Source organism: Lathyrus oleraceus, chromosome 3 (genome assembly GCF_024323335.1).
Source record: "Lathyrus oleraceus cultivar Zhongwan6 chromosome 3, CAAS_Psat_ZW6_1.0, whole genome shotgun sequence".
Taxonomy (NCBI): domain Eukaryota; kingdom Viridiplantae; phylum Streptophyta; class Magnoliopsida; order Fabales; family Fabaceae; genus Lathyrus; species Lathyrus oleraceus.
This window is the reverse complement of record NC_066581.1, coordinates 307,246,768-307,390,946: the sequence shown is the minus strand read 5'-3', so window position 1 is coordinate 307,390,946 and position 144,179 is coordinate 307,246,768. Positions and strand designations below refer to the sequence as shown.

The window sequence follows — 144,179 nt, the reverse complement described above, 5'->3', positions numbered from 1 at the left end:
AAACAGTTCATAAAATTTTGCAGTATCTTAAAGGAACTCCAAGAAGAGAAATCTTCTTCAAAAGAAATGGAAATACAACCCTTGAAGCATATACTGATGGATACTATGCATGGTGAATTGTTAATAAGAGATCCACTACAGGGTACTACACCTTTCTTGGAGGAAATCTTATGACTTGGAGGAGTAAGAAGTAAAATGTAGTAGCATCTTCTAGTGTTGAAGCTGAATTTAGAGCTATGAAATAAGGAATTTGTGAATTACTTTGACTCAAAATTATTTTAGAATATTTGAAAATCAAATGGGAAGGACCTATGAAGCTCTATTGTGATAATAAGTCAGTTATCAACATAGCATATAATTCAGTTCAACATGATCAAACTAATGATATTGAGGCTGATAGACACTTCATTAAGGAGACGCTTGATAATGGGATGAGTTTCACCCCATATGTGTCCTAACAAGGATAGATATGGATATTATCACTAAAGGATTAAGTAGCCCAGATTTTGAACAAATTGTATCCAAGTTGGGAATGGATATACTTATTTATCAACTTCATGAGAAATGTTGGAGATAGTTAAATTCATTGTATGTCTATAACAACCCAATTAAATATGTGTCTAGAATCACATAACTGGGGTGTTAATATGTGGTACTGAAACAAAATGAAATAGTAAGAATGTTACATAAGTACATACTCCTCGCATACAAATACAAAGTATGCCAAAATGATACAATAGTAATAGAATCATCACGATGCAGCAGAAAAAAAAAACAAGTTAAGGTAAAAGTCCTCCAGAAAAAATCACCATGCCATCTTTCCTTTATCTTTATCTGCCGACTGCTCACATGTAAAAGATTAGGATAACAACAGGGTGAGAATAAACTATCTCATTGGAATTCTTCTATCTTATGAGTCCTCTCGATCATAGGAATTAACCTAGATATTACTCTACGGTTCCTTACCTTAACCATATTATCTCATACCACACATAATACACAAGAATATACAAATGTATTATTAATTACACAAGTCTCGAATGATTGAGGCTTACTAAAAAGCAATCCCTCAAGATTGGGTCTTTCGGGTTTACCTGTCGGGCTACTTTTGGGAATAAATCCCTCAAGGGTTGGTCTTATAGGTTTACCTACCTTCCTGCTTTTGAGAAGTTAAATCCCTCAAGGTTAAACCTTCTAGGTTTACCTTCTGACCTACTTCTGGGAATAAATCACTCAAGGACTGGTCTTACGAATTTACCTACCTTTATGCTTTTGGGAAGTTAAATCCCTTGAGGTTGGGTCTTTCGGGTTACCCGTCGGCCTACTTTTGGGAAGAAATCCCTCAAGAATTGGTCTTACAGATTGACTTGCCTTCCTATTTCTGGGAGATAACTCGTTTAGTCAGATTTAATATAATAATTCCTTCAAGGTTAGGTCTTTCGGGTTTACCTTCTAACCTACTTTTGAGAATTAATCTCTCAAAGACTGGTCTTACAGATTCACATGTCTTCTTGCTTTTGGGACTTACTGTTTAATTCTCATCTGGACTAGTACTACCCTCTAATCATCAAGACACACGTCGAGGTATAATGTACCAATCATCCGAGGGACAAAGCCTTGCAAAAGAGGTCAATTTTCACTAAAAAAGGGATGGAACGACCAGGATGATACCCAAGTCGTCATGGCCATGATAGTCGTCACTTGGTAATGGTCTAGGGATGCACCCGTCAGCGCTAGCTGACGTCCGTCAAGGGATGTAGAGCGTGAGGAGCTTTGGAACGTGTCGGTCATCCCGTCACCATGGGTGACAGCCGCCATTACTTCCTATACTGCATTTTCTGCAGAAAACAACAACAGGACAATCCCAAAACACAACATTCCCGCTCTAATGCACTAATCACGAATTCCAACAATTATACATATTATAAAACATCAAATTACAACAACACGACATCATAACAATTGCAAATGACATGGATTCAAACAAGTAAATATGCAATTCACAAGAAAATCAATCACACTTATAAAAACTCAAAAATTTCTCTAACATGCATTAAACCCAAATCAATTTGAACCCTACTAAATCTATGAACCCCACCTTTTTAAATCAAGAACCAGGAAATTGAGAATATATGAAAATGAGTAGTACTTCAAAGCTTGATTCACTTTCAAGATTTCAAGAATTCCACGTGTAAGCCTTGCTTCTCCTTCTTTTTTTTTCGTGCCCCCTTTCCCTCTTTTAAAATTCTTACTTCTAATTCTTGTTTGGGAAAAAGAAAACAAGGAATGGAAGGGTAAATGGAAAAAAGTTTTCTAGTAAAAGACTCTAGTTAAAAATTTACCACTTTGCTCTTCAACTACGTGTAATTATTACTAGTTTGTCGTTAGTTCTATCCTAATCATTTTTTTAGGATTACTAACTTACTAGTAATAAGAATTTAAGTGGAAATAACAATTGTGTCCTTCAATTACTATATATTTTCAAAAGGCTATTTTTACCTAAACTTAATATTAATTTTGTAATTAAAATATTAATCATCTAGAATTTAATTAGGATATTACAATTTTTCCTATAAAAAAAAGTATATAAGTCTTTAGACTCATGTATGTTTACATCATGCATTTAAGAAGTTGAACTTGCATTTATTTCTCTTTATAAACATAACATGTAATTAATCATGGATTGTGTATAAGTATCATTTTAAGCACATTCAAAAAAATTCTTATTTCAATTTATTCACCCAATAAATACAAGTTTGAATAGAAAACCTATTTGAGAACCATAATCTACCACTATTTCTAAGCAAATCTAAATTATGAATATGTTGTAACCACAATCAAAGTCTTCTCCCACTAGATGTGGTTGAGCTACATAGATCAGTTGATATCATTGTGTTCTTTGCATAGGCCATGTAGATCAGAGTCTTATCTATGGTTTAAAAGTATCTGAAAACAACATTCCTTAGGTTCAATTCATGGGAGCAGAACATGAGCACCTGAAACAGCATACAAAAGCTTAAAGATCTTCCTCAAAACAAAGGTTTATCAGCAATTGCATTTCATTGCAGCAGAAACCAAAATTTCTGTATGCTTACCTTCGCTGTTCCGATAAATTCTCCACAGATCCCAACTTCCTCCATTCTGAGCACTTATCACACTGTATCCATTTCTCATTCATCCTGTGGTTCAATTTGCAAATGAAATATTCAATTAGCCCTAAGAAAATATATCTAACAGAAACACAGACGCGCAAGTTTTTTTGTTTCTCGAGTTTTGGTTTTACTAAGTGATACACATGTTTATCTTACCCGTTTATGAATATTCCTCTCTTTGAAATGATAGGAGGTTCCTGCATCAATTTAAGTAAAGTCAATTACCAACATGTAGCACCGACATCTCTAAAAAAAAACGTGTTTGTGTCTGTGTCAGTATCATGTGTCATTGTCTGATGTATGTGTTTCATAGAATTTACTGGTTAACATCAACCAAACATTTTCAACAAGTTGTATATGAAACATTTGTGGATTTTTGTCATTAAATTAGTCCTGAGAAGTGGAGTTCCACCGTATTAGTTTACTCACTTCATATTCTTCAAAAACACGATCCTCAATCACAACAATGTTCGAATTAGCTATTGGTGATGGATGAATAAAATCTTGTGCCTCTTCCCAAGTAAGCTTCAACATCAATGCATCTTGGTTATCAATAACCAGCCTCCTACTTTTCGAACCAATGTCACATGTTTTTTGTTTCTTCTCAGGAACAAGCTCTTGTGGAAGATGCATTCCCTCTCTTTTCATGCCTTTAGGCAAAGTAATTTCATGCACCTGATAATATCAGCAACGAATACGTTACTAAATGTATCTGTTATACGAAAATTCTTCGTCTAACGAGACGTAGCATAATTTCTACATCTATGCTATTTTACGCGAGTTCTTTACGAGTATCGGTTTAGAAGCTGTTACCTGCGTAGAAGAATTTGATGTCTTTCGAAACCCTATTATTAGTATCTCCCCGGGGTCCATCCGGCTAAATGTTACAAAATCTCCAGCTTGCAACTGCATAGAGAGAATCCAAGGATGTACACCTTCTAAAACATATATCCTGCTACTATTATTTGGCCAAAATCTAAATCTAAACATCAGTTTCTTCCCTTTCACGTCTTCAATATGTAAATAAATTCCCCCTGGTTCAGAAATCGGAGGAAAATACGCCTGCCAAAATCATACTACTTTCAATTCGAACAAATTATACAAAAAAGTTTATAGTAAAATTATCTGTTAAGAGCAATATTTAGCTAATTAGTTACTAAACTTACTTCAACACATGGTTTCGGAAGAACCATGCGACCAAGTCGACCAACATCACTCGCAGACAATGTCTTCTCAAACAATGGCACAATGGTGGAATTTAAACTTTAACGCATAGTGAATTATGGTTAACAAAAGATTTTTTCTACATAAAATAAAACCAGGAGTGATCAAATTACACCAATGTCATACTTATATTTTAATTACACCATCCAATAAATTTTTATCAGATATCTTTATTGGTGTAACAAAATGTAAGTATTACACCATGTTAATTTGATCCTTTCTCGCATGAAATACTTAGCATACAATAAAAATATTTAGAAAAGTAATGGATACTCTCCAGATAATTGCGTTAGTTCTTGATCAGTAATCTTTGGCAAATTACGGGGAGATATGTTTTTGCGTCGTCGTCGTTTAACAGGTGGTCTTGCAATCTGAATTGGGGATGCCATGCACACATTTGTTTCTGAATCTGTAGCAAGAGCTGGCTTAGAGAGATTGTGAGACTTAGGTTTAACATCATTACTCAAACATGCATTTATGACAATAGGTTTAACAAACCATGGCGAATAAAGATCATAAACTACTCAACAAATCTTATATTTTTGCAATGGTAACAACATATAATGAAATCTTACACGTTCGAGTGTTGAATACTTTAGATGGATTATACAACTTATGCCACAACTAAGTAGTGACTGAGAAACAACGATTCCACAATATATAATAATTTTGCACCCTCGTGTGTTGATGAAAGCTAATAAGGAAATCCAATGGAAACAAAGAGATGATAATTAAGGTTGAGAATATTTATGGAGGCTAGGGTTTTGTTAGATCAACCAAGTTAAAATCAGTAACATATATATGGGAGAGACTAAACTACCCTTAAAAAGTCAAGTTACACGTATCAAGAAAGAGTATCTAGAATTTGTTAGTCAACAAACAATGAAATGTGATTTTGTTAAACCACACAAAGCATTTGCATGCCTTAAGAAAGTTTCTATTTTTACCGGAACATTTCCGTTTTTGGTTTTGCATTCTTATTATATGCCGTTTTCATGATAATTAGGTCCATGACTAATAAACTGTTTTCTTTGATAAGAATGATTCGTGTTCTGGTTTTGGCCAAGTCACAATCTACTTCGATACGGCACACTAAAGCCTAAAGTTATGTTCGATATTTAAGGTTTTATGTTATGGGAATATGTCAGATGAATGTGATGATATGTCTGGCATGACGCTAGAGCGAAGTGACATGACTAATGCATGAGGATGATTTACGCAATGACTTGAAGTTTTTCAATAATGTCCTTCGGATGGTAATTCCTTTGCAACATGGTTTCTTGTCAAAGGAAAAAGAATTTTGATGGGAGGTAATTTCCAGTATGATTTCTCGACACTTGTTTCGAATGCAACGATTGTTGATGAATTGCAAGATTTCCTCTTGAGTAACTTGAAAGTCTGGAGAGGACTTGCCCTTCGGTAGCTCTCTTGCCCTAGTCTGTTGGATCTTTGAAGAGATTTTCCTCGAAAGGAGTTTGGAAGTAGCTTGCCACAACCTTGGAGTGGCTTGCCCCAATGTTTGAATCTTGCAGCGGTTTTTGACTAACCGATCTTTGGAGTGGTAGATTTCTGATTGACTGACCTTTAGAGAGTTGGACTCATTGAGTTGTTTAGGTGGCTTTCTCATGTATGAGTCTTGCAAGGATTTGTTCTTTGATTAAACGACTCTTGTGGCGATCAACTCAAATTGAACGATACTCAAAGTGATTTGCCCCTGACTAGACTTCTTCCACCTGATCAAGTTCCTCAATTGATTATAAGTTGTTGGGATTCCTTTTATGCTAAGTGTTGACTTGCAAATAAAATTGTTCATTCAAAAATTGTAATTTTAATGCAATGCGAATGCAATTTTTGAAATCAATTATTATTGAAATGATGGTGATATATATAGTGAACTGGTCAATGATCAGGATACAATGTTAATCTAGCCATTCATATGGTGGAAGATGATATGATCGATACAAATGATTATCAAAGATCTTATGGAGTCAGGTTAACGCAACCTTGTTGTAGTATGCTTTCAAAACAAACTTTGCCTCAATTAGGTCTTTTAAGGGTTGTAACGTGGTCAGGTTCACGGTTTTCAAAACAAAAGGATATAAGGCTCAAAAATTAATTTTAACTCACACATTCTCCTTGATGATCTTCAGTCATACGTTCAAATAAATTGGCACGCGCATTCAACTTTCAAGAAGGTTCAAAGGTGTAAGGGTGAAGATGAAGATTCAAGATGAGTTTTTCTTGAAATGACAGTCACCTTATTTTGTTTTTGTCGAGGATTTGATGACCTATTTTGTTTGATTTTCATCCCTAATTTTTCCTGGACCGCTTCTTTGAAGATTTTGGTCCATCGGGATGCCCTGATTTTTGCCTAAGTTGTTTTTTGGTGTTCGACTTAGTGGGCTTTTGTTTCTTTTTTTTTTAAAGAATGTAACTGCCATGTTAATGGTCATTAAGGAACAACCATTATAACTTTTTAACTTTTCACGACTTCTTCGACACTTTGTGGTGTGTGCGAAATGTGTGATTGAACATCTTTGGAGGATGTGTAGAGATAGACAAATTCTCGCGAAGATCAAATGCACAATCAAACTATTTAAACACAATTATTCTGCCCATAGTTAAGATTAAGGGTTTTTAAATGCGAAAGAAACACCAAATTTTAGGCTCAAAGTGGTTGACTAGGGATTAACTCCTTATCTCTTCGGTGTTTTGGGACTTGAAACAATGTCTTACATCATCGACAAAAATTTCTTTGAAAGCACACCACAATAATTATGTGTATTTGTTTTCATCATCCTTCCTCAATCTTTGCTAAAACAACAATTTGATAAAGAAAATGAATAGGAGAAATATTTTTTGTTTTTGATATAAATGGAAAGTCAATAAATACGACACGATTGATTCAAAAAGTGCATAATTACTTCATTAATATTACTATTAAAAGAAAACAATAATTCTTAAAAGCAAACATCATTTAACATGCAAAGAAATTACAAATGAAAAGTTGAAACATCCAAATGATTGCCAGTGTTGAGGATATGTTTTCTTGTTTGATCCATTGGCTTGAATATGGGCTTCCTGAAGTAGTTGAGTTTGTCAGAGTAAGAGACCATTCACCTCATTAGGATCATTTCTGAAAGTCAGATGCCCTTTGTTGATCATATCTTGCACTTCTTCTTGGAAGACCTTACACTATTCGATTGAGTTCCCCACTACTCCATCATGAAACTCGCGTTAGACAATCAGATTGTACCAAAGAGGGAATGGAAACTTCGTGGATTTGGTCTCTCTAGGAGCTATCGATGAGCTTTGGACCAACTGAGACCATAATTTACTATACATAATTGGGATCGGGTCAATCTGGAGAGTCTTTCTTTCTTGCCAGTTTGGAGGTCTACGTTGATTTTGACGGTGATGTTGATTGTTTGGATTTTGAGCTCGATGATTCTGACGTTGATGCTGACGTGGAACCTGAGTTGGATGATTCGGTGGACCTTGCCAAGGTTGCTGATATTAAGGACCAGTAGGTAATGGTTGCTGGCATAGAACATATGTTGGATATGGATGCTGATAATAGGGCACCTGAGGTGGAGCTTGTGAAGCTTTGAGAGTTTCCAAGGTTGAATCAGTTTCATCCTCATCTTTCTCTTGGGAATCACTCTCAATAGTCTGCACACTCGAGACACCTTGGAGTCTTCTGACTTTGAGGTTGGTCTCGATGCGTTCTCCAACTTTCACCAGGTCAGAGAAGTATGTTGATGCATTGCCAACCATCCATTCAAAGTATGGTCTCTGCAGGGTATCCATAAACATGTCCACCAATTCTTTCTCTGAGAGCAGTGGTCGGACGTGGGCATCGAACTCTCTCCATCTTTAGACGTACTCTTTGAGTGACTCATTACTCTTTTGAGATAAATCTTTCAATTGAAAGCAACTGGGAGCCACGTCTAAATTGTATTAGTATTGCTTCAGAAAAGTGTTAGCTAGGCCTGACCATGACTGAATATGACTTCTTTCTAATTCCATGTACCAACGCAATGATGCCCCACTCAAACTGTCTTGAAAACAATGAATCATCAATTTATCATCTTGAGTATGAGAGGACATTTTTCGGCAGAACATCACCAAATGGTGTTTTGGGAAATTATCCCCTTTGTACTTCTGAAAGTCAAGTACTTTAAATTATGGGGGTATAACTAGGCCAGACACTAAAGACATGTTTAAAGTATCCAGATCAAAAAGCATCATACCCCTCTATAGCTTTAAGTCTTTCATCCAACATGTGGTGTTTTTCATCAATCTCAATAACCTTTAGTCTCTTGGTCTTCCTCATAAGGATTGCCCCTTGGGAATATGGCTCTAAGAATGCAAAACTATGATACTCAATAACATCATGAGGTGAGGAATGTCCATCTCGGACAATAGGATGCTCTTGAATAGCGTGGGCCTCAACTGGGATCTGTACATGATGGGGTTGAGCTTGATGGTTCATTTAAAGTGGAATGACATTTTCAGTGACGACAATCCCTTGAATGTTGTCTTATCTATTTACCAAAGTTATCATAGCCTCCATAAATTGGTATAACTGGATCTTTATCAAGTCAACATCTTCTCTTGATGCAAACTGGTTTTGCTCACCAAGGTCCATGATCTTTCGAGAGTTGCTTCAAGTCTGATACGGGTGTCAGGAAACCAGTTGTGCGTTATGGACAAAGAATGGATGATTTTTTTGTATTTTGGAAAATGATATGCAATGTGTGATAACGAATACAAATGCAATGGTATGTGAATGGATGCAATGCATTTTTTTGGTTTTTGGTATGAAAAGAAAATGCAATGCAGGTATAGATTTGGGATAACATGAGTAACTCAGAACACACCTACTTAGTTAGGCTTCCATATAATGGACAATTCTATGATATCTACCCACAAACCACTAATAGGATAGATTCTAGGTTTTGGATAAGGTTCCTAGAGTCATGGACTCTAATCATATCAACATCATGAAACAGGCTATCCGCTTTATGACAAGAGTGACAAAAAGGTCTATTCTGAGCAGGATCTTCATGTTAGACGCACAAGGAGAGGCCCTTGGAGACTAACATTATGCAACCACCAAAACAGAAATTGGTTCTAAGAGTGGACCTAGAGTCATGGACCCTTCATGAATCAACATTATGCGACAGGCTAGCTATCTTATAACGAGATCTATGAATAGGTCTACTCTATGGGGAGTCTTCATGTTAGGCACACAAGGAGAGGCCTTTGGGGACTAACACTACACAACTTCCAATTCTAAACTATGTGTTCTCTCTTCTTTTTCTGAAGCTCGGGTGTAGAGCTTTACTCATGATATCTTTCCAGAATCCCACAGATAATAAAAGTGATGAGGATATAAAGAAAAATTCAAAGCATGAAAGAAAATAAGTAAGCAATTATGTGCAATGAACAAAGCAAAGATAAAGAAAACAAATAAGACAAGTCAACATTCATCACAAATTTAACGAAATTAGGCCTGACTCTCTCTTGCATGGAGCATTCCCCAACAGAGTCACCATTTATCATACCTCAAAAAAATTCAATCCTTCATGAAGCGCATCGCACGCTCGCGAAAAAATATAATCCTCGTGAAGTGCATCGCACGCTCGCGGAAAAAATGGTCGAGCAGAGTCGCCACCGAACTTTATTTATTCCAATGAAGGAATAGGAAAATATCGATAAAACCTTCTGGAAAGAACATGGTCGTCGCAACCATATTGGGGTTTAGGGGTCGATTACGCAAAGGAAATGTATTAGTGTAACACCCCGTTATTTTATTAGATATTTTATTATATTTTAATTGTTTGAATTATGCATTTTGATGATTTATTTTATGGTTGGGTGTTAGGAGAGTATGTATCATTGAGTTAGGGGTATGGAGGGATGATAGAAGTAAGTAGAATAATTTAGAATTGTTTTGATAATTAAAAATAATGTTTTATTTATTTTTATTATATTAATTAGTGAAGATAGAATAATTGGGTCAAATATGAGAAATTGAGAAAGTTAGTGGGAGGAAGGAATATGAGATAATTAAGTTTGGGTCAAGTTGGTGATTTGAAAAAGTTTACCCTAAAAATAAAAAGTTAAGAGAAACATAGGTTTAGGGAGATTTTTACCACATTTGAGAAAAAGGAGCAAAGAGGCAATAGTAAAGGGGATCAAGGGAAAAGAGTGAAGGTTTAAGTTTTTAGAATTTTTGTAAGGAATTTAGGTAAGGGTGGGAACTTGTTCAAATAGTAATGGGTATGATAGAAGGGTAGAATGAAGGAACATTTAACCTCCTTAGGGTTGGGTGTTTTGATTCATAATTTTGAATTTGAATGCTATGATGGTTGTTATATGATGATCATATGATGAATTTTGTGCCCCTTATGTGCGTGTATTTTTCTGTTTTTATGATTGAACATATATCCACCATTATTGCAATTTCGAAGGTTTTAGGCATAATCTTAAAACTGTGATAAAATGATTTAATTGTGTTAAAATTGTAAATTAACTTCAGATAATTAGAGTATTGCATGGGTTGTAATTTTTTAAACATTTTGCTTTTTACGGAATCGAAATCGGAGGTCCGGAAGACCTCAAACGATAAAAAACGCAGAAAATTTTGCATTCTGTCCGTCACGATCGCGCTCAGCGCAGGAGCCTTTTTTGTGTTTTTCAGTCGAAATCGTTTTAACCATAACTTTTGATTTGTAACTCGAAATCGAGTGTCATTTGAAACATTGGATAAATGAAATAGAGGGATATAACTTTGTTTCAGGAATAAAATAGTTTTGGTGATTATTTCATGGATGTTTTTGGGGTTGAAGAAGATGAAAATTGTGTTGGAAATTTTAGAAAACAACAACTTTTTAGTAATGCCTTCGTACACGGTTTTGATCCTAACTTTAAACTCGTGAATCATTTTGGGTTGGGGTTTGAAGCATTAGAAAGCTGACTCTAAGAGATATAATGTGATGGTGATAAGTGAATTGATTGAGTATTATTCTTATGCCTACTGTGTTGGTGAAGTTTTTGTTCATACGTTCGGTTAATGAATTGTTGACACATCCCGACGATTTTGGTCATAACTTTCATTTCGTAAGTCTGATTTTGATGGCGTTTAAAATGTTAGAAAGCTAACGCTCATACCTATAACATGGTAGTGATTGTTGAGATGTTTTAATAATATTCACATGACTAATGTGTTAATAAATGTATTGGTTTATACGTTTGGTTGATGAGTCGTTGCATTGTTGCAATATCATTGTGTGATAATTATGTTGTTATGTCGATGATATTAAGATGTTGACGAGTTGTTGTTGTTTGTTGATATTATTCATGTGGTAACACAAATTGGTTGTTGCATGATGAACAGTGTGATGCATAAATTATGAGATGTGTGTGGGGATCCTTTAGGTGAACCTTGTTGTGTTAATGCATGTTATTTGAGAGTCATGCATATTGGTGTACGGGCTTCAGTCTAATTTTGGTGAGCCTCGATTCTATGGTGATGGATCGGGTGCAAGTAGCTAATTCTTATTATGAGGGATTAGTGAAGCGTTATCTATGTTGATGGTAACGAGTTTTGGTGAGCCTCGATTCTATGGTGATGGATCGGGTGCGGGTAGCTAATTCCTATTATGTGGGATTAGTGAAGCGTTACCTATGATGATGGTAGCGATTTTGGTGTGCTCCGGTTCCAAGAGGGAATCGATCCTATGGTGGGGATCATGGAGGGAGATGAACCTGAGTGTTCATATTTGGTACCACATGCATGTCAAGTCGGTGTTGAGTACATTGCATAAGTGTTGCATTTGTATTGGTTATTATTGATGTGTTGTTGGATGAGATGTTGTTGCATATGATGTTAATGATAATTGAGATGTGGTTTTGTATGATGTTGATGATAATTGAGATGTTGTCGTGTATGATGTTGATTGTGATTTAGATGTAAAAATGTGATATATTGTTGTGCATGATTGTGTAGATGTTGTACTATATTCTTCATTCTATATCGTTATTATTGAAATGAATTCTCACCCCTTCTGTTTGAATGTTGCCTTTACATGGGCATCGTGCAGATACTTAAGAGTAGTATTGCTGAAGTAAGTGGAAGGTAGCTCTTGGATTACTTCTTTATTTTGTCCCTTTTACTAGTGGTACCTTGCTTTGATCATGTAACATCAGGTTGGGTTAAATGCTTATTTTATTCCTTATGTATGATTATGTTGAAGTCATAAGACTAATTTTGTTATTGAGAATTCTTAAGATGTTAAGTTGATTGATTAGAACTCTCTTATGTTGTTATTACAATTGAAGTTGAGACTAAATGTTATTACTTGCTTTATCTTTCATAATTGTGATGATAATTCCGCTGCGATGATACTTTAAAATGGAAGTGAGCATGCAGTGACAAGTTATGAATGTCTTATTTTATGAATATATAATATTGATCAGATGAGAAGGATGTCGTGTAAATATCTCAAGTATGATTCAGATAAGTGGGATGTCGTGTAAACATCCTTATTACAAATGTATGTATTGAAATTTACTGTTGAAACACGTGTTACGGAGCAAGTCATGTGTGTTATGAATGTGTGACACCCTACGTGGTTTTATCTTATATTTAATGTACGTGATAAATTATGTGCGGGGTTTAGGGTGTTACAATTAGCACCCCTTACATCTGTTATACTCAACAGGAACCTTTTAGTTAATTTTGTGATTTGAATGTTTAGCTTATGCTATTTGTTTTCTTCGAATTATTAAAAGTGTAAAGAGAAAAAGAAAGAGGTTGTAAAAAGTTTTTTTATTATTGTGTCTGACAAGATTGTGGGTCTTGCTCCTACGTATCTCCGGGTGCGATGGAGAACTCAAAGCATACGTAGTTATGGATAGAAAATGTTTTGGTATTGGTCGATTTTAGCAAAAGCTATTTTGTATCGATCGATAGAAAACATTATTTTACCCAAAACATGTGAGGAGCGGGCGTTTGCATTGCATTGAAAGGATTTCTATATATCAACATTCACGGGAAAATGTCACTTATCTCAATTCAATGATTGTGGATGAAGCATTGGTTTGTATCATCTTAAGACAAAATATCTTTCGTTTTTGAAAAAAAATTAAGATCGCTCGCACGGCGGCGAGAAAAAGAGTTTGATTGGTTGGATGTATTTTATTATGAATGACGAGTGTTTGATGAGAACGAGACATAAGCCTCGGGATCAAACATTCGAGGTTCCACCGGAATGCTAGATTTTTCATTCAAGGGTTATTTAAGAAATTTGTTTGATGGACAACGAACATTCGATAAGAACAAGACGTGTGTTTTGGAATCAATTGTTCAAAGGTTACGTCGGAATGCTGGATCCCAACGGTTATGGGTGTACGCAGGTTGGGTTGGATCGGATTTGACCTAACCCAACACCCAACCCGTTCAAACTCCAATGGGTTAGGCTCTTCATCCAACCCGCAGTTTCATTTGTCAAAACCGAACTAACCCGATTCGTTCATCTATGGGTTGGGTTGGGTTGCTGGTTGTGTTTCAAATAGAAAATATTTTTTATGAATATTTTTGTTATTTTAAGAAAAATGTAACACAACTCAATACAATCATACACATTTATAACACTCAAATTCGATGAAACACGTCATATAACATATAATAAAATTCATCAACATGACATGACACTTGATAATAGTATAAAATTCAACATGACACCTTATTTCCATAAAATACATAAGTTGGAAATGATACAAAATAAAATAAGAAATAATATTTAATCTTAGAATTACGTAAACTCATTGGTCTAGTAGTATTATTGGTAGAGAATAAAACTTTTTTGGAAAATTTATGGTTATTTGTGAGATATTCGTTTTATATTTTTATTTAATATAATAATAAAAATAATAAGAAATTAATAAATCCACATCAATGGGTTAGGCTAATAGGTCTGCGAGTTGCAAAACTAAAACTCGACACCTGAATCAAAACTATACGGGTTATTATGGGTTGGGTTGGGTTGGGTTACCCGTAAATGAATGGGGCTGGATAATTTATAGGTTGGTTTGGTTTGGGTCAATGGGTTCGTGGGTCGATCCTCACCCATGAACACCCCTACCAACGGTCCTTTTTAGTCAAAGTTTATTAAGTGTTTTAAGAGCGAAAGAAAATAATGAATGACTATCCTAATATGCGTGCCTCAGAACCGATTATTCGAGGGTTCTGCTAGAATGCTAGATTCCAATAGTCCTCTTCTTTCGAGTTTGTTTTTAAAAAAGAGTTTTAATTTTTTATTTATTTAGAAAAGTCAGTCGATGTCAATCGAGGTTTGATGCGTATTAGATGATTCAAAAACTGGTTTGATATTAAAATTCAAAATGGTTTTGAAGATAGTTTGAAGTGTTTTAGGAAAGAAAGAATGATGGGTTATCCTAACATGCGTGCCTCAGGACCAATCATTTGAGGGTTCTGCCGGAATGCTAGATTCCAACAGTCCTTTTCTTTCGTATTTATTTAGAAAATGATTGATAGTATGTTTGATTTAAGAAAATTACTAGATATTTATCGGGGTTTGATTCATGTAAATGAGAAATGATTTGAAAGTAGTTTGAAGTTAGTCGAAAATGGTTTCGAAAATAATTTGAAGATAGTTTGAATCGAATGAAATGTAATAAGATGTTGAGCATGATTATTTACAAATGAGGATATGAACATGGGAGAGATGAACCCTAATTACTCGACCAAACATTATGAAAATCGACAAATCAAATAATTCCACTTACCAAAGCAAACTAATAATCAACTAAATCATTTAAAATCTAATTAACTAAATAAAATAGAAATTTAACCAAAATTAGACTCTAGTTTACATAATTAAATTAACACGAGAAATCAATAAAAATAAAATAAAAAAGAAACTAAATAATAATAAGAATAGAAATAAAAGAAAGAAAAGGAGTGTGATCAACAAAATTCAATTAGGTCTAGCCCAACTAAAATACTGCAACCCTAATTTAAACTAAAACTTAGGTGTTTGTGAAGCGTGGTCAATGGTGGAAATTTCGGTCGCTTCATGGTTGTTTTAAGAAGATGAAATGGAGGTTGAGGGGGGTTGTCGTGTGGCTTGCAATGATGTTTTTACAAGGGTAGCGGAAAAAACCAAAGAGAATGAAAAGCAAATGAATCAAACAACTTTTTGAAAAAAGAAAGTAAACACTTTTTTTTGCTATTTTCTTGATGCAAATCAAAACAAAAAAATAAGAAAAAAAACTCTTGGATAATAAGTTGTGGGGTGAGTCTGAGTGTTGGTTTGTGTGATGTTTGTGAGTGCATGTTTTTTGCTTTTTGTGGTTCGCGAAAACACAGAAGAAGACGATGCTTCTTCTTCTTGTTATATCCCTCTAATGGTGGCCGAAAGTTGGTGAAATGAAAAAAGTCGGTCACTGTAGTGAGGGAAACAAAACGAGTTTTAAAGAAGATGAATAGGAGCCTCCAAAAGAGAAAATCCATGAAACCTTTCGTAATAAGACACATCCTCCTAGTTTTTTATGTTGCCCCAAAGCCAACCCATCTTCTCTCTCTATTATAATTTTTTTTTTTTAATGAGAAACACCCAATTGAAAAAACGCCGCATGGGATTTTGTGTCCATCTCCCTCCTTTCTACCAACAACTTATATATATATATATATATATATATATATATATATATATATATATATATATATAAGATCTACTATAGTTAGATCTCCCACAATACCAAAAATACCCTCTTTGATGCTTTTAAAGTGAAAAAATGAATTTAAAACAAATAACACAAATAAAAATCAAACAATTTTAAATAATCCAATAAAAATTGAAATGGATATACAATTAACTCTATTTATTTTTTTATGAATATATTGACAAAAAACAAAAATAAAAGGGATAAAAATGAACAAAAACCGGACACAAAAATGCTCAAAAAAATAAAATGAACTTATCGAAAACATATAAGTTTTGATCAAATTTTGAAATAAAAAATGATTGGTAAAAAGGCTTAGACTTTTTAAAATGTGACCGAAAAAGTAGTTGAAAAAATCAAACGAGCACGCCAGGTTGACCTATGCGAACCGTAGATTAATAAAATTGGTATCTCCAAGCTCGATTTCAAAATTTATCGCCCGTTAACTTCATGTACATTTGAGAATTAGTTCGACCGGTCTGTCTGTAAATCTGAGAATTTATTCTCTTCGGTATTTTAGGCATTCTGCATGATGAAATGCATGCTATGATGTGTAGATGATGCAAATGTATTGATGAATGCATTGGTCTATTGAATGAGGGGTAAAATTGGGATATGACACATCTTTTATGGCATGCTCTCTATCCATCTCTACTATAGTAAACACTCGGTTAGTCACTTGACTTGTACGAACACCATCAACAAGTTCCCTTCTAGGCTCATCTTTATCCATCCAATACCTAACCCTTCATCAAGGTCTTCATCAAAATCATGCATTCTCTCTTTTTCACTATCTTCAAAGTGTATAATATCCAAAGAGTCTTCACTTGATTCACTGTCCTTGACACTTTCCTCAACATTTTCCTCAACACTTTCCTCAACACTTTCATGTCCTTTTTGTTTCTCTATTAACCTCTTTATATAAGTCTTCTCACCCATTGATAATTTTGGCTCTGTATATATTTCAACATCACAATTATTCTTCTCAGCAAACAAAGCTAACATTGATGCATCTTCATAATTTCTAAAGGGGTTTAGATCCTTTTAAAGACAACCCTCTTCATGTTTCTACCACATTTTCACATCTTCAATATTAAAGGATAAATACATCCCTTTAATTTAGTCACGAACTTCAAAGAAGGACAAAAAATCAGAGTCTTGTCCACTGAAAGCATAAATTCTCCACCCAAAATCTTAACTTTGCACCCTTTACAAATGCGCTTGGTGTAAAATACCACCTTAAATAACCCCATATCTTATACCTTACAGATATGAAAGAGGGTAAATTAGACGTTACATTCACAATTAACACGACAAAACCCTAGATGTTTACAATCAACACAATAATACAAACATGCAGTGATTTCAAAGCAAGTGAGGCATATCAAAAACATCTAATATTTGAAAACATAAATAAATTATAATATAACAAACACAACACACGAAAGCACGTGTGAGACTAACCTTAATGTTGAGACCAGAACAATGGGACCACAACAAACACAAATTTGAATCGAGGCAAGCTTCGTCAATGTTGGGACCACAACTACTGAAATGCGAAGAGTGTCAAAGTTGTTGGGACCACATGCTTCAATGCATCTTCAATGAAATTTTATTTTGGGACCACAACTACAGAAGGTGTGACAAAGTGAAGAAAACGCGACTGAGAGTGAAGAAAAGAGAATTAGGGATTTGATGTGAGTTTTTTGGATTCTATTAAAATAGAAAACACGTAAGCATCCACTAGTTATTCTTGAAAAAATAAAAAATAAAACAGTTAAAAAAAATAATATTTATGAGTCTCTTTACTTTTTTGGAGGAACCATTATTTAAAAAAGAAATTTAGAGGGACTAAAAATGAAAATGGCTATACTTATGAGTACCAAAAATTTATTTAACCCTTTAATTGATTAACCAATTAATTGGTGGATTTTAATGTTTTGTTAGCAGTGAAAAAAGGAAAGTGGAAGTCGTATTTTTATTTGAGAAATTAATTAATTTAATTGGTAGAATTTTAGACGGTGTCAATCATAAAAATAGGAAGGTGTAAAATGTTTTTATGTGACAAATTAATTATTTATAATTTTTTTATCTATTTTAAATTTGGTAAATTTAAAATTAGGAATGAGGGGTTTATTTATAACTTTATTATTATTATTAATTACTATTATTGTATTAGTGGGATTGATTTTTTAGATTGTAATGAATTATTAATGTGGTGGAAATTGTTTTTTTTAATGAATTATTAATTAATTAATTATTATTATATTGATGGAAAATTATTATTTATTTTTAAGATTTAATAAATTATTAAATAATTAATTAATTATTATTAATTTATTATTATTATTGTATTTGTGGGACTATTTTTTTTCGAATGTGAATGGATTGATTATTATATTAGTGTGACTGTTTTTTTTTCCAACGTGGATAAAGTGTTAATGAATTATTATTGTATTAGTGGGATTTATTTTTTAACTGATATTTTTAACATGGACGAGTGTTTTTTGTTTTTTAAGATTTTAATTAATTATTATTATATATTAATGAAAAATATTATTTATTTTTAAGGTTTTAATATGTATTGATGAGAATTTTGGCAAAAAATTTAGAATTTAATTGATATACACTAAAAATGTAAAAAGTATTTACACTGTCAGTTAATCACAACCACTAATTTATTTAAAATGTTTGACTTTTATTTTAAACATTTAAAAAGTAGATATTAATTATTATACACAGTCAGTGTAAAAAAAATTTACACTGTCGATTCATCACCATCACCCGTTTGCATTATTTTATAAATTTTTAAAATAAAAGTCAAACTTATCTCAATATCCAACGGATAGGATTAACTGACGGTGTAAAATCCTTTTACACTGTCAGTGTATATCAATGAAATCCTAAAAAGTAATACAGACGGATGATTCTGATGCATTGACAGGGTAAAACTTTTTAGACTGACAGTGCATAACAATTAATCTCAAAATTTTAATAGAAAAATTTATAGAATTATAATGATAATAAATTATTATTTGTTTTGAAAATATTATAGTAATTATTATAATTATTATATTTATATACAAAAAATTACATAAACTTCTAAATTTTAAACACAAGATAAACACTTACATATTACAAAAACAAAATAATAGTAAAATAAGTAAGAAGAAGAAAGTGTATCGTATTTCTCATATTATTATGGACATGTTTGTTTTGTGTTTTTTTAAATGATTTTTATAGTGTAATATATTTTGATGTAAACAAATTTTATAAATAAATTTTTTATAAAAATTTTAAATAAAAATTTAGTTTGAATAAGTATTTTTAAAATGTTATTTTATGTATTTCATCATTTTATAGAAACTTGTTTTGGATATTAAAATTTAAAAAAAAAATCACTTAATTTTAAAATTATTTTAAATAGTTTTTCATAAAAGTCATTTTTAAGATACAACTTTTTTAAAAAACTGTGATTTTAGCTATATTTTAATTTTCAATAATGTATGTTTATGTTATAATATATCAAAATTAATTTTTTCATTTAGAAAAACTTAATATTTTAAAAAACATTGGCTTAAATGCACTTTTGGTCTCCATAATTTGGATGTTTTAAACAATTGGTCCCCTCTTACAAAACCAACTATTTTGGTCCCTTAATTTTGATTCCGTTTGGATTTGCATGGTCGCTCTATCCAATTTTGCTTATGTATCAATTCCTTAATGCCGTGACAGATATTATTTGGATCCATGTCAGTAATCCATTATATTTTAATATCCACATGGATATTTTATTTTAGAAAATATTAAAAACTTGTTTTAAAATTAAAGAACAAATTATAAAATCAGAAATTGAAATTCATCCATGCACTTTCTTCGTTCTTCAGATTGAAAAATCCTAATCCTCTTTTGACAATCCTTAATCTCCCAATCACTTCCATCGTTCAAGTGTGGGTTTTGTACAAAACAAATTTGTGAACTTGTGTTTCAGAGGTGAGGTTTGACGAAGATGAAGAACTTTGGAAGTCAAAAGGAGAGAAATGAAATGGTCAAATACTGTGTAAGGTATGCATTGTTGTCCTTGTGCTCCCGTTAGTTTAGTTTTGTTAAAGTATTGTTGTGGTCCTTGTGGTCCCTGGTGTTAGTTTACGTTTGCTTGATTTCATATTTGTCAATTTTTTTCCAGACCAACTAAGACTAATAAGATTAGGTTGAGAATACATCATAGAGGAAGATTAGTTGAGACACCTGTAAAGTGGTATGTAAATGGGGAAGTTACACATGTGAACTGGAGTTTGGATGTTGATTATGTCTTACATGGAATTATAAGATATGGTTAAGAGTGGGGGTTATGTAAATATAAAGTGCTTGTGCTATTTGAACCCTGCATATAACTTTTCTCGTGGTCTTAGACCCTTGAACAATGATCAAGATGTACTGCAATTTTCAAAAGATGTTGTAGGTTATGATGTAATAGATGTGTATGTGGAGCATAGTGTGGGGATTCCTGGGATTATTGATGATAATGAAGTAGATGCTGAAGATGATGTACAATGCACTGGGTTTAAAAGTCTAGATGTTACTGAGGAAGTCACTATTGATCCTAATGGTGTTGCTGAAGAAGTCACTATTGATCCTAGTATTGTTGTTGAAGAAGTCACTACTGATCCTAATGTTGTTGTTGAAGAATTTACTACTGATGTTAATAATGAAACTGGACAAGAAGATATTAATGATGATTATGTTGTAAGTGAGGGTAGTTTTGAGGATAATGAGTTTCAATTTAGTGAAGATTTTGAGGAGAGTGAGATGGATTGGACTAATGTACTTCCCCAAGAGACTTTAGGTGAGATTTCTAGCTGTCAAAACAAGAAAGACCAGGCTGAGATGGCTCATGATGAGAGTGAGGATTGACAACCAGTTTTGGCAAGTTGTGACTTTAATTGAAGATCATACATGTCACAAGTCTGCTGACAACTGGAGTGCAAAGATAAAATTGCTTCCTAACAAGTTTGCAAGCATACTTAGACATAATCCTCATATGAAACCATCAGGCCTCAGAGCTGAAGCTGTTGAGAGATGGGGAGTGAAACTATCACATGATCATGCATACAGGACCAAGAGGAAAATAATGAAGTTAGTTCAAGGGACTGATATTAAGCAATTCATTCATTTGAGAAGTTATAGACAAGAATTATTGAAATCATTTTTAAAATACCTCTTATAGAAGCCAAAAACATTTTTGTAGAATTTATTCTTAAAAATATATAAAAAAAATTAAAGTTAAAACATATTGACTCATGTAGAAGTAACTTGTTAAAATACCTCTTATATATAAGAATAATAATAATAAATTGTTATAGTACCCAAAAATCTAGAATGTGAATTCCAAAAGCTTCTCTTATCCTCTACAAACCCATTTTTCGCAGTTACATAACAAAGACACAGAATGATGGCGGGAACCGCTACCTTGAACCTCAATCTCTCCCATTTTTCTTCTTCATCTTCCTCTCTACGCAAACACTCTTCTTCATCCCCATCCATCTTTCCAATTCGAAACCCTCCTTCTTCTAATCCCCGTTTTTTCAGTAAGTTTCATCTTTCAATAACCTCAATTCTAACTAACCCTTTTCAATTTCACGAATCTATGCGTTTTTTTCTTCTCCCCAGAGATTTATGCAGTGTCCAGTAACGACATTAAAGTTGGTACCAATGTTGAAGTTGATGGTTCACCTTGGCGTGTGTTAGGTATTTCTCTATTAACATTTGTTTTTCTAATTTCGATTGTATTTAAAGTGTTTGTTAAATTGGGTTTTGCATTGTTTTTTTTAGAGTTTCTTCATGTCAAACCTGGAAAAGGTGCGGCATTTGTGAGGACCAAGCTCAAGAATTATCTTTCAGGAAATACTGTTGAGAAGACCTTCAGAGCTGGAAGTTCGGTAATGCACCCTAGTTTTTGTAAAACCTTTTTGATTTCACTGTGTTGCATTGGTTAGTGGATTCAGTAGAAAAATGAATTTGAATTCACTATTTTACTTGGAGTTTGCTTGGATTATGTCTCTAAAGCTCATTAGCACTGATACTTCTGAACAAACTTGTAAGTGTCAGGTGTCCCAAACCGACACCGACACTTATGATTACATTTAATTAATTTTTTTTTTAATTATTACCGTGTTGATGTGTTGGTGTTGTGTTTCTGGTCCGTGCATCATAGCTCTAAAGTCCCTTGGATGTTTAAGTTTGGTTAGATTCTTTTTGGGGTGGGGGTAGAGGGAGATAAACTTGTTGTAATTATAGTTGCATTTGTTCTTTATTTTTTTTTCTAAGAAAGAAGAAACTTGATTGAGTGTGTTTGAGTGAGTCGCGTTATCGATTGTGGATCACGGGAAATCATGATTTATTCAAATTTCGCTATGCTACAGTGTTATAGCGCCGCTAGTTGACAATACTGATGTGATGAGCTATTAATAAAGGTAATTTTGAGTTTAATGGATTTTGGACCAGCTTAATGGTGAGTCAGACCTAAATCAAACTTAGAGAGATTGGACCTTTTTGCCAACATGTGTGACCTTTTTTGTTTTATAAATATCAGTGCATGCTTTAAGGTTGGGTCTTTTTGCCAGCATGTGTGACCTTGCTTTATAAAATACTAATAGAAGTGTTTTTTGCTGGCGGGCATAAGGTTAGTTAGGGCGTTAGTTGCCTTATTCTCCTGCTTTGGTAATATTGATTTAGTTACATTTGAGTTTGAAGTGAAATGGTTTAGGTTTGGCTTTTTTTACTTTGAAATCTAGTTTGATGTAAACTTTTAATCTTTCAACTCAATGCATAAGTAATTTTTATTACTTCTTGTCAAACCAAGGTCCGGATGCAAAATTAATTTAGCTTAACGATTTCCAAACACCTCTATTTTTGCGAAGACAAATCAATTATAATACTTTCCATCGAGGCTAATTGGAAAGCCAAAATTTTGGATTTCTTTGTCCGTTGCATGTTTAACTTGTGTTTTTTTTTCAGTCTTTTGTCTCACAATGGAAACCCTCTTTTTTATGGGGCAGAGATTGCATAACAAGCTTTTGTATAGGAGTCTTTTATTATTTATTTAGGTTAAGTTTGGTAAAGGCACGGTTTTCCCCACATTCACGAATAAGAATTTTACCTACTCATATTCATTCTGGAGATCTTGCGAATTAATTCTGAATCTGTTTATATGATTGTATTCAAAACTTGCATTCTACCTACTTTCATGAGCAAAAAGCCTCAATTTGTGGAGGTAGAATAGAAACAGATTGTCGGGCCTAATTGAGCTATGTTGGTGAGCCAATCTATCAATCATTTGTTATACAAGTACCGTACAACTTAGTGTGGAGGCTCTGAGTTTGAAAATGGGTGAAGAAAGAAAGTGAATGGTGATATAAATTGCATCTGTGGCAATTCATATGTAAGTTGGAAAGTGGGAATTAGGAGCTGAATGAGGGAATCTGTGATATAAATTGCATTTGTAACAATGAGTGGGAGTTTCAACATAAATTATGTACCTAAAATGTGAAGCCATGAAGAAGTCACATGTATAGGCGACGCATCAAAAGCATGTCAATATCGTATCGAGAGCATTTTTTTTAAAGGATCTCCAATACTGGGCCGATGCCTGTCAGCGTATCAGAGCATATCGAGTACGATATGGGAGGAAAAATGAAGTATCGGTGCATCATAGTGCCTAAAAAATTGCTGTTGTGTAATAACTCAACCCACCCCCAAAAAAAACATTTGAGGTTTTCTTGTGAATTGCTAAGGTAGTCTAACTCATTTATGCAAGTGACAAGAGTCTTTATTGATGATATGACACATGAGTTGCAATGTATTATAAGAGTCACGTCTCTTTATCAATCTGCTGCTTTTATCTTCTTAATGGGACTTAACTCTTCTGTTTTTAACTTGTCGGTTCTATTTCTTCTTGACAGATTGATGAAGCAGATATAGTCAAGGAAACGAAACAGTTCACATATAAAGATGGTGTTCAGTTTGTCTTCATGGACTTGGTATCATCCGGAAACTTGAATCCTTAATAATATAATCTAACTGTAGATATCTATAGTATTATTCTTAACAATGATTATGATTACTTCCTATCATTACTCGATTATGATGAAAAGTTACTCTAATTAGGTTCAAATTCTCTATTCCAGCAATTCTTTTGCTTTCAGGCCATGCCCTTTATTTTTTACTTTATGTTAATTTTGTATTATCAGAGTACATACGAGGAGACTCGTCTGAATGAATCAGATGTTGGGAACAAAACAAAGTGGCTGAAAGAGGGAATGGACTGCAATTTGCTGTTATGGAATGGAAAAGTAACCTTTCCATCTTATAATTTATTACGAACTTTCACATTCTCAAACCTTTTTTTCTAGGTCATTATTGATGATCATGATAAATATGGGTAACTGTGTTCTAAGACAAAAAGTGGGCTCAAATTTTTTAAAACTTAAATTAACTTGATTATTATGTGTTCCAATGGAGGAAAGTATCAATTCATAGTTGTTAATGTATTAAACTAATTTAAAATGTATTTGCAAATCCCATAGTTTTAATTTTACGTTGATGTTTTTCAGGTTATTGATGTTGATCTCCCTACAACAGTCAAGCTTAAGGTAGTTGACGTGGATCCCGGTCTTAAGGGTGACACAGTCCAAGGTGATGCCACTTTTTTATACTGCTAATTTCTCTCAGACCATTGTTAATGCCAGCCCTCTATGCAGCCAAGAAAGTTCTTGTTACACTAAAATGATCAAATTGTCTGATTCACAACATTCCCTTAATGCACTGTAATTCACAATTTGGTATTAAAACAGGAGTGCGAATCTCAACTAATAATTGGTCATATTAATATAAAATAGCTAAAAAAGCGGAACAAATTGGTATACTAATAACAACATTCCCTTTTTCCTTGTCATATGTCGCCTTTTGTCTTATGTTTCCTTTGTCTTAAGTTGCCTTTTGTCTTACGTTTTCTCGTAGAATTTATTGTAAATGAAATATGATTGAATTGACAGGTGGAACAAAGCCAGCAACTCTCGAAACCGGTGCTGTTGTCAATGTTCCGCTCTTTATAAATGTAGGTGAAGAAATACTGGTTGATACAAGATCTGGGCAGTACATGAGCCGTGCCTAAGGTTTCACATCAAGTTTTGTCTTCAATTGAAGTTCAGAGTTTTGTGATTTATTTTGTTCTCTTACAAGAACATGTAGCATATGTAATAGCAAACAGAGCGAATTGACTATGTATCACAGCATGAGTTAAAATTTTGTTGTAACTTGTAAGTTAGTAATGAAACTGAGTCTCTTGCGGCATCATTGTTCAGCGTGATTGTGGTGCATGAAATGTTGCCCTCATAGGAGCTAATTTTTTCAGTACGGTTGCTAAGAAATTGTTTTCTTCAAGAATAAGGATTTACTCTACATGGAAATTAATATCAATAAAACTCATATACAGGAAATTCGAGAGCATTACTAATAATTTATTTTGCTGACAGAAGACAATTATGGTTCCCTAATGGCCAGAGGTTAAACCAAATAATATAAGAAGATGAGCAGGGGATCAGAGTCATGAGATAGAGGGAAGAAACATAGCAATCACCATAAACATAGATTTGTGTCATTCATCATTCATATGGCCCGTCAAATGTTCTTTGTTACCCTTTGCTGACAGGGAACAGTCCTGGAACCGTGTTAGCTGTTAACATGGGGTGTAACCATGTATAATAAGGTCACAGTCACTTCTGAGTTGAAGAAACAGAACAAATATTGTAGTTGTAATCGGTTAATGTCTGCACGTAACTGTTACCATTGAAAGTGGTTTAATCTTTGTGTCAATTGTATTTGGTTACAGGTTTAGTGCAACTGGTTATAGATATGAGTTTTTTAATTTTCTATTATTTGACTTATGTTATTTGAGTCCCTGTCAATTTATAATACTTGTATAAATGGCTTCAAGCATACTCATCAATAACTAATAAAAATATTTTCACCCTCAATTATGTCTCTCTCTTAATTTCTTCTTTCCCTCTCTACACTCTAATTTTTTCATTATTCACCAATCTTGTGGTTTCAAGTTTTAACATTTGGCATCAAGAGCCTGATTTTGATCCACAAATACCTAGTGTATAACATGAATTTTGTCTCCAATGAAAGAATCTCTGCAAACCTACCCATCCTTGATGCGAATAATTACGACAAATGGTGCAAACAAATGAATGTGTTATTTGGCTACCAAGATGTTCTTGAAGTGATAAAGAATGTGGTGAATTCTCTTGTCGAAAGTGAAACAGATGCACAACGGGCAACACATAAGGAAGAGAAGAATAAAGATTTCAAGGCGCTGTTTTTGATCCATCAATGTGTGGATGGTGATAACTTTGAGAAAGTTGTTGATTGTGAATCTTCAAAGCAAGCGTGTGAAATCTTAGAGAAGACATATGCAAGGGCTGACAAGGCAAAGGTGGTGAGGTTATAAACTCACAAGCGTCAACTTGAATTAATTCAAATGGAAGAAAAGGAGAATCAACGATTTTACAACAAGAATCACTTGGTTGGTGAATCAAGTGAAGGCATGTTGAGAAACAGTCACGAAGTAGTAGGTTATCGCAAAAATCTTGTGTTCTTCAACATCAAGATTTGACAACGTGGTTGTAACGATTGATGAATCGAAGGATCTTGCGACGCTAAGCAAAGAGGAGCTGGAAAACTCTCTTGAGGCTCATGAGCAAAGGATGAAGGAGAGAAATAATGATAAGGAAAAGACGGAGATCGCTTTGCAAGCTTGCTTCAACGAGAAACACAAGATATCGAAAGGAAAATGGTCCATAAAGAGTAAAGGGAATTTTCAGGATTTTGGTGGAAGAGAGTCCTAAAATTTCAAGAATTCGACTTGTCAAAGGGATAAGAGAAGCTGCAACAAAAATGGTGGTCAAGGCAACTTTAGAGGTGAAAAGAAGAGGTTTGACAAAATCAAAGAGTAGTGCTTTAAATGTCAAAGATTATGTCATTTTACGAGAGAGTGCAATGCGAACAAGAAGGAACCTCAAGGAGATGAAGGCAAGGTTGCAAGACAAGATTTTGATGAAGAGAATACACTCTTGGTCATGATCACGGAAGGAGAATCCAGCAGCAGGTTACGGGGTAGCAACAACAACAATTCTGGGAATGCTGCAAAAATAGGTTGTAATCGGTTACATGAAAGTGTTAACTAGTTACATGCAGAAGAAAATGTCATGATGAGTATGAAATGTGTAGTTCAGTGCAACAAGGAATGGTATTTGGACTCGGGATGCTCTTCTCATATGACTGAGAGGAAGGATTGGTTTGTTAAAATCAATCGTGCCATGAAGAACAAAGTGAAGTTCGCAGATGACACCACTATAACAGTCGATGGTATCAATGATGTTTTGATCATGAGAAGGGATGATGTATATTTCTTGATCAAAGATGTATTGTAAATTACATGAATGTAACCTTTTAAATATTGTCCAATTGCTTGAGAAGAGTTACAAGGTTCACACGGAAAACAAGGGGTTGCGTGTTATGGATGCAAACGAGATTTTGGTCCTTAAAGCTCATATGGCTGCCAATGGAACCTTCAAGGTTGAGCTGAAGGTTATGGAGCATACATGTCTTGCTACAATGACAAGTCGAGAAGAATGGATATGGCACTATCGTCTCGTGCATCTCAATTTCCGAGATCTCAAAGACCTTTAATATAACAGAATGGTAACGAGGTTTCCATTTATCAACATACCAGCTAAAATTTGTGAAGAATGTATGCAAGCGAAGAAACATAAGGGTAAATTCAACAAGGATGTAAATTGTAGAATCAAGAATCATCTTGAGGTGTTGTATTCGGGTGTGTGTGGACCGATGCAAGTAGATTTCATTGGTGGCAATAGGTATTTTGTCACATTCATCGACTATCATAGTAGAAAGCTATGAACATACATAATCAAGAGAAAAGGTGAGGTATTTAAAGTGTTTAAGCAGTCACAAACTCAAATTTCTCAAAACGGATGGTGGATGCGAATATATCTCAAAAGACTTTGAGAGATTTTGTGATTAAGAAGGGATTATACTAGAGGTTGTACCACCTATACACCGCAGTAAACGATGTTATCAAAAGGAAGAATCGATCGATCATGAACATGGTAAGAAGCATGTTAAAGGGGAAGAATTTTTCGAAAGAGTGACGGGGAGCAGCGGTATCCACAACTACCTGTTTTTTGAATAAGTGTCCAATAAAGAAGCTTGGGAAGGTAACACCGGAGGAAGCATGGTCAGGATTCAAACATAATCTAAACCATTTGAATTTTTTTGGTTCCTTAGCGTATCTACATGTTCCAGGGCAACTTAGAAAGAAGCTGGATGATAAAGGAGAAATGATGATACTTGTAGGGTATCACTTTACAGGTGGTTACAAGTTCTTTGATGCAAAAAACAGAAGGGTTGTGATCAGCCGAGACGTCATTGTCGAAAAAATCAAGGAGATGTAACATCCTATAACCGGTTACGTAAAAGGTGTAACCGGTTACAACTTTGAAACTTCAGATTCAATAGATACAGGAAGTGTAGAAACGCATGTTGCCGAAGCCCGGAGTAAATAGAATGTGAGAAGATCAACAAGGCAAAAATGTTTTCCTCAAAGACTCCAAGATTGTGAGCTGTTCCGAGACAACGAAGTAAATGATAATGGTGATTTCATTCATTTTGCACTTATGACCGAATCCAAACCCGTTAAAATGGAAGAGGTTTTAAGTGATCCAAAATAGATTTGTGCTATGAAGGAGGAACTGGAATCAATTAAGAAGAACAACACTTGGGATGATTTACCGGATGAAAAGTAGCCAATTGGTGTGAGATATGTGTTCAAAGTGAAGGAAAATCTCAAGGCTGAAATAAATAAGCATAATGATTGATTAGTTGCAAAGGAATTCTTGCAAAGAGAAGGCATAAAATTTGAAGAGGTATTCACACCGGTTGCTAGGATTGAAGCCATTATACTAGTTATTGGTATTGTGAATAACAACAATTGGCCCATCTATCAAATGGACGTCAAATCCGTGTTTTTGAACAGACCGCTTAACAACCCCCTGATTTTGTTGTGAGAAACTAAGAGATAAAGCTCTACAAGTTGAAAAAAGCGTTATATGGTTTGAAGAAAACTCAAAGAGCTTAGAACAAAATAATAGATGGTTTCCTAAAGGATGTTGACTTCAAGAAATGTGTGTTCGAGCATAGAGTGTATGTGAAGATGGATACAAGTGAAGAAGTGATTTCTTTTATCTATATGTGGATGATTTGTTGATAATGGGAAGCAACAGAACATGCATTTCTAAGTTTAAGAGTGAACTTATGAAAGAATTTGAGATGAACGACCTTGTTCTCATGACATACTTTCTTGGCATTGAGTTCCACAAGTCCAAAAGGGGACTGCTCATGCACCAAAGAAGATATGCGCTTGAGATATTGAAGAAGTTTGAAATGGAGCATTGTAATGCTGCCATTACTCCGCCTGAACTAAGACAACAGTTGTCGAAGAATGATGATGAGCAAGATGTTGATGCAACTCAATATAGGAGGCTGCTTGGATCCTTGTGTTATTTGTGTAATACGCTATCAAACTTGACATTTAGTGTCGGTATTGTGAGCATGAGAGACTGGAGGTATCTCACTTGACAGCAGTCAATAGGATCCTAAGATATGTCAAAGATTCTGTTGGCTGCGGAATTCTCTTTCCCGTAGAGGATACAGGCAGAAAATGCAATTTGCTCGGTTTTACCGATTCCAATTAGTACGGAGATAAAGATGATCGAAAGTCTATAGTTGGATACATCTTTATGTTCGGTGGAACACCGATCTCACAGTGTTCAGAGAAGGAACCAGTAGTTGACTTTCGTCTTGTGAGGCTGAGTACATTGTCGCTTTGTTATGTGCGTGCCAAGCCGTTTGACTAATGAATCCATTGAAGGAGCTGGGCAGTAATTAGGGTGGGGTTGTTACACTCTTGGTTGACAACGTTTCCACGATTAATCTTGCTAAAAACCCAATTGCACATGAGAGGAGCAAACATATTGAGATGAGGTTTCATTACTTGAGGGAACTTGTTAGTGAAGGAATGTTAATAGTAGAATATTGTAGAAGTGAAAGTCAATTGGCTGATTTGTTGACTAAGCGAGTCACATATGATGTGTTCAAAAGGTTGAAGATGAACGTGAACATGGAAGACTTGAAGCACTTGAATTAAATTGGTGTTAAAAATATTTTTTGGTAATTCAAGTGTTGTAACTAATTAACATAGGGGTGTAACCGGTTATAGCAAGGCCAAAGTCACTTCTAAGCTAAAGAAACAAGGAAAACATCGTAGTTGTAACCAATTAACGTATGAACGTAATCAGTTATCACCGGAAGTGATTTAATTTTTGTGTCAACTGTAACTAGTTACAAATTTAGTGTATCCGATTACATGCCCAAAATTTTCAATTTTCAATTATTTGACTTATGTTATTTGAATCGCAATCACTTTGTAATACTTGTATAAATATCTTAGATGCATCTTTATAAAAAACTAATAAAAATATTCTCATCCCCAATCATCTATAATTTTTTAATTTCCTCTTTCCTTGTCAACACCATTATTCACTCATTTTGTGATTTCAAATTCTAACAATTTCTAATCGACAATGATGCAATGATTTGCCGCAAGTTGAATTTTTAATTTTGTCTCATTTCTAATTGACAATGATGCAATGATTTGCCGCAAGTTGAATTTTTAATTTTGTCTCATCTAAAATTCGTCGTGTAGTTTGTATGCTGATACTCTATAGTTTGTATGCTGAAACTCTATCACAAATCTAGATTGATTTTAAGGTTGGATTATTTTACTAATCTCCTTGGAGGTGATGGTTATCAATGATTATTTGCAAATTGAACGTTCTTGAGATTTCAACCTCATCTCCAACTTGAATATATAATGGGCGCATATATAAATTCAAATTCACAACAAAATTAAAATTTGATAATTTAACATATCGGCAGTATTGAATCATCTTTATATTATAAAAACAAATTAGGTTCCTAGTTATTAACTTCCTTTATTTTTCTAAAAGAACCCCCTGATTTGATCCCTTCTCCTATTTATATTATCCACACACATCAATGATATAAGAACACATTTCATACAAAATTGATCCTTCCTTTTTATCATTTTACAGTTTGATCAAAATATCTTCTTATGTTTCTATTCATACTTACTTTATGAGCTAAATAATTGAATCAAGCATACTTGGTATCTAATCTAAGAGTAATCCAGTTTCCAACAAGCAACCCTGTGTGAGCACAAGCAGAGTCACCATTGTACTCCTATTCACTTTGGACATAGCCTGCAAGTATGGTCTCCAAGACGCCAAATCATTGCACCCTTCACATGAAACTCAATATCCATTTCAACATCATTAAGCCTGCTTGAATTGACTAACAGAGTGCTTGGAAAATGTAAGAATCACGGTGAAACTGCACGTTAGAAGTGAAACATCAAGTAGTTTGCTTTGAAAAATTCACCGCGAACAACCCTTGAGACGCGAAAAATGTCACTGACCGAGTACCCAAATGTTTGCTAACACCTTTTATCACCTTGCAGCTCCTTATTTGGAACAAGAACAACACCTCGCTTCAATGCAAGACCAAACAAAAAAGAACCACAGAACACTCTCCCATGTGCATTAACTTCCTTAACCAATACCTGAAAACAATTTCTATCAAGAATCCCTCCTTTTGCATGCAAAAGAAGCAAACTTGACACTGCCTCATCCACTCTACCCTGCCTACAAAGTCCTCTAATCACTTTCTCAAACACAATCGCCTCAAGAGAATAACCCCACCTAACCATATCATTCAAACTCACAAAAGCCTCATCAAATTTCTTCCCCCTACAATACGCCTCAACCATCACCTCAATTGTCCTCTTATCAACCACTAAACTCTTCTCTTTCATTTTCTCAAACACTTCATATGCATCCTCAAGCAAACACTTTTCCCTCCATGATTTCTTACACAAACGCCTCACCAAAGTCCCCATCATCCTCAAATCAACCTCAAATCCAATCTCCACCATCTCCTTATAAATCCAAAGCGCCGCCACAATTTCATTCCACTTTAACAATCCATGTAAAACAGTACTATAACTAATATAATCAGGAACACAACCATGTTCCTTCATCATCTTCAAAACACCAACACCCTCCACCGGTCTACATTCTCTCGAATACCCTTGAATCAACGCGTTAAAAGTAACCACATTAGGCACCAATCCAATTCCAATAGCTTCATTGAACAACCTCATTGCTTCATCCGAACGACCCACTTTGCATAATCCATTCATAACAGCACTATAAGAATAAATATCAACCCCCAAATTTGTCTCCTTCATTTTCATCAAAATCTCAACCGCTACTTCAACTCTTCCCACATAAGACAGCCCTTTCAACAAACAGTTATATGGTTGAACACCAAGCTTCAAACCCTTTCTCTCCACGAATCGAAAAACCTCCATAGCTTTCTTCACTTTCCCTCTTTTGCAAAGGGAATTTATTAAAACAGTGATGGTTGCAGCATCTGGTTCAAACCCATTTTCAAGAACAGTAAAAAGTACTCTTTTTGCTTCTTCCGCGTCGTTTTTCTCACAGTGGCACCTTATCATGACGGAGTAAGTGCAAGAATCTGGAACAAGATGAAAAGATGATAACTTTGTGAAGATTGTTTGACAAAGTTCTAGCTCTTTCGCAATGACTAGAGCCGTGAGAAGGTGATTGAAATCTGATATGGTTTGAATTTGAAACTCAGCAGTATCTTTCTCTAGGATTTGTTGTAGTATGTCGGTTTTGTTTTTGGACGAGGATAATGATGTGATGTTTTGGACAAGGTTTTTGAGTCGAAACCTAGTTGTTTTGTCTTTAAAATCAATGAGGTTTTTTGTTGTGTGTTTGAGGGAGGAATTGGTGAGAGAGAAAGAGTGTGTGGTTAGAAGAGAGGGGTTAATTGGTTTGATACTGATGATGCTGTTACCATTGTTTGATTTAATGGTGAAAAGGGGAATTTTGATTATAGTATAATGAGGCTGATAAAGTTGAGAGAATGTGGGAATGGGAGGAGGCATGAGTTTGAGCACTAAAGAGAGGTTTGTTATTGAATTTGTTGATAGACTTGTTAGTTCTTGGTTTGTACTAACAATGGAAGAATGAAGTTCAGTATTTTCCTGGTTAGGTTTTTATTTTTATTTTTATCAATTTATAAATATTATAAGGGTTAGACCAACACGAGTGAAATTTTTTATTTAAATTATCTATTTTAAAAAAAATTCAAAATAACTCACAAGTTTAATTTCTAAACTACCTCATTTTAAAAAAAAAACGTTAAAGCGTAAATGTTAGATCAATTGATGCACACCCTTAATTTTAAAGAGGCGTCAATTGGTCTGGTGCCTCCGTGTATTTAGTATTTTTCTTTTATAAATAGATGTGTTGGATCATTTATTTTTTCACATCTCTTTTCATTATATTGTAAATATGGTTCGTCTTCGTCGCCGCTACGGAAAAGTGATTTATTCGAGAGACAAGTCTCCGATGGAGATGATGTTCTGGAACATCTGTCGTTTCGAGCAACTAAAGAGGGAGTTGGTTCGTTGGTTAGACGAAAATATACCTGAAGGCGAAAAATTAGAAGTATTGAGATACTCGATGCCGTACGTGGTTTGGTGCGAATAAAAAATGATAAAGATGCTACGGAAGTGATGTTTGGACCAAATGACATCACTTTGATTGTTGTAATCAGTTAGAAATGTTGTGGTGAAGTATTTTTATTTGTTTTGATATTTGTTGTTTGTGTTGTTTATTCATACCATTTCGATTTTAAGTGTGTTTAAGTTGGAGTGATGTTTGTTGTTAACCTTGTTGTAGCAAAAAGTTATAAATATATCAAAATCAAAGGTTACAAAAATTTAAAGGAGGTACTAAATTGTGATGCAGAGGTTGCTCCTAGATTGGGATATTTTTTCTTATAGCGTCCGGATTGACGACATATACTACATAATCTTATCGTTTTATTAGTTGTATACATTTCTGTTCTAATACGCGTGATATTTGGCCGTCCTTTTTTCTTTCTTCGCATATCATCATGTGTCAAACTATGTCCCCTTGATATGGATGTCAATATTCCTCCATTGCTAGCACTGAGAAGCTTTTGTTATAGACATTCATGACGGTAATGGCCTTGTAAACATCAGATAAATGGTTGTAAGCGTCCTGATGAGTATGTGCGCATGCCGCAATGACATGGGAGCAAGGAATACGGAAGGCCTGAAACTTTCCACAATCGCACCAACTTCTATTTAGTCTGACAACATAGGATAAATTTGACCTCCCCTTATTATGGTCCATTATTTTCTATACACTGAAATTTTACCTACGACGGTCAGAGATTATAATCGCGTGTGTGCTAGCTTTGATAGTTTCCTCTTTCATCACTTTCATACAACATTCATTGGATAATTGACCTGGCATTAACATCGAACTCCATTTTTCACCTCTGGTTGCGAAGGTTGATGTCAACCTAAAATAGGTTGTTCTGACCAATACGGTTATTGGTAGATTTCTAATGCCTTTGAATACGCCGATAATGCATTCTACAAGGTTTGTTGTCATGTGGTCCCATCGACAGCCTCGGTCAAATGCCATTGTCCACTGCTCTAATGGTATGTTATTCATCCACCTTCTTGCATCTGCATTAGACAATCTAATTTCGTCACAGTAATATTGAAATAACGGTTGAGTTAGATCATACCCTGCATTCACCACTTTTTTGCGAAGGTTCTTGTCTTTGATTGCACATATGAAGTTTTGTGCGATATGTCTAATGCAATAGACATGGGTAAAAGGAGGATTATGCCATCTGTTATCATGGTTATTATAAGCACTCTCAATAGCAGCATGTCTATCTGAAATCAAACAGAGATTGACTTATGGAGTGACATGTGTTCTGAGATGAATAAGGAAGAAACCCCAATCACCAGTGGTTTCACCTTCAACCAGAGAAAAGGCAATGGGAAAGACATTATTATTTTCGTCTTGTGCAACAGCCATAAGCAAAGTGCCCTTGTATTTTTCGTATAACCATGTTCCATCAATTTGAATAATAGGTTTGCAGAATGCAAAACCTTTGATGCATGGTTGAAACGCCCAAAAGAGGCGGTGAAAAATACTATTTCCGATAACACAAGTTCCGTCTGGCATAAATGATGGCAATGTCTCCATAATTACAACAGTTCTAGGTGCGTATGTTTTAAGTGTCCATAAAAACCGTGAAAATTCTTTGTATGAATCATCTCAGTCGTCGAATACCTGTTCAACAACCTTTGTCCTTGTAATCCATGCTTTCTTGTAAGAGGGAGTATAATTATATCGTGTGACGAGATGAAATATTATTATACTCACCTTCACTGATGGGTCTTTGTTAACGAGCGGCAAAATGTCTTGATATATCAATTCAACGCTTAATTTTCGGTGATCCTGTACAACATCAGTGGTAATGCAATTGTGAGGTGGGTCTATAGAATCTATCTCCCAAGAATCGCTTCTCTTCCTGTGAGACGCAGCCAACCAGAACTTGCAAAGGATGCTACGACATCCAAAGACATATTTTTGAATTAGTGCGTTTCATGATGAAATCAGCAGAGTCATCCATGTGAAATTTTTTGATAGCTCGCAAACATTCTTCTTTAGTGTGGAACGTGTCTCTCACTTTTAACTCACCCTCTGACCATGGATACGGGTTGTAAAAAACACTGTCGGATGTGTCATCGTCATGCAAGTCCATGCTTGTCATATGTTGAGACAGATTATATATATGACTTGGAGGTAATGGTGTTGGATGGTCGTCATCTTCAATGTTGTTGTTCAACATATGATTGACCTATATCTCGGTTTCTTCTTCTTCATCATCAACGACGTTGACTTCTGCTTTTTGGTCGGTTTCATTTGAGTCTTCTGAATCAAATTCATCAGATTTGGCTTGATTAGTTATTTGAGATTATTGAGATCATATACTTTATTGGAGATTAATATATAACTCAATAGAGTTGCAACCAGAATATTCCTGAGTAACAAACATATATTCAGCATCTTCATCGTCTTACACCTTTAGCGGGAAAAATTTACATTGATTGTTTCCTGTACGTGATTTGTGACACAAGATAAGATCCTAGACATGATTCTATTCGTTTGTTCAAATGCAAGAAATTTTAATTTCTCTTGATTGTAAATCGGATAGTATCGGTGTTTCAAAAACTTAACTCGTATACATCACACTCATATGTCTCACCGTTGCAGTGAGCATTGATAATATGTTTGGGTGTAGACGACATAGTAAGATAATGAAGTTGTGTAGGTTTGACAATGAATATGTGTTGGTTTGAGTAAGAGAATGAATTTATGTTGGTTTGAGTAAGAGTATGAATTTGTGTTGGTTTGAGTAAGAGTATGGATTTCTAGGTTTCGAACTCGTGTCCACGAATTTGTTGCTATGGACGCGTTGATTCAACCTTATGTCGAACTCGCCGGTTTTGGACATGTAAGCAAAATCATGTCTTGGTCGGTTGATACTAAATTTATTCTAGCTTTATGTGAAAGATGACGTCCCGAGACACACACATTCTGGTTTCCCTCTGGTGAATGTACCGTGACGTTAGAAGACGTCTACATGTTATTGGGACTTCCTATCGAGGGTAAGACGATAAATGGTAAAATGAACTATGTGAATTCAATTTGCATGGAACTCTTGGATGCTGACTTATTAGATGATAACTCGAGAGGTCAAGATATACTCCTTTCACGCCTTAAGGCATATTACAACAACTTACAGTTAGATGAATATTCTACCGAAGACGCTCGAATAATAAAAATTAGGTGTTATATTATGCTTTTAATTGGTTTATTTTTATTTCCCGAAGGTAGTGGTTCTAGTATGCATGTTATGTATTTACCTTTACTAAGACATGTAGATAGAATAATAAGTTACAGTTGGGGGTCCGCTTGTTTGACTTATAGTTATATCTCTTTGTGTAAAAATGCACACGAAGACACATACATTTTCTGGATGTGTTGTTTTGGTCCAAGCATGAGGTTGATCCAGACTACCGTCCATAGCCTCCGTCAACCACAACCCGTTCACATTCCCGTATGCACAAAAGTAAGTTCTTAAGAATGAACTATATTTACTTAATTTACCGATTATTATCTCTAAATAATATATTTACTTTTTTGGTGCAGATGGTCGGCACATGGTATGAGTTATCACAGATGTTCTAGACACTATATTACCCAGTATCACAATCCCTTGGATCACATTCGACCAATAGATGTATTACCATTAACCTAATTAATTCGTAATAATTTATTTTTTAATATCACCGATTTTATAATATAATATATTTTCACATTTCAGTTTATTTGGCGTCCATATCTAAACTTGGATCATGACCATGAAATCAACGAATGAGATGCGGTCGTTTAGACTGCATGCACACCAATCATAAGATTCACCACTGTGGAGATGCACCATACTGATCGTGTTAAATTGAAGTTCGGTATACTTTAACATATCGCAAATCCCCCGAAAAACCTCGGAGAATGGCATCTATGAAAAGTTAATGACCAATGGAACTTTAACCCTTGGCAAAGCTTCGCTAGATCTGAGTGTCGAAAATGGAAGCACCGACAAGGCCATGTCTTAACTGACGTTGTGATGTCAACCGAAGAAAAACCAACTCGTAATTATATGACTTGGTACAAATCGGTTGGATTTGAGTTCCTCGCCGAGGATATGTACCTATACGACCCACGTCAGGTAACTTACACACAAGAACGTTCAACATCTAACCCCCAATAACATTGTCATACCGGTTACTCACAACCCCCTATCCATTAAAATTTCTGGCCCACAAACAGACAAACCTACGACCCTAACATGCCAAACACCTAACCATAATACCAAGAGCATACCTCGTACCACCACCAACAAGTAGATCATCATCAAGACACCCAACATCGCTATGCACCCAACACATCACCCTACCATAGTCGCCTTAGCCAAAACACTCAGCGATCATTTAACACCAACCGTCCCTCCTCCTACTATAGCCAAGAAGCTCAAACATCACAAAACCAAAACATGCAACAACCACATGGCTATCAAATATCACAACAATCATTTCAACCTTTCCTCGATGCATCATTCACACTGATGTCGCCCTTCAATTGTCTTGGTCGCCCTCCAATAACTCAAACACAACCCAACTACTCTAGCATAGGTCACAAACTCAACTATGGTGATAGCGCTTCATTGTATACACAAGACTACACGGATTTATCTGAATATCTTAGGGTGTGTTTGTTTCAAGGTTTTAAAAAATATTCCTGGGAATATTGTCATGGGAATGCAACATTCCCATGTTTGATTCAATTTTTAAAAAATTATTCCAAGGTATATTTTATTCCCAAGAACTTTATTTTCACATGGTTCTTTTATTTTTATTTTCATGTTTATTTATTTATTTTATTTTTTATAATTTTTAAATTAAATAAATATTATAAGCATTCTTAGGAAATTTAGTTTTTGCCAAACACTTAGATAGGAATATTATTCCAAGTAATAATAATGATGGGAATAAGATTCTAAGGAATGTTACTTCTAAACTTGAAACAAACACACCCTTAGGAAATCTCTTGCAGGTGGTAGTGATGTTTCTAGGCCCTTAAATCCTCAAACACATGGGATGAATCATCAACGTGGGTTAGGGCTACGCGTTCGGGTAGCTATGGGATGTGGTACCGGAGGTCGGTTAGGTCATCCCGGTCAACGACATTAGTCTTTTTGGTTATCGTATGTAAACGCATATTAATATTAATATCAATTGGTCCGATTTCGACTTTTATCTATAATGTACATTGTTTTTTTTTAAATTATACAACACACACAGGTACCCAATCAATTGGCATCTCCTTTAAAACTACACACACATGCGTCAATTGGATTGACAATATTGGATGCATAAATCAATCCAATTGGTGTCACCTCTTTAACTCAGAGAGCAAACGCCAATTCATTTGGCGCCACCTCTTAAAAATGGGGTAGTTTGAGAATTAAACTGAAAAGTGGGTTATTTAGAGATTTTTTTTTTAAAAAGTGGGTTATTTGAGTAAAAATTCACACGAGTGACTTTAAGAATTCTAAATAAAGAAAAATATTTTTTTAAAATTAAAAAGTATTTGGCAGCATTTTTCATATCATAAAATAAATGTTTGATTTGGTTTGATTTTTAGTATTTTTTTAAAATGAAACCAAATCAAATTAATCAATTTATTTTTATTCGGTTGATCGATTTGTAACACTTTTTTTAAATATTATATTCATCTATATATTCTTCGCAATCATGTTTTTCTATGTAGTTTTTCCTATTATTATTTCTTCAAATAATACGATATAATCTATTTCATCTTTTATTTTTTTCAAATAAATTATATGTTGTATTTAATACACGCATGCAAAGCAGTAACACATAAAACACAATAATAACAACAAAAGGTTGTAATATACAGAAATTAACATGCTTCACACCTCAAACACACACAAAAATTATTTTGTAATAACAGTATAATGAGTTTTGTTGAAGAAGAAGTAAAAAAGATATAAAAAAAATATAAAAACTAATTAAGAGAACTTGAAATGCGAAGAAGGCGATTGGAACAAAGCAGAACAGCGATGGCATGAGCAACATATCGGTAAGAGTAAGTTTTGTGACTTATGATTTCTACTTTTTTAGTTTTGGAGTTTGGTTGCTGCCTGTGTATTATACTAAAAGGAAAGAAATATTGCCTGTGTATTATACTAAAAGGAAAGAAATATAAATAAAGATGGAGAACAGTTGGGTCAGTGCAAAATTTGAGTTTAATAATTGGTTGAAAAAAATATTAAGTGGACAATTATAACCATCAATTTGGTTCATCCATTTGTCGGTTCTTAAAAATTTAAACCAAAAACCGAATCAAACCACCTTGATTTTATCGATTCAATTCGATTTTTGAATTGAATCAGAAAATCATTTTTTTCAATTTGATTTAATTTGGATTGACAATTTAATCGATTTTTTCTAATATGCTTACATCGGTCACTTGTAATTTTAAAAATATTATTATTTTTCTTTTTTAAGAAAAAAAATAGTTTTTAAAAAATAATTATTACAAAATAGTTAAACATGACCCACTAAAAAAGATTTTCAAAAATTAATAAATAATAAATAATAAAAACAAATTAAAAATAGAAAACAAAAAAACTAAAAGCCAATGAAATCAACAAATCCAAAAATCCAAAAGATATAAGGGAATTTAAAGTTGAGTAATTGAAATTTGTCTATGAAATTTTTTTCCCTAACGAAAATAAAAGGAAGGTTGTCCCACCAAAAGAAGTCCAATATAATATGACCATAATTTACTAGTTAATTAGCATATTTGTTTTCTTCTATGTAGATATGAGAGTAAACTAAACTATACTTGCTAAAACTATAACATATTACTACCCCTTTACGGTGTAGGACAGACAAAAGGTTTTAGGGTTATTGTGGTGTTAGAGAAAACCCACGCAGGGATAGTGAAAAGCTTTGTATGCAGTATTTTGCATAATGGATTGAGTATCCCATATGTATGAAGAGGAATGAGATACCACACCCAAATGAGGTTTTCTTGAGAATGCTTTTGTCCTGCACCCTTCGTGCATAAGACAAGGTGTTGTTCATAGAGGACTCACGACTCTGGTGATCATTAGAAAGCTCTGTTTTTGTCCAAGACTAGAACCTACCTATGAGTTGGGGTGGGTTTTACAGGAAACAAGCTTTCATCATACCTGGTTTTCTCATAATCAGAAATGACGTCGAAACTTTGATCTTGTTACATTTGACCCGGTTCTGTTGTCAGCACATACTGGAATCATTATCAAAGTACAAAGCCATTTTCAATGTTAAAGGGCCACTACATGACCAATAACATAAAAACTAAAACATGGTCAGATACAAGGGCCAAAATACAACAAAACTAAAATAACTGAAAATAAACAAAACATATAACTTCACTGTCCATACCAACCTCCTGATGATAGCTAACTGACTGAGTCTTCATCAGCATTTGCGTCATAATCACTTGATCGAACATGCTTTCTCTTTTAGGACTTCATCTTTGTCACAAACGTTTTCCCAGTCACAGGTGTTCCAACAGTTGGTTCAACATGTGGTTCAACCTTTATTTCATTCTTCTCCAATTCAACGTTCTTTGACTCAAGAACCCTACATTTCCTTATTGTTTCCTTCTTGACTTCAAGTACACCGACCCCATTAGCATTTCCCCCAGATTCCATAGCCTTAGTTTCTTCATATTTTTTAATTATATTTGCAAGAAATTGAAGAACTAGAGAAAAAAAGAGAATGAACAATTTTCTGAGAATAATAGAAAGAGAAATGAAGATTGTTCTTGCTTGTAATAATGGACCAGTTAAATAGAGAATTTGACATAGGAATAATCAGTCTCATTTCACGTGCAGCAATGACCATAAGAGAGAGAGAGAGAAAATATCTTTCTATTCTTGCATACTTCCCTTGCAGTGAATGCTATAAATTCTCACATATGAAAATACTAAGAGAACCCCTCAAGTTTTCAAACTGAGTTGTATCTAAAGCTTTAACGAATATGTTAGCTAACTGGGTTTTAGTGACTATATGCTCAAGGTTTACAATTTTATCTTCAGCAAGTTCCCTGATAAAATGATGATGAATGTCAATGTGCTTGGTTCTACTGTGTTGAACGAGATTCTTTGAAATATTAATAGCACTTAAATTGTTACAGTATAATGTCATGACATCTTGTTCAACATTATACTCCTTCAACATTTGTTTCATCCAAAGCAATTGGGTGCAACTGCTCCCTGTAATAACGTATTCAACTTCTTTAATAGATAATGAGACATAATTTTGCTTTTTGCTGAACCATGAGATTAAATTGTTGCAAAGAAAGAAACATCCAACAATTATGCTATTTCTATCATCATCACTCCCAACCCATTCTGAATCACAATACTCTACCAATATTGAATTGGAATCATGAGAGTAGATAATACCTTAGTCATAGGTTCCATTTATGTACTTCATGATTCTCTTTACTTGATTTAGATGACTGACCTTGGGATTAGCTTGGTATCTTTCACATAGTCCTACAATAAAAGTCATTCAAGGTTTACTTGCTCTGAGGTATAGCAAACTTCCCATCATACTTCTAAGAGACTTTGATCTACATCAACTCCATTTTCATCTTTTTGATAACTTCACATGAGTTACAACTGAAGTTTATTTATGGCTAGCCTTGTTAAGACCAAATTTCTTCACTATACTCTTTGCATAATTTCTTTGAGATACAAAAAATATTTATTTCATTTTCTTTACTTGAATATCAAGAAAGTATGTGAGTTCTCCTACAAGACTCATCTCAAACTCATACCGCATTTGCTGAACAAAATGTTCCACCATCTTAACTAACATCACTCCAAAGACTATGTCATCAACATAAATCTGGGATATCACGAGCTTTACTCCATCATTATTCACAAGTAGAGTTTTATCTATTCTTCCTCTATTGTAACCAGTGTTGATCAAGAACTCAGTTAACCTCTCAACCCAAGCTCTTGAAGCTTGCTTTAATCCATAGAGAGCTTTCTTTAGCTTGTGCACATGTTTTGGAAAACTAGGATCAATGAATCCCTTTAGTTGCTCTACATAGAACTTTTCACTAAGATACCCATTCAGAAGGGAACTTTTAACACCCACTTGATACAATCTAAATTTCATCATGCATGAAATTCCCAGTAATAATCTAATGGACTAAAGTCTAACAACTGGAGCAAATGTCTCATCAAAATATACTCCTTCTATTTGAGTGTACCCTTAAGCAACTAAACATGCGTTGTTCCTTGTCATTACCACTTTCATTAGATTGTTTCTTGAAAATCCATTTGGTACCAATGACATTCATATCTTCAGGTCTAGGAACTAATTCTCATACTTCGTTCCTTTTAAACTAGCACATTTCTTCTTGCACAACATTGATCTAGAATTCATCATCCAAAGCTTCTTTGATGTTCTTAGGTTCAATCTTTGAAATAAAACACGAGTTGGAAATCACCTTTTTGGATCTAGTAATAACTCATTCATTCGGATTTCCTATGGCATTTTAAATGGAATGATCCTTCTGAATTCTGATCGATGGTCCCTTGTTGATTTGAGGATTTTCAAAATTTGTGCTTTCAGACTCAATGTCAGACACCTTGGGTAGGACATCTGCTGGGACATCAGTCTGTTCAGGATAAATGCCATCTTCATCTTTAACTTATTTCTTATCTTCAAGAGCATCATCAATGACAAAATTTATTGATTCCGTCATAGTATTGGTATGTTTGTTGTATACTTTGTATGCTCGATTATTGGTGGAATATCCTAGGAAGATTCCGTCGTTACTCTTGGGATCCATCTTTTTTCTTTGCTCATGATCTGCTAAGATATAAAACTTGCTACCAAATACATGAAAATATTTGACAGCTGTTTTTCTCCCTTTCCACATATCATACTGAGTTGCTTTGGTTCCATATCTTATGGTCACACAATTATGAATGTGACAAGTTATGTTTATTGCATCAACCCAAAAATAGTAAGGAAGGTTCTTTACATGCAACATAACTCTAGTTTACTCTTGTAGGGTCCTATTATTTCTCTCAACCACTCTGTTCTACTGAGGAGTGATAGGTGCTGAGAATGTCTGCTTATGATGATTCGAACATGAGTCATTCAAAGCTCAAGGACCAACGTGACTCTGATGGGTCACTATTAACCTCTGAGCCTACTTTATCAGGTGAAAGCCCAAGCTCCATTTTATTCATAAAGTCAACTAGATGAAACTAATAATTTCTCTTGTAGTAAAGGAATTTCAAACAAGCTTTTAACGTTAGTAACCATTTGAAGAAACATTTCAATGTCTCTATTCAAACTTCTCAAAGAATTTTTTCTGTTGGATCTTCAATGACTATTTTCCTTCTCTATTTAAGAAGCTAGAGACTTGAATAAAAATACACGAATTGAAACTCAAAGATAAGTTACACTGTTAACACAAAAGCACAAGTTCAACTATGGATTTATTATCCTTTTATATCTTAGAAATCCCTAAGTCTTAAAAGAGTCTATTTATATTGTATTCTTTATACACCTATGATTGTATATCAAATATATTTTCTCAAACAATCATTTATCTGATAGGTAGATTGTTAGAAGCCTTTTACTAAGTGTTTGGACATTTTAAGTATCTTGCTTGTATGCTTGAGCATAAAAGTCTCTTGCTTATGTGCTTGAGCATTGGAAGTCTCTTGCTTATGTGCTTGATAATAGAAGTCTCTTACTTTAGTGTTTAAGCATTGGAAGTATCTTGTATGTGTGCTTAAGCAAATTGTAATCTTGTGTGATTATAGTGAAAATCTCTTGTAACTACAAGGGGACTGAATTACTTTTAAGTTGTGAGAGGAAACATGATAACCCTATGTCACTTTTCTTTCTTACATTTCATATTCGCTGCCTACCTCTGATGAATCAGATTCTATAACTTATGTTTAGAATCAGACCAAGAGTATTAAAAAAAATAAAAAGTCAACATAATCCAACCCCCCCTTCTTGTGTTTTTGTCACATTCAGTTGGCATCAAAGTATAATATGTACTCAACATTTAACATTGGCATAAAAAAAGATCATGAGAAAAACATATTGAATAATGTATAGAGTTATTGATACTGGCAGTGGTACTTCTAATCCACATGCCACTATTAATCATGATTATAGAACTTCAGAAAAGAACAATTATACAGCTAGAACTTCAACCTTTAGTGGAGACTCTATTTAGTTTAAAAGGTGGAAGAGCAAGATGTATACTCATACCACAGGTCTTGATGATGAGTTGTGGGATATTGTGGAAGATGGCATTGATATTCCAGCCAATGGAGTTGGAGTGGTGTATGATAGAAAACATCATAGAGTTAGAGACATCTTGGTTGATGTTCATCATCATTAAGAGTACATCAAAATTATTGATAAATCGACCATTAAGACTATTTTTGAATCCATATGTGCCACTTATGAAGGGAATCAACAAGTTAAAGAAACTAAGGCTAACCTTCTAATTCAGCAATATGAGATGTTCATAATGAAGGAGGATGAAGACATTGACACCATGTTTTTTAAGTTTCAAATTCGTGTGCCTGGACTTCACGTTTTGAACAAGAGCTACACTACATCTGATAATGTCAATAAGATTATTAGGAGTCTTCCTATTAAATGCAGACCTAAAGTGACAGTTATCCAGGAGGCTAAAGACTTAAACACATTAATTCTTGAAAGTATTGTCAACAATCTCCAGAGCCATGAGATGGAGCTCAATGGAGATGAACCTATTAGGAAGTCAAAGCCTCTGACTTTGAAATCTGTAGCCAAAACTTCCATGGCTCTTCAAGCCTGGGAGTCTGAAGAAGCTTCTCATATATAACGTTATGAAGATGACTCGGATGATGAGGAAATTACCCTTATCATTAAAAAAATTCAGTATCTAGCCAAAAATAACAAGAGATTTTATGGAAAAAGCAGTGGCTTCAGGGGATCTAGTTCCAAAGAAAAGAAGGATGATCAGAAAGGATGCTTCAACTGCAAGAAGCCTAATCACTTCATTGCTGACTATCCAGAAGTGCAAAAGGACAAGTCAAAGAAGGTAAGCTTTCAGAGGGATATCTTCATAAACAAGTTCAAGAAAAGTATCATGGCAACATGCGATGAACTTGACAATGAACAATACTTTGAAAAGGATGAAATTAAAGTCAACCTTGCCTTGACGGCTCTTACATATTCTGAAGCAGAATCTGACTCAAATCCTGGTTCAGATTCTAATGAAGAAGACGAGGTATTTTCTAAACTATCTTGTTCTAATTAATTACTTTCATTCAAGATCTCATGGGAAGGTGTCAAAAGCAAGCCAGACACATGAATATATTGAAAAAGAAATATAAACTTTTGTAGGAAGAATTAAATTATGTTCGAAACAAAATCGAAGCCATAAACAGGGATCATATTTCTATATTAAAGGAAGTGTGTGACAAACCTATTGATGAGCATGAAATAGTTCTTCAAGAATTTATCATAAATGGAATTAAACTTGCTTCCATTATTTATTGCATAAAAGATTAGGTCATGCTAATTGGAGATTAATCTCTAAACTTAGCAAGTTGAAACTTATTAAAGGATTGTCAGAACTCAATTATCACTCAGATGCTCTTTGTGGAGCATGCCAAGTAGGGAAAATTAGTAAAACTTATTTCAAAACTAAAAACATTGTCTCTGCCTCCAGACTCTTAGAACTGCTTCACATTGATATTTTTGGTCCTGTTAGTACTGCATCAATCAACGGGGAAGAAATATGGAATAATTATCGTTGATGACTATAACATATGTACTTGGGTTAAATTACTTAGAACCAAGGATGAATCATATGATGTGTTCAACATCTTCTGCATACAAGTACAAACTAAAAAGGAATCAAATATTTTAAAGGTAAGAAGTGATCATGGTGGTTAATTTAAAAATGAGTCATTTATTTTTTTTTGTGAAAAGACAGAATTCTCCATGATTTTTCTTCTCCTAGAACTCCACATAAAAATGGAGTCGTGGAGAGAAAGAAAAAATCTTTACAAGAAATGGCTAGAACCATGTTCCATGAAAACAACTTACCTAAGTACTTATGGGCAAGAGCTGTAAACATAATGTGTTATGTTCAGAATAGAATCTATATTAGACCTATTCAGAACAACACTTTATATGAGTTGTTCAAGGGAAGAAAGCCAAACATTTATTATTTTCATCAGTTTGGATGTACATGTTACATCTTAAACAATAAATTCTATCTGAAGAAATTTGATGCCAAAGCTCAGAAGGGTATCTTTTTAGAATACTCTAAACGCTCAAAGGCATACATGGTGTATAAATCTGAAACCAATATGGTTGAAGAGTCAATACACATCAAATTTGATGACAAAGAGTCTGACAATAAAATGTTAGAGCTAGTTCAAAGTTTTTCAGAAATTTGTGTATCTGAAGACACATCATAAGCTAGAGGTCCAGAAGTTGGATGTTTAGAAGCTAAGAATCCATCAGAAGCTATCAGAACTTCATAAGAAAGTGATCCAAAAGTTTATTCATCCTCATAAGCTCATCCATAAGTTTAAGAATCGGAAGTAACTCAAGATGTATCCTTAGAAGCATCACAATCTAAGAAGACCTTCAAGTACAAGTCTTCTAATCTAGAAGAGTTAATTATTGGAAACAAAAAATAGTCCCAGAAAGACAAGGCCCTCCTTCATAGAAGAGAATTCAATGTTAGGACTACTCTCCATGACTAAACCAACTTTTGTTGATGAAGCACTTTCTGATGATTTGTGGCAATGCAAGAAGAGTTGAATCGGCTTTAAAGGAATGATGTATGTGATCTGGTACTCAAACCTTTGCAGAAGAAAATTATTGCAACAAAATGGGTATTCATAAATAAGTTCAATGAGAAAGGAGAATTGGTAAGAAATAAGTCTAGACTGGTAGCTTAAGGCTACAGTCAGCAAGAAGGTATACATTTTTCTGAAACCTTTGCACCAGTTGCAAGGTTAGAGGCAATCAAGTTACTTCTCTCTTATGATATTAATCATGACATTATTTTATACCAAATGGATGTTAAGAGTAAACTTTTAAGTGGAGTCATTTATGAAGAAGTGTATGTCAAACAACCACCTGGGTTTGAGGATTCAGTTCACCCAGATTATGTTTTCAAACTTAAGAAATCACTTTATGGACTCAAACAAACTCCTAGAGCTTGGTATGAAAGACTGAGTAATTTTTTGTTAGAAAATGGTTTTCAAAAAGGGCTAGTTCAGACCATACTCTTCAGAAATACACTTAAAAATGACATCCTAATTGTCCAGGTTTATGTTTATGATATTATATTTGGTTCAACTAATGCTTTCCTTTGCCAAGAATTTTCAAAGACAATGCAGGCTGAATTTTAGATGAGTACGACAGGAGAGCTGAAGTTCTTCCTTAGTATTTAAATCAATCGATGAAAAGAGGGAGTTTATGTTCATCAGACTAAATATACAAAGGAGCTTCTGAAAAAGTTCAAGTTTGATGATTATAAGATCATGAGCACTCCTATGCATCCTAGCTACAACCTGAGCAAAGAGTAAAGCAACACCAAGGTCTATCAGAAGCTGTATAGAGGTGTGATTGGCTCTCTACTTTATTTAACAACTTCTAGACTAGATATTTTATTCAGTGTCTGTCTGTGTACAAGATATCAGTCAGATCCCATAAAGACTCGCTTGACTACTATTAAGAGAATCTTTAGGTATCTGAAGAGAACAACCAATCTAGGGTTGCTTTATACAAAATACATATATTATAAGCTAGTTGGATCATGTGATGCTGACAATGTTGGGGATCTAATTGAGAGAAAATCCACTAGTGGAAGCTGTCAACTCATAGGTGAAAACCTAATATCCTGGGCTAGCAAAAGACAATCAACTATTGCTTTGTCTACAACATAAGCAGAATACATCTCGGCTACAAGTTGTTGCACATAACTACTCTAAATGAAATATCAGTTGGAAGGCTATCAGATAAGTGGAAGTAGTATTCCAATCTTTTATGATAATACTGCTACTATCTGTTTGACAAAGAATTATATTCAACATTCTAGAACCAAACACATAGAAATAAAACATCATTTTATTAGAGACTATATTTAGAAGGGTGTGATAGATATAAAGTTTATTGATACTGATCATCAGTGAGCTGGTATATTTACAAAAAAAACTCTTACTATTGAAAGATTTGATTTTATCAAAAAGAATCTGAACATGCATTTTATTAAAGATTAATGCTTATTTCTGAATGAAGGATCAGAGTTTGATGATGATCAAAAGCTACTATGATTAAAAGCTCTAAACTGACTATTGATGAATAGTAGCATCTGATACAACTCAGTCTCTAATGCTCAGAATTTAATTAGTTACCTCTGATAACATATAAGTGGGAGGGGGATTACATGTCCACTTATGTGTCATGGATCAGAAAGGTTTTCTGACACTTGGTTTCTTGGTTGTTGGATAATAACTTGTGGTTAATGATGTAGGTGTTGTGAATATTGTTTTCACCTCCATTTGTCATCATCATATGTTTTATCTATTTCCTTTATGCCTTAGTTTGTCTTCTCTTTGTTTTTGAGTTATTAGACTCTGAACTAGTTATTTCTCTAAATAAGACGAATTTTTGGTTCATAAGGTCCTAAGCCAGAATTCCTCTTAGACCTCTTTGTATTCTGATCTCTGAGTTATATTAATGGACTTAACCAATCCTTTTTGCTTAAGCAAAGACGTGTGACATCGGTCATACATTATTCCTTCTTATAAAAAAATTTGTTTCTGTTACCTTTGGGATTTATTTTCTTGGATAAAATTAAATCTTATTTTGATTTCTCCTAAATATTTTCTTTTATGGTTGTGTGATTAAAATTATTTTTAAACTCTCTATATTTCTCTTAACACAACAAAGTTGGTTAAAATGGTTGAAAACTTCTCTAAAACATTCTAAATGCAAAGGTAAATGATTTGTTATTATTATTAATCAAGAAAATGGTACAATTTTGCATTATTCTAATGACCAAACAAATGCTTTACAATGACTACAACTCTCAAAATACATCAGGATGAAAATCATGGCTTCTGAGGTAGTTCATCCATTCCTCATTATGAGTCCACTATCCTCATAAGAAATATTTTGAAAGATGTCAAAACTAGGACACTTAGTATTTATGTACATTGGATCTTATTGTCTATGACTAGATGTACATTATCATATTAGGACACTTAAAATCAAGTTAGATAGGTCATTACAAGTCAAAATTGTGAATTTTCATGAAAAATAAGTCTATAAGTCGATCCATTGAATTTATGAGTCGATACATACTGAAGAATTCTTAAAACGAAAATTCTACCTTCTATTAGTGCTACATAGGACCCTTGAGTCAATACATACTGCGTATGTAACACTACATTCGTGTTTTGTATCAACTCCTGCTGAAGTTTTTTTTCAAGCAAATGACTTTGCCTTTCTTGTATCGACTCCTAGAGTCCATGTAGCGGCTTCCAGGTTTTATGTATTGACTCATACAAATTTGGAGTCAACACATCCTGTTCTATTTTACAAAATTGTTAATTTTTGGCTAAAAAACTATTTTGTTTGTTATTTTTCTACACACACATATACATAGAAATATGCATTCATGCATCATTTCTCATCATTGAAACTAAGAACGTACAGAGATTTTTCTCATAATCTTTAACCTTTTCTCTCCATACATTTAACAATTACACATTATCATTTTTGTTGAGTGTCATCTAGATTAGATTGATAAGGTCTAATTTAGGATTGTTGTAATCAAATTGGGTTGAGTATTGTTTGGGGGTTTTATTGATAAAATCATTTAGGGGTTTTCCTCCAAGATCAAGGTTGATTTGGGGTTTTTGCACAAGTCTTTGCATTTGGATTCAGCCGAGTTAAAACTTTGAAGAACGGGGATTTTATCAAAGGAGTGACGGTAACCGGAGGATCATTTGAAAGGGTTGGGACAAAATTACGCAACGAGGATTCATCCGAGTGAAAACATTGAACAATGGGGTTCTGTCAAAGGAGTAGCGGTAACCGGAGGATTGACTTGGAAGTCTTGAGTCACTTGATATTTCTTAAGATCAAGGACAGAGAAAAAGTTAGGATCAACATCAAACATAGAGTTTGGGGGTTTGGATTGCTACCTTTTCTCTTGTATACAACTCTTGCAAAGGTTAATTACACATATCTCAAATCTATTTGGAATTGAGGGAAGACGTACCCATAGTGAGGAAAGTTTGGGAACTGCCTAAACAAATCTTGGTGTTTTCTCTCTCTCTCTCTCTCTCTCTCTCTCTCTCTCTCTCTCTCTCTCTCTCTCTCTCTCTCTCTCTCTCTCTCTCTCTCTCTCTCTCTCTCTCTCTCTCTCTATATATATATATATATATATATATATATATATATATATATATATATATATATATATATATATATATATATATATATATATATATATATATATATATATATATAATTTGGTAATACACAAAATGTGCAATTTGATAAACTGATTTTTCTGGTTGTGTTGAAGTAATTCAAACTGTTTTGTAAAGATAATTGAAATCTAAACAATTGCAATTTTTTTTCATGTCTTCAACGTAAAGGGAAATTATCTTGGTGTTTATTGCACACCAAATGTTTTATAAATTGTTTGTGTCAATTTTTGTTTCCAAATTCATTTGAAATTGACTACAAAGTGTGATTTTGTTCAAACGATTATTTTGTAAAATATATTGATATTTCTTTCTCATCATTAGTATATGTTTCGTTACAGTTTAAACACATTTGATTCTTCTGTTAACAGTTTGGGATATACGAGTGTCGATCCGGAATTGCTTTCGCTTTCCATAGTAAATATTTTCAAAATAGAATTTTAATTGAAGAAAACTTTATTTGTCATCTATTCACCTCTCCCTTTAGATGGTGTCCTTCGTCTAACAAGTGGTGTCATGAGCACCAATTTATCTTGTGCTTCAAATTCGCTTATTAGATTATGGCTTTTAACCTAAAGGGGTGTATAATAAAGCGTCTATTTTCAATGGCGAAAACTATAGTTATTGGAAGGATTGTATGCGTATCCATATCAACTATATTGATAGAAATGTATGGAACTCCATCATAAATGGTCCATTTGAAATTACTATGACCAATGCGGATGGTGTTGTAGTACCTAAACCGGTAGCGCAATGGAATGCGGATGATTAGAATAAGTGGTCTTGTGATTGGAAAGCAAGGATATTCTAATCTCCGCTTTAGGAGTTGATAAATATTATCGTGTTTCTCATTGCGAAACCTGTAAATCTATGTGGGGCTTATTACTAGTTGCACATGAGGGTACAAATGAGGTCAAATAAGCTAGAATCAATAGTTTGAACCAATAGTTTGAACTTTTTCATATGAAGCATGGTGAAACCATTGACGATATGCAAAAAGAGGTTCACTCATCTTATGAATTGTTCGGATGCACTTGGTAAGCCGGTTTCCAATGAAATTGCTACTAACAAAATTTTGAGATGTCTTAATAGGGAATGCAACCTAAGGTTAGCGACATCAAGAAAGCTAACAACCTATTGACATTAGATGCTACTACTTTATTTGGTAAGCTTGAAGAACATGAGCAAGAGCTCATTTGCTTAGAGAATCATGAGAAGAAGATTAAGAAAGAAAAGAATAAGGAAAAGAAGGTGGATAAGAAGTCAATTCTCTAATGGCTTCTAGTTCTAAGTCTTCTACAAAGAAGCAAGATAATATTGGAACGAGTGATGGTGAATGTTTGAATGATGAGGAAATGAGGTTGTTTGTTAAACAGTACCATAAGTTCATTAAGATAAATAGAGTGAAGCACTCTGACAAGAATCTCATCAACTATAGAAGACAAGAAAACTCCTCAAAGCAAGATGAGAATAAGAAAGGAAAATCAAAGGGTTCATGCTTCAATTGCAAAAAAACCAGTCATTATAAGCCGGATTTTTCATTTCTTAAGAAGGATAAAGGAAAGGGTCAATACAAGAAGTCTAGAAAGCCTAGAAGAGCATACATCGCTTGGGTAAGTGATAGTGAATCCTCAAGTGAAAGCGATGAAGCGACAATTATTTTTCTCATGGCCCATCATCATAAGAAGAAAAATGTAAGTCATTCTAAATATGAACCTATTGATGAAATTCCTTATTCTGAATTACAAATTGATGTTGAAAATCTATATGGTGAAGTCTTAGATGCTTTTAAAAGGTTGGCTTCAAATAAAAGAATCTTTTCATACTTAGAAGCCAGAGTTTTAGAAACTGAAAAACAAATGGAAACTCTTAAGCAAATCATGTTAGATGCTTCAAAAGTTGATGTTGAGGAAGAGAAATCTTCTTGGTTTGATTGTGAAACTTGTCACATATGGAAAAAATAGGTTGTTACTCTAAAAGCCAAATAACTCAAAGCTTTAAAACCAAAAGCCATATTCGCTATTAATCCTAAAAAATTTAAGAGATCGTTAAATGTGTGATAAATGGTTTTTACATCATCTTTTATTACTTTTTTTGCTTGACTATTTTATCGTTTTATTTCGTTTTAGTTTACTTTACCAAATTTTATGCTTTGATTGTCTATTTTCAATGTTTTTCAGGTCTCAATGAGTATTCGGGCCAAAGTGAAGTAAAAGCACAAAGAATCGAGAAGAATGGAAAAGTTGCAAAACATAAGTCAGTGGGTTGATACGGGTGCTCGTAGCACGTGTTACGGCCCGTAGCAACTAATCCATTTCCCTCTTCTCAATTTTCTCCATCCATCCAAAAGCAGTGGTCTGCTATGGGTGCCCGTAGCACGTGTTATGATCCATAGCAGGCATGCGAGTTTTGGAGTTTTTGTTTCCTTTTTCTGATCAATTTGTTGTTGATTTTATCACTCACCGCCTTCCAATTTGACTTTATTATGTTTTTAAGAGGCATTGAAGTTGATGTTTTGTGCCATGTTTAGAATAAACTATAAAGCTAAGAGTTGGTACTTAGTTTTAGGCATCCGGAATATTACAGTTTATATTTCACGCTTTATTTTTCTGCTTTTTCTAGTTTAGGCATCCAGGATAAAACTAAGAGTTGGTACTTTGAGAGCGCTGGATCATATTTCTATTCTAGCATTATTATTTCTTTATTAGGTTCTTACTTCTTATTACTCTTCTTTTTAAATTATTCAATTAATCATGTTTGTAATGTTGAAAACCCATTCTTCTGCTTTATCTCTCACTATGAGTGAATAGTCTTATTTAGGCTAAGGATTATGGGACTTTTTTATAGATTATCCGCTTAATTCGTCACGAATCAATTACGAGAGACTCTTACGCAATTATTTCAAAAACTTGCTTCCTTATTTCTAACTCTTTTTATGAAAGTAAAAGAATACCCAAATGTCTAAACACAATCTGAAAGGATGTGTTTCAGCGTCCGAAAACTAGTTTTCTAACAATTAAGTTAGAAACCGCAAAAGCGCTCGAATGTGATTGAGGATTATCCCACTTTTGTAGCTGCACTTAAATGCTCTTCTGACAAATAATTCGGACGTGCTAAAGTCGACGAATTATTTGTCAAAAGATACGAATAATACGCTAGTGAAAGCAGGTATTAATTAAAATGAGTTATTTTCCTATAAACACGCTGAGATTCTCGTAATAGATGTAATTAGAATTATATGGAAACGTCAAAAATAAGAACCATGACCCAAAGCTCTATTGTTATCATTATTTTTCAAGAAATTCACATTTAAGTTGTTTTTTCGAAGAGTGCTTTTTAAAATAATTTGTTTTGAGTTAAGTGCTTTTTCACTTAAGTCGCCCTTTTTTCCACTACTCGGTTGCTCTAGGTTTACATCAATAAAATAGAAATCGGTAACTAACCATTGGTCTCTGAGGTTCGATACTTTTTAGCTACTCTGACATTTGTCGTACACTGGCGGTGTGTCAAGTTTTTGGCGTCGTTGTCGAGGAGTAATTATGTTAATATTGAAATTATGTATGATCATCATAGAGACTAGAGTTTTTACTTTTTTGCTTAATTTCTCCCGCTACTTTTGTATGCGAAAAATGCATTATGCTGACAATTGAGTTGAACCCGTTGACGAGATCGAGCGTTTCTTACGAGAAAGGCTCCGAACTCAAAGGCAACTCACAATGGTTGCATGTTGTTGATACGAAACCTTTGAAAGATGATGTGGTTCTTATGGAAGAGGAACCGCGCTGCAGTATCGTGCACCCTCCTATTGAGGCAAATAATTTTGAACTTAAACCTTCATTGATAAGTATGGTCCAACAAGACCAAATTTCAGGGTTACCTTTGGAGAACCCAAACTTATACCTATCATTTTTTATCGATAGTTGTGGTACTGTTAAGTCAAATGGCATCGACCAAAATGATATTCGCCTAAAAAAAAATTCTTCTCGCTGAGAGACTGAGCACGGGTTTGACTTTAATCCTTTCCTGCCAATTCGATAACTTCTTGGGCTCAATTGAAAGCTTATTTTCTTGCACGGTACTTTCCACCGAGTAAAATGGCCCAAGTTAGGAACGAAATAAATAATTTTAGGCAAGAATATGGGGGAGTCTTTGTTTGATGTGTGGGAGTGTTTTAAGGACTTGTTAAGGATTTGCCCTTTCCATGGGCTCGGAAAATGGATGATAATCCACATCTTTTATAAGGGTTTCCTTTACTCCACAAGGATGACCCTTGATGCGGCTTCTGGTGAAGCCCTTATCAATAGTCCAAAATATATGACCAACAATCTTATAGAGGAAATGGCCAAAAACCATCACTTTTGGGGAAGCGCCCGACAAGTCACCGTTAAAGCCACCCCTAAAACTGGAGGGATATATGAAGTGAGTCAATTTGATCACATGAATGCTAAAGTTGATTCCCTTTATCAAAAGATTTAAAATCTAAGCATCACCCCAACCACACCCATCCTACCTACCCATGTAGCCTCTTTTTCCCCCACGAACTTCAACTGTGAAATTTGCGGCATAAACGGGTGTACAGCTAATGATTGTCAAATGATTATCGTCAGAGGATCTATTCAAGATAATGTGAGATTTGTGAATAATAACCAACGAAATAATCCGTACTCGAATACCTACAACCCCGGGTGGCGTGATCACCCAAATTTTTCCTACAAAAACAACCAACCATGACAAGCTACGTGACCCCTGGGTTTCCAAAAAGTTGTGGCAGTTGCTCCCAATAAGTCTAAGTTGGAACTTCTAACGGAAAATTTTGTGATGATGCAAACACATCAAAACAATGATTTTAGAAATCAAAACCTCGACACTAATGTGGTACTTAGACAATTGACCACTTAAGTGGAAAATATCGCCACCCATAACAAAATGATGGAGCCTCAAACCTCCTAAGTTGTGCAGCAATAAGCTTCTTCTTCCGTTCCTCAAGGGTCATTTCTGGGGAAACCCGAGCAAAATCCTAAGGGAAAAATGAATGTTATGACAACAAGAAGTGGTAAATATTTGGTTTCCCCCAAAGAGAAGAGGAAAAAGAGAGAAAAATAGAAAGGAAAAGAGGTTAAAGGTAGTTCTAGTAAGAGTAATGATGAAGTTAGGGTTAGTGACCAACACCACCTGAAAAGGAGGGTGTTGAAGAAGTTGAGAAGGAGGTGCCCAATCTATCCCCCACTCCTTATAAACCACCCATCCCCTTTCTGTAAAGATTTGTGAAGGCCAAGGTAGAGGCCGAATTCAAAAAGTTTGTGGAACTCCTTAAAAAGATCCACATCAATGTGCCATTTACCAAGGCGTCGTCCCAAATGCCCACTTATGCCAAGTTTATAACAGATTATCACATACTAAGGAATTTAAAATATAAAACAATAAAGGACACAAGATAATTGCTAACCCAATTCAGTGCAACGTCACTTACCTAGTTCAGTGCAACGTCACCTAAATCATTGACAAATCTTCTTTGGAATTAACCAAAAACACAATGAACTGAACTAACGTAGTCAACCAAAGGAACAACAAGTTATGTGCTTCATGCTAGACTTTAACTTAAGTCCCACAGACAAGACTTTAATTAGAGTCCTTCATGCGACACTTTAAGTTAAGTCACTCATGCGAGACTTTAAGTTGAGCCACTCATGCGAGACTTTAAATTTATTACTTCAAGTGAGACTTTAAGTGGAGTCCCTTAGCCGAGAATTTAAGTTGAGTACCTTAGGCTAGAATTTAAGTTGATTCCTTTAGGAAAGACTTTAAATAGAATCCCTCATACGAGACTTTAAGTTGACTCTCTCAGGTGAGACTTTATATTGAGTCCCTCATACAAGACTTTAAGTTAAGTCCTTCATATGAGACTTTAAGTTGAGTCCCTCATGCGAGACTTTAAGTTGAGTCCCTCATAATAGAATTTAATTTGATTTCCTCATGCGAGACTTTAAGTTAAGTCACTTAGGCTATACTTTAAGTTTAGTCCTTCAAACGAGGCTTTAAGCGGAGTCCCTCGGGCAAGACTTTAATTTGAGTCCTTTAGATAAGACTTTATGTCGAGTCACTCAGGTGAGACTTTAAGTAGAGTCCCTTAGACGATAATTTAAGTTGAGTGGTTGTTTCATGCTCCACGGGGATCTTCCCATGGAATTTTAGTATTTGTATTGCCCTTGAGAGCGACAAGTATCTTCCAGTGGGAGTTCAACATTTAGATTGTCTTTTGAGGGCAGCAATGATCTTCAAGTGGAAGTCGAGCATTTAGATTTCCTTTTAAAGGCGACAAGATCTTCTAGTTAAAGTCAAACATTTAGATTTCCATTTTAGGGCATCAAGGATCTTCTCATGGAAGTCCAACATTTATATTGACTGGGCAATGTAATAACTTGTTCTAAATACAATAACAATAATGTTTTTCCAAAGAGATATGTACATTGGTTAGCCAACTGTGTTCCGCCTTTAAACAAATAACATAAAAATAATTAACTTTAGTAGTTTTTCAAATTAATTTAGTTCCAAGTCCATAGGATAAGTCATTCGTCCAACTCTTCAAGTTGTAGGCTTCGTGAGGTAGTTTTTCTGACATGTGTGATATGTCCCTTCCCAATTAGGTTGTAGTTTCCTTAACTAGACGAGCACGACAACCTGTCTAAGTACTTGGTCCCCCACCTGAATTTTCCTCGAGACCACCTTCGAGTTCTACCTTATGGTCTCCCTTTGTTTGGCGAAGAATTCCATGACGTGGGTTACATCTCTCATCTCATCAATTAGGTTGGCTATGCTTCTTAGCCCCACCTCATTCTCTTCTAGATTCAATTGAGAGCGTCGCCAAGTGGGTGTGTTGATTTCAACAGGAAGCATGGCGTCCTTGCCATCAGTAAGGATGGTCCCTAACATAAAAAATGAAGTGTTCAATGCAATTTATACACTTGACGCCATAGGATGAATGGAACTAATAGTGTAATACTTAACAAGGGATGAATTGTCCCCATAAGGGGGTGAGGAAAAGATCAATATATTTGAAACGAAGTATACCATATTTTTAGAGAAGTTGTATAAGATGGGAGGCCCTCCCAAATGTTGAGGTGTTATGGCGAAAATGAGATTGCCCTGGTATAGATGAAAGTACATGAAGGAGTATGTGGAAGCCATATTAGAGGGAGAGCACTGGACCACGAATCTCTAAGAGTTGGTTATCACTGAATGACCATGATGAAAGGAATTAAATAATATGTTAACAAGTGTGATCAAGTCTAGAGGCATTGAAACCCTAAATCATGCCCCAACTGAAATATTTCACTATGTGACTTCCCCTGGTTGTTCTATCAATGGTGGTGTGGACATCATGGGTCCATTATGGTTCTTTATGGTGTGCATGTAATATAGTCAAAACATTTTGGTGATAATAACTTTTCAAATGGTTATTTATGATGACATCTAAATAAAGAAATAGATATCTGAAGTTTCATCAGATAAATGTTTCAAGTTCTAGTTGAAAGTGCTAAACAAAGTTTAATCAAGCAAAAGGACTTGAAAATATGAATGTGTGAAATCTCACATGATCTTGGGGTTAGCATTTTATCTAGTATTTTATTAACTAATTTTAAATTAAAAAAGAGTAGGTCTTGAGGTACTAAGACAATGCGTGCGCACACACACACACAAAGTATTCCAAACTTCTAATCTTTTTTATAAAACTTCTTAAAGCCAATCTGGACAAGTGCTTAAATAATTAGGTAGATTTCTCGATCAATTAGGATAACTAATTACATTGAATAATCTATTAAGATTCACTCTAATTGATTAAATTAATGTGTAGCACCTTGTAATCTAGTAAGGAGTTTGGTAATTAATTAAGTGAAGTCAAAAATCAAAGTTTCCATTATTGTTAAGTTAATTGGTTCACAGATGTTTTTAATCGATTAAAAGTGTGAAAAGGACCATGGATTGCTTTCTTTTTTATCCAAAATTTTCCCTATATAAATGAGGTTTCTCCTTATTTCAAAACAAACCAATTTTCTTTATCGAAACTTTCTTCTATATTTCTTTCTCTCATTCTTTTATAAATTTTGTTTTCTCTAGAGTTGTCTTAGTGCTAAGAGAGTGGAAAGTTTCATCTGAGAGTTATATTGTATTGGTTTTGTAATGAAATTGCTTCTTCAAGAGTGTAGTTCTCCTTTGATCTCTTTGTAATAGATTTGAATTTTGCATGTTAAACTTGTAAAAATCTTGGTGAAGGTTATTGAGTTGAGCCTGTGTAAATGCTCTTGTTAAGGTTATTGAGTTGAGCATATGTAAAAGCTCTGGTTCTTTGTAGAAGGTTTGTTGGTTGACCGTGTGCAAAATCTAAAGTTATTTCTAAGGTTGTTTGGGTTGATCTTATATAAAAGCTTAAGATTATTTTAGTAGAAATATCTAGGGGAAACTCTTGGGGACTAGAGTAGATCAAGTGGTTTAGGCCAAACCAGGATAAATCTATAATGTATCATTATATCCCTTATCTCTTTGATTTATGTTATTTATCTTTTCAGTCGTTTCTTTCTCTTCCTCTTCTATTCTCTATTATTTTATTACTTCATTTGTGCCTATTTATCTTTTCTAACATAAACAATTTTAAATCCAAGATTTTTTGTAAACCAATAGTTTTGGAAATTCAAATATCACAGTTCACCCCCCCCCCCCCCCCCCCCTTTTTCTTTTTTGATTCATTTGGTCAACATATATTCCCCTTGGCACGAGGGAAATTGAATTTCCTTCTCATAGGCATGGATTACTTCACCAAATGCATCTAAGTAGTGGCGATATTCTATTGGAAGCAGATAATCTGTAAATTCTGGCTGCCCAGATGTATCATCTTAGATAGTGAGATCTAGTTCTCGAGCTCAACTGTAGTAGAGGTATACCACCAGCTTGGGGTCGAAACAAAGTTTGTCTCGGCGGTGCTTCTGCAAGCCAACAGAAAGGTTGAAATATCTAATAAAGTCATCCTCTATGGAATAAAAAAGAAGCTTGATGAAGTTAAGGGTCGATTGTTTGAACAGTTACATAAGGCACACCCAACTTTTTCAATTTTTATTATCTAATTTTGACTTCATTTTCTCACCAGTGCTATGTATCGCCATATTTAAATATCTCTCCTAATAAGGCACATGTTTTTTGGTCTTATCATATGACACCCCACTTTTCCACTAAGGACGCATTATTCAAAATGGTTTATGGTGTTGACGTCATGTTACCGATTGAGATCGATAAGCCCACTTGGAAGAAAGAATACTTCAATGATGAAGGTATAGCCTACCAAGTGGCATTATTATTTACATAATAACTAAATGTCAAACCTCTATTTTCATGATTAATAAATTATTAGTTGAATTTATGTATGCAAAGAAAATTAAACAAGATTTATATGCGCGATCGATATACTTGGCAAAGCTCGAGAAATATCCCATATTCATGAATAAGGAACCAAGCAAAGGGTTGTTACAAAATATAATTCCAAAGTAGTTCCAATGGACATGAAAGAAGGTGACCCGGTTCTTGGATAGGTCATGGTGTCTACTCAAATTGGAAATCTACCCGCAATTGTGAATGACCATATATAGTACATGAAAGGTTGTCTCATGGTGAGTAGAAACTAGAAGAGATGGATGGAAGCTTCATCCCCAGAACCTAGAACTCAATAAATACGAGGCATTATTCTAGATAGTTTATTATCATGTTATAAAATAAGGAGATGGTGCATTTTATCCATAATTTGTACTTTAAATTATTCATATAAATAAAAGGCTTAAATGAAACTTTAGTCCCCCTATTTTTTATTTTTTTGAGTTATGATCCCCCTATTTTAAAAATCATGTTGTTTGGTCCCTTTTTAAAATTTTATTTTGGATTTTAGTCCCCTGGCCAATTTGGAAATAAATTTTGATGACATGGCACATGTACTAATGACCTGGAAGATCCAAGTTGTCCCATTTTATTTCCACGTCATATTAATTAATGACATGGTACAATATTGCAATTAGTAATATTAATTATATTTTTTCTAAAATTAAGAAATTAAAATATTTAAAAACCAAACTTTTGGGTTGGGCCTAACACCATTTTATTTCTACAATAGTCCAATGAACAAAATGACACTAATTTGTGTGTGATTGAACTATATAAGTACTCATGTTGCTTTTAAGCTAAACACTGTGGGACTTTATTCCATTGTTAATCCTCACTCAATTACAACATCAGAAATTGGAACTGGTGTTAGTTGCACCTACTTTTAAGTCATGGAACATTAGGAAAGAGATAAGAGGATCATTATCCCAAAGATACGGATGTGAAGAATGAGTGAGTGATAACATCAGTTCCAATTTTTGATGTTGTGATTGAGTGGTGATTGACAATGGAATAAAGCCCCACATTGTTTAGCTTAAAAGCAATATGAGTGTTTATATAGTTCAACCACACACAAGTTAGTGTCATCTTGTGGATTGGACTATTGTAGAAAGAAAATGGTCTTAGGTCCAGCCCAGAAGTTGGGTTCTTAAATATTTTAATTTAAAATTTTAATTAATATTACTAATTACAATATTGCGTCATGTCATTAATTAATATGATGTGGAAATAAAATGGGACAACTTGGATTTGTCAGGTCATTAATACATGTTCCACATCATCAAAAATTATTTCCAAATTGGTCCGGGGATTGAAATCCAAAACAAACTTTAAAAAGGGACAAAAAATATGGTTTTTAAAAAAGGGTGTTCAAAACTAAAAAAATAGAAAAATAGGAGGACCAAAGTTGCATTTAATCCTAAATAAAAGTAGGGTTCCACTATTTTTCTCTACACGGGCATTTTTTTTAATGAGGTGCCTTATTTTCTCTACTCGTGGAAATATTGTGCCCTATGGGGTACCTTTGCTTGAGCCCCAAAGGGTATCGCTGTCGGTCTACGGGGAAATTTTCCTTGAGCCCTACATAATATCGTTTCCCCCATATGGGATATATTTGCTTGAGTCTTATGTGGTATCATTGTCTCCATATAGTGTATCTTTTCTTGAGCCTCACGAGGTATCATTGCCTCTTTATGGGGTATCTTTGCTTGGTGGGCATAATCATTAAATGCATAAAAAGTTAATAAACAATTCGCCAAAGACAAAAATATTTCATTCAAAGACCATAGAAGGGAAAACGTCATAAAATGCCTCAAATGAGACGCTATTACAATGGATATAACTTAACAGATAATAATACTAAGTGTTGGGTGGGTTGAGATGGACTTCTCTCCTTCATGGATGGACCCCTCCCTTACATCAAAATCATGAGCATCATCATGCATCACAACATTTTCCTTCCTTGTCTCGGAAAGAGAAAATTTGTGCTCGTCAGATTCACCCTCCTTATTAACCAAATATTTGTCCCAAACATCAAAGTTGCATTTAAGCCTAAATAAAAGTAGGGTTCCACTATTTTTCTCTACACGGGCATTTTTTTTAATGAGGTGCCTTATTTTCTCTACTCGTGGAAATATTGTGCCCTATGGGGTACCTTTGCTTGAGCCCCAAAGGGTATCGTTGTCGGTCTACGGGGAAATTTTCCTTGAGCCCTACATAATATCGTTTCCCCCATATGGGATATATTTGCTTGAGTCTTATGTGGTATCATTGTCTCCATATAGTGTATCTTTTCTTGAGCCTCACGAGGTATCATTGCCTCTTTATGGGGTATCTTTGCTTGGTGGGCATAATCATTAAATGCATAAAAAGTTAATAAACAATTCGCCAAAGACAAAAATATTTCATTCAAAGACCATAGAAGGGAAAACGTCATAAAATGCCTCAAATGAGACGCTGTTACAATGGATATAACTTAACAGATAATAATACTAAGTGTTGGGTGGGTTGAGATGGACTCCTCTCCTTCATGGATGGACCCCTCCCTTTCATCAAAATCATGAGCATCATCATGCATCACAACATTTTCCTTCCTTGTCTCGGAAAGAGAAAATTTGTGCTCGTCAGATTCATCCTCCTTATTAACCAAATATTTGTCCCAAACGACCTTAAACACATCAAACTCTCCCAAATCCAAGTTTGGATGGAGACACAATCTCTGCTCCTTGACCCTTTCGAATGGTTTGTCAGCAGAGTCAACTATCTCTACCTTAGCATCAACCAAATCTGCTTCCAACTTAATTTTGGCAGTGCCCTCTTTTTGGGCGGCTTCCTTCAAACAAATTATTTCAACCTTCGCCTCAACAAGCTCTTTGCCCAACTTGTTGTAGGTGTCATCTTTCACTTTCTTCTCCTTTTCTATCTTATATCGAGTGTAGCACCTTCTTACTCCTAGCTTCACAGTGGCAATGGCCGTGAATGATATTATACAAGCTTCTTCCATCGACTTCCTCTTCTTTTCATCCCGGGTTATCAAACTCTAAGGGTTTCTCTTCAGTTGGAGGAACACATCTCACCTCGAGCAACCCTTTTCTTCTCCTACAGAGTCTTCTTCTCAACAATGGACAAGGGGTCACCCTTTCTGCAAAAGGGGTAAAAACAAGGTTAAATAAAAATAACCTCATTGATCAAAGCATTTAACTGTGCAATAAACTTACTTAAATAATCTTAAATTTTTTGTCACTCACATCGCATTGGACCTTCACCACCTCTCTCACACTCATAATATAGAATTCCCAAGAAACAAGACCAAACCTATTATGCTAACTAGTGTGCCCAAATCACTCACCCTTCCAGGCCTCGTACCTGAGGAACTTTTTTTTCCATGCCTTGTGTTTGAAGAAGTTTGAATTCGAACAATCCACCTTAACCACACCGCCCTTCCAAGCCTCATGCTTGAGAGTCTATCAATCAATATGCTTTAGCTTAATCACAACACCTTACATGCCTCATATTTGAGGGACTGGGAGATGAAATAACTTTGGATGGGCCTCAAAGAGGTTGGCCCACCAATCATCTAGCTCAGGAATTACGTGAAAAAAGCACGGGCTCGAAAGAGCGGGATCATGCTGAAGGAGAATAGCCATCCAAGGCGCAGCGGAATATAAAAAAATTTCTCCTTTAATGATCCTTACGAATGAGCATGATCAGTGATAGAATCGTTACCTCTTGTGGAGATTCAAACCTTTGGTGCAGATCTCTGACAATGATCAATCTTTGATACAGATCCACGGGGCGATCACGAACGTTGAACGATGACAACGTCTCTACTCAGTCCACACGAACGGATTCCTTCAATCGCAGTGCTAGCTGTTTGTGAGTGAAGGCTTTGAGTGAGAGAGAGAGAGATACGAAATTCCAACTCTTCAGTTGTGTTGTCTGGAGTGTGAATGCTTCTACCCAAGGGGTTCTATTTATAGAACCACTTGTGTGGGCTTCAAGCCAAAAAGCCCACTTAAGTGCATTTTGGCCCATATCTCAGAATATGCCAAAATCACTTAAGTATTTGGTACTTTACCATATTTCGTATTCTTCTTAAGTACACCGTACCTTACGATGTTCCTTAATTATTCTATCTCTCATCAATCCGTCCTTTGTGTGTGACCCTATAGGTTTTCGCGGCGTTGGCAATTATATTAAATCATGCATTTAACATAATAAACAGTGAGCGGTATCTAGCAACACATCACTGCTACCCAAGTCACGAAAATGTCATGTGATCTGACAAAACCTCCTGTGATAATAATTATGTGTATAATTACCCCTTTGCCCTTATGTCTATATTGAACGCAAGGTATAGACCGTGTCATCCTTGTCCAGTTCAATATTGGGCCCATAGACATTTATCCTGTTACGCAGGATTGGCAAATTCCATCTAGGACACTCATGTCCCTCAGCATGCTTCGTGGAGTACCCATCAACTGTCTTTATGGTCATCCAGTTACGGATAACGTTGGATCAGTAATAAAGCACTCAACTCTACATCTAGGATCCATAGTGGTTTCAGGTCGAAGAGTGGTATACACTATTATCACCATGAGAATAACTTATGACACTTTGCATAACTTTCTATATAGTATTCTCATAGCGGGTCAATCCGGTATAAATATTACTCCTAATATTCATACCTATGTTTAAGACTTGATAACTCTTTATCCATGATCCATGAGATGTGATCATCAGTCTACAAACATAATAGTCTTAATGCTTTAATGTTATCCCACTTCACATTAAAGCTCGACTACGGATACTTTAAGAATAGTGTCCTTATGTTTAATGTGTTCTCATGATTAAGTCACACTTAATACATTAAACGGACTATCTATTCTAGGGACTTTATTAATCAACCATAATAAAGAAAATGCCTTTTATTATTAATAAATAATTCGATACAAGTACCATAAGTATTGGCCTCTAGGGCTTACACCAACACATGCAATGATCACATGATCTCACCCAGTCCAACCCAATATGTCTTAGCCATGGATTGTAGGAGAAAGTTTCAAACCACATATTGGGGAGGTAATTGAAGTCATCACAAGTTACATAGGCTAATTCTACTCCATATTAAGGGGGTGACTGGTTCCACTCACTCCGTCTAGGGGATGCAGGGTCGAGCATATATCCATTTGAGTCGGTCATTTCAACAACCACTTGACTAAAAAATTGAATTTATAAATACCTCATACATACAGTTGAGACGTGCTTTTACTTATTTACTAATCAAAATTCAATAGATTTTCTTGCGGATCTCATGACAGACATAATATCCTTTATTATACTTAGTACAAGTACATGTTTTAAATTAAAAGCACAAGTAATATAAAAAAAAATTCAAATCATATATTCAATTTTTCTTCTAACTACAATAAGTAACTCGTGGATAACTAAGGTGTACGGCTGGTGCATGAATTCCAATAACTCCATAGTGTGTGTAGACACTGTGTGAAATTATAATAGCCTATATTTAGATTATATAGTAGATAGATCAGAAATATAACAGATAGATAGAAGATATTAAACAATGCTTTAGCTACCATATTGATCAGAACCGTAGTGATCTGCTATAGGTCTTGCAAAACATAATATCCTTAGGATCTGATGACACATGTTTTCTTCCTCCTCTCAACTTCTTCTTACCAAAAATAGGTTTGAGTAGTTTCTTCAAGACACAACGAAATCCTAGCCCATTACCATGATGAGGCCCTTGCACCACCTGGTTAACCAGAGGTATTGGAGCCATGTCAATGAGTTGTGACTGTGACATTTGCAACCCTGGTTCCGATAAGCTTCGTCGCAGCATAGCTCTGCTTAGCTGCGCCGCGTGCACCTCGAAGGAGACTCTCTCAAACTCATCCAACAGATTGCTCTTTTCGTCTCCGAATCTTCTTTCAATCACATCCATTTTCTCTATGGTTATTGGTGCAATGTCATTTTAACTAGCCACATGACAAGTTTATAGTTGAGATTTAAGAAAAGGGTTACACTTTTTTTCCCTTAATTTGTATAGTATATATAGTATTTATTTATCTCATCTTTTATTTACTTTAAGATTTTTAGAGGAGTCATTGTCTAACCCAAGTATCAGACATTTTTAACAAGGTTGTAACTTGTAATTCATTTTTTGAGAGACATGTGTAATTGAAAAGCTATATACTATGTGCAACTCTTTATTTATTCTTTCTTGCTAGAAAGAAAATATGTCTCTCTTCATATATCATACTTTTTTTTGGAAGCTTATAGAGAAGTTATCACAAGATTATTTGCATGTTTAATGTATTTGTCCACAAATAGTAGAGTTTTTTAAATTTACACTTTTAAATAAAAAACATAAATTAGCAAGATAAATTTACTAAGGGAAAATAAGAAAATTCCTCTCTAATTTTGTGAGTAGAGAATTTGAGAGGAATTTAGTTTTCTGGTCACTACAGTTTTAGAGAATGTGGTTCAAATTTAATGGTTCTTGTATGAGTAGGCTTGAATATTGACATATACTCTTTTAACTAGCTGTTCGTACAATGCTTGGTAGAATTGTGTATAAAAGGGTTTGAATCTTGGTTTATCTCATGATTGTCTAATTTTGTGGAGATTGGATGAATTTTTTTTTAGCCTAAGCCAGTTGTGCGGATTTATGTGTTATAGAATTATAATTGTAGTTGATTTTTAAAGAAGACAACTTTGGCTAATGACTTTTGGATGTTGATAACTTCTTTCAAGAGTTCTATGTGGTTATGTAACAAGATGGACTTGATTGCAACGGGTCCAGTAATCTAATTAAGAAGATACTTCAAACCTCATCAGTCAGATAATTTAAAGATTTATTTGAAGTGTTAATCAATCATTGAATCAAGTAGAGGATCTTGAAATCTGAAAGAGATAAAGTGTGAGAATTTATTTGATCATACATTTAGCATTTTAGAGTGGTCAGTTTAAATTGTAAAAAATCAAGATTAAATTTTAAAGTACTAAAGCAATCACACACACATAGAATCTTTTCAAGCTCTCTATTTGTATTCAAACTTCTTAAAACCTATCAATACACGTATATAATTGATTAAGAAGTAATTTTATTCAATTAGGAAAGTTAACACAATGTCTAATCGATTAAGGATTTGGTTGAATCTATTAAAGTAAGGTAAAAGACCTTATAATCAATTAGAAAAGATATTAATCGATTAACTCATATGACAGTTTTAGGATTTCAATTTCTAGATTAGGATTTTCACCATTTGAAGCCTTTTAATCAATTAAAATATGTGTTAACCGATTAAATAAATTAATTTGCCTCATGAATCATTTCTTTTTTAAAGCAAATTTTTTTTCTATATTAAGGAGGTTTCTTCTAATTTTATTTAACACAAGATTTTGAATATAAACTTTTCTAGTATTCTTCTACTCTCTTTATTTTTGAAATTTCTTTTTCACGAGAGTTATTGTAGTACTGAAAGACTGAAAAGCTCTTTTGAAAGTTATGTAGAAATTTATGTTGCATTTAATTTGCTTTATTCTAGAGTGTGTTTCTCTTGTGAGTTTTCTTTGTAAAGGATTTAAAGGTTGCAAGCTAAACCAAAAAAAATCTTGAGTGAAGGTTCTTGAGTTAAGCTTGTGTAAAATCCTGTTTATTTATAGTTGAAAATTCGTTAAGCTCAAGTCTAATTTTAGCGAAACTCTTAGGGACGTAAGTAGGTCAAGTGGTTAGGCTAAACCTATATAAATCCCGGGTGCACTTTCTCTATCTCTTCTCCCTTTATATTCCATTGTTTGTTTTATTTTCGTTGTGTATCTCTCTTCTTCTCCGTCTTATTTCTATCATTCTACTATAATATTTATGTTTATCAAATATAATAGGATTGTTTTAAAGACCAAAGTTTTTATAAATTATTTTCGAATTTATAATAACATAATTCACTCCTCTTGGGTTTGGAATTACTTGGTCAATAAGTGACTTCATAGCCTAACTCCTATTATAAGACTAATCAACACAAGAGGTAGAAATAATCTCAAATAATTCACTAAAAGACTTTGAAAATGGTCTTTTTGTTCCCACACATCAAATTAATAGTGTCGTAAAAAACAAAGATCGAGAAAAAAGAAGTATTCACTTTCTTAATTCATCTTCCTTAGTGATCCATACTCCATTAGTATATATAAGAAAGAACCACAACCTAATCACTAGACAATTGAGATTAACTAATATGAAGAAGAAAAAAAGTATTCAAAAACCAAATATAAGGGGTACTCAAAACCCTTACAAAAACAGAGTCGGGAATGTTACATTCGCTTCAAAGAAATATCCAGATTAGTATAGCAATTGAAGAAAGCACAATGGAAAGAAAAACCATAACCTAACCACAATCCATTGAAGATTGCATATAGGTAAAGCGGGGACACGAACCACTAAAAATCTCGATGTCATGCCTCTCGCTTACTTACATTTATTTTCGTAGTATTTTCATGTTTAAGTTTTTCAATTTCATTGTATTATATTATTTGTTCATTGATAACAATTTATTCCAATTTTATGTTCACATCAAACTTTTCACTTGCAACTCATTTTTGAAAGAATTTCAATTTGGATCTAGGTAAGTTTGATTAAGGCTTAAATATAAAATATAACAACTAATGAGTTCTCATCGATTTGGATAATATGTATAAGACAACAACAAAAAAACAATGATTCTTTCTTATAGTTTTTAGGTCCTAGTCAATCTCTAGTTGTTTGACTCATCTTCATATAATTTATTCTCCTTATCACATAATCTACATTATAATCTCTAATTTCACCCTTTAGTTAGAAATACTCAATTCTTTTATTGAATTGACATTTCATATACTCAATCTTACTTCTCCCTTATGCAATATTGCTCTTGCTTAGGCAAAATCAGCTATGAATTGATGTTGTAAAGCTTTTTGCTATGTATAGCACAAATATTTAAATATGGCATTCGTACTATTTATTTTGTATTATTACTGATCATCCAACATTACATATAAAAGAGAATATCTGTTGTCAATTAAAGGCAAAACTAATTGAACCAAATAATTAGTAATCCTAAATGACATTACAAGCAACAGATAAAAATAAATCGTTTAATATAATTAGAACTAGGAAATGAGGTGGAAAAAAAACATCCTTTAAAGGTCGTGTTTGACATGTATCATTGTATGAATTGAAACAAATGCCGTCCTTCGTCCGCCAAAATGTGGTCAATCAAACGCCTGAAAGTAGATTGTACATGAGCATGTGCATATGGATGAGCACGAGATTGGAACATGCCATAAGACAAAAACCCTCAACTATGATATAATGGTGCCTCGATAGTTCGATCCCACATTTTATCTTTATAACAATAGATAAACGGATGGTATAAGGGAACTCCAACTGGATCATGTTCAACTGATGAATTTGAAAGAAATTGGTACACTCAAGATTAATGATATCTGATAACAAAGTACCAATTTCCGTCAAACTCAACAGATGATTCAGATCCGATTAATATCAGTTTAACTGTCAAAGCCAATGGAATCTAGAACTTAAACACTGGAATATAAATATTGAAAAGTATTCGTATCAAAGTTTCTTCAATGATTAGAAAAAGAATGTTTGAGGCGTTTCCAAGACCAAATGGTATTGAATAAAACCCATCCGTCAGGATCACCACAAAATCGATCTGGCGTCCGAGCCATTACACTGAAAGGAACAATTAATCCTTCAGAATTGGTAAATGGACGCAATACAATTTAATAACAAAAGGAATAAATCACAAAACGAGAAAAAGATCAATTGGTTCGGTAAGAATTAACAACACAAAAAGCAATGAAAAATAGCTTCAGCGTGTGTAACAATCAGATCCTTGATAAAAAATCTCACTGAAATCCGCTAAGATAAAGTATATTATCATCATAAGCCAAATTGATTTTCAAGATCTAAAAGATATAACCCTAATTCATACGAAATTGGAGAAATCATTTGCGCTCAGACAGCCAAGGGTTTTGTAATCAATTTCTGGGTGAAGATTCCCACATCAGAAACTCTAGTCCACAAAATGTATCGTCACTGCACAATGTTACACAGAAAATGCGAAAAACATGTAGGAATGAATCAGTATTTAAAAAAAACGATTGAAAAACGCATAGATTACGAACGGGAATATCATAAGACGAAATCTCATCGAAATAAAGATGAAGTATTTGAAAAAGATTACGAACCCTAAAACAGTGTTTGTCTGAGAATGTGAGAAGGAGGATGACAATATATATTAGCAATGAAGTGATGATCCTCAAATTAGGGTTTATGAATGAGTAGGCGGACAACTGGGTTTCGGTAGTTTTGTGTGGGCTGGGTCTTAAGCTTCAAACCTAAGGCCCACCTAACTAGACCATTTTTTCTGCCACCCCTTAATTTTACCATAATATCTGTAAATTAATGTTTTGAAAATTAATAGTATAAATTATTTTTTTATATTGGATTTTTCAAATATTTGATACAAAATCATAAATTTTGTAACCAAATTATGATTTTATTCAAAAAAAAAAGTATTCGAGAAATTATAAAACATATAGGATTTATCAAAAAATTTGATAGTCTTAAATTCATTTTTTAAAATGGTTATTAAAAAATAGCCTATTGAGTTCTCGAAAATTACAGTGCACCTATATTTTATCATGATTATTTCAACTATTCAGAAAAAAATCAATCACCATTTTTTTTAAATACCAATTAAAATGCATTTCAAATTTTTTGATTTGCCTACCAAGTATTCCGCGCAAGAGAAAATAAATTTCAGCACTTTCTTATTGAAAAAATAAAAGAGATATTTTTGATATTATAAAAAATTGGGAGGGTGACATTTACAACTCAAATGACGACAAGATAAAATCTCGTCTAAGTATCATAATGTTAATACTTTTGTATCATTCATTTTCATTGTGTTAAATAAATTTTTTTTAGCAATACATTTGGCATATTCATGAAAGAGTTTGTTGCGTCTAAATTTTAAATTCAAATTTTAAATATATTTTTGGAATTTTATCAGGTGTGTGAGTAAGTTTGTATTAAACAATCCCTTAAATCCCTAAATATATATTTAGGGGGGATTGCTCTTTGCACCCTTACCGGTGAAGAGTCACTCTTATGAAACTCAAAAATGTCCTTAGAATAATACGAAAGTTAACTTTCAGACGCCCCAATACATACCAAAATGTTTCGTAAGTTAGTCACATCATTTTACTAAAAAATAGTACGGAAGTCAATATCCTTATTCAAGGAAGGATGAGTCAATAACTTAAGTTTCGAACAAACCCATTGACATGTTTTAAACTTATGACAGTGTGTTTATTTCACAACTCTCTGGATAATACAAAAGTTAACTTCTGGAATTACCAAGTGGAAAAATGAATATAGCATCACCTTGCATGTTCTCTTCATTTCATGGTCATATACACCATACTTCCAAAATCCTACAAAAATCTTCTTTCATTCTCAATCAAGTTTTGTAATTTAAAACCATATTCTTCTATTTTTTCACATCAAAAGAAGTAAAAGAAACTGTAATTTAAGTTAATATACATGTATTTACTTCATCACTAATTGATATAATCTAGTTGAGCTATTAAAAAATGAACGTTACATCTGGATTATAACTTTCAGATCATGTTGCATGTTGTTCCGGAAGTTTAGTTATGGACTGTTGTATATTGAGTTTTAAATTTTAATCATGTAATTATTGGTTGTAATTATGGTACATCCTGATGTTATCCCCATAGCTATTGTGTCTATGGTTGTTAAACTAGTTGATGTCGAGGTAGATGTTGGTAGACAATTTATAAATAAATAGAAGCTTGTTGTTCGTGAACATATGCTCCAATGGATCTACACGGAAGCTGCAAAGTGGGGTTCGATAATTTAATCGAGAGGTCGGATTCTAGTTTTGATGGAAGATCGACATTTGTGACCATGAAATGTGAAATAAGTGGCAAATACAAAAAAACTTATTTGAAAGTTGAAATGGAGTGACACTAGTTCTGTAACACCCCACATAATGCTTATCTAGAATCATATTGAGTAAAACGTTAAATTTTGGTACTAAGTATAATGACCATCCAACTGACATTTAAAAGTGTATCAATTCAAATCCATAACATGGTACATAAGAACTAATACATGAATGTTTAATACAACTAATCAGGAAAATACAGAGGAATCATAAACATGAGATAACTAGGTCTTCAAGTCTTTGGGTCTTCTTACCAAATCCTTAATCCCTTCTCATATTACCTGAAAAACAACAACAAAACTGAGGTGAGAAAATTATATCTCAATAGAGTTCTCTATCTTATGGGTTCACTCAACTCTAAAGGGTTATTATCTTCTTTGAGTTCTACTAGCACTACACTCATGTGCTCTGTGTAAAACTAAGGATAGGAGCATAACAGCTTCATAAGTCAATGAAATTCGACTTCCTACTTAACCTTGCCAAGTAGAACAATAGAATCTACGGATCTTGGCCAAGTTGAATCAGATAGACGAATAACTAAGTTCGTTGAATTTAAGGAAGTTATTAAGTAGGTTCCACATATGTCCTACTTTTGGGTCTTACTACCCTTAAGGAAATGACTATGGAAATATCTTGTTTGCCCTTCTTTTGGGTCTTACTATCCTCAATGGAATGACTAAGAAAGTTTATTGTCTACCCTACTTTTGGATTTTACTACCCTTAAGGGAATGATTAAGGAGGTCTACCGTCTACCCTACTTTTGGGTCTTACTACGCTCAAGGGAATAACTAAGGAAGTTTCCCATCGACCTACTTTTAGGTCTTACTATCCTCAAGGGAATGACTAATGAGGTATCCTTCTGTCCTACTTTTAGGACTTACCCTCCTACATTTTTAACTACCAATTTTCCAAGATTTAGTAGTCGAATTATCACTTAAGAGATTCACATGATCTCAGGATAAATACATTGATTTCTATCAAAGATTGAAGTGCAGACACTTTTGTATTTCCTTACCATCGAATTCTCGATCAATCCTAGGTTTCACTCACTTAACCAGTAATGTCTCTTAGGTAAGCACATACACATATGCATACATTTCAATCATTAGGGTTTCCACTTAAACCTAATTCATAACTCTATAAATTGTAATGTCACGCATTGTATATTATGCATGATATCAAGAGTTTTTGTCTCTTACAACCGCTCTTAGTCTTTATACTTAAACCACAATACAAATATGTTCTTATTACCAACTATGGTTTCTTATACCGTAATCCTCACTCTATGAGTTTTTAATTATTTACGTCAAGTCCTAAACAGCCCGAACAACCAGACAAACAGTATTGATCGTGTCAGATACACAAATCAAATACAACAGGTGGAAAACATTAGCGACTATTGACCAACTGGTCAACCATGCTCTGATAACACTAATGTAACACCCCTTTTTATACCCCAAAATACTTAACATACAATCAGAGTGAATAAGCACGCATATAAGCAAAAGGGCGTCACATCGACGTTTTCAAAAACTAAAAGCTTTCAAAAACCAAACATCATTCATCATCAATATACAATACATCTGGTCATTTAAAATAACACATTTCAATTATCATGAATATTCAAGAATATGCGTTCGCAGCGGAAAATAATGAATACTCATGTATTTCATAAAATGGTTCATGTCCCATACATGATCATCTCTCAATAACTCAAGATAAAATAAAGCCATATCCTGACTATCTGGCACTATGGCCTCTCAAAATAGCAATTGCAATTAAACGTGTTCACAAGTAATAACATAATACATATCCAAATAAGATATGAGTTCAATACTACTAATTTACCCCGTGTTACATGACCAGAGCATTGACTCACTACCTAGTCTCTAAACCAAAACACGGAAACTCTCCGGCTAAATCTCGAGTGAGCTACCGTCCACTTACTTCAGCAATACTACCCTTGAGTATCTGCGCGATGCCCATGTAAAGGCAACATTCAAACAGAAGGGTGAGAATTCAAATCATTATGAAGAAGTATAATAAAGCACAATGATTAAATCAACAATTAACGGAATTCATCACACCTTGTATAACCATGTAAATAATACTAACCAACATTTATTTCACATGTTTCAAACATCCATCAAAACCCAAGGAGTATAATATTAAAATCCAATACTATATTCCCAAATATACACCTAACTACAATTATCACATAATCACATATTTTGCCAAGTTATGTATCCAAACATCATCAAATTCAATTACCATATCTCATATACACATAATAATCACATCAATGCATATATTCAATTATCACATAACTCTAATGTGACTCAATGCAAGACATGTGACTCTATGCATGTGGTACCACAATGTGAACCCAACGTTTCACCGCTTTCCGATTCAATATCTAGAATCCAAGCCACGCTTCCGATCCGGACAAGATCAAAGCCACTACGCCTATTTCCAATTAAGGATCAACGTCTTCTACGCCTATTTTCATTCAAGGATCAACGTCTATTACCACGTGAACCCACTGTTTCACCGCTTCCACCATAAAGTCGACCATGCCATGAATGAATGTACACATACCAACAACATATGTAATTAAGATCATTTCTACCATCTTAACATTCCACATATCACCATAATTCAACCCTATGAATTATCCACCAATGGTACATATACACATTCATAACAATTATACTATTCACATATATAAGCTAATTATCAAATACGCACGTTTATATTTTATTCCAAAATGAATACAGCTTTTAAAGTCTCAATTTTTCATTTTTCAATAGTGGTAACCGGTTAACGTATTTGGGGTAACCGGTTATCCTAAAAACAGAATACAATTCTGGGCAGATTTTTAAGTAAGTAACCAGTTAACGCTTTTAGGGTAACCGGTTAACGCAAAAACAGAGTCAACTTCTAGGCAGGTTTTTAGCAAGTAACTGGTTAACGCTTTTAGGGTAACCGGTTAACATGAAAACAGAATACAGTTTCTGGGTAGTTTTTCAGCATGTAACCGGTTAACGCATTTGGGGTAACCGGTTACTCAGTGTAAACTTTGAATTTTTCTGAACATTACAATTACTGTAATAAAATTTACTAAACTAAGTGGCATGGAGAAGTAATGATGCTACAACATAAAATATCAAATTGGATTCTCAATCTATCCCTCAATTTCACCCATATATCCATTCCAAACACAATTAATCATCACAAATCAAAGATTACTCATCAAAACCTAATAATTTCAAAATTATAAAAATTAGGGATTTCCACCTAAACATATTTCTACCCATTGACCCAATCATACTAACCCATAATAATAAGGATTCTCCCCCTTACCTCTTCGATTTTTGGAAACCCTAGCTTCTCCCTTGTTCTTCCCCTCTTTTCCTTCCTTTCCTTTTTTCTTTCTTTGTTGCCTTGAAAATGACTAAGTGAGTGCTACCTCTCACTCTCCTTACCTCTTACTATCCTAGTATTATATTTGGGCTTAAGAAATTATACCTCTAATTTAATTAATAGGCCCAATTAGACATAGCATTATATGATCTCTAATTAGTTCAATTAAATTAAACCAACACAGTATACACACCAAGTCAATTAATTCAATCAATTATTATACTACCTAACAACCAATTAATTAACTAACACCCCAAATAAATAAAATAAAATAAAATAATAATATAAGAAATAAATACTAAAAATTGGGTTGTTACAACTCTCCCCCACTTAAAAGATTTCTGGCCTCGAAAATTTACCTCAAACGAACAACTCTGGATACGATTCCTTCATCTTATCCTCGAGTTCCCAAGTGATATTACCATTGGCGGCTCCGCCCCATATCACTTTCACAAAAGCAATCTCCTTACCACGAAGCTTCTTCACTTCTCGATCTTCAATTCGCATAGGTGATGTATCAACCGTCAAATTATCCCTCACTTGAACATCATATAATGGAACAACATGCGATGGATCCACAATGTACCTCCTCAATTGAGATACATGGAACACATCATGAAAATTAGAAAGTGACGGTGGCAATGCAATCCGATATGCCACTTCACCTACCCTCTCGGAAATCTGATAAGGACCAATGAAACGCGGCGTCAACTTACGCAACTTCAAAGCTCTACCAATACCCGTTATTGGCGTAACTCGAAGAAACACATGCTCATCTTTCTCGAACTCAAAAGCCTTCTGCCTCTTATCATGATAACTCTTTTGACGACTCTGAGAAGCCTTCATCTTCTCTTGAATCATCTTAATCTTATCCGTAGTCTCTTGAATCAACTCGGGTCCAACCACAACACTCTCTCCCGATTCATACCAACACAAAGGAGTTCTACACCTTCTACCATAAAGAGCCTCAAAAGGTGTCATTCCAATACTCGAATGGAAACTGTTGTTATACGTAAACTCGATCAAAGGCAAGAAACTATCCCAATTTCCTCCTTCTTCCAAAACACAAGACCTCAAAAGATCTTCAAGTGATTGAATAGTCCTCTCCGTTTGACCATCAGTTTGCGGATGATATGCCGAACTCAAACGCAACTTCGTACCCAAAGCACTTTGCAAACCTTCCCAAAATCTCGAAGTGAACCTCGGATCTCTATCTGAAACAATGCTCAACAGAATACCATGCAAACACATAATCCTCTCGATGTACAACTTAGCAAGTCTCTCCATCAAATAATCCATCCTCATCGGAATAAAATGAGCACATTTCGTCAACCTATCCACAATGACCCAAATCGCCTCACAATTACTCGATGTTCTCGGCAAACCCGAAACAAAATCCATAGAGATACTATCCCACTTCCACTCGGGAATAGATAACGGTTGCATCAAACTAGACGGCTTTTGATGTTCAATCTTTGACTTTTGACAAGTCAAACATGAATACACAAACTCTGCTACATCCTTCTTCATACCTTGCCACCAAAACATCTTCCTCAAGTCTTGATACATGTTAGTAGCACGGGGATGAATACTCAAACCACTCATATGCCCTTCCTCAAGAATCCTCTTTCTCAAATTCGCAACATCCGGAATACAAACTTGATAAAGACACCTCATGATACCATTCTCATCAATCCGAAAGTCACCACCTTTGCCTTGATTAATCAATGCCATAACATCGACTAATTTCAAATCTGACTTCTGACCTTCTCTAATCTCGTCAAGAATGTCACACGTAAGCTTCAACATACCAAGCTTAACACATGAAGGCGTCGCTTCACAAACCAAACTCAAATCTCCAAATTGCTCCAACAATTCAAACTCTCGAACCATCAACATAGGCATGTGCAATGACTTCCTACTCAATGCATCGGCTACAACATTCGCCTTTCCAGGATGGTAATTCAAACCAAAATCATAATCTTTCAAGAATTCCAACCATCTCCTTTGCCTCATATTCAATTCTTTCTGATCGAACAAGTACTTCAAACTCTTGTGATCACTAAACACATCAAATCTCGATCCAAACAAATAGTGTCTCCAAAGCTTCAACACAAACACAACGGCGACCAACTCTAAATCATGCGTCAGATAATTCCTCTCATGAACTTTAAGTTTCCTTGAAGCATAAGCCACCACTTTCCCTTTTTGCATCAAAACACCTCCCAAACCCAACAAAGAAGTATCACAATACACAACGAAAAGTTATAACGGATCCGGTAAAATCAAAATAGGAGTCGTCGTCAATCTTCTCTTAAGCTCTTGAAAATTCGCTTCGCACTGCGAAGTCCAAATGAAAGCTTGACCTTTCCTAGTCAACTGCGTCAATGGTAACGACAACTTAGAAAATCCTTCAATGAACTTCCTATAATAACCAGCCAAACCAAGGAAACTTCTAATCTCAGCAACAGACTTAGGAGCTTCCCATTGAGATACAGCTTCAATCTTCGTAGGATCCACAGAAATACCACCACTCGAAATCACATGCCCCAGAAAACTTACTTCACTCAACCAAAATTCACATTTAGAGAGTTTAGCAAACAACTTCTTCTCTTTCAACACCGATAGCACAACCTTCAAATGCTCGGCATGATCCTCTTCACTCTTAGAATAAATCAATATATCATTGATGAACACAACAACAAACTTATCCAGATAATCATGAAAAATTCTATTCATATACTCCATAAATACATCAGGTGCATTACTCACACCAAAAGGCATCACGGAGTACTCGTAGTGACCATACCTTGTCCGAAAAGTAGTCTTTTGAATATCCTCAGCCTTTACATGAATCTAATGATACCCATACCTTAAATCAATCTTGCTAAACACACAAGCTCCAACCAACTGATCCATCAGATGGTCAATCCTCGGAAGTGGATACTTGTTCTTAATCGTTACTTTGTTCAGTTGTCTATAATCAACACATAATCTCATAGAACCTTCTTTCTTCTTGACTAACAGAACAGGTGCACCCCACGGCGACACCCTAGGACGAATAAATCTCTTCTTAAGTAAGTCTTCAAGTTGACTCTTCAACTCTTTCAACTCAGAAGCATACATTCTATAGGGAGCCATCGATACAGGACTAGTTCCAGGAACTGAATCAATCAAAAACTGAACCTCACGTTCCGGCGGTAAATCACTTATATCTTCCGGAAATACCTCCGCATACTCACAAACTATTGGCAATTCTTCAATCGTCCTCTTCTCGCGAATATCCAAAGTTGCCAACAACATAAACAACTCGGCACCACCTTGCACCGATTCATCAACTTGCTTAGCAGACACAAACCAATCTTCCTTAGCACCAACCTCAGGAAAAATAACTGTCTTCTTAAAATAGTTGATATACACCCGATTAAATTCTAACCAATTCATACCCAAAATCACATCAAGCTGCTCTAAAGGAAGACAAACTAAATCAATTCCAAAATCCATACCAAAGATACTCAACGGGCAATTCAGACACACATAAAAAGTAGAAACAGAACCCATAGCAGGTGTATTAATAACCATACTTCTATGCATATCAGATAATATAAGATTCAATCTCTTAGCACAATCCAAAGAAATGAAAGAATGTGTTGCACCGGTATCAATAATGGCAATCAAAGGGGTACCATTAATAAAGCACGTACCTTGGATTAGCCTATCATCGGTAGTGGCCTCCGCACCAGACAATGCAAACACCTTTCCCTTCGCTTGCTCCTTCTTCGGCTTATCACATTTGGTACTAATGTGACCTTTCTCACCATAATTGTAACAAGTCACACTCGAACCAACTCCACACTTGTTTGTTTTGTGACCACTCTTGCCACACTTGAAACACATCATAAAATCCTTACCACAATCAATAGCACGATGACCCTCAACACCACATTTGAAACACTTAAGTGGAGTAAAAGATCCTCCCCCACTTGGCTTCTTGCCAAAACCAGATTGTTTCCTCTTGTCATCATACGGTTTCCCTCAATCCTGATTTTCCCCCTTCAAACTCTTGTAGAAAGAAGCACTCTCCCTACTATCCTCATCATAAATCCGACTCTTGTTAACCAAATCCGCAAAACGAGTAATCTGTTGGTAACCAATGGCCTTCTTGATATCATGTCTCAAGCCATTCACAAACTTCAAGCATTTAGATCTCTCAGCATTAGCAGTACTGTAATGAGGATAATACTTTATAAGCTCCTGAAATCTAGCAGCGTATTCTGCAACAGTACCATTTCCTTGCTTCAATTCAAGGAACTCCACCTCTTTCTTCCCACGACAATCTTCTGGAAAATAGTTCTCCAAGAAGACATCACGGAAAAAGAGCCCAAGTAACCTCAATACCATCTTCTTCAAACCTCTGAAGAGTGTTGTTCCACCAATCTTCAGCTTCCTTCTCAAGCATATGAGTACCAAACTGCACTTTCTGAGCATCAGTACAGTTCATGACTCTTAAGATCTTCTCAATTGCCTTCAGCCAAGCTTGAGCTTTATCAGGTTCATGCTCACCCTCAAAGACAGGAGGATTGTTCCTCTGGAACCTCCCCAAAGCACGAAACTCATCATCATCCCCATTTCGAATACTAGCGTTCGCTTGAGGGATATGACCAATGGAGCCAGCCAACATCCTCAACGCCTCAGCAAGGCATCATCATTCCTGCCTGCAACCATCGTCCTAAACAGCCCGAACAACCAGACAAACAATATCGGTCGTGTCAGATACACAAATCAAATACAACAGGATGGAAAACATTAGCGACTATTGACCAACTGGTCAACCATGCTCTGATACCACTAATGTAACACCCCTTTTATACCCCAAAATACTTAACATATAATCAGAATGAATAATCACGCATATAAACAAAAGGGCGTCACATCGACGTTTTCAAAAACTAAAAGCTTTCAAAAACCAAACATCATTCATCATCAATATACAATACACCTGGTCATTTAAAATAACACATTTCAATTATCATGAATATTCAAGAATATGCGTTCGCAGCGGCAAATAATGAATACTCATGTATTTCATAAAATGATTCATATCCCATACCATGATCATCTCTCAATAACTCAAGATAAAATAAAGCAATATCCTGACTATCTGGCACTATGGCCTCTCAAAACAGCAATTGCAATTAAACGTGTTCACAAGTAATAACATAATACATATCCAAATAAGATATGAGTTCAATACTACTAATTTACCCCGTGTTACATGACCAGAGCATTGACTCACTACCTAGTCTCTAAACCAAAACACGGAAACTCTCCGGCTAAATCTCGAGTGAGCTACCGTCCACTTACTTTAGCAATACTACCCTTGAGTATCTGCACGATGCCCATGTAAAGGCAACATTCAAACAAAATGGTGAGAATTCAAATCATTATGAAGAAGTATAATAAAGCACAATGATTAAATCAACAATTAACGGAATTCATCACACATTGTATAACCATGTAAATAATACTAACCAACATTTATTTCACATGTTTCAAACATCCATCAAAACTCAAGGAGTATAATATTAAAATCCAATACTATATTCCCAAATATACACCTAACTACAATGATCACATAATCACATATTTTGCCAAGTTATGTATCCAAGCATCATCAAATTCAATTACCATATCTCATATACACATAATAATCACATCAATGCATATATTCAATTATCACATAACTCTAATGTGACTCAATGCAAGACATGTGACTTTATGCATGTGGTACCGCAATGTGAACCCAACGTTTCACTGCTTTCCAATTCAATATCTAGAATCTAAGCCACGCTTCCGATCCAGACAAGATCAAAGCCACTACGCCTATTTCCAATTAAGGATCAACGTCTTCTACGCCTATTTCCATTCAAGGATCAACGTCTATTACCACGTGAACCCACAATTTCACCGCTTCCACCATAAAGCCGACCATGCCATGAATGAATGTACACATACCAACAACATATGCAATTAAGATCATCTATACCATCTTAACATTCCACATATCACCATAATTCAACCCTATGAATTATCCACCAATGGTACATATACACACTCATAACAATTATACTATTCACATATATAAGCCAATTATCAAATACGCACATTTAGATTTTATTCCAAAATGAATACAACTTTTAAAGTCTCAATTTTTCATTTTTCAACAGCGGTAACCGGTTAACGTATTTGGGGTAATCGGTTATCCTGAAAACAGAATACAATTCTGGGCAGATTTTTAAGTAAGTAACCTGTTAACGCTTTTAGGGTAACCGGTTAACGCAAAAATAGAGTCAACTTCTGGGCAGGTTTTTAGCAAGTAACCGGTTAACGCTTTTAGGGTAACCGGTTAACACGAAAACAGAATACAGTTTCTGGGTAGGTTTTTCAGCATGTAACCGGTTAACGCATTTGGGGTAACCGGTTACTCAATGTAAACTTTGAATTTTTCTGAACGTTACAATTACTGTAATGCAATTTACTAAACTAAGTGGCATGGAGAAGTAGTGACGCTACAACATAAAATATCAAATTGGATTCTCAATCTATCCCTCAATTTCACCCATATATCCATTCCAAACACAATTAATCATCACAAATCAAAGATTACTCATCAAAACCTAATAATTTCAAAACTATGAAAATTAGGGATTTCCACCTAAACATATTTCTACCCATTGACCCAATCATACTAACCCATAATAATAAGGATTCTCCCCCTTACCTCTTCAATTTCTGGAAACCCTAGTTTCTCCCTTGTTCTTCCCCTCTTCTCCTTCCTTTCCTCTTTTCTTTCTCTGTTGCCTTGAAAATGACCAAGTGAGTGCTACCTCTCACTCTCCTTACCTCTTACTATCCTAGTATTATATTTGGGCTTAAGAAATTATACCTCTATTTTAATTAATAGGCCCAATTAGACATAGCATTATATGATCTCTAATTAGTTCAATTAAATTAAACCAACACAGTATACACACCAAGTCAATTAATTCAATCAATTATTATACTACCTAACAACCAATTAATTAATTAACACCCTAAATAAAAAAATAAAAAAAATAATAATATAAGAAATAAATACTAAAAATTGGGTTGTTACAATAGGTCTCTAAATACCAACTATGGTTTATTACGGGTACACGTCGTTCGTCATAATTTGCATACCAATATGTCAAATAGTGAAACATGGCATATATACATGACATGCCATCACTCACGCTTTCACACAACTCTATATTGCGTATTTCAAATAGGATATCAAAAGATAACTCAATCATAACTAATCACGAATGAGACATCCAAGCATGTTATCACCATCAATCAACCGACTAGGGTTAATGAAAATCAATAAGCCTACTATACCTAAGGCATAAAATCCCCCATTTACATTACCATAGGATAAATAATTTAACTAGTTTTCTAAAGCATTTTACCAAGTCCCAAACAGAGTTACGAATCTTTTTTTTATAAAGGTTATAATGTGTGCACACAGTTAGCCTGTGCTGAGCAGCATGGCCCGTACCAGTCACATGTAGACTACTGGGCTCAACACGGTCACCCTGTGTTAGCCTGCACGACCGTGTCACCCATAATCATGAATTCTAAATAAGTTGTGCTTAACACCTTTAACTAAAATCACACCCTCTATGGCGATTGTGGAGGGATTTCTCACAACACATTCTCCTGAAATTTTACCTCTTGTGTTGTCCCCATACGTGACATGACCACTTTTTGTATGGTTGAACTTTATAAATGTCGATGTGTCTCTCATCATGTTTCTTGAACATCCTTTATTTGTAACACCCCATTTTCAATTATTCGTTTTTATATAATTATTTGTGAATTATGTGTGTTTTTGTATGCTTTGAATTATTAATGGGTTTGGTCAATTAAAATAATTAGGTGGTGTAAAAATTAAGGGAATGATTTAGAGTTATTTTAATTATTAAATAATAAGAACATTTATTTAATTAGGTGAAAATACTTGAATATTGAAATAATAATGAAAATAAGGTTGTGTAGAGAATAAAGGGTAAGTTAGTAAATTGTATAGAGAAGTTGGGGGTAATAGAGAGAAAACACAATTAGAAGGAATAAAGTTATTAGAGATAGGAGTGAAGTGGAGAAAAAGTTAGTTTGCATGCTACGTGAAAACCCGGGGAAGAGACAAAAGAAGGGCTAGGGCAGGAGAAAATAGAAGAATGGTTTTGGAGAAAAAGTTCAAGGATTCTCTCATATTTGCTTGAATAATCAGGCAACGGGGAGATTATTCATTTATGAATGTTATATCATGAAAGGGTATGGGAGGTGTACCTTGGCCTCCATTAGGTTTTGTGTGTTCTTTGATGGTGATGGATTTGATAAACAATGATGTGTTTTGTGGTTGTATGTGTGAATAAATTATTGTGATATGTTGTTGAATCTTCCATCGAAATCACGATGGTATGTGATTGTTGTGGTGTTAAATTCTTGAGGTTTGTGGTGAATTGAGTGGCCTCTAATTGGTGAATCTAAATGAGTAATTAATGAAAAACTTAATATGTTTACGATCTATAGGATAAAGTATGTGTGTTAATGTTGGTAGATCATGAATCCGAGTAAATTAAAAACCTGTAATTGAGTTTGGTATAACACTGAATGATTGTAAATTTGGGCACTATCACGTAACAACAAAACTGGGATTTTTGAAAAAACACACAGTGGCAATCGGTTGTTCCAAAGTGACAACTGATTGCACTAGTGTAAATTTTGGAAAATACACTAATGACAATCGGTTGTAGCTAGTGTCAATCGGTTGTCATGCTTCAGAAACGTAATTTTGGTGTCTGGCACTTGGTGACAATCGTTTGTCACCTATTGACAATCGATTGCCATTGTATTTTGAACCGTGATATGCTTTGATGTTTTACCTCATAACTTTTTAACTGTGTATCAAATCGACATGTCGTTTGAGGTGTTAGGAAGCCGATACTCAGAGTTATAACATGATAAAGATATGTGAATTATTTAAGTATTATTCATATACCTATTGTGTTGGTGAAGTTTTTTCATATGTTTGGTTAATGGATTATTGTAATTGTTGTGATAATATTGATTTGATTATGAGATGAACTCTTATATGTATAATGATAGCATGTTGAGTTGAGATATGTAGTTTCGGTGCGGAAACTACCTTGTGGTTGTTGTACAGGAATCACACGGTTCAATGTGATGCCATTAATTTTTGTTGAATTATTGTGATTATGCATTCATTCATGCATGCATCTTATATTGTTGTTGGTGGTGAAAGAGGTGGGCTACAGGTCTCGGTGAGGGAACTTGTGATTGTCCCAAGCTTGGTGTGGAGCTTATTACTCTCCGAGGGGCTCATGGGTTTGGAAAATGGAATCGGGTTCATAAATGAGAACCATAGTAGAGGTCGATACCATATGCATACGAGTCATTAATGTGTTGTGAGTTGCATTGCATGGATAAATGCATATGATGGTGATGTGGGTGAGTTATGAATACTTGTGGATGTGGTGTATGATTGACTTCTATATGGATCTATATGTTGTGAACTACTATGATTATGTATGCATCGTTAAGCATTTTAATATATTTCTCACCCTTCTGTTTGAATGTTTCATTTACATGGGCGTCATGCATATACTCAGTAGTAGATCTTGCTAAAGTAAGTGAGAGCTGGCTCTTGGAGTAATTCCTTAGTTTATCATTTTGATTAGTGGTGTCTTAATCTGATTATGTAATATTGGGTTGGGAATGCTTGTTTTACTTACTACGTCGTTCATGTCGAAGTTAAATACCATTTTTATTTCGTGGAGATTCTGACTGATTCGTTTGAGTTAATTGATATAACTCCTTTTATTTATGTTATAAAAGTTGAAGTTTGAGACTAAATGTCATGAGATACTATATCTTTAATAATTGTTTAATAATGCTTCTGATGCGATGATACCCTAAGTGAAGGTGAGCATGCGATGACAAGCTTTATGTGAAATAACGTAACACATGTCTTTTTCCTTTTGTCTTATAGACTTCCTTATCATTTTTCATTATCATGCTTAGTGAGAGTCTGACAAGTAGTTCTATAATGTCCCAATTTCCCGCATTCAAAGCAAGTGACATCTTCTTCCTTTTTCTTATGTTCTCTTTTAGGCAGATAAGACCTTTTGAAATTAATCACACATTTATTGTATGTTTGGGCTTGTTTCTGTTCAAATAATGATTGTAGCGTCTAAGAAATAACCCCATATCTCTTCCTTAGAAGATTCTTCATCATAATTATCACTTTCTTCCTTTGAGCTTTTAGTCTTAGATGACTAAGCTTTAAAAGAAATATCATATTTTTCTTCTTTACCTTTCTCTTTCTTTTTTGAATTCACTTCGCTATTCGCGAGTCGTTTAAGCTCATTCTCGTGTTTAGTAATTTTCCCAAACAACTTTTACATGTCTAAAGTGTTAAGATTATTATACTCTTTTATGGAGGTAACATTCAGTTGTCATTCCCTGCACATAAACCTTAATATTTTATTAGCACAATCTTTGTTAGAAACAAACTTTCCTAAGTTGTATAGTTTGTTGATTAAATGGAGAAAACGAGTCTGCATGGATTCCACAAATTCTATGGGTTCCATGCAGAAAAGATCAAACTCATTTATTAACATGTTGATCTTAGAATCCTTAACATCAAAAATTTCTTCATAAAGGACTTGAAGAGCATTCCACATAGCTTGTTCGCTCTTATGATGTGAAATTGAGCAAAATAATCTCGTTCTTAAAGATGAGATAATTGTATACACAACTTTCAAATCATGCGAAACCCTTTTGGTTTCATCATCTGTCCAATCTTTGGGTGTTTCACATAATCATCGAATCAGTTTTTCTGGATGAAAGACCTGTTGGAAACTGCTACTCATAGATTATTTCCAATTGATAGTAAATGTACATACATGTTCTCTTTCCAATAAGCATAATTCTCGCCTTTAAAAATTAATGTTCTATTATACGCTCTCTTTGAATCATTGTCACCCATACTCCCAAACTTTTGAGTCGCTTAGACCTGATCAAAAGACAAGCTATGAAGCCAATTGTTGAGTGATAATATATAGTAGAGATACAATCTATAAGTGGTTAGTAGTCCCTTTAAAAAATTTATCCAATTTTCAAAATTGTTTCTCAAGGTTTTCAAAATGAAATTTAGAGTTTGCATTGCGGAAACAGATTTGCAAAAATAAAGACGTTATGATTATCTTGGAAGGAATCACATATGCAAATTCACAATTATCTTTAGATTTTTCAACGATAATAATAAAAAGTTTAAAACTACATTGAATTGATAAATTTCAAAGTTTCACGAGAAGTGTTATTTACAAAATTCAATTGCTATAGGATTCTAACACCATAATTTGCAAATTTTATCAGCACTAAAACATAAATAGGTTATGATTTTAACAATACCTAAAATTATATAATTAATCACTACCAACAAGAATTAATGATAAATTACACTAGAAAATGATAACCTAAACATGCAATTAGAGAGAGAGAGAGAGAGAGAGAGAGAGAGAGAGAGAGAGAGAGAGAGAGAGAGAGAGAGAGAGAGAGAGAGAGAGAGAGAGAGAGAGAGAGAGAGAGAGAGAGAGAGAGAGAGAGAGAGAGAGAGAGAAGATAATACATTGAGATGTATAGTGGTTCGACTCTATCATCCTCACAGGAGCCCACTTAACTCTCCAATGATTTTCCATTGAAAATTGTTTTTCTTTCACTATGATTTGAAAAGTATTACATGAGTTCATACAATGAGATTATCCATAATAATGTTGAGAAAATAAATTTCCTCTATGGATCTTGACTTGTATACAGTCTTAATGCCAAACTCTGCAAAATCTTTATTCGATTATCGCTTCTTGAACCTTCCAGCTTCACAAACCTGCTCCAAGTCTTCATATGTGGAAATCCCCCTGATTCCACCGATATCTTGAGCGATGACTTGTCTGGAGATTGAGAAGAAATCCTACCTTGTCTCTAGGCTTCCACAGTACTATCAAGGTCATCTTGGAGAGAAGAACCTCATTATTTTTACTGGAATTTGTCACCACTAGTCATAAATACCATAATCTTGCAAGCCTTTTGAAAATCCTTACACATCCTTTAAAGAAACGTTAGTTCCAAGACAATTATTCCTCAACAATCACAAATATTCTCAATCAAGATTTGAATCCATTAATCAATGAAAAAAACATGAGGTTGAAGATGAAAGAATTCCGTTTGCAAGTGGTTTGAATTTTCAAAAAAATGGAAGTTGTTGTTACATACGTAGTTATGAAAGATATGAGATGACAGAAGATGCATAGGTGTTGAAGATTAAGCATACAAATAAATGAAAAGGTTGTTTGATTCTAGTCAAGAATATTTGTTGATTTGAGTCAAGTGAACAAGTATAGTGGAACTTGATAAACATAAAAGAAGTGACCAATTTTCTTGTGATTAAAGTCAAGTTATAATCGTGATTTGAGTCATGAAGGATCATTATTCGAGTCATGTAGAAATTGTGATTCGAATCAAATTGGACAATGCCAAACCTGAAATTTTGTGAAGTTGTCTAATTCGAGTCATGTGGAAATGGTGATTCGAGTCAATCTAGGTAGTGACTAACAAAAGTTTGTGTGATTCGAATAAGGTGTAAACTATGATTCAAATCACAAACACAACAATTCTCCTATTTTACCCTGTTGGATTTGATTCAAGTCATGGTTTGTGTGTGATTCGAGTCACACACACGAAATCTCAATTTTTCAAAATTTCAAAATAGTTTGAGATTCTACTTGACACATAATTTGAACCAACATCAAATATGATTCTTGTTCCATTGAATAACCAAGTTGACTTAAAACATAATGACCATACTCAAATATAAACACTTTGAATTATACATGCTAAAATGAACGAATTCAAAACTTAATCTCAATAAACATTAATAATAAAACGAAAGCTTAAGAGACAACTAACAAAACTGTATTGGGTTCGCCCTCTTAATGTATTAAAGACATGCAACATCAAAGAGTGTGTAAAAAATATGTCCGAAGATGCATTTCTGAACGTTAAGGATAATTGTGACTTTTCATTGTGGTGGGGAGCATGCTTAAATGGGAAAAATAAGGGAATTTCTTAATGCACCTTATATGTATACACTACGTGAAAATACTAAAATGTCATACAGTTTTCAGAGATGCATCTCCAAACGCACTCAATAAACACTCAACGTAGGCCATTCCGAGTGACGCCTATAAGTTGTTTTTTTTAAGATCGGAGATGCATCTCCAGAATTTTCTAAAAATATATTCATAATTGATTAGTTCAGTGAAAATTCCGGAGATGCATCTTCGGAAGTATGAGGCGGAATTTTGAAAATTACTGCCACCTTTGCATGTTTGTTTTTTTCGGAGATGCATCTCTAGAATAATTTGGTAACGACAAAGCTGCATGATCACACATCCATAATTATTTTTCATTAAAAACCCTCACCAAAAATCCTTCCATTCTCAATCCACATTTCACTCCAAATCTCCAATCTCGTGGTTCATCATATCAAAGAGAGTAAAAGAAGTTGGAATTTCAGGTAAAGATTATTTATTTCAAGCCTTGTTGCACACATTATTCTTGTTTATATATAAAAAAACTAGTGTTTTTTCCGAAAATGTATCTCCGTGTATGAACTTTTTCGGAAATGCATTTCCGGTATCAGTCTGTGTTTATTTTTCAGATTTGTTTACAGCAGTAGCGCTTATTTACTGTTATGTGGTAATTATTTTCGATAGATATGGTGCATAATCTCACCCCAAAATTCCGAAGATGAATCTCCTAAATTTTCAATGGATTGATCAATTATAAATATATTTTTAGAAAATTCCGAAGATGCATCTCCGGTATTAAAAAAACTCAATCTACAGGGATATCACTCAGAATAACCTACATTAAATATATATTGGATGCGTCCGAAGTTGCATCTCCAAAAATTGAGAGACATTTTAGTATTTTTGTGTGATGCCTAAATATCATATAAGATGCATTAAAAAATTCCAAAAAAAAAAAAACTCTTAAAATTTATCTTGAAGCCCCCAAAACAAGGCCTATTCCATACAAACCCGGCCCAGATTCATTTCGTTTACCAGTTCTTCGTTTTCGTTTCATCAGAAAAGAAGAGTGTATCCTGTGGAAGCAGACTTGCGTCAAGTCTTGTTTGATTTCTCCTTCTCCTAATCAATCCCAATTCAGAAACTTTTCATCCCAATTCCAATTTCCCAATAAAAAATTCTACGAATTTCTCAATTTTCAATCCCAACAACTATTTCTTCCACACCGTCACAATCACAACCTCACACCTTCAATTTTTTTTTTCAATCTTCAATCCATTTTCTCACCAAAGGGTTTCTCTTGATTTCACTTTCTCTGTTATTTCTTCTCAATTTGCCTCTGCCACGTGAAATTCTCTTGATCAAATTCAAAGGTGTGAACTTGAACGTGTTGGAACTGTGTCACAATGGGAACACACACGTTACTGAAACTATTATTGTTTTCTCTCATCATATTTCATGGTGTTGATGCTTCTTTTGTTAGGAGCTTCAGAAAGTTAATTGATTCAAATCCAATAAAGGTGAGTTTTTTTTTTATTAAAAAAGTTTCCTTTATTTGAATTTCTTCAATTGTTATTGTTATTTTGCTTACAATGGTTGAATGAAGTTATGGTTTTAGGATTCTCCAGATCCAAACAACACAGTTGGTGAAGAGAAAAAGAAAGAAGAGACCCCATCTTCTACCAATGATAATAAAATTGATGCTAATGTTTCATCTGTTCCACCACCACAGTCTTCACATAAAGTGGAGAATAACAGTGATGTAAATCAAAAGGAGAACAATAGTACTACTAATACACCTCTTCCTGTTACTGCTACTACACCTCCTCCTCCTGTTCCTGTTCCTGTTCCTGTTACTGCTACTACACCTCCTCCTCCTCCTGTTCCTGCAGCTGCACCTCCTGTTCCTGTTCCTGCAACTGCACTACCTCCTGTGCCCAAAAAAACTGAAGATGGGGTTAATGAGGGAAAGGATCAGGAAGAAAAGAAGGGTAAAGATGAGGAGATTAAATTTTCGCATTCTACAACGAATGACACTTGTGATGGACTAAATACTTGCACAGATGATGGGGCCATGGCTGCTTGCATTTCTATTAAGGGTATTCAACTTTGCTTTAATCAATGGTTTGTTTATTTATAGCATAATTTTTTGTTAAATGTTAGTAAGTTAGTAATATTTTGTTAGATGATAGGATTCAAAATGAAAATATTAGAGAGTGTTAGGGTAACACCTATAATAGAGTAGGTGGTGGAAAATAGACTTAGATGGTTTGGGCATGTAGAGAGAAGATCGGTAGATTCTATGGTAAGGAGAGTAGAGTAGATCAGATGGAGAGAAGTCAAACAACTATAGGAAGAGGAAGACCTATAAAGACTATAAGAGAAGTCATTATGAAAGATCTCGAGATTGACTAATTGGATAGAAGCGTGGTTCTTGATAGAGCATTAGGGCGAAACATCTGAGTCAAGCAGCTGTTTGTAGATAAAATTAGTACCCGCACCGGGTATGCACCTGTACTAGATACGGTCCTGGGTGCATGTGGTACTTCATTTTTCTTATTATCCAGTTTATAGTGAAATTATGTATTTTAGTTTCTTTGTTATGGTAACTTCAATTTTTGAATTTTTAAAATTTTATTGTGATGTTTTGTTTTGAATTGAACAATTGAGTTCTCTAGTAATACATTTTATAGATACTGGCATTAAGTTACTTACCATATGGCAATACTATTGATTGAAAGATAGCTCCTTATGGAATTGTTTATCATTATTATTATGATTGTAGAATTTCTTCTGTTTCAAGCTCTTTTCCGTCTTGGTAGAAGTGAAGAAGCCGACTTTGTGTGGCATTGTATAATATTTGCTAGACTATGGTGCATTTTTTGGTGGAGTGAACCCTGTCATTTTTAAGGACTTCTCTTTAGTTAAACAGTTATTTTGAACAAAATTAGGAATTTGATTTCTTTATGGTATGGAGCACCTGGTGTTTTTGGAGTATCTTTTGTCCTCCTTTTGCTTTGCATTATCCTCCTGTCTGTGCTGATAAATATCCTTGGTTGTACTCTCCTTCTGTGCTGATAAATATCTTAGTCAAGCAGCTGCTTTGTAGACAAAATTAGGCATTTAATATCTATGCGGTTTAATATATTTTTTGGTAACTGATCTCGTAGCTTAGCTACATTGATGCCTTTTGATCATCTTCTTACTTTTTCTTTGCTTCTATTTTTTGAGCTATTTTGTTATCCTTGTTTCCCTTTGTATTATTTTTCTCTATGAATCTTTTATAAAATAAAATAGCTCATTGTTCTAAACAAGAAATGCTTTAAAAATAATCATTTTAATTGGTGTGGTTCACAGGATTGGTGAGTGCTAGAAATTGAGTGTGAGAAAGTGCAAGAATCTAAGAGAAATTAGGAGAAAAGTGTTCTCAGAGAGATTTCTGAGTGATCTTTAATTGTGCATTTATAGTCAAGAGACGTTGCTATGTAATTAAACTAATTAACTAAAAGCTGTATAACGGCTTAACAGAAAAGTAACTGACATGCTCAGTTACTCTGGTAGTGGATTGTTATGAATCTACTCCCTCCATTCCGAAACTTTGCTAGTTTGAGGTATCTGCACATCAATTTAGAAATCACTTAATTGATGTGTATTGTACCATATTAAAGTAGTAGTTTTACTCAAGCTCATAGAAACTAGTGTAGTCCCAGACTCCCAGTAACAATTGAAAACAACTCTTGTAGCTAAATGTAACTAACTGACGGACTAGTGTCGGTCACTGTAGCTAACTAATTGACATGTGTCACTTAGTTATACTCTTCAAACTTCACATGACACATACATAGCCTGAACACTGATTGTATTCATATAATCAAAACACAAACTAATTCAGATTTACTCATAGTTCCTTAGATTCATAGTTTCTATTTTTTTTGCTAAATCAACCTCTGAAACCATAGTAGAAACCATGAATCTAAGGTAGTGCGAGTAAATCTTAAGAGAATCTATTGAATAATAAATCTCAATTTTCTTATAATATTTATATTATGAAAGTTATTACAATCAATTTTCAAACTATTTGTGTATGCTGTTAAAAAAAGCTATTTATATGAGTCTAGGAGGGTATAACTAACTGACACCTGTCAGATAGTTATATGAATTGTTTTCAAGTGTTACAGGACCTAACTACACTAGTTCCTATGAGCTTGAGTAGAACTACCGTTTTAATTATCATTAACCGTGTTACAAATTTTAACCTTGGGGGTATAGTTGGAAGAAGAAGGTCAATCATATTTTGGGTTTCTGAAACACCCAGTGTTTTGAAACAAAACTAAAATGCCTATAACTACCAAAATTTAGGAATGGAGGGAATATTTGTCTTGTTTTAAAAAATAAAATAGCTACTTAGGTGATGAACACTAAACTTTTATATGGGTTAGTTTGTAGTTCATCTACTGAACCGATCAGTTTGGTGATCCAGCTTGCTTTTCGAACTAGCACTGTTATGTGCGTTGGATTCATCAGCATGTGAAAAAGCAAAGCATGCAATTCTGCTTATTGACAAGAGATTCCTTCTGTACCTATGTTTTTATTAGTGTTCTTGTAATTTTAGCATATTGTAGCTAAAATTTAGTCGTGAGAATCATTTAACTAAAGTATAAAATAAATTAATGTGTTTATATTTCAATGTGGGAAATACTAACAACTAATTGTTGACATACCCTGCAAAAAGGAAGGGTGCTGGAAAAACCTCCTAATTGATATAACAAAAACATTGGGTCAATTATTCAGTTCTGTTGTATTACTTTTTTCATTAGAGTCAACAATATGAACTCATTCACAGTTATGTTCCTTGTAAAAATGCCAGATTCCAAAAACTTGGTTGTTCTTCTTCGAAATAGAGGGGACGGCTCTATCAAAGTGAAGCTTCGCAGTGATTATGAAAGTAACCTTGGAGATGTAGAGGTTGACAAGAATAAAACAGAGAAGGTATTAGCCATTTCATCATAAGCTGGCTTTTATTTCCTTTACTTGATAATCATATTCTTGGGTTAATGTACCATTTCTTCTTCACACCCCTCACACTTCAAAGTGAAGCAGAAGTATCTGAGAATCACTTCTGTCTCAAATAATTGTTTATTTTGTGAGACAGACACGGACAAGATAGACTCGGCATTAATTTGATTAAACAAAATGTGATCTCTTAAAATTGTCAGCAAAAATCAAGGTTTAAATTTAAATGAGCAATATACGGTCCTTGAACAATTTCATCATTTCTAGGATTAACTGAGGTCGAAATTTCAGAATCTTACAATTCATCTTTTCATGGAAGGAAAGAAATGTAACAAAGTTACGACAAAATGGAAAAGGCATTGATGATTGTTAGTCATTTTTAGTCCTTAGATTTAACAAAAGTATTGTGTTCTTAGTCCACCCTTGTCAGGGTCTAAAATCACACAACTTTTATAATTTGTAGGGGCTAAAATCAAATAATCTTATATCTTTAACCCCTTTTATAATTATAACCTTATTACTCATTGGTGGCAATGGCATGAGAAACAAAATGTTGACAAAATCTCATTCAAATTTCTCCATTTTAGAAAGGAGGAAGCTGAAAGTATTGTGTTCCTAAGAAACTTATCATTTCATTTCTTTTTGTTCTTTCAACTACAAAATCCATCCAAACTAAGTAGTCAATGGCATGCTATAGAGCTGAAATGTCTATCATGGCCACAGTCTAGTACAAGTTGTTCATTGCGTCACATTTTTAAATGTTTTCCATCCCCACATGTTCGGTGATTTTAAGGCTTATCATCACCAAATCTGGTTCATCTTTGAACTCCATGTAATGGTCTTTTTGCTTGGGAACCATATATTAATGACCATTAGATACATTCATATATTATTAAAAGTTAGTTTAGAAAAAGAAATATGAAGTCGATGAAGACAACCTTGACGACAAGGAGGACTCGATTTTAACTGTACATTGGTGAATATTAGAAAATATTATATTTCAATTATGAATAATGTATAAATATTGATCTGTTTATATGAGCTATTCTAACCTGATGGGTCGGACTAGTAGACTTATGGGTCAAATATAAGTTACTAATAAAAATAGTAAAAAATACATTATTTACAACAGTAAATAACCAACGGTGTTATTGAAAACCCATAATGCCAAGAGAGTAGCTCTTATGATTAAAGGAAGCAGGCATTGAGACAAACCCAAGTCATGCAATTTGCAGGCTCATTGAAGAACACAACCCCAAGTCTTGTTGGCCAAGATGTCTTAGATGCTGCTAGCTTTTGCTATGCCTTTAGTTTGATTCCACGTGTCACACTCTAATACATTCCCATCTTCAAAATTACCCCCAAAAATTCTCTTACATAATCAACTCCACCCGAACTCCTTAATTCCATTGATTATTTCCAAAGCATAAACTTTCCAACATAACTTGAAATGGGTACCAAAAGGTTGTGTTGAAGTAGGCATAGGTTCCATAATTATTGAGTGTTAGACCTACGTATTTATAGAAAGAAACACACAAAATGATAAATGTATTTCCTTGATTCGGTAAATAATTCATTAGATATTTATAGAGTAAATAGAATACTATTCTAGCCTGAAAATCAGAGAATTTTCCCTATCAGAGTAACTATTCTCCCTATAAATACTAATTTATAATGTGATAAATACATAATAATGTTAAATTATTATTCACATTCAGCCATAATGGGCTGCTATTTCTGGGCTGATCTACTTTAATAACTTCCAATAATGTTCAAACTCATAATGGTTCAAACGCAGCTCCAAGGAGAGACCCAAACCCCAAACCTCTGACCTGCACTTGCATTCCATTGGAAGGGGGCCTTAAGCCATTCTAACAAGGTGTTATTGCCCTTTTCTTTGGTATCTCATCCAATTCCTGGCAATAGCAGTGCATACTGAATGGTGGCTTCTCTGCAATGGTGATGCCTGGTAAAGGAAGGACATCAAATTTTCACCCGTCCTGATTAAAAATAAATAAATTGATATCATAAACATGCTATACTTTTGTTACCAGTCAAAGTTATTGTTCGTCGGTTGAACCATATGTATAAGTAGTTCACCCTGGAATCCACCCTTTTGATTTTCATGATTTCTTGTGTTTTTTCATCAGAATCATTATATGATTTCTATTTAGAGACTTCACATTTAGTGTGACCTATATTTTGACAGACAAAAACACCCACTTTTTGTTTTCATAGTGTAAACTCTGTTCTGCCAAATTCCATTTATTTGTATTTACTGTGAAAAGCATCATCTGGTCAAGCTTGTGTGCTCTGTTTTGTTAGATGATTGGTTTCGTAAGTTACATTATTCTTCACAAATACATTAATGGCCAAAATCTCATTTCTATAGTTTTGATTACATGTCATATTTGTGATTGGCTTACCATTTTTTTAATCTTGTTTTTCAGGTCACTATCAATCGAATTAATAGCGAAAATACCCAACTGACTTTGGATGCTGGAAAAGGGGATTGCGTGCTTCACACGGCTACTCCCATACCTGAGGAGAGTTATTTTCTGCACTTTCCTTCTTATGACAAGATTTTAACGCCAATAAACGGCGCCTATTTCCTCATATTCACAGTATTAGTCTTTGGAGGTATATGCGCTTGTTGCATGTTCAGGAAGAAACATCGCGACGAGATCCCATATCAAGAGCTCGAAATGGCGTTGCCCGAGTCTGCTTCAGCTACCAATATAGAATCTGCTGAAGGTTGGGATCAAGTTTGGGACGATGATTGGGACGACAATGTAGCGGTGAAATCGCCATCAGTACGTCATGCAGGAAGCATCTCGGCAAATGGCCTTACTGCTAGATCCTTAAACAAAGATGGATGGGAAGATAACTGGGATGATTAGTTTTAAAAAGGGAAAAAGAAATAAGGGAAAGGAATATTAACTTCAAAGGCTGGGAATGATATGATAGAAAATGCAAACATAGTTAGGGAGGGATGTGACAAATGTGGTTGTGCTAGTGCTAGTGCTTAAATTAAAGTATATCCTAGCAAAGAGACCAAAAAAAGAAAGAGAGAAGTATCATAGTTTTCAGCACATTGGAATTTTAAGCTTGAACATGTAATAGTGAATGCCCTGCCTCAAAATAGAGACAAAGGAAACTGTGTAAATGAAATATAGAAGCTAAAGTTTTTTTTTTGTTTGCTGGCTTTATCAAATCCATTTATATACTTTTCCTGAGATACAAATTTAATTGGGAATTTATTAATGCATCATAAATACTTTTAGCCACCACACGAAATTATTCAAATGCCCTCAGTTTTCGGAGATTCATCTTCGAACGCACCTATTTCTGTATAAACGTTGAAATATTTCGGAGATGTATCTTTGAAACAATTTTAAACATTCAATATATCACACTCAAATGCCATTTACATTTAAATGGTACGGAGATGCATCTCCTTGGAGATACATCTCCAAAATATATTAGAACAGGTATTTCATGCTATAAATTGTTTATATGTGTTTAGATAAAGTATAACGTACGATTGAAAATAAATAAATAGACGTACACAATTCTAGATGGACAAAAAATGCCATACAAAAATAAAATAGTAATATATATCGAAAATATCGTATAATCGAAATCAATAATGTAGTAAAATCGTCAAAATAAAGTACAAATCATAGTACTACAATAAAATAATAACAGACTACTATTGTGTGTGTCTAACAACCTCTCCTCTACCTCATCTGCCTCGTCTTCCTCCTCGGCCATCAATATCCCTTGTCTTCCGACGATGTCTCCGATAAAACAATGCCCGTTGTGCCTCTGTCATGATGGCATATAGGACTCTTCTGACATCAGACCCCTCAGGGAAGATACCCTTGTCAATGTCTGCCCGCATAATCTCCACTATGCGATGACACCTAGGCAAGACATCATCAGTATGATCTAACTGAGCATGTTTATCCTCTAGTATCTCCCGATGAGCTGGTCTCGACGAATCTCCTGAAGCAGCATGCACCATGTACGAATGTGACACCCTGAAGAGCCATTTGATGTACCCGTCTACATAGCTCCAATCGCTCTCATCTATGGTAGCTCGTACCTGTTTCGATATCAGATGTCTCTCGTAACCATGAAACATCTCCTTTATTTGTCTACGTGTCAAGGCAAGAGGAACAGAGACAACAAGGTGTCTGAGAATGGTCTGACATAGCCGAACCACCGCATGACGCGCTCAGGAAGATGAGGAGCAGTGAGACGCGATCCGCATACCAACCATCTAGAGTATCGCACCATCTCATCAAATGCTCACGTCTGACGGTGATCAACATAGTTGTTAAGTGCATGTCCTCAACAACCAAACAGTCAAGATAGACTCTGAAAGGCTCAGTCGCACGGTTTCCTTTGAGCAAAATAAAAGCAATAGCACGCGGCATATCCTTAGTATACTCAGGCACACTCGCCCAACCAGAGATGCGCGGGAAGTGCTAGAGGATCCAAGCCTGAAATAAAAAAGTTTGGAACACACGAATCATCGATAATGACTATGCAAATATGAAATGAAAAAAAATCAAAGACCAATAATTATTACCGTTAGTAGTGTCACGTTGTTAGTGACCTACTTCGTCTTCCACATACAACCCTCTCTCAACTTCGAATACAGGTAGATCAAGAAAGCCTCCCCCAGTTGTACTCATGGATCTGCTCGAGATCCACAAAGTACTGTAGGTAGACGACGTCAGTATAAGTGGCACTCTTGCCCACAAAAATAACAGTGCCAACAAAAAATAAGAAGTTATGCTCTCAATGCATGCGATCTGTGGACCGCCACCTGCTCATGATCACCATCAGCCTGCTATGGTCTCTGGATCTCAGCTACATAGATCTTCCTTAGGAACTCAAATCTAGCATGAGTACCCCTAGTCTTATCCACCCCGTCCACCGCCTTCTCTGGATCAGCCTCATATGCTCTACCATCATCTCCACTGTCTCGTCTTTGGTAATGTCCCCATGATTGAGGAATCTCCCCCTGATCGGAATATGTAACAAATACGAGACATCGTCCAGTGCGATAGACATCTCACCAAGCGAGAGATGAAATGACGATTACTCAAAGTTCCATCTCTCAACGAATTCATTAAGCATCATGTGGTTGACCGTAGTGTAACCGGTCATGCGCAAGCCCGTCAAGCCAAATGAGGACACAACAGACTGAAACCAATCTGCCTCCTACTTAGGCAAGGCAACAATATTCCTCTCGTGGTAACAAACTTACACCGAACGGAAGCGTGTTGAGCAACCCTGCCATGCCTCAGTCTATCATGTCCATTAACCATTATCCCTGTAAGTTAAATTAAGGCATGCCATTAATGCACACAAACAACACACAATCAAGAGAATCAGAGGAAAAAAAATACTAAAGGAAATTCTGGAGATGCATATCCGAAATCACCTGCAAAATATTAAACGCTGAACAATTCCGGAGATGCATCTCCAGAATTTTCTGCAACTCAGAATATCATCAATGGCGTAATGTACTATATGAAAGGTAAAAAAAAATTCTTATCACCATTTTCAGATAAGAAACAACTAATACAATATGTCTAAACTATGTTAGATGTGATTTCTACTCATTTCTACACCTAATAATTGATTTCTACTAATTTACACCAAAACTCAAACATTTATCAAAAACTAAAAAAACTTACTTGAAATTGATGTTTGATGAAATTGGATGACGTTACAAATGAAGTTTGATGTTCCATTGAGGTTCTTTGAGCCTTTTTTGATGAAATTTGATTGGGATGTAGAGAAGTGTTTTGAGAGAGGTTTGTGAAAACTGTGAAATGAGGAAGAAGAAAAGTCTGTCGTGACTTATGCTCCAAAATATTCTGGAGATGCATCTCCGAAATATTTTAACATTCACTTATATTTGGCTGCGTATGGAGATGCATCTTCGGAATCATTTAAATGTTAACTTACATTTGGATACGTCCGGAGATGCATCTCCGGAAATAAGAGGCATTGTAGAAATTTATATGGTGTGGTAGAAGGACTTATGGTGCCATAAGAAATCCCCATTTAATTGCTTTTACTTTGATACATTTTGAGGTTGTTTTCTTTTAGTAGAGGTGATGAGAGTCACTTGTGAGATGTATTGAAATCCATTTTTTTCATACAATAAAATTGTTTTATGTATGAAACATTTACCTAATTATTGAAATGTCGATCAATGTGTTTTGTCTTTACGTTGATAAAGATTATATGCAATATTAGTTGTCGAATTACTGTCACAACAATTTTATAGGACTTTTACAATGTATTTTCAAATCTTCTAACATTTATTTCATCTACAATAGTTCATAAATTTTTAGTGCCATATTCCTGAATTCTGCTTCAATGCTTGATCGAGCAATTATTGGGTGAGAATATGGAAACAAAAATGTCTACAAGGAACTATCACACAATAACTCCTTCTGATGAAGCCGATACTAAACTGCTAACATAATGCAAGGTCCCTCAAGATCTTGATCCAATAACCTCTTTATCCATAATAACTTGCTCCAAGTATTAATATGTAACGATCCACCTGATTCCACTGATTTTATGTTTAAGCGATTGTCATTAACTGAGCATATATTGGATAACTCCCAACTTTATCTACTATCAATCTTTCTCCAACGCCATCAAAGAAGGACAACTTCCTACAGGCCGTTGGTACTTCCTTCTGCCAAAATCTTCATTGGAGTATAGTGGAAACTCTTATCCTATTAAATAACATCTCAATCCCAAACCTCACTCAAGAAACGATACCTAGACATGTTACAAATAAAAACCCAGCTACAAACAAACCCATTAGATACCTGATCGATAAATTAACAAGTGTACTAATCTGCCAATGTAGTAATAAGAGGGGGAATCCCTAATATCGATCTCAAGAACTGCTTAACGATACAGAGTTCTGGATTAATTTCAGTTAAACAAAAGCCTTTGGGGTTTTGGATTGATTGGTTGAGTTATGAAAATAATTGCAAATAAAGTAAATAAAGTAATTGACGATTTAGACAAATATGAGTAATATGCTAGGGATAGTGTATGATTCAATTTTGTGACGACTCTGAACTTACAACACAATAACATATTTTAACTAATTAATTACCGATTATTTAGGGTGTTTACTCCTAAGTCCTTAGTGAGAAAACCTTTAATCATCCATCCTAATTCCTATGTTCATAGAGAATTACAAATTAAATTAAGTATTCAATTATCAAGAATATTATGGTTTCTATAGGGTATCCATAGTCTTAGGTGATATCTACTATAGAATAATCTCAAGCAAGGCATTAACAACGACGGTCCATCCTAATCGTTAATCGTAAGTCAAACCCGTTTGTCCGACAGAGCAAGCATTAAGAATACTAAGAGAATAAATTAATTATAGAAAAGAGACTGTCATTGCAACAATAATATCATATTCATTACATATCCAAATCAGGGACCCCCTAGCATTAAGGGGTTTAGCTACTCATAGAAATAAAACAAAATATGATAAAGAATGTTTCCATTACAGAAATTTTAGATGAACTGATCTTCAATCGGAAAAAGCTCCTGAAAATATGAACCCACCTTGAAAATCTGAGTTCTACAGCCTTCAAAACGTGTTTTTGCCGTCCAAAATTGTCCAACCCTTGAAAAACCGCGTTTATGGGTTAAATAGACACGTTTTAGGCTTCCTGAGTTTTTGGGCCTCATTACCCGTAATGCCTTCTCTGTTACGCGTAATTCCCTGTTCATTGCCTCGGTTTTCTACGTGTAAGCATCCTTGCAGGCGTTCTAGACATGTCATTCCGTGTAATGCCTTCCCTATTATGCGTAAGGACAGAAACTCATTTTTTCCTCCCTTCTGTTGGAACTCATATCATACATGTACGGGGATGAGACAATACGCATAATGGCTTGGCATTACGCGTATAGGCAGCAACTGTGCATTTTTTAGATCTGATACGCGTATGACCAAGTTGATGCGCGTAAGGACAAACAATCATGAATTAGCATTTGACGTCTTCATGAAATTTGTATCCCTGGATGTTAGCTTTCATTTGCCACATGTCCCACGTTATTCCGAATTACGACGCTCTAGTTATGATCAAAATACCACACGTCTATCATGCTGTAAAACATGCTGAAAAATCGACTTTTCTAATTTTTATGAAAATTCTCCATGTTCCTTTTCCGACCATATCATTGACCTCCTCTGACCTATAAAACACGTTAACCTTCCCCAAAAGATCAAAAATACCAGGAATGATTAAAACGTAGATAAATACGAAACTAAAAAAACTGACATATAAACCACTCAAACTATATGAAAAATGCAAAGAACTCGTCTACTTTCACATGTTAAAGCGATAATAACTATAGCACAAATGGTGACTGATCACAACCCCAAACTTAGCTTGTTGCTTGTCCTCAAGCAACTTTAAGTACAAAAAACTCATGTCACTCCCAAATGAATTTTTTTTTCACGTACCACAATACCTCTAAGATCTTCCGTGGCTCTCATTTGTTGCTACCTTCGAGTTTTTTGGGATTACCGAGGTCGATTGATTGACCACACCTTCACTTGAAAGTACTACTTCACCTGTCAGCTCAATTCACACTCACCAAATCTCTCAGGTGTTAATGTGTTTTACACTCAAAATTTATAGTACGTAATACCATACCATAGGCTTGAATAAATTCTATTTTTGATATCAAGGTGCACGATACACACACTCTTTGAGGTTTTTATGGTTGTAACAGGGATAAGGTTAAGGTGGGATAATTTTGGAAAAGTAGGCTAAGATTCAGAGTCAATATGATCGTTATCTTTACTATGCTCATTCTGATGGATCAATGATGTACTTATTGTAGCGGGGTATTCGTTACCATTAGAGATATTGACTAAATCTAAGGTAAACCATACAAGTCGAGTCGCCACCACACTTCTATTTATCCAAAGGAATGGTTAGAAAGCGAACAAAAACCTAATAGTTTTAACAAAACTAGTAAAAGAAACAGAGATCTGGGTAAGGGGGTTGGTTATGCAATGGGAAGGTGTTAGGCACCCAAAACATCCTAGGTACTCCTAGGGAGCCCTTTTCATACTTGTTTCAAAGGTTATTGTTTCGTGAAATTTTGTTTATGCAAACATGATTGAAGAGATGAGAGGAGAATGTACAAGTTATTTACATTTTGTGTTTGAATGGATAAATCCATTGCCTACGTACCATCTTAAAAAAAAAGATTAGGATCAAAACCTCGTAGTTCGGGGTAAAAATCTCAAAACAAGCGGGTGAATTGATTGGTCCAAAAGCCTTAAGGTCTTTTGTTATCAAAGAGAGAAAACTCAACTGAACCACAAATCCACCATGTGAGGATAACTTCAACATGCTAGTGAGGGGTTAACCCTATAATAAGCATGGAAGACTCATTGTCCATCACTAAGGATATAGGTGAGTATTACATCTACCCCAAGGATAACTCAAACCTAATAGCTAAAGGTTAAGAAAAAGTTGATTAAGAAAGTGGCCATTGGAACCACAAAAAGAAATTTGAATGAGTTATATTTACCAATTAGAAGTATGTACAAAAATGGTCAAAGTTGACTTAAAGATTCAATTCAAAATGAATGTTATAAAAAGAAGATTTGAAAATCAAAAGCATAAGGCTTAGGTTTCTAATGTTTGAAAACAAAGGTTAAATGTTTGCACAAAAAGTTTTGGCTTGGGTTAGAATGGAGAGAAGAAGAAGAAGGGCTAAGTCCTAAGGAAAATAAAAAGGCGAGGGATAAGAAGTGAAACCACACTAGGAATTCCTCTCTTGAGATCATATTGATGATCCAAGTAGCTCCCATCCTTTGGAATAAGCAAGCACAAAGCATAAGTGTCGCACCTCGAAAAATGGGGATACGACTTCAAAGCGAAGCGCAATCGCACGCTCGCAATGATGGACTAAACAGAGTCGCCACCGAACTTTATTTATTCCCAAAATGGGAAAGGGAAAATATCGATAAAACCCCTAAAAGAAAGAAAGGATAAGATATGGTCATCGCAACCAATATCAGGGTTCGGGAGTCGATTACGCAAGGGGAAGGTATTAGCACCCCTCACGTCCGTTGTACTCAACGGGAACCATTAGGTTAGTTGTGTGCGTTAGTGTTAGTTGAAATATTAGGCTTTTCGAATTATTAGGTGGGAAAGAAAGAAAGGATGAGAGGAGAAATGTTTTTGGATTTTTTTAACAAAGGACTAAACCTAAGTTTTTTATTAGTGGGCCTGACAAGATTTATAAATCCTGCTCCTACGTATCTCAAAAGAGAAATCAAGGCTTACGTAGTTCTGGGTAGAAAAATGTTTGTTTGTTGGTCGATTGTAGCGAAAGCTATATTGTATTAATCGACGAAAACATTGTTTTACCCAAAACAGATGAGGAGTGAACGCATACCACACATCGAACGGATTTATAAATCTACATTCGGAAAAGCGTCATTTATCTCTACTCAACAATCGTGGCCGAAACATTGTTTTGTATCACTTTAGACAAGATACCTTTCGTTTATGAAAAAGGTTTTTGATTAATCGCACGGCGGCGAGAAAAAAGTTTGATTGGTTGGATGTATTTTAGTGATGGCGAGAACTTGGATGAGCGAGATATACATCTCGAATCCTAGCCTCAGGAGTGCATGGTATACACCATGTTCCATTTCCATCTTTATTGAAAAAGTATTAAGGTATGAATTAGGTATTTTGAAGTTTGAAAGACGAGTACTTGTGACCTACAAGCTCTTACAGCTTGGGTCTAATACTCGGGACTACGTCTGGACATTCCACCCAGGCAGTCTGTTTCTTTCCAATATTGCTAAGAAAATGATTCGAATAATTATGAATGTTTTGGAGGGAAGACAAATATTTATGGCTTGCAAGCTCTTACAGCTTGAGCCTAATATTCGGGATTACAACTGGATATTCCCTCCAGGTAATCTTTTTCTTCCAACTTTATTAAGAAAATGATTTTTGAATATTAAAGTGTTAAAGAGAAGACGAATATTAACGGCTTGCAAGCTCTTACAGCTTGAGCCTAATATTCGGGATTACAACTGGACATTCCATCCAGGTAACCTTTTTCTTCACGTTTTATTTAGAAGGTGATTTGGGATATTTACGGATATTTTGGCGAGAAGACGAATATTTATGACTTACAAGCTCTTACAGCTTGAGCCTAATATTCGGGATTACAACTGGATATTCCCTCCAGGTAATCTTTTTCTTCCAACTTTATTAAGAAGATGGTTTTGAATATTGGAGTGTTAAAGAGAAGACGAATATTAACGGCTTGCAAGCTCTTACAGCTCGAGCCTAATATTCGGGATTACGACTGGACATTCCATCCAGGTAACCTTTTTCTTCACATTTTATTTAAAGAACAATCTGAATATTAAATTAAAACAATTAAAGTACCGAGGTTTGAAATTATTGAAAGTTTAGTTGATGTTGCTTAAGAGCTCATTGTAAGAAGGCCCAAGAGTAAGCCATGTGAGGTTGATGGCGATGCTTAAAAGCAATCGACTTACAAGGGTATGAAAATGGGCTCGACATTGAATCGAGAAAAGTGTGATTTTAACAGTTTAAAATGGTTTTGAATGGATGATGCAATTAAAAGAAAACAAATCAACCATGAGTATAATAAAAACACAAACATATAATAAAATGCTATATAAACATAAAAATAAAATGCTAAAAGAAAATAAAATGCTAAAAGAAAAAAGCTAAAAGAAAATAAAATGCTCAATACAAGTATCGAACCCATTACACTAAAGACCATAAAAAACACTCCTCTCCACTAGGCCACTTATAATTAGTTATCATTTACAATGTCAAATGGGCTTTATAAATCAAGAAAAGATTGGAACCAAAAATTTAAAGAAAATGAAACCAAAATAATAATAATAATAAAAAGACCGTTGGATTACCCCAAAAACAATCCAGCCGCTTGGCTGTTGGATTGTAGAGGTTGGGAATATTAAAAGAACAATTAACTAAATCCTAAACTAATAAAATCATAGTTAATGACCTACCTAAAAACTCTAAACATTCACTTAATGGGAATTAAAAGTCTGTTTTAAAAAAGAAAAAAGCATTGAATAAATAAACGAGAAAAAAAAAAAAGAGGACGCGAAACAGTAGCTCAAACGTCCTTCTCTCTCATTCTCTCATTCATCTCTCGAAATCGCCTCTCCATATCTCGCTCTCTCTCGAAATCGCCTCTCACTCAAAAGGCTCACACTAGCCTATTCATTCTCCTCTCCGTTTCACTTTCACTCATCCTCACCCTCTTGCTCTCTAACAAATGCTCCAGAAAGATTCAAGCAAAAGAAACTCACCTTCGGTAGCGGCGACGGTGATGATGGAGCCTAAACTTCACTATTTCGCCTCTCTATTCCAGGTATGTATAGATTTTTGGATTTAGGGTTCTTTTGAAAGTTTTCGCCGCTCTCTGTCTATGATTAGGGTTTTTTCGTTTTTCCAGCCATCCTCCTCATTTTTCTGATTAGGCTTTTTTTTATATTCACCCTGTTTAGGGTTTTGAACTGCTTCCTCAGATCAAAAGGGGCAACCTGCGAAATCCTTTAGGCTGCTCAGTTTGCATCGGTCCATTTGGATGTTTGGATTTGGAAAAGGTATTCTGAACTCATGCTTTTTCCCTCTGTTTTGTCTCTAAGCCATTTTGGGATTTTTCGAATTTTAACTGTTTGCTTTTACTGCAGTGAATTCGGAGTGGACATACACTGATGCGATGCAAGTAATAGTTGATCCCTCAAACTTGGTATTCTTGTCATGAATCAAAGGGGTTTAACTTAGCAAACCACCATTTAATATGTCAATATTAGCAGCAACTTCTGCATTTACTGTATGCTCGTCGAAGGAATTGACGGCAAATTCAATCACGTCCAATTTAGCCTTTGGAGACCTTTGTTCGTCCATTGCTCGTAACAGTGCTGGTAAGGGAGAAATGATACTGTAAGTTTTGCCATCAATTTCCAACGTTGCAGAACATGGCTGCCTAACAAAACTCTTTAGGATCAATTGACCGGGAAAATACATGTGGTAACACTCCTTCCATGTAACCCTCAAAAGGCTTTCGACACGCCGGAACAATATCTGCTAGCAGCCTTCTCAAAATTCTGAACAATTTCAAGAGTTCCCTTTGGACCTTGCTTGAGTTTATTTTCTGTTATCATGCTGATTTATTGTGATGTTTGTAGGGAGTTTGTTGTGAAACTGATATGAGCCAATGCCACCAAGTCGTTTTGTTCCTTTGACAGCCTGAGTGTGCACTCAACAGCAGTCCGACCATCTCTGCGTGCAACAGCTTTGAAAAATTCCAATAAATTTACTCGATCGCTACCCGAGAACTCAGCAGTCATACATCTTGAGAGGTAACCTTTTGCATCTGTTCCATGACAGGTCCTTCTTGCTTCAGCTTTATTTCAGGTGAAGGTTGCTCTTGAGCGATTTTAGACTCCTGAGTTTGACAGTCAGTCTGGTTGTCATGGCTAGAAGTTGGCCACGTATGGTAACGATTGACTGAATGAATCATTGCTTCAGAGCCAGTTGGATCTAGTTGAGATACAGAGCTTGTTGCGAGCAAGCTAGCAGATGTTGTAGGTATATGCTCATGGTGATTGTTTCATTATCCATTTTCTTTTTAAATTATCATGCATGCAGGATTTAGAAATTGAGTGTGATTCTGTTAAGGATTTGTTGCAGGGCCTGCCATCACTACTGTTATGATGTTTTGGGCGTGACAAGGCATAGCTCTGTTCAGATGTTAAGTTCCAGCAGAATTGGATACATGATAATAAGGCCGGCACCAACAATGATCTTATCGTTGGAGAGAAGCTAATGCCAGCAGTTGGTGTCCAGTTGTATCCCACAAATATACTGTCCTATCATCACCGGCTGTCACAAAAAGGTGCCGACTAAACCGAGAATAATCAAGAACTCTCAACATCTATTGATTGGGATCTTTGAGTTTAGTCGTCCTTCGCCTAGAGGCAAGGTTATGAAGTGTAAGGTCTCCATTGAGGCTAACAGAAGCCAAATTATATAAGTATTCACATAACACTTTTGGTAGCAAATCTGAGTAGGACTCCACAAAAAAACCTCTGTAAATTCTAATATAGTGAAAAGCCAATGTACGCTCGTCTTCATGTTCCAACACCAAACTCCCATTCCTTTTTAGTTCTTCTATATTTTTTTACCATTTTTCCTGATAATGGAACATATCCTGGCATGTGCATACTGCGAATGAACAAAAGTATTTCCCTTATTGTTAAGCATCTAATCAAAATTGAAAGTGTAATCTGTTAATCCATTGATCTTCCAGTCAGCATACTTAACGGCGCCACATCCAATTGCCTTTGATGTTTTCTCACTCTCTTCTTCTCGGAAACTTGACTTGAAAACTCTTGAAGTAAGATTTGTTTGGAGAGAAATAATCACAGTAGTAACCATTGCAAGTATTAATAAAAGGATCACGAGCATCATTTTGTTTGCACATCGTCCATGGAACACCAGTATTAAGTCATACAACTATATGTGATGTCCACTGAATATATGCCTTACCAAGAGCGCCGAGTTCATACTCCATATGTCAATGTTTATTGTCAATCAGAGGTAGAATTATTGGACCATTCTGGAATGCACTTGAGTTAAACTCGGAAGCTTCCAAAGCTCCATCCAGCACAAACGTAAGGCCCAATTCTGAGGTGAACGCAAGACTTGCTGGTTGCACCGGCTTTGTGAACTTTACCAAGCCATAGTTTGTCTCAAAAATAGTATTTGTCAAGTGACGGTTCATGTCCACTCCAAAACACATAATTTTGAATCACATCCTATCCTCCTTCTTTAGCCGTTAATCATGGTGACTTGATAATCAATAAAACACCTACTTCATGTTGAGCAATAAGTAAAGTCGCAAGTATCACAAACAACAACACATTGAGCTTGAAATCCACTAAGGATAATGAACCTTGAATACGTTATGTTTTTTTCAACACTTCATCCTAAGCTTCAACGTATATAAATAGAGAGAAAGTAGGGATTAGGATCCTTGGGATTCTTGGGGATGGGCTGGATTTGGTCCAAATGCCAATTTTTTGTAAATTTGTAATATATAGGACTTGTAATGATTGTAATATTTGGTGTGAATGAAAAATGGGTGACCTTGTGGCAAAACTAAATTGTTCTCTTGTACCTTAGAACTTCCCGACATTCTTGTGATGGGATATTTTATCCACATGCTATGGATGATTATGATTGAATGAATGAAAAATATGAAATAGTAAACATGAACATATATGAAGGTGAATGAAGAAAGAATGCAAACGAGTGATTGATGGGGAAAAAAAAAATTCAGGACCAAAATCGGGGTATGACAGTTGCCCCTATTTAAGCGTCTTCAACTAGAGAATATGACGTAGGACACTCTTCATATGATCATAGTGGGAGATGGTTAAATACTAAGAAGACCCGGATTTTGATCCTGAATCCCTATGACATGGTTGTGATATGATATGATATGATATGATATGACATGATATGATATGATATGACATGATATGATATGCATGGATGCATGATTCTTTTTTTGTAATTTTTATCTGTTAGGGATATGGTGGACCCTTAACAGGAGACGCTACTAGACAGACCAAACTGTGGGGAATGCTGATGGTCCACAGGAAGATAGACAAATGGTAAGGAACAACTTGCTGGGGAGACAGTCCTGCTGGAGAATCAGGCACACACTGGGGAGTAATCAAAATGAGATTTGATTAATCGATACTTGGGATACAAGAGGTTTCGGTAGTAAGTTCACATATGACTTACCGAACCCGAATAAAGGAAAAGATGCTACAACAAGTTCATATATGACCTGACAACGCTGGGGAATAATCAAGGAGAAAACTCTTCAGAACAGGTTCATGTATGACCTGACACCGGAATAAGGGTTCAACAACAGGTTCATACATGACCTGAATGGTATTGAACAAACAGAGAAAAAATCTTCAGAGCAGGTTCAAGTATGACCTGACACCGGAATAAAAGGTTCAACAACAGGTTCATATATGACCTGAATGGTATTGAACAAACAGAGAAAAAATCTTCAGAGCAGGTTCAAGTATGACCTGGCACCGGAATAAGGGTTCAACAACAGGTTCATACATGACCTGGATGGTATTGAACAAACAGAGAAAAATCTTCAGAGCAGGTTCAAGTATGACCTGACACCGGAATAAAAGGTTCAACAACAGGTTCATATATGACCTGAATAGGATTGAACAAAGAATCTTCAGAGCAGGTTCAAGTATGACCGGACCCCGGAATAAAAGGTTCAACAACAGGTTCATATATGACCTGAATAGGATTGAACAAAGAATCTTCAGAGCAGGTTCAAGTATGACCGGACCCGGAATAAAAGGTTCAACAACAGGTTCATATACGACCTGAATAGGATTGAACAAAGAATCTTCAGAGCAGGTTCAAGTATGACCGGACCCCGGAATAAAAGGTTCAACAACAAGTTCATATATGACCTGAATAGGATTGAACAAAGAACCTTCAGAGCAGGTTCAAGTATGACCGGACCCCGGAATAGCAACAATTGGACTTTGACCGTAAGCAATGGACTACAACCAGCTTTTAACGGATTTTGCCAACAACAAATGGACTTGAAAATGACTGCGAAAACCGGATGTTGGTTTAAGGATACCAAAGACAAACTGGAATTAGAGGTCCAAAGACATGAGGTCGACAACAAGACCTGGGTCAATGCACAATGAGCACGAAATACCTTTCGGCTATGCATGATTTGAATGCATGATATATGAATAATCATGATTATGAGAATGCTGACACTTGGCGGACTGGGTGTTTGTAGGGACAGAGATTCTGATTCCTCAACACCAATAACTCATACTCGTACAATTAACAGGCGCATCCAGGGGAGAAACTATCATGATTGACAGTTATAAATAACCAAAGGTCCATCCTTCTAGAGGATTCATAAGTTGTACTCCATGGGGACTTTTGTTGGTGATCCTGGAGTATTTATGCAAACTTTGAGCCTTTCGGGGAAACAAACGATTTTCCTTCGATTTTCACATGTATCAAAGTAAATTTGTTCTAAGTTTCAAATTCTTTTTCCAAGTTTCAAAACTTCATTATTGACAAATAAAGGACATTTTGCATAACAAAGAAGAGCATAGATGAACACAAATTAACAATGATTGGGAAAACTTGTATTTTATTCAAGAATGGTAGCACACAAATGGCGTAGCTCCATAGAGTGTTACATTTTTTTTGAAAATGGCAATAAGGAAAGGTTTACATTGAATTCAGTGACCACTAACATCCTTAACAGATATGATTCCCCAAAAACCTTGCTTCTAAGGGGAGTGACTGGATTAATCTTCCACCTCAAATTCTTCGGTGTTAATCAGTAACAACTGATGCAGTTTATGCCTTTATGCCCCTAACTTTTGCCTGGATCGCCCTTTCGGGTTTTCAATCCACCGGGACGCTCTTTTTTGCCTAAGTCGCCTTTTCAGGTTTTCAACTTAGCGAGCTACCATTTTTATTCATCCCTAACTTTTGCCTGGACCGCCCTTTTGGGTTTTCAGTCCACCGGGATACCCTTTTTTGCCTAAATCGCCCTTTCAGGTTTTCGATTTAGCGGGTTTTTATTAGGCATAGTATTTTTTAACCGCATCAGAGTTCACGGGGTGTGAGAGTTCTTCATCATCCATAGTCGTGAGAATCAAGGCACCTCCGGAGAAAACTTTCTTTACAACATATGGGCCTTCATAATTGGGAGTCCACTTCCCACGTGAATCCTTGTGTATTGGCAAGATCTTCTTAAGCACGAGGTCTCCTTCTCTGAATTCCCGAACACGTACTTTCTTGTCAAAAGCCCTTTTAAGCCGTTTCTGGTATAATTGTCCATGGCACAAAGAAGTCAATCGCTTCTCATCTATGAGGTTCAACTGATCAAATCTGTTTTGAATCCACTCAGCCTCTTCTAGCTTGGTCTCCATCAAGATTCGCATTGAAGGTATCTCCACTTCAATTGGGAGAACTGCTTCCATCCCGTATACCAAAGAGAACGGAGTTGCCCCTGTTGAAGTGCGGACGGATGTCCGATATCCATGCAATGCGAAGGGTAGCATTTCATGCCAATCCTTATAGGTTTTCACCATTTTCTGCAGGATCTTCTTGATGTTTTTATTAGCGGCTTCAACAGCGCCATTCATCTTTGGACGATATGGTGAAGAGTTATGATGCTCAATCTTGAAACTCTCGCATAATTCTTTCATGGTCTTATTGTTCAGATTCGTCCCATTATCTGTGATGATCCGACTTGGAATTCCATAACGGCAAATGATCTCTTTCTTGAGAAACCGTGCAACCACTTGCTTTGTCACATTAGCATAAGAGGCGGCTTCTACCCATTTGGTAAAGTAATCAATGGCAACCAGGATGAAGCGGTGACCATTGGAAGCTTTAGGCTCAATGGCGCCAATCATGTCGATGCCCCACATTGAGAAAGGCCAAGGTGACGTCAAAACATTTAGCAGGGTCGGAGGCACGTGTACCTTGTCGGCATATATTTGGCATTTATGACACTTTCTAGCATAATTGAAGCAATCGGATTCCATGGTCAGCCAGTAATAACCAGCTCTCAAAATCTTCTTGGCCATGGCATGCCCATTGGCATGAGTCCCAAAGGATCCTTCATGAATTTCCTTGATCAACATGTCCGCTTCACGTCCATCCACGCATCTGAGCAGAATCATGTCGTGATTTCTCTTGTACAACACACCATTGCTCAAGAAGAATTTGGATGCTAACTTCCTCAAGGTTTTCTTGTCAAGGGTTGTTGCATCTGTTGGATATTCTTGATTTTGCAAAAAGCATTTGATGTCGTGAAACCAGGGTTTACCATCGGCTTCCTCTTCAACTGACTGGCAGTAGGCAGGTTCAACTTTCCGCTCGATTTGAATGAGAGGTGCTTCATTATGGAATCTGACTTGGTACATTGAAGCCAACATAGCCAAAGCATCAGCAATTTGATTCTCAGTTCTCGGGATATGACGGAAAGTGATTTTGTCAAAGTATTTTATTAATTCCATGACATAGGTGTAGCACCTCAAATTTGCACCTATCATTGTACATACCATCTCATTTAGGTCATAGCATATCATGATACATTGCATAGCACTGCATTGTCCCCAGTTGCCTCAAGAGCAAGCAAGTCAAGAATTAGGTCAAACTGATCAGGAGATCAGTCAACCAATCAAGCAAGGATGTTTTCTCAAGGAATCAAAGCCCTAGGGTTTGTCCAACAAGTTCACATGACTTGGGGGACCATTTGAAGGGTTCAAGTCAAGGGTTGAAGGCTCAGAGGTCATCAGTCAATGCACAGCCAGGCAAAAACCCTAAAAAGTCAACAGTCAGTCAAAGCAGTGGATGGTGGCCATTCTTGCAGAATGTGGGCACCATGATCAATAATCAAGAGTTCATATGTCTTGGGACATCATTTGAAGTCAAGTTCTCAAGGAATTAGGGTTTGGAATTCATCAGAAGAGGTTCAGTCATCCAAAACCCTAGAAAAGTCAAACTTGGTCAACTGTGGGTTTAATTAGTGTTTTGATGGATGGAATTGATTTGAAGAAGCTCATTCATGCTCATATAAACCTCATCTATCATGTTCAACCTCATCATGGAAGAATTTGAGGCAAATCAGAAAATTTCCCAAAATAGAAACTGGACCTGTAATTTCAACTGCCAAAAATGGAAACTTCTTGATCTTAAACTTACATCATGATACAAGCTTCAAATGAATTTTTGCCCAACATGAAAGTTGAAGATCTTGTTCTCCCATTTTCAAAAAATCCAAGAACTCTCAAATCCCATGTGTGGTTGTCAAGATATGATCAATTCAATTTCAAAAATTTGTGAACTTCAAAGGGCCATATCTCTCAAACCATAAGGCCAAATTTGGTGGGGTTTTTTCCTACAAACCACATTTTTCCTCCTCTTTCCAAAAATGTAAACATCATGTACCTAAACCTTGCCAATCAAAATGGCATTTTTTGACTTATTCCATTTAAAATCAAGTTTGACTCAAGTTTGACTTTTTGATTTAAGCATTTTCCACACAATTGGCCAATTGGGAAATGTTTAGAATGGCATTTGAAACTTGTTCCAAGCCCTAACTCATGCACATACCATTATCATATCACTATTTTGGCCAAAGGTGTAAACTTGGTATTTTTTGCAAATGGGATCATAAGAGCAAAACAAATTTAACACTTGATTGGCAGAGAAAAAACAGATGAATTAAGGATCATAAGCAGCTGGTTTAAGGCCCAAAATCGTGCAAGCTTACACCTCCACTTTCACTTATGCAAAGTTAGTAATTTTGGCAAAAAGCTTCATTTGAACCAAACAAAGTAAGTAAGTCATGTGCAGACTACAAACAGCAAGAAGAGTGGTCATAAGCAGCCTGTTTCCAAGGCCCAAACGTGCAGCAATACACCTCCTTTTTTCACTAGTGCAAGAACTTAGCAAATTGGCATTTTGTCATTTTAAGCTAATCAAGATTACCATTCCTTAAGCCAACCTTAAACAGTCACATATAAAACTCATTTTCTGCCACAAAGCAACCCTAGAGACTAAGAATAGCAGCCTTTGCTCATACAGAAAAACACTTTTCTCCCATTTGGCATTTGACTCGATTTGATTTTCTTTGCTCAAAGCTTCAAAGCACACAAGTAATCCTTGATTATTTCTTCACCTGGACAACATATTGAGCACATTTTCACCACCAAATCACAGCTGGAACCCCATCCTCGAGTTCTGTTTTCTTCAAACCCTTCTAATGGCAGAAGTTGATCTGTTCATTTCCAAGCACTCTTGAGTTGAAAGACCTTCATCATCCATCATTCTAAAACCTAAAGTACACCTGTTTCGAGTTTTGAAGGCCAAATAATCACTGCTGCTCAACTGAGTTTCATTTTTGGTAAGATTTCGATTCATTTATTTTTCCAAATGATACCATGCTTCAGATAGTATACATCTTGCTGAGTCCATTAAGCTTTAGATTATTAAAAATGATCAAGTATTCACCAAGATATGATGTTTTAAAGTTTATGGATGCATGATGATTGTTGTTCGATTCATGATTGTTTGTGTGATTTCATGAAAACCATTGATGTATAATGCTTGTATTTAGTTGGCTGAAGCTATTGATGTGCATGCTGTCAATTTCTGGGCACCTTTGTTCATGTTGATTTTGCATGATGATGATGAATGCCCTGCTGTTTTGCAACCTCAACCCTGCCCAGAAAATCCTTTCGAATGGTGTTTGTTGTGTTTGGTTATGATTATTTGATGTTGCATGATGTATTCCCCTGCCATGCTGTGGTGTGATTTGTTGGTTTGATTTTCATTTGTTCATGTCGATTTTGAACCGTGAAGTTGGATTGAATGCCATGCTAAAACCCTAAGGGTTTATGTTGAACCCAGAAACGTGAAAGCTGGTTGGTGGGTTTACTGTTCCATTGGTTTAGGACCAATGGGAACATTTCGTTTCCCTTGCTTAAACTGTGTCGTTTGGATTAGTGATGCGCGGAATTACCACTATGCCACTGTTGACTTCCTTGTTTGACCATTTGCTATGTTAATTTGTTCATGTTTGCACCAATATTCACTCAAGTTCATAAATTCATTTCTTTCTCAATTTTCATCCAAAAGTCCTGAAAATTTTTCCATCATGTTCATGATTGAGTCTAGTATTTGATTATGAATTTTAATAAATTTTTCATTGGTTGGATTTTTATTGATAATTGGTTTTCTAACATGCATGCTCAAATGATATCTCTTGCCATTTCAATTGTGAAACTCTCATGTTGTATCCAATGAGCTTGAAATTTTTTGTGGTGAAACTAGACACATTGACCTTTGTTTCCATATAGAGTTTATACATTTATCATTTGTGGTTTGTGAGTTACAATTTTTTGAAGTTATGTGTTACATTTGGTGCTACATGAATGATATGCATTTTCCCAATTTTTGTTCACATGCTTCCTTACATCCAAATGACCCCAAAGTTTGCATGAATCATCTATCACATGTCTAGTTCATGTGTGATTTTTCTTGGAATTGATTGTTCTGTTTTCCATTTGATTGTGAATTCTCTTCCCTGCCTAGTCCATGGTTGACTTTTTGTGCTACATGTTGCCAAATCATTTGGGAAATTCTCATACCATATTGTATGACCATGAAATTTCATATGTGATAACTAGACATCTTGAGCTTTGCATTGGTGTTAATCTCATTCATTTCTCATCTGTTTTCAAATTGATATGATTTTTTGAAGTTGACCCATGTTTGTTGACCTTCATTGTGCATGTTTGAAATTGTGTTGACTTCATGATTTTAATTGACTGCCTTCCTCTCATCCAAATGCCATGAAATTTGACATGCTTGCCATGCTAGATGTTAGGATTGAATGTGATTTATTTGATGATTTTTGAGATTGTTTGGGTTGACTTTTGATGCAAGTCATTCTGTTGACTTTTTTGTGCTTTCATTTGCCTTACTTTGACTTCAAATGTTCATGAAATGATCATAATGCATGATTTGAATGTGGGCCCAATTGTGATAGCTTCTCAAATGTTTGACTTTGGTTTTGGTTGACTTTTCTTTGCTGCCTTGACTTTTTCTTTCATCTTTGACCCTAGGCTAGTCCTAGTGGTCTTCTATGCTTACTATTGAGTTCCTGTTTCAGGTTAAGCACCAATGCCTCAAAGATCATTCAAACTTGTTTGGACTTGATTGTTTTATCATATGCTAACCTTTGTTTTGTAGGTTTGACTCATGTGTTTGAGTCTTGTGCCTTGCACAGTTGACCATCTGTGTTGACTGTTTACCAATTCCTTTTGATTTAAACTTTTGAACTGTTTGCTGATTGTTTTGACTTTTTCAGGTACTTTAGTTGCTTAAGTTCTCTGAACTTGTTTTGCTTTGCTATTTAGCAACTTGCTTGAGGTATAATCTCTTTTTCTTCATGTAGTCTGGAGACCCGGTCTGTTATTTGACCGGGCAAACTGTCTGAAGTCCTCCTTAAGAGGCCATGCTTGTGTGTGTTTAAAATTGTCCCAAGCAGGAAAAGTCCTTCAAGTAAGGCAATTGGTGGAAGGTAGGGATATGCAATCTATCCCCCACTACTCTTGTTGTGTCATCCCTCTGCTCACACTGCTGTGTGTTGATGCATTGGGATACAAACCCAAGATCTTGTACAAAGTGTACAGTGTCAGAGTCTTCGAGTATAGAAGGGTTCCCACTTTCTGGACCCATGCTCATTTGTCTATTAGCTCTCCCTGGTCAGGGATAAGAGCTGTGAGGTCTCATCCTCACTTCATCCTTTCATCTGCTTCACCTTAGCCTCTCAATGGCAAGGTTAAGAGCACACTTACCCTATTCCAGTTGGCCCTAGTGCCTAACCCTTGTGTGAGCCTCTTGTATGCATATAGAGTGTGCTTCCTGAGATTGCCTGTTTGCTTTGCCTCTTTAGGTTTGGTTTAGACTTGCCCTTGTGCAAGGCAGTTTGTGCTTGACTTGCTTCCTGTGCAAGTCAAGTCTGTGTGGCTTACTCCCTGTGTGAGCCATGCTTAGAGCTGTTCGGCCGAACTACGGCAACTCTGATTCTCATGTTCAGATGAGATACGTAGGCACGAGACGCGATGTCTTGCCGAGTTTGACTAACGACTAACAGCTAATCCGTGCTTGTTTTCGCCCTCGTTGCGATCCTTTCTCTCGCCCTTGTTGCGATCGAGACTTTCCCTTTCTCTTGCCCTAGTTGCAATCGAGATCCTTTATCCCTCCTGCCGAACTACGGCAACTCTGATTCTCATGTTCAGATGAGATACGTAGGCACGAGATGCGATGTCTTGCCGAGTTTGACTAACAACTAACAGCTAATCCTTGTTTGCTTTCGCCCTCGTTGCGATCCTTTCTCTCGCCCTCGTTGCGATCGAGCCTTTTCCTTTCTCTCGCCCTCGTTGCGATCGAGACTTCCCCTTTCTCTTGCCCTAGTTGCAATCGAGACCCTTGCTTCCTGTGCAAGCCGTGTCTAGGATAGGTTGGCCCTTGTGCCATTTAGCTAGAAACCTTAACTTAGGGTTGACTTTGCATGACAACATCTAGGCTCGAGTCGTAGTCTCCCTAGTGTTGTGTCTCCCTCCGTTATCTGGTTAGGCTAGATCCTTTATCCCTGCGTAGGGGAACTACATCGCCCTGATCTTCATACCAGATGAAGTATGTAGGCAGGAGATTGAGCTGATCTCTCCGGGCGCCTTTTCTTTCTTTTGTGTGTGTTGTCTGACCTTTGCTAGGCTCGAGTCCGTGACTCCTTAGCATTTGCTGTCTGTCTGTTTGTGTGTGTTTGACAGTTATAGGCTGAGTCCCAGACTCCCTGTCTGTCTGTTGTGTTTCTGGTTCGGATGCTGATGTAAGTCCAACGATTGGCATTCAGGCTCCACGTTTGCCTGTGTCTTATTTGTTTGGGTGTGTGTCAGCCGAGCTACGAATGCTCTGATTCTTCTCTCGTCCGAGAAGATACGTATGCATAGGATGCGACATCCTAGCGAGCATGTGTCGTTTCCCCAGTCCGAACTACTTCGACTCTGATGTCTATGCCTGATAGACTAAGTAGGCCCAGGATACGATATCCTGCCGAGTCAGTTTCAGTCAGTTTCTTTTGTCTCTTTTCAGCCAGTGTGTGTGAGTTTGAGCAGTGTTTAGCAACCATATTCCTTCCTTTTGTGCGTGGATCCCGTAGAGTACTACGGATGCGTAGGGTGCCTAACACCTTCCCTTCGCATAACCGACTCCCGAACCCATTCTCTTTGGTCGCGAGACCATGTTCTTTCCTAGGTTTACTTCGAGCGTTTCCTTTCCCTCTTTTGGGATAAATAACGCACGGTGGCGGCTCTGTTGTTCTTTCTTTTCCCGCCGGTTTTTCGCGTAATGCGACAGCTGGCGACTCTGCTGGGGATAAGAGAAGTTGACCTCTGCTGGTCCATCTTCCCTGAGCGAGTCTCTCCTAGCGCTCTCTAGGATTAGGGTTTTGGTTGCTTTCTGCTTGTTGTATTTTATTGCATTCATTGTATATATGTACATTTATTGTTTGCGTTTATTGTGTACAATTATGTTTGCATTCATATCCATTATTCATTCTGCCTGGCTGGTTGTCTGTTTTTCTTTGTGGGGTGGGAGTCAGTTGAGATGAGTTCTATACCCGAACTCGAGTGCACTCTAGGATAGGAGAATGGCATAGTCTTGTTGACTGGTGTGGAGTATTCCTTAGCCAGTTGACTTGCGAGTCCATTCACTTGGTGGAGGTCATGTTGAACTAATAATGTCACACAAGTTATTTGTGGTTAGGCATTATTCTTTCAATCATGTGCCGCAGAAGCCAAGGACCTTAGTTTACCAAACCCATCTTGGCCTACTTTTAGGACCGTAGTGCGGAGGTCGTTCAGATGTCAGTTCTGATACGATTGTTACGCGATACTACACTCATAAGAGTTTCTCTTGAGAATATTCTTGGAATACGAGTATTCGTTCCTCCGATAATATTCGAGAGATGGAACGATGATTATGGGAACCTCTGATAGAACATGTCTGGCAGGTTTAAACCCTAGTACACTCCCTTTGGGTGGTTCTTAACCGAGACTCCATGCTCGTGACTCTCAACAAACCCGTGATTCGTGGTTGAGTCGTTCAAACATTGTTAATATCAATGGATCCCGGATCAGGTGTAAAACCTAAAATCCACCAAAGTGGCTGGTTGATATTAAGAATGTCTGAACCGGTTCATGTACCGTTAATATCAATGGAACTTGGGTGTCGATAAGGTGAAAACCTAAATCCACCAAAATGGATGATTGATATTAGGGATACATAGAGCTTTCCCACGACCTTTGTTTGGCGTGCTTTGCTTGATCCTTGAGTGTGATTGTTGCATTCATGCATTCATACATTCATCTGCATCCATATCATCAGAAAAAAAAAAAAATTTCAAGGAACTCAAAGGGGTTTATTTGCAAAAATTTTCAAAACATGAAAAAACCGGGAAAATTTTTTCACCTGATATATCTGATAAGATATTCTCATGTATGATTAAAATGCTAAATATTTCAAAGTTTGCAAATAAAACCCTCGAGTTCCTTTGAAATAAAAACAAGCATATGCATAAACACTTCATGCATCATTCGCATCAGCAGGTTTTGTTCCGGTCTCCCGTCCTGTGGTCTGACCCTGCGATCTTCATTTATTTTGAAGACGCACTTTGCCGGTATTATACCAGAGCCATCTCTACCAGATTGATGGATCATCCTGAGCAAGGGAATTGTGAACTCAGAGAGATATTTTGCCAGACTTAGTACTGTTGATGGATTTATTCCTGGTTAGCCGATCCTGGGCCGGCATTGACTTTTCTTCTGAGGTCTTCAATAAAGAGGTTTGTTAAGAAAACAGAAGCTGCTGATGCAAAAGATATTGACAGTTGTCATCCCTGGTGGGGTCTATCACAATTGGGTCACTGTGGGCGTTCCTACAGCTGTTCATAAGTCTTTGTAATAATCACTTTGATTAAAAACCCTTCTCCCATGCCAAAAGGAGAAGTGATGGCATTGTTGGCAACATTTTGTGCAATGATATTTTCATTCAAATAATTCATGTTAAAACATTTGTTTTCCATTTATTTTCCCTTTTCACTTTTGCATGAAATTGGTGATCACAAAAAACCCTAAAAAACAAGAATAAAAGCAATCTTTTCATCTGCATAACGATTGTCTTGTTTGATTTTCAAAGTGCTTTTCATATCAAAATCTTTATGCAGGTTGTTTCTCAAACCCATTGAACATAGTGATCGGACGTCATCTCCCAATTTTGAATTCCCTGTATTCGAAGCGGACGAAGATGATGTTGAAGGGATTCCTGACGAGATTTCCCAACTTCTTGAGCAAGAAAAGAAGATCACTCGGCTGCATCTCGAGAATCAGCAGAACAGCCAACTGGGGCATCAAAAAAAAAAAGAAGGAAAAAATCAATCAAAAAAAAAAAAAAAAAAAAAAAACAACAAAGAAAGAGAGGGTGCAAAATCAAAAGAAATCAAAAGCAAAATCAAAAGAAAGATAGCACCCTCAAAGTCCCAAGTTGACTGATGCTGAATTCGATCGAAAGAAGAGATCAACTGCCATGTGTCATGGTCAGTCATATCAGCAGAGAGTAAAAAGCATTCAACAAGAAGGTCAAGCCTCGTGTGTTCCGAGGGACCTCATGCTCAAGAAAGTCCTGTCTTTCGTGCCCGATTCCAGGGGCAAGTGAACCCCCAAGCTATGGATGTCCATGTGTTGACAAGAGAGCCTCTTCAGGCAATGTCTCGACACTTACAACAATGGATGGAGAAGTTCACTCGTCCTGTGAATTCCCGATGCAGTCAAGAAATACTTCGCCTAAAACAAAGAAAAAAAGCAAAAGCTCGCTAAGTCGAACACCCCAAAGGGCGACTTAGGCAAAAAGGAGCGTCTCGGTGGATTGAAAACCCGAAAGGGCGATCCAGGCAAAAGTTAGAGACATTGAAAAAAAGAGAGAATTCGCATCCCGCTAGATTGAGCACCCCACACTGGGGCAATCTAGGCAAAAATTAGGGATTTGGCAAGTAACTGCATCTGGACAAGACTGTGCTCTATATCTGTCATCCGTCAGGGATTCTCGATTCGTCGTCGACTGAAGCTTTGAATACATCGAAAATTCAGAATGGTAGAGGAAAGGTCATTGTGTTCAATGTAGCCCTCTCCAATATATATCACCGATTTCAAACTTGTACAGATCCATGGAGTCTCGCCCTTTGCAGACTACCATTCCATCACAATAATTTGAGCTTTTCATCCAATTATTTGCATTCTTAATTGTTTCAACTCAACAAATGTTTTGCATGTTTTAATTGATAAAGTATCATTGTTTTCAAAATAAACAAATTTTTCAAAAATTGTTCTTAAACAAAGTGAACATTCACAATGATGGAAGAATACTTAGGAGACCCACAGTGCTCTCCTGGGGGTGGTATGATTACCAACAGGTAAGACAATTGTTCGTATCTCGAGCATGACTGTATCTCTGTCCTGCAGAACCTCGTATGGTCTCTCCTCAGTGAATTTGCCCGATGCAGTGTTGTTTGAAGTTGTTCATCTTCACGTTCCCGGCAGTACAGATTCTCCCTCCAAATCCCTGTTAGCTCTATTGTGGGGCATCCCTAGTAGAGTGCTGTTTGAGCCCTATCGTGGGGCATCCCCAGCAAGTTTGCCGTTTCGGACATTATTGTGGGGCAGCTCCCCTAGCAGAGTGTTTACTGAAGACTTCAACTTTCGCCTCTCCAGCAGAGCAGTCTTCATCTCCCCCCAACGTGGTTGTTTTTCTTTGAAGATTCAGTATTTGGTAGATCAACATCCCAGTACTGTGTCATGCCCTCAGATGGATCCCCCAGCGGAGTTGTTGGCATGATGAGCCTTATCAATGCCTATGTATTCTCATCAGAGATCTGGTTGCTTCTCGGTATCTCAGATTTTCATCACGAGTTGTTGTGGCGCATACGCCTGTATGTTGAACTCTGTTCTCTGGTTGTGACTGACGATACCTCCGGAAGCCTCTTATGGCTCTTCCTCCCCTGCAGGATAAGTGCTCCCTGATATCCCAGTCCCCAGTGGATTTCCTTTGCTCTCTGGTGGCTTTGGTTTTCTCTCCGGACGGTTGATTCCCGGACCCGAGTGTTGAACATGTCTGTTTGTCAACATTCATCATGCATAATGCATACATGCATAATCATAGCATTCAGGTACTCATGTTGCAGCTGTTGCCGTGTATCCGTTGATGTTTGCCTTCTGCTTTTTGGTAATACAAATCTCTCCAGTAGATTTTCCTCAAGCAAATATGGGTGTGTCTGATCTCTCCATGTAGAGCCAACCCCTTAAGCAGAAAGTGTCTATCCTTTCTTGCCATTTCCCCACTGAGATACATCCTCGTGGATGACGGTTGCTTCCGTTCCCTCCCTACACGGGATGGGTTTTCCCTATTGAGTTCCTTCCTCATTAGGATGAGTCTTGTTTCAGTCTGCCTTTTTGGATCGATCCTAAATTGGCTTCCTGTTGGCTGTCTCTTGTGCTTCCCTGGGGCATAAATTCATTTCATCCCCTAGCGGAATTTGGTGGCTTCTACCTACAAACCGGTAGCTGTAAGTCCTATTGTCGTGGTTTTCTACCTACAAGCTGGTAGTTGTAAAATCCCACTTTCACCCCCTAACAGAGGTAACCTTTGTGGTTCATGTTGTTTGTGGCTTCTACCTACGAACCGGTAGCTGTAAGTCCTCTCTTTACGGTCTTCTACCCGTTACCCGGTAGTTGTAAATCCTTTTTTCTCACTTTGTCTCTCAGCAGACCGTTTGTTGGCCTCTACCTACAAACCGGTAGCTGTAAGTCCTATCTTTGTGGTTTTCTACCCACTAGCTGGTAGTTGTAAAATCCCACTTTCATCCCCTTGTTGGAGTTAACCCTTTGTGCTCATCCCGATGATGACTGGTTACTTTTCCGTGGTTTTCTGCCTACTAACCGGTAGATGTAATTCCCTCTTTGCAGTTATCAGTATCCGGTCTGTGATATTGATATTCGTCCCCTTTGGATACTTGCCTTGATCAAGCAGTATTGTCCCCATTGGGTCTTTCCCTTCCTTTTGGATATTTGCTCCGAGTTAGCAACTTTATCCTCTTTTGATTGGTCATCTTTTGCATACCTAGTCTGGTACCCTGATGCCTTTCTCTTCGGTCGATTATTCATTTAACAACCTACAACCCGGTTATGGATAATCTTCTATGCGAGGTTATTATCTACGTTTTGATGGCTATAGATAATATATCTCATGCGCTCTTGGGTCGAAGTCGTCCTCCCCAGCAGAGTAAGATTCGTATTCCTTGTGGAATCGAATGTTCATCCTTTAACAAGTTTGCCTTTGCTCTCTTTAGGATGTTGTCGGTCGATTATTCATCTAACAACCTACAACCCGGTTATGGATAATCTTCCATGCGAGGTTATTATCTACGTTTTGATGGCTATAGATAATATATCTCATGCGCTCTTGGGTCGAAGTCGTCCTCCCCAGCAGAGTAAGATTCGTATTCCTTGTGGAATCGAATGTTCATCCTTTAACAAGTTTGCCTTTGCTCTCTTTAGGATGTTGTCGGTCGATTATTCATCTAACAACCTACAACCCGGTTATGGATAATCTTCCATGCGAGTGTATTATCTACGTTTTGACGGCTATAGATAATATGTCTTATGTTTTCTCCGGTGTTCAGACCGAAGAAGTTTCCGACGATCAGGTCGATGTACTTATGTTTTTTCCGGTGTTCAGACCGAAGGAGTTTCCGACGATCAGGTCGATGTACTTATGTTTTTTCCGGTGTTCAGACCGAAGAAGTTTCCGACGATCAGGTCGATGTACTTATGTTTTTCCGGTGTTCAGACCGAAGAAGTTTCCGACGATCAGGTCGATGTACTTATGTTTTTTCCGGTGTTCAGACCGAAGAAGTTTCCGACGATCAGGTCGATGTACTTATGTTTTTTCCGGTGTTCAGACCGAAGAAGTTTCCGACGATCAGGTCGATGTACTTATGTTTTTTCCGGTGTCCAAACCGAAGAAGTTTCCGACGATCAGGTCGATGTACTTATGTTTTTTCCGGTGTTCAGACCGAAGGAGTTTCCGACGATCAGGTCGATGTACTCATGGCACTCAGGCCAATTTTCCGGTATTCAGACCGAAGAAGTTTCCGACGATCAGGTCGATGTACTTATGTTTTTTCCGGTGTCCAGACCGAAGAAGTTTCCGACGATCAGGTCGATGTACTTATGTTTTTTCCGGTGTCCAGACCGAAGAAGTTTCCGACGATCAGGTCGATGTACTTATGTTTTTTCCGGTGTCCAGACCGAAGAAGTTTCCGACGATCAGGTCGATGTACTTATGTTTTTTCCGGTGTTCAGACCGAAGAAGTTTCCGACGATCAGGTCGATGTACTTATGTTTTTTCCGGTGTCCAGACCGAAGAAGTTTCCGACGATCAGGTCGATGTACTTATGTTTTTTCCGGTGTCCAGACCGAAGAAGTTTCCGACGATCAGGTCGATGTACTTATGTTTTTTCCGGTGTTCAGACCGAAGAAGTTTCCGACGATCAGGTCGATGTACTTATGTTTTTTCCGGTGTCCAGACCGAAGAAGTTTCCGACGATCAGGTCGATGTACTTATGTTTTTTCCGGTGTTCAGACCGAAGAAGTTTCCGACGATCAGGTCGATGTACTTACGACGCTCAGGCATTGGTTATCCCTGTGTTACCATTTATTTTGGTATCCAGGTCGACGTTTCTGTTTCGGTATTCAGGCCGATTTCTTTTCCGTTCCAGACGGACTGTTCTTTCAAGACTGTTTCTTTGCCGATCCTGACAAGCATTCTTGTATTATATCCAGTCGGTGCAAATTTCTACGGTTCTTTTGTATTCAATCCCTGTTTACCCTGAAAGTCTGACAGCCACTGCTATCATCCGTTCGGGTTCCCAGCTGATTGAATAGGGGCAGCTGTAGCACCTCAAATTTGCACCTATCATTGTACATACCATCTCATTTAGGTCATAGCATATCATGATACATTGCATAGCACTGCATTGTCCCCAGTTGCCTCAAGAGCAAGCAAGTCAAGAATTAGGTCAAACTGATCAGGAGATCAGTCAACCAATCAAGCAAGGATGTTTTCTCAAGGAATCAAAGCCCTAGGGTTTGTCCAACAAGTTCACATGACTTGGGGGACCATTTGAAGGGTTCAAGTCAAGGGTTGAAGGCTCAGAGGTCATCAGTCAATGCACAGCCAGGCAAAAACCCTAAAAAGTCAACAGTCAGTCAAAGCAGTGGATGGTGGCCATTCTTGCAGAATGTGGGCACCATGATCAATAATCAAGAGTTCATATGTCTTGGGACATCATTTGAAGTCAAGTTCTCAAGGAATTAGGGTTTGGAATTCATCAGAAGAGGTTCAGTCATCCAAAACCCTAGAAAAGTCAAACTTGGTCAACTGTGGGTTTAATTAGTGTTTTGATGGATGGAATTGATTTGAAGAAGCTCATTCATGCTCATATAAACCTCATCTATCATGTTCAACCTCATCATGGAAGAATTTGAGGCAAATCAGAAAATTTCCCAAAATAGAAACTGGACCTGTAATTTCAACTGCCAAAAATGGAAACTTCTTGATCTTAAACTTACATCATGATACAAGCTTCAAATGAATTTTTGCCCAACATGAAAGTTGAAGATCTTGTTCTCCCATTTTCAAAAAATCCAAGAACTCTCAAATCCCATGTGTGGTTGTCAAGATATGATCAATTCAATTTCAAAAATTTGTGAACTTCAAAGGGCCATATCTCTCAAACCATAAGGCCAAATTTGGTGGGGTTTTTTCCTACAAACCACATTTTTCCTCCTCTTTCCAAAAATGTAAACATCATGTACCTAAACCTTGCCAATCAAAATGGCATTTTTTGACTTATTCCATTTAAAATCAAGTTTGACTCAAGTTTGACTTTTTGATTTAAGCATTTTCCACACAATTGGCCAATTGGGAAATGTTTAGAATGGCATTTGAAACTTGTTCCAAGCCCTAACTCATGCACATACCATTATCATATCACTATTTTGGCCAAAGGTGTAAACTTGGTATTTTTTGCAAATGGGATCATAAGAGCAAAACAAATTTAACACTTGATTGGCAGAGAAAAAACAGATGAATTAAGGATCATAAGCAGCTGGTTTAAGGCCCAAAATCGTGCAAGCTTACACCTCCACTTTCACTTATGCAAAGTTAGTAATTTTGGCAAAAAGCTTCATTTGAACCAAACAAAGTAAGTAAGTCATGTGCAGACTACAAACAGCAAGAAGAGTGGTCATAAGCAGCCTGTTTCCAAGGCCCAAACGTGCAGCAATACACCTCCTTTTTTCACTAGTGCAAGAACTTAGCAAATTGGCATTTTGTCATTTTAAGCTAATCAAGATTACCATTCCTTAAGCCAACCTTAAACAGTCACATATAAAACTCATTTTCTGCCACAAAGCAACCCTAGAGACTAAGAATAGCAGCCTTTGCTCATACAGAAAAACACTTTTCTCCCATTTGGCATTTGACTCGATTTGATTTTCTTTGCTCAAAGCTTCAAAGCACACAAGTAATCCTTGATTATTTCTTCACCTGGACAACATATTGAGCACATTTTCACCACCAAATCACAGCTGGAACCCCATCCTCGAGTTCTGTTTTCTTCAAACCCTTCTAATGGCAGAAGTTGATCTGTTCATTTCCAAGCACTCTTGAGTTGAAAGACCTTCATCATCCATCATTCTAAAACCTAAAGTACACCTGTTTCGAGTTTTGAAGGCCAAATAATCACTGCTGCTCAACTGAGTTTCATTTTTGGTAAGATTTCGATTCATTTATTTTTCCAAATGATACCATGCTTCAGATAGTATACATCTTGCTGAGTCCATTAAGCTTTAGATTATTAAAAATGATCAAGTATTCACCAAGATATGATGTTTTAAAGTTTATGGATGCATGATGATTGTTGTTCGATTCATGATTGTTTGTGTGATTTCATGAAAACCATTGATGTATAATGCTTGTATTTAGTTGGCTGAAGCTATTGATGTGCATGCTGTCAATTTCTGGGCACCTTTGTTCATGTTGATTTTGCATGATGATGATGAATGCCCTGCTGTTTTGCAACCTCAACCCTGCCCAGAAAATCCTTTCGAATGGTGTTTGTTGTGTTTGGTTATGATTATTTGATGTTGCATGATGTATTCCCCTGCCATGCTGTGGTGTGATTTGTTGGTTTGATTTTCATTTGTTCATGTCGATTTTGAACCGTGAAGTTGGATTGAATGCCATGCTAAAACCCTAAGGGTTTATGTTGAACCCAGAAACGTGAAAGCTGGTTGGTGGGTTTACTGTTCCATTGGTTTAGGACCAATGGGAACATTTCGTTTCCCTTGCTTAAACTGTGTCGTTTGGATTAGTGATGCGCGGAATTACCACTATGCCACTGTTGACTTCCTTGTTTGACCATTTGCTATGTTAATTTGTTCATGTTTGCACCAATATTCACTCAAGTTCATAAATTCATTTCTTTCTCAATTTTCATCCAAAAGTCCTGAAAATTTTTCCATCATGTTCATGATTGAGTCTAGTATTTGATTATGAATTTTAATAAATTTTTCATTGGTTGGATTTTTATTGATAATTGGTTTTCTAACATGCATGCTCAAATGATATCTCTTGCCATTTCAATTGTGAAACTCTCATGTTGTATCCAATGAGCTTGAAATTTTTTGTGGTGAAACTAGACACATTGACCTTTGTTTCCATATAGAGTTTATACATTTATCATTTGTGGTTTGTGAGTTACAATTTTTTGAAGTTATGTGTTACATTTGGTGCTACATGAATGATATGCATTTTCCCAATTTTTGTTCACATGCTTCCTTACATCCAAATGACCCCAAAGTTTGCATGAATCATCTATCACATGTCTAGTTCATGTGTGATTTTTCTTGGAATTGATTGTTCTGTTTTCCATTTGATTGTGAATTCTCTTCCCTGCCTAGTCCATGGTTGACTTTTTGTGCTACATGTTGCCAAATCATTTGGGAAATTCTCATACCATATTGTATGACCATGAAATTTCATATGTGATAACTAGACATCTTGAGCTTTGCATTGGTGTTAATCTCATTCATTTCTCATCTGTTTTCAAATTGATATGATTTTTTGAAGTTGACCCATGTTTGTTGACCTTCATTGTGCATGTTTGAAATTGTGTTGACTTCATGATTTTAATTGACTGCCTTCCTCTCATCCAAATGCCATGAAATTTGACATGCTTGCCATGCTAGATGTTAGGATTGAATGTGATTTATTTGATGATTTTTGAGATTGTTTGGGTTGACTTTTGATGCAAGTCATTCTGTTGACTTTTTTGTGCTTTCATTTGCCTTACTTTGACTTCAAATGTTCATGAAATGATCATAATGCATGATTTGAATGTGGGCCCAATTGTGATAGCTTCTCAAATGTTTGACTTTGGTTTTGGTTGACTTTTCTTTGCTGCCTTGACTTTTTCTTTCATCTTTGACCCTAGGCTAGTCCTAGTGGTCTTCTATGCTTACTATTGAGTTCCTGTTTCAGGTTAAGCACCAATGCCTCAAAGATCATTCAAACTTGTTTGGACTTGATTGTTTTATCATATGCTAACCTTTGTTTTGTAGGTTTGACTCATGTGTTTGAGTCTTGTGCCTTGCACAGTTGACCATCTGTGTTGACTGTTTACCAATTCCTTTTGATTTAAACTTTTGAACTGTTTGCTGATTGTTTTGACTTTTTCAGGTACTTTAGTTGCTTAAGTTCTCTGAACTTGTTTTGCTTTGCTATTTAGCAACTTGCTTGAGGTATAATCTCTTTTTCTTCATGTAGTCTGGAGACCCGGTCTGTTATTTGACCGGGCAAACTGTCTGAAGTCCTCCTTAAGAGGCCATGCTTGTGTGTGTTTAAAATTGTCCCAAGCAGGAAAAGTCCTTCAAGTAAGGCAATTGGTGGAAGGTAGGGATATGCAATCTATCCCCCACTACTCTTGTTGTGTCATCCCTCTGCTCACACTGCTGTGTGTTGATGCATTGGGATACAAACCCAAGATCTTGTACAAAGTGTACAGTGTCAGAGTCTTCGAGTATAGAAGGGTTCCCACTTTCTGGACCCATGCTCATTTGTCTATTAGCTCTCCCTGGCCAGGGATAAGAGCTGTGAGGTCTCATCCTCACTTCATCCTTTCATCTGCTTCACCTTAGCCTCTCAATGGCAAGGTTAAGAGCACACTTACCCTATTCCAGTTGGCCCTAGTGCCTAACCCTTGTGTGAGCCTCTTGTATGCATATAGAGTGTGCTTCCTGAGATTGCCTGTTTGCTTTGCCTCTTTAGGTTTGGTTTAGACTTGCCCTTGTGCAAGGCAGTTTGTGCTTGACTTGCTTCCTGTGCAAGTCAAGTCTGTGTGGCTTACTCCCTGTGTGAGCCATGCTTAGAGCTGTTCGGCCGAACTACGGCAACTCTGATTCTCATGTTCAGATGAGATACGTAGGCACGAGACGCGATGTCTTGCCGAGTTTGACTAACGACTAACAGCTAATCCGTGCTTGTTTTCGCCCTCGTTGCGATCCTTTCTCTCGCCCTTGTTGCGATCGAGACTTTCCCTTTCTCTTGCCCTAGTTGCAATCGAGATCCTTTATCCCTCCTGCCGAACTACGGCAACTCTGATTCTCATGTTCAGATGAGATACGTAGGCACGAGACGCGATGTCTTGCCGAGTTTGACTAACAACTAACAGCTAATCCTTGTTTGCTTTCGCCCTCGTTGCGATCCTTTCTCTCGCCCTCGTTGCGATCGAGCCTTTTCCTTTCTCTCACCCTCGTTGCGATCGAGACTTCCCCTTTCTCTTGCCCTAGTTGCAATCGAGACCCTTGCTTCCTGTGCAAGCCGTGTCTAGGATAGGTTGGCCCTTGTGCCATTTAGCTAGAAACCTTAACTTAGGGTTGACTTTGCATGACAACATCTAGGCTCGAGTCGTAGTCTCCCTAGTGTTGTGTCTCCCTCTGTTATCTGGTTAGGCTAGATCCTTTATCCCTGTGTAGGGGAACTACATCGCCCTGATCTTCATACCAGATGAAGTATGTAGGCAGGAGATTGAGCTGATCTCTCCGGGCGCCTTTTCTTTCTTTTGTGTGTGTTGTCTGACCTTTGCTAGGCTCGAGTCCGTGACTCCTTAGCATTTGCTGTCTGTCTGTTTGTGTGTGTTTGACAGTTATAGGCTGAGTCCCAGACTCCCTGTCTGTCTGTTGTGTTTCTGGTTCGGATGCTGATGTAAGTCCAACGATTGGCATTCAGGCTCCACGTTTGCCTGTGTCTTGTTTGTTTGGGTGTGTGTCAGCCGAGCTACGAATGCTCTGATTCTTCTCTCGTCCGAGAAGATACGTATGCATAGGATGCGACATCCTAGCGAGCATGTGTCGTTTCCCCAGTCCGAACTACTTCGACTCTGATGTCTATGCCTGATAGACTAAGTAGGCCCAGGATACGATATCCTGCCGAGTCAGTTTCAGTCAGTTTCTTTTGTCTCTTTTCAGCCAGTGTGTGTGAGTTTGAGCAGTGTTTAGCAACCATATTCCTTCCTTTTGTGCGTGGATCCCGTAGAGTACTACGGATGCGTAGGGTGCCTAACACCTTCCCTTCGCATAACCGACTCCCGAACCCATTCTCTTTGGTCGCGAGACCATGTTCTTTCCTAGGTTTACTTCGAGCGTTTCCTTTCCCTCTTTTGGGATAAATAACGCACGGTGGCGGCTCTGTTGTTCTTTCTTTTCCCGCCGGTTTTTCGCGTAATGCGACAATAGGCACGATATGGGATCAACTTGGTATCACGGGTTTCCCATTCGCCCTTGACTTGGTATATCACCAAGGCTGAGTCTCCACATACTTCAAGGATTTTGATTCGGAGATCAATGGCTGCTTCAATGCCCAGGATGCACGCCTCATATTCTGCTATATTGTTCGTGCAATCAAAACACAACCTTGCTGTAAAAGGAGTGTATCCACCATTCGGATTCAACAGGACAGCTCCTACACCATGCCCCATGTAGTTGGAGGAACCATCAAACATGAGCTTCCAACGAGATCCGGGTTCAGGTCCTTCATTAAGCCCTGGGATTTCACAATCTTTTACTACCATAATGTCCTCATCTGGGAAGTCAAACTTCAACGGCTGGTAGTCTTCAACGGGCTGGTTTGCCAGGTAATCAGACAACACGCTTCCCTTAATGGCTTTCTGAGATACATATTGGATGTCATACTCAGATAGTAACACCTGCCAACGGGCGAGTCTTCCAGTCAAAGCAAGCTTTTCAAAAATATACTTTATTGGATCCATTTTGGAGATCAACAAAGTAGTGTGGCAAATCATGTATTGTCTCAGACGACGAGCGGCCCATGCTAAAGCACAACAAGTTTTCTCCAAGAGTGAGTACCGGGTTTCACAATCGGTAAATCTCTTACTTAGATAGTAGATAGCATGTTCCTTTCGACCGGTTTCGTCATGTTGTCCCAACACACATCCCATTGACTTTTCAAGCACAGTTAAGTACATAAAGAGTGGTCTCCCCTGAACAGGTGGAATTAGAATAGGGGGCTCTTGCAGGTACTGTCCGATTCTCTCAAAAGCCATTTGGCAGTTAGAATTCCATTCAACTGCTTGATCTTTTCGAAGCAATTTGAAGATAGGCTCACATGTGGCCGTCATATGTGAGATAAACCTTGAGATATAATTCAAACGCCCCAGGAAGCCTCTAACCTCTCGCTCGGTGCGTGGAGCAGGCATCTCTTGTATAGCTCGGACTTTGTCAGGATCTACCTCAATTCCTCGTTGGCTAACAATGAAACCAAGCAACTTTCCGGATCGGACACCGAAGGTGCATTTAGCAGGATTCAGTCGTAGTCGAAATTTTCCGAAGACGCTCAAACAGCTTTTGCAAGTGGTCTATGTGATCCTCTTCACTTTGAGATTTTGCAATCATATCATCCACATAAACCTCAATTTCCTTATGCATCATATCATGGAAAAGAGTGACCATTGCTCTTTGGTAAGTTGCCCCAGCATTTTTGAGACCGAATGGCATTACCTTGTAGCAAAATGTTCCCCAAGGGGTGATGAATGTGGTCTTTTCCATGTCCTCTGGATCCATCTTAATTTGATTGTAACCCGAGAATCCGTCCATAAAGGAGAAGACTGCGAACTTAGCAGTGTTGTCTACCAGAGTGTCAATATGTGGCAGGGGGAAATCGTCCTTTGGACTAGCTTTGTTTAGATCCCTATAATCAACACACATCCTGACCTTGCCATCCTTTTTGGGTACTGGCACAATGTTAGCTACCCATTGAGGGTACTTTGCAACTGCTAGAAAACCGGCATCAAATTGACGTTTCACCTCGTCACAAATTTTTAGAGCCATGTCGGGTCTTGCCCTTCGGAGCTTCTGCTTCACTGGCGGACAATCTGGCTGTAGTGGTAGCTTGTGGACAACAATGTCAGTATCTAAACCTGGCATATCCTGATACGACCAAGCAAATACATCTACATATTCATGTAGCAACTTGATCAATCTTTCTTTGATGCTTGCCTCAAGTGTAGTCCCAACTTTGACCTCTTTCTTGTCCTCTTCAGTGCCAAGGTTGATTGTTTCCACTGGTTCTTGATGTGGCTGAAGGGCCTTTGACTCGTGCTCGAGCATCCTTTCCAGTTCTTCTGGGAAATCACAATCTTCCTCGCTCTCCTCTTCCGCTTGGTAGATGGGGAGTTCAAAATTATAGGAAGTAGCGGGGTCATCGAATTCAACTGGTTTATTGATTATTCTGCATGTTTTTTAATGATGGTTTTTTTAGAAAAATGGAAATAAAATGCAAAAGAAGTAAAAAAAAAATATTTTTGTAGTTTTTGGAAGGACTGCCATTTTAAGAAAAACAACAGATAAATGAACGACAAGAATTTGAACAAAATGCTCTTTATTTGTCATAATGATTTTTTGAAATTCAAAAGGGGCCCTACAAATGATCCATTAGCCTTGGGCAGAGCTAAGGATTTTCAAAAAACACAAAGGAAAACAACAATTACTTTGACATAGGAAAAACTTCCGGAATCTCAACCGCTTCCCAATTTGTCAAGGATGCTTCACACCGGTATATCAGATTTGATGTTTCTCCATCTTCAGTGTCATCTTCCACTGCACCAACTTGTTCTCCATGGATAAATCCTTTGCTCAGGAAAACTTCTTGAATGCTCCGCACACGGTCCTTTGCAGGGACCAGGGCTCCTCCATTAGCAGAAGACTTGTACCCCAAACCGAAACGGTCATTTTTCTCATTGACGTTGATGACTTGCCCCCAACCTGCAGGGCCTCCACCTTCAACTGCTGACTTTGCGCTCTTCAAAGAGGCGAATGACAAACTGGTTTTCTTAACAGGATCCTTAACCTCTTCAAGTGTGGCATTGGATATTTCAAGGGCTTGAAAGGAGGTTTCTAAGGCATCCTCATCAGCCTCAATATAACGGAAAGAGGAGAGTTGACTGATGATAAAGTCCTCTTCACCTGAGACAATAACGAGCTTGTTATCGACAACGAACTTCATCTTTTGATGTAGAGTAGAAGTTACTGCCCCAGCAGCATGTATCCATGGGCGTCCTAAAAGGCAGCTATAAGCTGGATTTATATCCATGACTTGGAAATTGATGGGGAATACATGCGGTCCAATCTGTATCGGTAACTCTACCTCCCCAACTACTGTCCTTCGCGAACCATCAAATGCTTTCACCACAAGCGCACTAGGTTTCAACTCTGAACCTTGGTAAGACAATTTAGCAAGTGCCCTCTTTGGTAGAACATTGAGGGATGATCCAGTGTCAACTAAAACTCTGGCCAGAGCATCTTCTTGGCACTTTATGGATACATGCAAAGCACGGTTGTGATTCTTCCCCTCTTTGGGTAGCTCTTCATTGCTGAAGCTTAAAGTATTGCAAGCTGTGATATTGGCGACCACTCCATCAAATTGGCCGACCGTGATATCTTGGGTAACATGAGCCTGAGCAAGCACTTTTAGCAGAGCCTCCCTATGAGCTTCGGAATTCAGAAGCAAAGACAAGATGGATATTTTTGATGGCGTTTGATGTAACTGATCAACTATCTTGTAGTCAGATTTCTTTATTATTCTTAGGAACTCACTTGCTTCATCTGTTTGCGCAGCCGGCTGTGCCCCTCCCTGTTCTGGGATAGGATTTACATTTGCAGCTCCCCTTGTTGGCTCTTGAGGGTTCACATCAAAATTGGGAGTATAAATCCGACCACTGCGGGTCATCCTGCTTGTTCCTGCGATATTGGTGATGTCAGTGTCAACATTCTCCACACCTTTCTTACTTTCAGCAATTTTGGGTTTTTCATCTACCAACCCATCCACCACTGTTATGTCGTACTTCCAGGGTACTGCCTTGGTACTTTCAAAAGGAAATGGTGTAGGCATGCAAACTACCACAGGCGATGGGTGAATAGCATCTCTTCTATGATAAGTTACCTCAAACGGTTCTGGTATGTTAAAAACAGGTTCAATGACCGAAACTTCCTCATTTATTGCTGGCCCAGAAATTTGTAAAACACCTTGATTCATCAAATTCTGAATGTCATTTCGTACCACTTTACATCCTTTTGGCTGAATGGCACATTCTTCACAGCTATCGTGACATGCGTCAATCAATCTAGCCCTCACCAATCCTGCATGAAGCGCTAGCAACGGAGTTTTAACATCTTCCACGTTTTTGATTACACACACATTAGAAGCATCTTCGACGGCATTAACATCACCATGTGCTGGCAAAGGGTTGTTCTTGACATTGGGTCCTACGTCTCGAAATGAAAGAATCTTCTTCTCAACCAGGTCTCGTACAATATGCTTTAAAGCATAACATCCTTCTAAATCATGTCCAGGGGCATCCCCATGGAAAGGACAATGGGCATCTGGATTGTACCACGGAGGCAAAGGATTTGGTGGAGGACCCAAAGATCTGGGAGTCACTAACCCTTTCTGTAGCAATGATGGGTACAATTCAGTGTATGTCATAGGGATTGAAGCAAACGGAAGTCTACTTCTCTGTACCCTATTTTGATTTTGGGGATTTTGTGGACGAGGAGCCTGCGCCCTCGGTTGTTGATAAGCAGGTGGCGCTGGTGCCTGCTGGTATATCGGCGCTTGTTGAGTAGGAACAGGTTGATAAACTGAAGCTTGTGGTTGGTTAAAATTTGGTGTGACAGCGGCCACATACGGTTGTTGGACATATTGTACTGGATAAATTGGTTGTTGTTGAGCAAATTGGTGTTGTTTCTTCCATGAATGACTCCTCCTTTGACTGGTTGACACTGCATTCGTATCACCCTCCTTCTTTCTTTGAAACCCTCCAGGAAACTTTTTGGCATTACTACCAGATGTTTCAGAGGTAGTCGTCATCTTTCCATTCTTCAATCCAAGTTCGACCTTTATGCCTACAGCGACCAGGTCAGAGAAACTTGCAGATACACTACTCACCATTCTTTCATAAAACACAGGTTTAACTGTATCCATGAACCAATCCGCTAATTCCTTCTCAGCCAGAGGTGGTTCGACTTGCGAGGCCACTTCCCTCCATCTTTGCGCGTATTCCTTAAAAGACTCCTTGTCTTTCTGGGACATACTGAGTAGTTGTCTCCTATCCGGGGCCATATCCATGTTGTACTTGTAATGTTGGATGAAGGCATCAGATAAGTCTTGAAAACAACGGATCCTACTCTGATCCAGGCTTAAGTACCACTTGGAGGGAGCACCCCTCAAGCTGTCCTGGAAGCAATGTATCATAAGCTTGTCATCCTCCACATGTGCAGCCATTTTTCGATAGTACATAATAAGGTGACTCTTAGGACACGAGTGGCCCTCATACTTATCGAAATCTGGGGTCCTAAACTTCGCAGGAATCACAAGACCCGATACCAAACACATATCCTTAGCGGTGGCACCAAAAACTTGGTCGCCCTCCATAGCCCTCAATCTCTTCTCAAGCAGCTGGTAATTCTCCTTCATCCCTCTTAGGTCTTCCTGCCTTTCCTCCTCTTCATCTGAAAAGTCTGGAGCATGTTGCTGATCTTCAAAGTAAGGTTGCACATGCGCCCGGACGAGAGGAGGTGCGAACGTGTGAACCACTGGATGGTTTTCATTGATGGTCGGTAGAGGAGCTGTCTGCTGAGCAGGTGGTGCAAAACCAGGTGCACCTTCAACTGTAGGCGTGAAACCAGGAGGTAAACCATAGGTTGGCCAGGTTGTTGGTACCGCCCTCGCAGGTTGGGGTTCAATTGATGGACCGGCGATTTCAGAAACAACCGTTGTTTGGGTGTCTAGCTTTGCCCTGATAACCTGTAATATCTCCATGACCTGCCCCATGTTTCCACGCAGGTCTTCGAGATCTGAGCTCACTCGCTCCAATTCATGCTCCTGATCTGCCATTCTTTGACGAGCTCTGGCACGAGTGTTATACTGGTGTTGAAAATTCAGCGTGAAACTGGAGGAAGAAAGGACAGAATGAGACTCTTTTTTTTTTGAAAATGTATGAATGCATGTATGGATGCATTTGTTTGCAAAACTCTTAGTTATCTTTATTATTATTCAAGCAATGTTAGAATATAAGAATAACATGTAATAATTGAGAACTAAAATGACAACTTCCATTAATTAAAATCAGATTCAAATACAAAGAGATTTAACTTCAAGTACACACGATTTGAATACAAAAATTTAAACACCAACAATTCAAATTCAAGTACAAGTAAACTTAAGTTCTGTCTCAGCTCTTAAGATCGTAGCCAGATCTGTGGTGAGCTCATTCATCATCTTCTTGATAAACTTGACGAAATTGAAAACTTGAGGAGGCGTGTTTTCTGGACACATACACCAATCCGCTTCCTGGAGTTTTTCTGGAAGTTCCAACATGTTGAGGTTAACAAACCTAGCCAAGTTGCGGAACTTGCCATTCCATTCAACATAGAGCTCTTGGAGTTCCTTGATGACCTTTTGATCTTCATCTAAAGTTGCTCTAGCTTCTCTGTACAACCTCTTCCAGTACACACAATCGTTCTTCAGGAGTAAGTAGGCCGCGTCACCTTCTTGGCTCTCCAAAACTGCGAACCTCCTAGTAGCTTCTTCTAACTGGTACCTGAGATGGTGACAGTTTCTTTCAGCTTCTTCCTTTTGGAGGATCTCGCGAGACAACTTTTCCTCGCACTTCTTCAGAGCGTCCCTTAAGTCACGGATCTGTGCCTCAAAGTCAAGCTTAATTTCCTTTTTATCCATAAGAGATTTATCCAACAATCTCCCTAGCTCACATATCCTATACTCAGCTTTCTTGAGCTCCTCCTTCCGGGTTCGGATCACTGATGTGGAACCCAATAAGATATGATCAAGATCATCTTTCTGGTCTTCCAAAAGCCTAGCTCTCTTGTTGCTATCCTCAAGTTCTTGGGCTTTTCCCTTACGTTCCTCTTTCAAATTCTGATTTTCCAAGATAACTCGGTTCATCTGAATTCGTAATTCGGCATTCTCCACTTCGAGCTCCTTAACCTTAGTAACGAGTTTCTCCATGTCCTCAGGGAGTATGGGCTCGGGCTCAGGAGTTTTAGGAAAAGCTGGAGCCTTTAAGATATATGGCAACTGGATTTTCTCAACTATTTCTTTCACCCATTGCGTGTAAGGTTCTTTGGCAAGAATGTTTCTCTTTCCAAACTCTTTACCCATTCTTACAACCTTTAACCAAGCCTTTCGTACTGCTCTTACATCAGGGTTGCTTGCTTGGATGTCAGAGAGCACAAATGGCTGTAAGTCCTTTGCGTCAGGAGGACCATCCATGGGGTAACCGTGTTGTAATCGAGATAGCATAGGGTTATAGTTGATGCAACCCTTGGTGCCCAACAATGGTACATTAGGAAATTCCCCACAGCTGACTATAATGTCTGGGGTTTCCCACTCTCGTATATACCATCTGATGGAACTTGCGGTGAGAGAGGCTAATTTCTGAGGAGACTTAAGATCTTTTGCCACAAAAGGACCTTCTTCGGGCATGTGTTGCATGAACCAGGTGTAAAGCAACGGAGCACAACACAACAACACTCCACCCCTCTTTTCATGTCGAGCGTGAAGGGCATAGTAAATATCAGCTAAGAGAAATGGTACTGGATTGCCAGAGAGAAAGACTTCTATAGCCACTTGATCCACAAATTTTTCAACATTTGGGAATAACACAATCCCATGGATCAATAAAGCCACCACAGCATAGAATGCATTCCAATTTCCACTTTTCTTGAACTTTAGAGCTAAATCCTCCAAAAACATCACGGCAAAACCTTTGCAACCCCCTTTCTCAGCCCAATTGTCTCGAACAGTCGGGACATTGATACTTAGAGCCGAAGCTATCTTCTTTGGGCCCATATCTTCTTCGAGCTTTGGAAACGGATTAAAATCTTTCAACTTGAGTCCCACGATCCTCTCAACTTCTTCCAAAGTAGGAGCTAGCTGGAAATCAACGAATGTGAAACAACACAGAGGGGGATCATAATATTGTGCCAGAGAGCTGATAATTCCATAGTCAACTTTCTTATTTAGCAGGCTCAAAATTTTCCCATAGCTTTTTCCAAACTCATCACGTCTGCTGAGAGACAAATCAGAGATCAAACCCTTCAGACTATCCAACTTAGGTTCCTTGTACTTAAGCGTGAAAGTGTGTCTCACTGAAGTTGTCATTTTCAAATTCTCAATTCCTGAAACAAATAAGAGGTAACTAAGAGTTTGCTTTTTATGATGTTGATGCAATGTATGAATGTAATGCATTTTTTTTGTATAGGTTCAATAGGCTTAAGGCATGGACAAGTCTGATTGCTTTGTATAGAACATGGTTCTCACCAGGTATGGTCTAAGGGTTTTTTTGAAAAAAGTTCCTAGAGTCATGGATCCATTAGACTGTTTGCTACCTGCGGCAACTTACTTGCCGGGCATCAACTCCATCTAAAGAATCTACTCTAAGTGAGGTTCTCGCATTGATCTAACGAGAAATACATCTCGCAGACCCACACTACGCAACCATCTTTCCTAGTGGGGCAAAGAACTAAGGTTCTACAAATGGTTCTCAGAGTCATGGATCCTAAAGAAAACATCGAAGCTTACGGCAACTTACTTGCCGAGCGACAACATCCTCTCAAGAATCTACTCTAAGTGAGGTTCTCGTACCGACCCAACGAGAAATACATCTCGCGGACCCGCACTACTCAACCTCGTCCTATCTTATGTTTTTACTCAAGACTCGGGTAAAAAGTCTTTCCCACAAGGTTTGCAATCAGAATATCCAAGTACCAAACCATAATCGAACCAATACAGCAGATTTATATCAATATGACAATAGAGATAGTAAAATCAATAAAGAAAAGCCACATAAGTAAACACACAAAGGCACACAAACGACCTAACTAGGCTTGACTCACTTAGGGGTTTTGAGTCCCCAGCAGAGTCGCCATCTGTCGCACCTCGAAAAATGGGGATACGACTTCAAAGCGAAGCGCAATCGCACGCTCGCAATGATGGACTAAACAGAGTCGCCACCGAACTTTATTTATTCCCAAAATGGGAAAGGGAAAATATCGATAAAACCCCTAAAAGAAAGAAAGGATAAGATATGGTCATCGCAACCAATATCAGGGTTCGGGAGTCGATTACGCAAGGGGAAGGTATTAGCACCCCTCACGTCCGTTGTACTCAACGGGAACCATTAGGTTAGTTGTGTGCGTTAGTGTTAGTTGAAATATTAGGCTTTTCGAATTATTAGGTGGGAAAGAAAGAAAGGATGAGAGGAGAAATGTTTTTGGATTTTTTTAACAAAGGACTAAACCTAAGTTTTTTATTAGTGGGCCTGACAAGATTTATAAATCCTGCTCCTACGTATCTCAAAAGAGAAATCAAGGCTTACGTAGTTCTGGGTATAAAAATGTTTGTTTGTTGGTCGATTGTAGCGAAAGCTATATTGTATTAATCGACGAAAACATTGTTTTACCCAAAACAGATGAGGAGTGAACGCATACCACACATCGAACGGATTTATAAATCTACATTCGGAAAAGCGTCATTTATCTCTACTCAACAATCGTGGCCGAAGCATTGTTTTATATCACTTTAGACAAGATACCTTTCGTTTATGAAAAAGGCTTTTGATTAATCGCACGACGGCGAGAAAAAAGTTTGATTGGTTGGATGTATTTTAGTGATGGCGAGAACTTGGATGAGCGAGATATACATCTCGAATCCTAGCCTCAGGAGTGCATGGTATACACCATGTTCCATTTCCATCTTTATTGAAAAAGTATTAAGGTATGAATTAGGTATTTTGAAGTTTGAAAGACGAGTACTTGTGACCTACAAGCTCTTACAGCTTGGGTCTAATACTCGGGACTACGTCTGGACATTCCACCCAGGCAGTCTGTTTCTTTCCAATATTGCTAAGAAAATGATTCGAATAATTATGAATGTTTTGGAGGGAAGACGAATATTTATGGCTTGCAAGCTCTTACAGCTTGAGCCTAATATTCGGGATTACAACTGGATATTCCCTCCAGGTAATCTTTTTCTTCCAACTTTATTAAGAAAATGATTTTTGAATATTAAAGTGTTAAAGAGAAGACGAATATTAACGGCTTGCAAGCTCTTACAGATTGAGCCTAATATTCGGGATTACGACTGGACATTCCATCCAGGTAACCTTTTTCTTCACGTTTTATTTAGAAGGTGATTTGGGATATTTACGGATATTTTGGCGAGAAGACGAATATTTATGACTTACAAGCTCTTACAGCTTGAGCCTAATATTCAGGATTACAACTGGATATTCCCTCCAGGTAATCTTTTTCTTCCAACTTTATTAAGAAGATGGTTTTGAATATTGGAGTGTTAAAGAGAAGACGAATATTAACGGCTTGCAAGCTCTTACAGCTTGAGCCTAATATTCGGGATTACGACTGGACATTCCATCCAGGTAACCTTTTTCTTCACATTTTATTTAAAGAACAATCTGAATATTAAATTAAAACAATTAAAGTACCGAGGTTTGAAATTATTGAAAGTTTAGTTGATGTTGCTTAAGAGCTCATTGTAAGAAGGCCCAAGAGTAAGCCATGTGAGGTTGATGGCGATGCTTAAAAGCAATCGACTTACAAGGGTATGAAAATGGGCTCGACATTGAATCGAGAAAAGTGTGATTTTAACAGTTTAAAATGGTTTTGAATGGATGATGCAATTAAAAGAAAACAAATCAACCATGAGTATAATAAAAACACAAACATATAATAAAATGCTATATAAACATAAAAATAAAATGCTAAAAGAAAATAAAATGCTAAAAGAAAAAAGCTAAAAGAAAATAAAATGCTCAATACAAGTATCGAACCCATTACACTAAAGACCATAAAAAACACTCCTCTCCACTAGGCCACTTATAATTAGTTATCATTTACAATGTCAAATGGGCTTTATAAATCAAGAAAAGATTGGAACCAAAAATTTAAAGAAAATGAAACCAAAATAATAATAATAATAAAAAGACCGTTGGATTACCCCAAAAACAATCCAGCCGCTTGGCTGTTGGATTGTAGAGGTTGGGAATATTAAAAGAACAATTAACTAAATCCTAAACTAATAAAATCATAGTTAATGACCTACCTAAAAACTCTAAACATTCACTTAATGGGAATTAAAAGTCTGTTTTAAAAAAGAAAAAAGCATTGAATAAATAAACGAGAAAAGAAAAAAAAAAAGAGGACGCGAAACAGTAGCTCAAACGTCCTTCTCTCTCATTCTCTCATTCATCTCTCGAAATCGCCTCTCCATATCTCGCTCTCTCTCGAAATCGCCTCTCACTCAAAAGGCTCACACTAGCCTATTCATTCTCCTCTCCGTTTCACTTTCACTCATCCTCACCCTCTTGCTCTCTAACAAATGCTCCAGAAAGATTCAAGCAAAAGAAACTCACCTTCGGTAGCGGCGACGGTGATGATGGAGCCTAAACTTCACTATTTCGCCTCTCTATTCCAGGTATGTATAGATTTTTGGATTTAGGGTTCTTTTGAAAGTTTTCGCCGCTCTCTGTCTATGATTAGGTTTTTTTCGTTTTTCCAGCCGTCCTCCTCATTTTTCTGATTAGGCTTTTTTTTATATTCACCCTGTTTAGGGTTTTGAACTGGTTCCTCAGATCAAAAGGGGCAACCTGCGAAATCCTTTAGGCTGCTCAGTTTGCATCGGTCCATTTGGATGTTTGGATTTGGAAAAGGTATTCTGAACTCATGCTTTTTCCCTCTGTTTTGTCTCTATGCCATTTTGGGATTTTTCGAATTTTAACTGTTTGCTTTTACTGCAGTGAATTCGGAGTGGACATACACTGATGCGATGCAAGTAATAGTTGATCCCTCAAACTTGGTATTCTTGTCATGAATCAAAGGGGTTTAACTTAGCAAACCACCATTTAATATGTCAATATTAGCAGCAACTTCTGCATTTACTGTATGCTCGTCGAAGGAATTGACGGCAAATTCAATCACGTCCAATTTAGCCTTTGGAGACCTTTGTTCGTCCATTGCTCGTAACAGTGCTGGTAAGGGAGAAATGATACTGTAAGTTTTGCCATCAATTTCCAACGTT

At 36.3% G+C, this 144,179-nt stretch overlaps 4 protein-coding genes, 1 long non-coding RNA gene and 3 other non-coding genes across 8 annotated transcripts; 2 read left to right on the top strand and 6 right to left on the bottom strand.

Annotated features, from left to right (window-relative positions):
- Positions 1-2,747: 2,747 nt before the first annotated feature.
- Positions 2,748-17,138, bottom strand: LOC127130998 (B3 domain-containing protein Os07g0679700). The gene is made up of 8 exons (XM_051059948.1): positions 16,874-17,138; positions 4,650-4,896; positions 4,319-4,415; positions 3,966-4,214; positions 3,582-3,827; positions 3,309-3,349; positions 3,096-3,179; positions 2,748-2,996 (listed from the first exon to the last, which is right to left on the bottom strand). The coding sequence occupies exons 1-8, from the start codon at positions 17,136-17,138 to the stop codon at positions 2,969-2,971; spliced, it is 1,257 nt and encodes a 418-aa protein (XP_050915905.1). The 3' UTR covers positions 2,748-2,968.
- Positions 17,139-21,484: 4,346 nt separating this feature from the next.
- Positions 21,485-25,487, top strand: LOC127127304 (uncharacterized). The gene is made up of 7 exons (XM_051056451.1): positions 21,485-21,721; positions 21,804-21,881; positions 21,966-22,072; positions 24,095-24,172; positions 24,383-24,484; positions 24,746-24,827; positions 25,187-25,487. Exons 1-7 carry the CDS (start codon positions 21,583-21,585, stop codon positions 25,303-25,305), a joined length of 705 nt encoding a protein of 234 aa, XP_050912408.1. The 5' UTR covers positions 21,485-21,582; the 3' UTR covers positions 25,306-25,487.
- A 5,766-nt stretch (positions 25,488-31,253) lies between these two features.
- On the bottom strand, positions 31,254-33,432 carry LOC127127303 (pentatricopeptide repeat-containing protein At1g12775, mitochondrial). The gene has a single exon (XM_051056450.1). It carries the CDS (start codon positions 33,328-33,330, stop codon positions 31,792-31,794), a length of 1,539 nt encoding a protein of 512 aa, XP_050912407.1. The 5' UTR covers positions 33,331-33,432; the 3' UTR covers positions 31,254-31,791.
- A 36,459-nt stretch (positions 33,433-69,891) lies between these two features.
- Positions 69,892-71,311, bottom strand: LOC127127301 (uncharacterized). The gene is made up of 2 exons (XR_007805312.1): positions 71,172-71,311; positions 69,892-71,019 (listed from the first exon to the last, which is right to left on the bottom strand). It is a non-coding gene; the product is annotated as an uncharacterized LOC127127301 (long non-coding RNA).
- Positions 70,561-70,685, bottom strand: LOC127134267 (small nucleolar RNA snoR80). The gene has a single exon (XR_007808019.1). It is a non-coding gene; the product is annotated as a small nucleolar RNA snoR80 (small nucleolar RNA).
- On the bottom strand, positions 70,788-70,873 carry LOC127134244 (small nucleolar RNA R11/Z151). Its single transcript, XR_007807997.1, has one exon. It is a non-coding gene; the product is annotated as a small nucleolar RNA R11/Z151 (small nucleolar RNA).
- Positions 70,930-71,029, bottom strand: LOC127134242 (small nucleolar RNA Z157/R69/R10). Its single transcript, XR_007807995.1, has one exon. It is a non-coding gene; the product is annotated as a small nucleolar RNA Z157/R69/R10 (small nucleolar RNA).
- A 19,270-nt stretch (positions 71,312-90,581) lies between the features above and the next one.
- On the top strand, positions 90,582-97,782 carry LOC127127300 (uncharacterized). The gene is made up of 4 exons (XM_051056449.1): positions 90,582-91,094; positions 91,193-91,673; positions 94,442-94,563; positions 97,038-97,782. Exons 1-4 carry the CDS (start codon positions 90,981-90,983, stop codon positions 97,485-97,487), a joined length of 1,167 nt encoding a protein of 388 aa, XP_050912406.1. The 5' UTR covers positions 90,582-90,980; the 3' UTR covers positions 97,488-97,782.
- Positions 97,783-144,179: the final 46,397 nt, after the last annotated feature.

What these genes read in the sequence shown, in the direction of transcription:
- LOC127130998 (XM_051059948.1), bottom strand. Translation starts at nt 17,138, where the DNA reads ATGTTAGCTTTGTTTGCTGAGAAGAATAATTGTGATGTTGAAATATAT. An exon ending in CTAACGCAATTATCTGGAGA is followed by an intron (nt 4,416 to 4,649) that starts GTATCCATTACT and finishes TATGCGTTAAAG; the next exon opens with TTTAAATTCCACCATTGTGC. An exon ending in AGAGGAATATTCATAAACGG is followed by an intron (nt 3,180 to 3,308) that starts GTAAGATAAACA and finishes ATTGAACCACAG; the next exon opens with GATGAATGAGAAATGGATAC.
- LOC127127303 (XM_051056450.1), bottom strand. Translation starts at nt 33,330, where the DNA reads ATGCCTCCTCCCATTCCCACATTCTCTCAACTTTATCAGCCTCATTAT.
- LOC127127304 (XM_051056451.1), top strand. Translation starts at nt 21,583, where the DNA reads ATGATGGCGGGAACCGCTACCTTGAACCTCAATCTCTCCCATTTTTCT. An exon ending in TTCACCTTGGCGTGTGTTAG is followed by an intron (nt 21,882 to 21,965) that starts GTATTTCTCTAT and finishes TGTTTTTTTTAG; the next exon opens with AGTTTCTTCATGTCAAACCT. An exon ending in CCTTCAGAGCTGGAAGTTCG is followed by an intron (nt 22,073 to 24,094) that starts GTAATGCACCCT and finishes TCTTCTTGACAG; the next exon opens with ATTGATGAAGCAGATATAGT.
- LOC127127300 (XM_051056449.1), top strand. Translation starts at nt 90,981, where the DNA reads ATGGGAACACACACGTTACTGAAACTATTATTGTTTTCTCTCATCATA. An exon ending in TGCTTGCATTTCTATTAAGG is followed by an intron (nt 91,674 to 94,441) that starts GTATTCAACTTT and finishes TAAAAATGCCAG; the next exon opens with ATTCCAAAAACTTGGTTGTT. An exon ending in ACAAGAATAAAACAGAGAAG is followed by an intron (nt 94,564 to 97,037) that starts GTATTAGCCATT and finishes CTTGTTTTTCAG; the next exon opens with GTCACTATCAATCGAATTAA.